Here is a 114,783-nt window from a genome sequence, read left to right as displayed (position 1 = left end):
CATGTCTGGACCCTTCCTCAAACTGAAACATTACCTATTCATGGCCTCCAGAGATGCTGATTGAGTTACACCAGCATTTTGTCTTTTTTTTATAAACCAGCACCTGCAGTTTGAGTATCACCAGGAGCCCAGGTCAACTGTTCCTTGTTGGTGAGGTTTACTAAGAAAAGATGTGGGAGAAGAGAGGAGCTGGATGCCCATGGGTGGGGCTCAGGGGGGGGGGGGGGGGGCTCAGGGGGGGGGGGCTCAGGGGGGGGGGGGGGGGGAGGGGCTTGGAGCTAGAGGTAGGGTAGCTGGGTTAAGTTGGTGATTATGTGGTTCTTGTCCTGCTGGACCTATCTGCCGCCTTTGATACAGTGGACCATGGTATCTTAGTATCTCGGTTACAGCACCTAGTGGGCATTTGTGGCAGTGCCCTGGAATAGTTCAGGTCTTATCTGGCAGACAGAACTATGTGTGTAAGCCTTGCTGGTTTTGAATCCTCCTCCGCTCCTCTGTCATATGGGGTTCCACAGGGCTCAATTTTAGGACCCCTGCTTTTCTCACTGTACTTACTTCCTCTGGGTTCCATTCTTAGAAAGCATGGCATCTCTTTTCATTGTTATGCTGATGATAGCCAACTATATATGCCGCTGAGGAAGGAAGATGCTTTCTCTGTCAAATCACTTCTGTTATGTCTTGATGACATTAAATCCTGGATGGCCCTAAACTTTCTAGGTTTTAATGAAAAGAAGACAGAGGTGATAGTGTTTGGTCCCAATGGCTGCCGTGAACCTCCCCCTGTTGACTTGGGTCCCCTGGCACTGTATGTGAAGCCAACAGTTTTGAACTTGGGTTTTAAGATGGACAGTGATTTTAAATTAGATCATCAAATAGGCGCGGTAGTTAAGTCCAGCTTCTTTCATTTAAGGCAGCTGGCAAAGGTGAAGCCCATTCTTGAGCGGCAGCATTTTGAAACAGTAATCCATGCCTTCATCACGTCTAGGCTGGATTACTGTAACGCACTCTATTTTGGAGTTACTCGATCTTCCCTGGCTCGTCTCCAGTTGGTTCAGAATGCTGCTGCTCGCCTTTTAACTGGAACTCGAAAGAGGGAGCACATAACGCCAATTCTGGCCTCCCTCCACTGGCTGCTGGTGTACTTTCGAGTTCATTTTAAGATTCTTTTATTTGTTTTTAAATCTTTAAATGGTCTCGCCCCGCCTTACCTCTCTGAGCTGCTTCATCCCTATGCTCCTGCCCGGTGCCTCAGGTCAGCTAATCAGCTGCTCCTGGAGGTACCGAGGTCTAAGCGGAAGCTCAGAGGGGATAGAGCCTTCTCTGTTGCTGCTCCGACATTATGGAACACTCTGCCGTTGCACATCAGACAGGCCCCCTCACTGTCCATCTTCAAAACCAGTCTTAAAACCCTTTTCTATTCCTTGGCTTTTGACCCTGCATGAGACTTTGCTCCTGTTTTAGTGTTTTTAATGTTTTTTATTGTTTTTACTCTCTTTTTTAATGTTTTTATTGTCTTGTAATAATTTTTTTGTTCATGATTAGTCATGTACAGCACTTTGTTGCAACAGTGGTTGTTTTTAAAGTGCTCTATAAATAAAGTTATTATTATTATTATTATTATTAGCAGGAGTTGGGTGCCACTAGGTGAGGCTCAGGATGCTGGGGTCTGGGGAAGGGGGCTAAGGGAGCTGAATGCAGGTGGATGGGAGTGTGACTACTACAGCCTGATGCAGTTTACAGTGGTGTCTGTTTAAGCTGTGCGATTCCCTCGATAGCGTTACCATGGATATTAACTGCGCTCTTTCTTCAGCATAAGTGGCGGCAGCAGGTTTCCCCGGGGAGTGAGCTGGAACATTCAGAGTGTCAAGTGAAGTGTTTACAGCAGCTGAGACGGTGACTGAGAGCCGCTGGCTTTCAGGGTGTGAGCCCTTGGCAGGGCTGGTGTTGACTGCACACCCACAGCCTCCCTGTTGGGCTGTGGTTAAACATTACTGAGGCTAGGCTTCTAACTCTCAAATGAAGATGAATGTTAGTTAATTCTCAAGGAATTATGATCGAAATCTGATCCACACCCTCTGCAGTGATCTTTAGTCCGGCAGCTTTAAGTTTGAGGAGTGAGGACCTCCTTTATCTGCCATCAATGCTGGCAGCTGCTCGAGCAATGGTTAATGCTGTGGGCGCATGGGCATCTGATCATTACAAGACCAGATCGATCAGCAGCTGCCAGGCTCAGTGATTGACCTTCATCTCCAAATCCCTGCTGCAGACTAACCCCATCTGGGGCCCTCACACCCCTGACATTAAGACTGTGCTGCAACAAATTACTTTGAAGCTGCCTTTGAGATTCAATATTTCTTAAGCAGAAAATCAATCTTTGACCTCTTGCCTGAATATGTGACGTTTTGGATCGAGATCCTTCTTCACTTTATCACTTACAGCTGTCTGCCCTTCACAGCCCCCAACCTTATCGTTCCTCAGCCCCGCTCGGCCCGTTTTACCTTCTCCCCAAAATCCATAAACAGAACTGCCCTGGCAGACCCATTGTTTCTGTCTGCTCCTGTCCCACTGAATTTATTTCCACATACCTTGACTCCATCCTATCCTCCCTGGTCCAATCCCTCCCGACCTATGTCCAAAATACCTCACATGCCCTTCGTTTGTTCAATTACTTCTGTTTCCAGGCCCCCACTTCCTCATCTTTACTGAAATTATTTTGAAAGGTCTTGACCCAAAATGTCACCCATTCCTTCTTTCCAGGGTCAATTGATACCAAATTGGCTTGGTGGTAAGAGTCAGAGGGTGGTGATGGAGATCGTTCTTCAGATTGAAGACCGGTGACCAGTGGTGTGCTGCAGGGATAAGTGCTGGGTTTACCTTGGTCAGCACGGCCAGGTTGGGCCTCAAGGCCAGTGTCTGTGCTGTAGAACTCTGAAGTGTAAATAATTTGAGAGAAGCAGGCTAGTTAACTTTAAGCTGCTGCATGCAGAGATTGCATGGGTGTGACAAGCCGATTTCTTCAGTGATCCACTTGCTCACTACTAGTCTAGTTTAGAGATATAGTGCGGAAACAGGCCCTTCGGTCCACCTAGTCCGCACTGACCAGCGATCCCTGCACATTAATACCATCCTACACACAGCCACATTAGGGACAATTTACACTTATACAGCCAATTAACCTGTACTTCTTTGGAGTATGGGAGGAAACTGAAGATCTCAGAGAAAACCCACGCGGTCACGGGGAGAATGTACAAGTTCCGTGCAGACAGCACTCGTAGTCAGGATCGAACTCGGGTCTCGGGCGCTGCTAGGGCTGTAAGGCAGCAAGTCTGCCGCTGTGCCACCGTGCCGCCATGAATGACATTCCCCTCCCCTGACTGTTTATTATAAAACTTGTAAATATAAAGCTGCAGTATATAATTGCACAGGTGGAGTCCATGATAGGATATGAACTAGCATCTCCTGTTTCCTTTAGACCAGTGCTTGACCCACTCCCTCCCCATCAGGTGACATTTAATAAGCATGAGGGATTTGTGGAGTCTGGATGTAACGTGGATTAGAGGCAGCTGCAGAAGTGGGTTAACACAAAACTAAAAGCAAGGTCGGGAGGAAGTTGAAGATGGTTGTACAAAGGTACAGGGAGGACAAGAACCAGAAATTATTAATTTCAGTAAGGTGAGAACCTGTATCAACATGCTGGAAGAGGCGGCACAGAATCAGGTGTCACCGTGTAACAGAAGAGTTGCAAACCTCAGGGCAATGGGTTGACTGGATAATTGGTTGACTGAATAGATCGGGTAGATGCACAGAGTCTTTTACCCATAGGGAAATCGAGGACCAGAGCACATAGGTTCAAGGTGAAGAGGAAAAGATTTAATAGGAATCCGAGAGGTAACTTTTTCACACAAACATGGTGGGTGGGTGTATGGAGCAAGCTGCCAGAGGAGGTAGTTGAGGCTGGGATTATCCCATCGTTAAAGAAACAGTTGGACAGGTACATGGAGAGGACAAGTTTGGAGGGTTATGGACCAAGCGCAGGCAAGTTGGGACTTGGGTAGCGGGGACATTGTTGGCCGGTGTGGGCGAGGTGGGCCGAAGGGCCTCAATGAATACTGACTGTATTAATCTATGACTCTAATTAGATCCATGAATGATCTTTGTGAGATTTGGACACGACTGACAGAGGCTGAGTAGAAAATAATCAGAGTAGTCTTTCACTGTCTGGGAAACCATGGAACCTTAGCCAGACCATTCACCCTGGTCTTGCTTTACAAACCATTGCTGCTCTGACATTGCAAGCGGTGACAACTCGGTGGTTGGAGGTGTGTTCTTCCTATTCTGCATGTTGATGCACACAAAGCTTTATTGGAGTGCAAGGCTCTCTCCCATCGTTTAACCTGGCTTGACGTTGTCTATAGAGCACACTATAGAGCTGCTGCGGCCCGACCCAGGAGATTCGGAGGCTCCAACCGCAGGTCTGGTGGACGGAGACACCGGGAGCCCGCGGGTCCCTGCTGGGAGACCGCTTTTCGGGGCTTCCGCAACGGCGACTTCTCCCGCCCGAGTTGCGGGGTTGAGGATGACCTGGAGCAGGGCCTTACATCGCCCGGCGCGGCTTTAAATGGCCGCGGGACTTGCTAGTGCCCGCCGGGGGCTCCAACACCAAGACCCGGAGCAGGGCCTTGCATCACCTGGCGTGGCTTTATAATTGCCGCGGGACCTATTTACCATCGCCCGCTGGGGGCTTTGACTCTGACATCGGGAGGAGAACGAGGAGTGCAGGGGAGAGATAAGAATTTGCCTTCCATCACAGTGAGGAGGAGATTCACTGTGATGGATGTTTGTGTAAATTGTGTTGTGTCTTGGTTCTTCTTCTTGTTTGTATGACTGCAGAAACCAAATTTCGTTTGAACCTCTGGGTTCAAATGACAACAAATAAATTGTATTGTATTGTGAGACCTCCGGCAACAGCTCAGACTGACATTCACACATTAGATTCAAGAGTCAACAAAACTTGATTGTGATTTGGGTTTATTTACTGAAAAGTTTGGAATGTACGTAGTTTCTGGTTACTGCGTGAACACCCAGCAAGGTATCGTGACCCTCCACCCTTTACACTTCACAGCTACACAAACCAACATCTTCAGACCCGACCCTGGAACCATCCCAGCAGCTGCTGGCTCTTAAGGCAATTCTGTGGAGAACTCTCAGCAGAAAGTGTGGGCACCAGAGGGACTTCAGAGACGGGGTCACAAGTAACTAACGCCTAGACAACATGGACAACAAGCTACACAGGACAGACCAACAGGCAGCAATTCTGCTGTGCTCGTGATGAATGGCAGACACCAGTCAGCATCTCCATTCCCACCGGGCTGTGGTCACCCAAGTTTGGCTTTCTGGGCACAATTACAGGAACAGACCAATCACCCCACAAGGATCACAACACCAGGATAACATGATTCTTTGCCTCAACGAATACTGGCTGGAGGTCATTCACTACTAGGCTGAGGATTGAAATCTGATCTTACACAAGGGAGTGACTGGGAGATCCACCCGTGGACACGGCAGCAGCTTGGGCAAGAACTGTGCTTCTTTGATCTACCCTGGGTGGAGGGGGGCAGGGGAAGTTCAAGGCACCGTGATCTTTGGGGGACTGCTCTTAGACATCTTGTGACCACTTGAGGTCTGCTCCTCCCGCTCCACCTTCTTGGTGGACACGATGGTCTCTTCAATGATTTCCTCATAAGCCTCAGCTTTTGGTTTGGAAGATTTCTCCAGTGTTTTGACCCCCACTTCCTGTTTGCTCTTGGAGGCCCCAATGGTGGAGGAGGAGGAGGAGGAGGAGGTGGTCTTGGCAGTGGTGGTGAACCGTGGCTGGACGGGAGGCAAGATGCTTGGCATGCTGATGAGTGAGAAGCCGGTGATGTTGGTATTGAGTCTGGTCTCCTCTCCCTCCAGAAGCTTCCTGTGGAACAAAGGCAAAGGCACAGAATGTCAAGTTTCCACTATCCTTGTTGCTTACAATAATTGGCCGAGTCTCAGTGAAGGAATGGTCAAGGCCAGCCCAGACCAGCCGTTCCCGCCCCTTCTCAGGAGATTCAACAACATGCCCAGAGTCTCAGCTCCAGCTTGGCATTCTGGCACCTATAACAATTAAGTTGGGTGTCAGGGGTTATGGGGGGTAGGAAGGAAAATGGGGTTAAGAGGGGCAGACTAGACTTGATGGACCAAATGTCTGAATTCTGCTCCCATTTCTTATGAACTTATGAACCCCGACCATGTGAAGCATGTTTATTGAAGGTGTCTAGCAGCACCATTGTGTACAAAGGAGCACCTCAATAACATTGGCCACTGGTGAACTGCCATTTTATAAATTCCCAAACAATGAAACACACCCACACCAGCAGGCTCACGGTGCTGACAAGCAGAACTCAGGGACAACATCCAGTTGAAGATGGAGGGGTTTGCCGTGGGTGCCTCCCTTGAACAGTCAAGTTTGTGAGAGACACCACAGCCAACTGGCACCCGTGCCAGGTCTAAGCAGGTGAACATCTTGCTTCCTGCTGATGCCCACAAAGCCTAATAAAGCTGCCGCGCCTTCCAGCTCAGGCCCAGCTCATCTCACAGCAGCTGGTAACTGGATGCAGACAGGCAAATGCTGGCTTCCCCAGTGACACCCACGCCCTGTGAAGGGCTCACGACAGTTGTTGTTGTGCTCAGACAATTCCAATAGCTTCATCAGCTGCACACAGAACAATGACTGGTTGCTTGAACACGGCATTGATACCCGTCACACTCCATACACAAAGCACCCCCACAAGGTTCAGTCTCGGTGCAGGGTTACTGCGCGGCACGCCTTACCTGTAGGCAGCAATCTCTATGTCCAGGGCCATTTTCACGTTGAGGAGATCTTGGTACTCCCGGAGATGACGGGCCATCTCAGTCTTGGTGTTCCTCAGTTCATCCTCCACCTGGCTGATTGCTTCCTAGAGGGCAGAGAGCTTGCACACTTCAACCTCTCCCAAAGATTCAGGAGCCCAGCTTTAGACATCACCCAAAGTACAGCCTTACCGCAAACACGACAGAGCATCAACCACCATCATAGGCACGAAATGCTGGAGTAACTCAGCGGGACAGGCAGCATCCTTGGAGAGAAGGAATGGGTGACATTTCGGGTCGAGACTCTTCTTCAGAAGTCTAAAGGGTCCCGACCCGAAACGTCACCCATTCCTTCAATCCAGAGATGCTGCCTGTCCCGCTATCTTCGGTTTAGTTTCAGTTTCTCCACCATCATCCTTACAGCACGACACTATCTAGAAAAGGGCTGGCTGATATCCCTCCACAAGTCAACGGGCCAATTGCACAAGTCGCCAAACGAGGCTGAAAACAGGACAAGCGTGTTACAGTCAGCAGCCCAACCGGGGGCTCTGTTGCACAACCCACCAAATCCTCAATCCCAATTAGCAGCCTCCGTTGTTGAGAACATTGCAGAGAAATCCCTCAAGTGTAAGGCGTTACTCTGGTAATTTGCACCAGTTCTACACTCACTCCAGATGGGAAACGTGCTCGGCGCTGCCCCTACATCTTCAACAACTGCTTATCCATCCTTCACAACTGGGTCAGACGTTACAGCTTCACAAGTGACAGACGACAAATCCTAGACCAGGCTGCTGCAACCCAAAATCAGTCTAAAGGCAGGCTTACAATGAGCAGATTTTAAATATTCCACCGCTGAAAACAAACTTTCACAGCCCCTCATTCACAGTTGCTGCCAGCTGTCCCATTCCTGCAACAGAAACAAATCTGTGCAGGAAGGAACTGCAGATGCTGGTTTACACCGAAGATAGACACAAAAATGCTGGAGTAACTCAGGGGGGCAGGCAGCATCTTTGGAGAGAAGGAATGGGTCGAGACCCTTCTCCAGACTGCAGAGTCTCGATCCGAAACATCGCCCATTCTTTCTCTCCGGAGATGCTGCCTGCCCCGCTGAGTTACTCTAGCATTTTGTGTCTCTCTTCGACAGAAACTAATCTGTCAGGAATGGTGAGTTGGAAAATAAGGGGACAGAATTAAACAAGTTTCAATTCCTACCACATTATTTATTTATTTATTTATTTGATTCTTTATTTCGAACAGAATAAAAGAATAAAAAGCAAGTGTGAAACAGCATACAAAAAACAAAACAAGAATATTTATAAAGTGTCATAAACAATATCTATAAATAAATGAAATCGTATGTGTCCGAAAAGGAACATTCAATAACTTAAACTGTACAGGAGTCCCACTGCATTTAGCTTGCCCTCTGGGAGTGTGTGATGGGCCGGTGAGGAGGGAGCTTCACTCTGTGTCCGACCCCGTGAGTGTGTGGCAAGGACAGTGCGGAGGGAGCCGCGGTCTCGGAGGTGGACGTGCCGCTGTCCGTGGTGCTGAAGCGGGTACCTGGTAGCCTGCGACCTCGGCGCTATGGCGATCCTCCATCTCCTGCAGCTGGCGCTCCAGCGACTGGTTGGTGCCGCGCACCGCCTCCACCTCGATGGTGCGGGACTGCAGCTGCCGCCGGTACTCGCTCAGCTCCTCGCGGTTGGCCCGCAGCGTCTCGCTGTTCTTGGCCGCTGCATCGGTCATGTCGGCGAACTTGGTCTTGTACCAGTCCTCGGCCGACTGCGTGTTGCGCGCCGCCAGGCTCTCGTACTCGGAGCGGATGTCGCGCAGGGCGGTGGTGAGCTCCGGGCGGGCCGGCATCGCGTCCACCTCGGCCGGCTGCTGCGCGGCGTGGAGCAGAGCCCGCAACTCCTGCACCTCCTCGCCGTGCAGCTTGCGCACGAAGGCCAGCTCCTCCAGCAGCGCCTCCGCCCGCTTCTCCAGCTCCAGGCGGGCCAGCGTGGCGCCGTCCACATCCCGGCGGAGAGCCCTCGCCTCCGCCTCGGCCTGGCCGCGCTGCCGCTGCTCCTCGTCCAGCCGCTGGATCGTCTGCTGCAGCTCCAGCTCCAGGCCGTCCCGCTCCAGCAGCGCCTGGCAGCGGCCCGAGTTCAGCTCGTCGGCCCGGGACCGCAGCTCCCGTACCTCGTGCTCGTATAGCTCGGCCAGGCGGGGCGGCTCCGCCGAGCGCTGCCTCAGCGCCGCCAGCTCGACCTCCAAGCCGCGGTTCTGCTGCTCCAGCCCGCGCACCTTGTCGATGTAGACGGCGAAACGGTCGTTGAGGCCCTGCAGCTGTTCCTTCTCGCTGGTGCGGGTCAGGCGGAAATCGTCGCCCAGGCCAGCGGCCGCCGGCAGCATCTCCAGTGCGGTGGGCTGCCGGTAGTGACCGCGGGGCACCGACTGCGAGCGCAGGGAGCCGCCGCTGCGTGCCGACGAGGCCGTGTAGCTGGGGTAGCGGGACCCGGAGCGGGCGCCGTCGCCGAAGACACGGCGGTAGGAGGAGGAAGACACGAAATTATCCGAACCCAGGCTCATGGTGGCGCCGACTGAGCTCTGCTGAGGCGCGGCGTCGCTCTTATAGCGAGAGGGCGAGCGCAAAGTGGCCACGGGGCGGGGAGAGCCCGGAGCCCCCGCTGCTGCCCCTCCACCCCGGGCTTCGCCCCTTCGGCCGCAGTGCCGTCCATCGTGTTCCTCCACTCCGCCTCCTGGCCACTCGCAGCCACTTCTGTTCTGGTCTCTGGCCGGGGATCAAAGATCCATCCCTCCCCCCCGCCCTTGCACCCCTCAACCCTCCCTCCTCCCCACTCTCCCCCCACCCCGCCCCTCCTCTCCCCCTCACTCCGCCCTTCTCCTCACTCCCTCCCCCCGCTCGCCCAACACCTGACCCGCATTTGAACAGCATAAATTATCATCGTCGCCGCTCACCCACGGGGACCGCGCCCTGGGCTAGACGGCGGCCGCTCGGCCAGGGCTGGGGGCCAAGCTGGCTAGCCCGCTGCCGCCTCTGTGGTGGGGGTGGGGGGTGGGGGGTGGGGGGGGTAGTCGGCGGGAACGGTGGGTAGTTTGAGCGGCGGACAGCGGCCGCGGCCACCCGGTGCATAGACGGGGTTTCAGCACCGGACAGCGTCCAGCTCCCGCCGGGGTCAGCACATGCTCTGGGACCCCTTGGAGACTTGGGGATATTTTGCCCGGTATGAGAGAGGTTGTGTGTAGGAAGGAACTGCAAATGCTGGTTTACACCGAAGATGGACACAAAATACTGGAGTCACTCAGCGGGAAAGGCAGCATCTCTGGAGAGAAGGGATGGGTGGCGCTTCGGGTCGAGACCCTTCTTCAGACTGATGTCAGGGGAGTGGGAGGTATACTCCAGCACTCTTTGTCAGAAGGATCTCGACCCGAAATGTCACCCGTTCCTGCTCTCCGGGGATACTGCCTGTCCCGCCGAGGTTACCCAACATTTTTTGGCTATCGTCGATTTAAACCAGCATCTGCAGTTCCTTCTTACACAAATGTAGATCATTGTTAGCTGAGAGGAAGATGACAATCAGGCATACAATCAGAAAAAATAATCAGGAGGTGAGTGAAACTAGTCGGAGAACTAGGGTGGGGGAGGGAAAGCAACGGTTACTTGAAGTTGGAGAAATCAGCTCCCCAGCGATATATGAGGTGCTGTTCCAATTTGCGTTTGGCCTCACTAACAGTGGAGGTGCCTCCGATAGAGGGCATTAGTTATGGGGAAGAGATTCAATATAGTGGGAACACAAGGAACTGCAGATGCTGGAATCTCGAGTAAAACGCAAAGTGCTGGAGGAACTCAGCGGGTCAGGCAGCGTCTGTGGGGGGCGAGGGGCGGGGGGATAGACAAATCAGACTGAAGAAGGGTCTCGACCCAAACCACCCACTGTCCATTCCTCTACAGGTGCTGCCTGGCCCGTGAAGTTCTAGCGCTGTGTGCCCTGTTATTCTGCCAGTGTTCAGTACGTTCATTCCCGGAGTCCTGAACTCCGAGGCTTGGATAGAGTGGATGGTCAAAGCCGCAGAATAAAAGGCCATTCCTTCTGGAAGGAGATGAGGAGGAATTTATTTAGTCAGAGAGTGAGTGGTGAATCTGTGGAATTATTTGCCACAGAAGGCCGTGGAGGCCAAGTCTGTGGATATTTTTTAACGTAGACGAATTCTTGATTGGTAAGGGTGTCAGGGGTTATGAGGAGAAGGCAGGAGAATGGGGTTGAGAGGGGAAGATAGAGCAGCCATGATTGAATGGCGGAGTAGACTTGATGGGCCGAATGGCCTAATTCTTCTCCTATCACGTAAGAACTTAGATATGGCCCTTAGGGCTAACGGAATCAAGAGATATAGGGAGAAAGCAGGAACGGAGTACTGATTTTGAATGATCATATTGAATGTCGGTGCTAGCTCGAAGGGCTGAATGGCCTACTCCTGCACCTATTTTCTATGTTTCTAACCTAATGAACATGAACTTATGGCAAGATGCTCGCTAACACATTGCCGTTGGTATGTAATATTTTTTGCCTCGGTGTTCATTTCTTATATTTCTAAAAACGCTGCTAAATGTTTGTCTTTTGTTGATGTCTCTGAGAAGTCAGGGAGTGAACGGTGTGTTGTTGAAGTTGGGTTGAGATTCTTCTGTCTGTTTACCGGCAGCTCCTCACACTCTCGTAATTAATTAACTGCTCCAAGCCCGATGTTTCCGACATCTGCTGCCTCGTATCTCAGGGACCTGCACTTTCCCGATCTCAACCACCTCGCACCCAGCCTCTTGTGTCTCCGAACAGAAAACACGTTGAGTTCGGGAGGCGATCCGCTGCGGGCGGGAGACGGGCGGCTCAGTGCCCGACCCGGCAGCGCCAGGGCGAGGCTGCACTTGGGCGAGTTGCGGCTGCGGTCAGAGGGACCCAGACAAAGGCTTCGGTCCCCAAGGACTGCAGTCAAACTCCGGGACGCGGGCGAAACGGGCTCCAGGCCGCAGGGAGACCGACCGAGCCGGGCCGAGGCACCCTGAAGAGAAAGGACGAGGTAGGAAGCGAATCCGAGAAGCAACCGAGGAGGGCGAGGTCACGTTAGTCATGGAGGCACGCAGCGCGGAACAGGCCCTTTGGCCCATCGCGTCCGTGCCGGCCATTTACTACCCATGTACAGACCTCCGATTTACCGGCACTTGTTCCGTGGCATACTCTGCCTTAGGATGGAGTATTCATAGTCATAGAGTCACAGAGCTGTGCCGCCAGAATCAGGCCCTTCGGCCCACCTTGTCCATGCCGACCAAGTTAGCACACAGGGCGCTTCCCATTTGTCTGCATTTAGCCTAACCGCCTCTGAACCCTTCCCATCCACACATCTGTCCAAATGTTACCCAGATACCTTTGTGAAAGTATCTGTGTCCATCACTCTCATAGATCACCCCATCAACCTCTGCCCACCAGCGGATTCTGACCCAACCTTAACCCTCGTAATTGTACCGCACCGTCGCCGGTCATAAAGCAAACCCCCCCCCCCCCCCCCCTCCCTCCCCTCCTCTCTCTCCCGCTCCCTGCCCAGTGGAGTCACATCCTGTCCACAGTGTGTGACTCCAACTGTAAACAGTGCCCCAGCCCGATGTTTTATAACGTTAAACCGCCTGCTCCAGCGCAGCGAGTGAACGCGGACGTCCGGAACCCTTCCAGACCCCACGGGCCAGTGCTGCCACCTTCTGGGAGGCTTGGATGTGGACAGTCTGTTCCTCGATCCTCAACTCATTGTGAATATCCTACACTGCCCAGCTCGCCAACCGATCACTAGCATCCTAAGCCCACACCAGAAACCTCGGGTCTGCTTCGCCGGAGTCACTTTACGTTATCGCGTGTATCACAGCTTGGTTTGGGAACAACTCTCTCTGCCCAAGACCACAAGAAATTGCGAAGAGTTGTAGATGTAGCCCAGTCCATCACACGGACCAGACTCCCCACCATCGACTACATGTACACTTCACGCTTCGGAAAAGCAGCCAACATCATCGAATACTTGTCCACTCCAGTCATTCCTTCTCCTCACTTTGAAACTATATTCTGCACTCCGTATCTCCCCCTTTGATCTACCTATTTTTACGAGTTTTAACTGATTATATTTATGCATGGTATATCTGATGCTGCGCTTTTCACGGTATCACTGTACCTCGGTGCACCTGCCAATTATAGACCTAAACTTAAACCTGGATGGAGGTTTTACCTTTACGTAGCATCTTCCGTCTCCAGCAGCACTGCTCGTTTCCATGGGAAATCACAGGCTGGGAAGTCATTGGTTTGCACTTTTGCCAACAGCTCCGGCCCAGGGGTAAACACGCTGCAGACAATATCACACAATCACTATGACCCGTTACACCCCTCACACATTCCCAGCACATCACCAGCACATCCCAGCACAGTCCCACACACCCAGCACAATAACACAGTCCCACACACTCAACACAGTCCTATATAGTCCCAGCACAGGAGCACAGTACCAGCACAGCACAGGCCCAGCTCAGTCCTACGCAGTCCCAGCACAATAACACAGTCCCACACACCCAGCACAGTCCCACACAGTCCCTGCACAGTCCCAGCACAGTCCCTGCACAGTCCCTGCACAGTCCCAGCACAGTCCCTGCACAGTCCCAACACAGTCCCTGCACAGTCCCAACACAGCCCCTGCACAGTCCCTGCACAGTCCCTGCACAGTCCCTGCACAGTCCCAGCACAGTCCCTGCACAATCCCTGCACAGTCCCAACACAGTCCCTGCACAATAACAGTCCCAGCACAGAGCCGGCACAGTCCAACACAGACCCAGCACAGACCCAGCATAGTTCCAGTAATGCCCATAAAAAATCAATGAATTAGTAGCCCCAATACTGGTACAAAATAAAACCTCTAGTCTGCAGCGCAACCAAAGACAATCCATATAGTTCATAGTCGAGATGCGAGCTGCCAATAAATGTCTCCGCTACACAACACTGACCTCCACAATGTACTGTGGATAATCTGTGGTTGCACTACGGACTTTGGGATATTTCTACTAGTTTTGGGGTTATTGATTTTTAACTATTTATATATATATACTATCTGGGTGTATTGTGTTTACAGGCTGCTGCAAGTAAACATTTCATTGTTCCCTTCATGGTACACAAGACAATTAAACCATCCTAACTCTTGCTTCTTAACGTGCCTTGAAAAATAAATCTGGCCCCTTGCGGCTTCTCAGGAGCATTGGAAAGCGATGCTGGGCTCAAGGGCTTGAGTTATAAAGGAGAGACAGGGTTTTTTTTCCCTCTGGAGCACAGGATGCTGAGAGGTAACTTTACAGAGGCGAAAAAAAGTAATGAAGAGCATCGATAAGGTTAATGTTCACAGTCTTTTCCACGGGATAGGTGAGCCTCAAATATGAGGTCAGGTTTAAGGTGAGAGGGGAAACATAGAACATAGAACATAGGTGCAGGAGTAGGCCATTCGGCCCTTCGAACCTGCACCGACATTCAATATGATCATGGCTGATCATCCAACTCAGTATCCCGTACCTGCCTTCTCTCCATACCCCCTGATCCCTTTAGCCACAAGGGCCACATCTAACTCCCTCTTAAATATAGCCAATGAACTGGCCTCAACTACCTTAAATATAGCCAATGAACTGGCCTCAACTACCAGTGGTGGATAGAGCTAGCAGCTCTACCCACCACTGTGCCGTCCGTTTAAAGGGATATGGGCCGAACGCGGGAAAATGGGACCAGCCCACTAGGCAAACTTGGTCGGCATGGATGCACTGGGCCGAAGGGCCTGTTCTGTAATTCCGAGCAATTTTACAGTGTAGGTTTTTTCAGTTTCCTCCCCACTCGCTGCTTCAAGTAAATCCCAGCAGAGGGCAGCAGTGTTCCACCGATCCACACAGCCCTGCGCGACCTCCCGTGGCGCCGCTCACACCAGGGACGGGGGAGTATGAGACCAATGGGGGGGGGGGGGGGGCTATGAGGCTGGCGAGGGAGTATGAGTCCAACGGGGGGAGTATGAATGAGACCAACGGTGGGAATATGAGACAAACGGGGGGTAGCGTGAGGCTGGCGGGGAGAGTATCCTTCTATAGGGGACCGCCTACTGCCAGCGGGGGAACCCCAAGTCACGGGGGAACAGGGGAACCGGCACAGGCGGCACTGGGGGCTGAGGTCGGAGTGCCGACTGTGGCTGAGAGGCGCCACGCAACAGTGCTGATCCCTGAGATCGACACAAAATGCTGGAGTAGCTCAGCGGGACAGAAGGGTCTCGTCACCCATTCATTCTCTCCAGTGACGATGCCTGTCCCGCTGAGTTTTACTCCTACGTTTCGTGTCTATCTTCGGTTTAAACCTGCATCTGCAGTTACTTCCTACACACAGTGCTGGTTCTTAAACCATTCCTATCACCAGCCTCCCGACACGTGGACAAGTATGGTGAGATCAGCAAACTGGTTGGTTTGCTGCCGGACCAGTAGTCACTTGCTGCGGCGACCCAACATCCAATGACTGCGCCCAGGGCCGGCTTTACGTCCCGCAGTGGAATATAAATTCAGTAAATTAAATAAAGCTGGAGATCAAAAATAAGCTGATTAAATTTCCAAGATAGAGGAACTTTATTCACGTAACTCGATTAGAGTGAGAGGCCATGTCCGTGACGGAATTGGATGCCGTGAAACCACAGACTGTCCCTGATCTTCCCGAGTTACGTCCCGAGTCACCACTCAGCCCACCAGGCGCTGCTCATCCATCCACTTAGCGCCCACACCCCGGGAAACCCTTCCCGCTGAAACTTCTTCTTCTTCTTCTTCTTCTTCTTCTTCTTCTTCTTCTTCTTCTTCTTCTTCTTCTTCTTCTTCTTCTTCTTCTTCTTCTTCTTCTTCTTCTTCTTCTTCGTCTTCGTCTTCGTCTTCGTCTTCTTCTTCTTCTTCTTCTTTGGAGTTTTACGGCAGCCGGCATCCGCAATGTTGCATTGCTACCACCTTCTGGCTTCATTCCACAGTACTCATGTCTTTATATTAGATCCTTTTTATAAGCCCAGAGGCCCTCAAGAAATCAAACAACAACTTTATTCCTTTTCCTTTCCCTCCACACTCTAGAATGTTCTTTACTGATATTTCTGTCAATCCAATTTTCCTCATTTCAATGATCATAAGTCCTCTTTCTGTCTCATATCTCCTACATGCAACTAGGGCATGCTGAACTGTTTCTGGTTGATGGCATTCCTCACACAGCCCAGTAGGGTGTTTTCCCAATATTTTTAATGTGCTGTTCAGGTGAGTGTGTCCTATCCTCAATCCTCAACCTACCCTTAATACTACCTGTTCCCTCCTGTTCCCCCCTCTTCTTGCTGTAATGCCCACTCTGTTTTGTAGCGAATAGAGGTGTCTCCCCTTTGTCTCCTGTTCCCAGTATTGTTGCCATTCCTGATTTATTTTCTTCCACACAATGTGTTTTCCTTCAGATTTGGATAGTTGTAAGTTTACCTCTATGTTTCTTTTTTTTTTACAGCCTCCTTTGCCAATTTATCCACCTTTTCATTCCCTAGAACACCAATGTGTGCTGGGACCCACAACAAAGTCACCTCACTGCCCCTCCTTGTCACTTGGCTTAATAGTAGCAGGATTTCATAAACTAAGTCAGGCCGCCTATGGGATGCACCAGACCCAATACTCTGGATTGCAGATAATGAGTCGCTACATATTACTACTTTACATGGTTGCACCTGTTCCATCCACCGAACTGCCATCAAAATAGCGTACAGTTCCACTGTATATACTGTCAAATAGTTGTTTTTTCTTTTGTAAAGCTCAACATTCATCCCCTGGACTACCACAGCCGCCCCTGTTGTTTCAGCTACTGGATCCTTTGATCCATCTGTGAAAATTAAGAGGTGTTCCCTGTATCTATTATCTATATGGCTATGATATTCTGTCTTTAGGTCTGAATTTTTGTTCCTCCTTTTTGCCTCCCATATCTCCAGATCAACTTTTGGGATGTTCAGTAACCATATTGGCACAGATGGCCACAATACTGCAGGGCAGAACTCTTTGTCCTCTACTCCCATGTCCCTTGCCACAACTCCTCCAACCCAGCCGAAGCTTCCAGACTGAGCCACCCCTCTCTCCCAGCACTCCTGTACTACCTGTTTTGTTGGGTGGTTCTCTCCATGACCCTTAAGGCTTAGCCAGTAATTAGCCATTAGTTGTCTGCGGCGCAGTCTCAACGGCATCTCCCCAGTTTCCACCTGTAGTGCACATACCGCTGAAACTTAACGATTTCCTGACATTAAGAGTCAAGGGCATTTGTCGTGGAATTCTTTTACTCGCTGCAGCTTTACAGACCCGTGTGTGCGCAATAAGGCATAAATAAATGCACAATAATCAATAGTACAATGATTCAATGTTCCCTCATTATCACGTGCGCGAAGGCACAGTGAGATTCTTTTAAATTAATAATACCAAGAAGCAGACGATTGACAATAAATTAATAACTGTAATACAGGGTACAAAACCGAAGTCCGAAATGCAACCAAAGACCCAATCCGTCGAAGATCATAGTTGCTAAGGCTAGTGTTGTGCAATGTTTAGCCTGGCGCTTTAAACCTGTGGGCAATTATTATCCCACCGATTTGTTTACTGACAGATTGGGATGTCGGTGACAGCGCTGTGTTTCATTGCCCGTCTGAACCGAGGGAGCAGTTTAGATTGGGAGCAGGACTTGATGGTGATTGAACCATCGCCAGGATTTCAATACCCGCAGCGGCCGCGGCCTGAGGTGAACTCGTGCCTCCGGATAAATGATGCAGAGAACGCTGGCTATGGTTGGCATGGGCGCAATGGGCCGAAGGGCCTGCTTCTGTGCTGCAAAAACACTCCCAGCACTTCCAATCCCTTAAATTTAAACGGTACACGAAATGCTCTCAACCGTGGACAAGATTCCTGTCCCTTTGCAGGCTGTCGGGTACTGATGGGATGCCTGTCCCTTTAAGGCTCTCTCAGGCCCGGGAGCGGTGCCTGCCCCTTTAAGGCAGGCTCCAGTCCGGAGCGGTGACGTCTCCGTCGGAGTCGCGCGTGCGCAGTGCTCTCAATCGGTTAGTGCCGCACAGCGCGCGCGGGTGAGTTGGGGGAGCGGGTGAGGGGGCGACGGCAGTTGGCGGGGTGAAAGGTCACCCGCCCGCGCGAGCAAAGGCGACGGTTGGCGCCTGTGTTGCTGCCGCCGGGCCCAGGGGTAACTGGCCGCCCGGGGGCTCCGGCCATGGCCGCTGCTCCCCAGAGCCGCCCCGTCCCATCGCAGGTGCAGCGATCAAACGATGGCCCCGGGCCCCCTGAGCCCTCCCCACCTCATTGCCCGATTCCCCGTTACCTCAGCCCCCACTCTCCGGGACCCTCGCAATCTCAACCTCCCAGCCCCCAGACCTCCTCTCCCCTCGCTCCCTGATCTCCCCCCCCCCCCCCCCCCCCCCCCACTGCTCGGATACCCCTCATTGGTGGCGACCCCTACCCCTCACTGGCAGGATAGCTCCCCCTCTCCCACACCCTTAGGGCTCTCCCGTCCCCCCCCCCCCATCCCCCCCAATGCCCTTCCTCTCGCTCCCCACCCCTCTCCCACTCCTTTAGGGCTCTCCCTACCCCCCCCCCCCCCCCATCCTCCAATGCCCTTCATCTCGACCCCCTCCCCCCCCCCAGCATACCCTTCCTCTCAGACTCCTGCAGTCCCCTTACTTCTATCCCTATGTCTTCTCCTTTTCCCTGACATCCACAGATCTTCCCTCTGCTCTCTTGATCCACCCCTTCTCTTGGCCTTCCTGCTGCCTGTCCCAGATTTCTTCTCTCCTTGTGCTTATTCCACGCACTAGGGCGCCCCAATAATGTCCTATCCACTCTTTTCCTCCTTCCCATTCCCCAGATCCCCCCTCTCCCCAATCTCTACAATGGCTCACCTCCCTACCCCCAGATCCCTCTCCCATCCACATCTTATAAAGCTGTTTTGACTTTCTGCAGTTCCACCCCCCAGTAGTCTATCTGGACTCTGCAGATTCTCTCTTCCCTTTGCACACATTGTTCCCTGAACCACCTCTCCCCCTTTGCCCATCCTGGTCACTGGGATGTTTCTTGCTCTCCTAATGCTTGTTCCTGGGCACTGCTCGGATGGTGTTGCCTGTGCCCGCCTTGCTGTTTGTATGGGGCAGGCTGATAAATGTTTGGATAGGTGATTAACGACCATTGTTACTTACACATGATCGAGCTGCTGCCAGTTTAATAAGTTTGGTTGATAAACAGAGGCAAACAATTCTCAGTTGGACTGTGGCAACATTTGAAATAATTGGAATCTGTTCCGGTTTCTGGTTTCAAATCTTGGACTGGGTGACTTGGCTACTGGTTCTGATAGCGCTCAGTTGGCGTTGAGAAGAGGTGAAAGAACGCTGGTTATATTTTAGACTTAGCAAAGATTCTCTTGTGGACCATAAATTATGTATTGTGGAAATAGACCTAGTGTGGTTCTGTTACTGCATTAATTGGATGACACAATTTTCAATCTTGCCATGATAAGTGTGAATTTGAATTACTTTGAAATAAAAGGCAAGCAGAACTCTGAGACGGTTAGGTTGTCATGGTGTACTGTGTGTCCTTAACAAGATCTGGCTCATTCTTATGTTAGCCACTCTGAACTTCCCATTTAAACTGCTGAACAAGCCACTGGGCTATTACACCACTACCTCTGGGTCAGTGAGCTGCTAATGATACCCACTCGCTGAGTGTACATTTTACAATGATGGCTTGGGTGGATCTGCACAATTTACAGTGGTACTGAGAAATGTAGGATAGAAAATACTGACGGTTTCACCGTGCCAAACGTTCTAAACCTGAATCGTTTGCTCTACATGTCTCCCTCAAGACAATGACCGGGAAACTCAGTGAATTGACTCCGTTTCTTTTGTGTGTTAGAATCAGAGATGTTTTCTTTTGAGGGTCAGGAATATTTTGTGCATCTGCTTGCAAGGCGCATTAATGTTTTCTATGGCTTTGATTAGAGAGCAGTTACTAGGAGTGTTTGTATAGCCTCTGTGACTTCCTGAGCTGTAAAAGTCTAATTGTAAGAAATCGTTACAGGCACATTCCCAGAAAGAGGATGAACCAGAGAGCAATCTCACTGAGTTCGCTCCTCCGCTCTGAGCCGCAGTTAGAGATCTGCATTGCAAAGTTTTCAGCCGGGCTCTTTGATAGAAGTGTGTGTACTTTGGCCCAGAGCATCAGGGAGGTACTGTATTTCACGCTGCAGCAACGTACTGCGTCTTTGCTGTACAGCAGGGACTGCTGATGAACCTGGGTGAGTTGTACAGCAGCACACTGCGGAGGCAGCAGAGCAATTTACTGAGTGTTTTGTATTAGAACATCATAAACACTGTGTCATGATATTCTGGGGTAATTAACACTGCACAGATAGTAATGAAAGTGCCAGAATGAATGAGTCATGTTAGGCCTAATTACAAGGCGCACCAGATTTTATCAATTTTAACATAAACGGTGTGATAGTGAGGTTGGGGAAATGAGTCGTATGGTTGTTAAAAGTGATACGTACTTGAGTTGTGTTACTGTCCTGTTGCCAGCAACCCTGGGGGGAGGTGACGTGACAGGTGGGTCTGTGATTGTGTTCCTGGACTGGCAGGTCAGGTGCCTGAATGAAACCAAGTGGGACTTCAGAGCTCACCAAGGTAGATACTGAATATATTCTAAAACTCAGTAAACGCGACAGTGAAGCTGCTAAGTAATGGGCTTCAGGGAAAGAAGTGGCCTATCCTAAATCATTTGATTCTTGCGATGTGGGCTCTGAGTGCAGTGCAGTCTGAGTGCAGACTGGATGACTGTTGTACAGGGCACCTGCGCTCAGCATCTGGTTCCACGCCGTTCCGACACTGACCTCCCCGTCCTTGGCCCTCTCCACTGTTAATAAGCAACTGACCTTGGTTCCTGTAGAGGAGAAGCTACCTGCTCATGAATCTAAGGAGTTGCTTTGACATTGTACACTCATCTAAAACCAGAAGATAGCAAGCCAGTGCCTTGTTTATCATCTCTGTCCATTCTTTTAGTTCCATGACAGAGGTTTAACATGGATGGTTGACATGCCACCCCCTGATTTCTGCCCTTGCAGAGTCACCTTGTGTCGAGTCTCGGGCAGGTCAGTGAATGGCCACACGTTGTGGACATCAAGCAACGGGGCTATGTAGGAAGCAGCGGGGCATAGCTGGAGATGAGACATGCTGGTTCTCCCCCCCGGTTACTGGGCTGATCTGTACGTCTCTTCCCTTGTCATTGAGACAGCTGCCAATGTCCTTGTGGTCGGGGCACTGGGACTGCAAGCCTTTCAATTGCAGCAATGCTTCCCTTGTTTTGTTTTTTTTGGATGCCTATTTTTAGAAGGTATGAAGTGGAATAAAGTAACTATTTTTGAACTATGAGTTATCATTAACCTCTTCAGCTCCTGAAGGTGACTGGTTTACAATGAGCTATTGTGGAGGGGGGAGGGGGGGATGTTTAGGTGGGCTAGGGAGTGGGGAACATTCCATGCCACTGTGACCATTTGGTAATGATCAGGTAGGTACTTAGCATTCTCAAAGGTGGAGAAAGTTTTTGAGTCAATGACCTGGGAAAGAATTAGCAGCCCCTTGGACAAGTGTGGATTGATTAGTGTACGCCCGCATGGATTTGTTAAGGGCAAATTGCATCTAATAATGTTGATGGAATGTTTTGTTAAATTAACACACGGTGTTGGTCATGGGAATATCTAAATTATGGTTGAACGTGGAGGCTTTGGAGAGGGTGCAGAAGTGATATACCAGAATGCTGCCTGGATTCGAGGGTATTAGCTATAAGGAGAGGTTGAACAGGCTTTGATTGCTTTATCTGGAGTGTCGGAGGCTGAGGGGAGACCTGATAGAAATATATGCAATTATGAGAGGCAGAGATAGGGTAGACAGTCAGAACCTTTGAACCAGAGTGAATAGTCAAGGACTTGAGGGCAGAGCTTTAAGATCAGCAGAGGATTGTGCAACGAGATGTGCAGGGTAAGTTTTCTTACACAGAGCAGTGCCTGAAACGTGCCAGTGGTGTGGTGATGGAGGCAGATTTGCAAGAAGCATTTGAGGCTTTGAGATAGGCACGTGGATGTACAGGAATGGAAGGATATGGATCACCTGCAGGCAGAGGAGATTAGTTTAACTTGGTGTCATGTTCAGCATGGACATTGTGGGCTGAAGGGCCTGTTGCTCTGTCTTACTGTTCTATATATATAGCCTCAGGTCTCGTACCAGCAGGATGAGGAACAGCTTCTACAATTATACCATCACATTGCTGAACTCGGAGTCCCGCCAATAGATTTCTCCGGTCCCTCCGTCCCCATTGTTTAATTATTCTGTATTTTTGATTATTCTGTATCTTCTTTTTTTTTTTAAATTTCTATATGCACTACTACTACGGACTGACGCAAAACTGCATTTCGTTGTACCCATACTTAGTATTTGTGCAATGACATTAAAGTTGAATTGAATTGAATTGAATTGAAATATACACAAGTAGAACTGAACCCAACTTTGATTTGAAACTTTTTCAGGTAACCCGAATGCTTCACCTGCGAAGTCAAGTGATAATTACCCAGCCTGTGGTGGTAGCAACCCATGTCTTTAACATCCTACAACCCGACCAAAGATTACGCTCCTACGTTGAAACTGCAGGTAAATTGGGCTGTTTACAAGACGGATATGCACGGCATAGAATGGCTTCTGCAACATGGGTAGAAGCAGAGCAGGAGTGCTGGATGGGAGGGTGTGGCACAGTTCCTGGAGCAAGTTTAACAAGCCCACTGTGTGCAGGGCACAGCTTCCAAACCTGGTGATGACACAAAAGATTATTACACTGGAAGGGGAATGGTGGGGACAGATTTATGTGTACAGTTCTGACAATATGTAACTAAAATAAATAAAATTGTAGAGTTATGAATCTCAGTTACATCTCACAGAATCAGGCCCTTAGGCCCGCCACATCTGTTTTTACCTTATTTCCCATCTACACTAATCACATTGCTTATATTAGGAATGCATTCTTCGGTGCATCGTCAATTTAAGTGGATCTCTAAATACCTTGTAAATGCAGTAATTGTGTCTGATTCCACCACCAATTCTAGCAGAACATTCTAGATATCAACCACTGTCTGTAAAAGTAAAACCTGCCTACCCCTCATAAAACCCCTTCCTCTGACCTTAAACCTATCAAGAAGATTACTAGAAGCGTAGATAGAGTATGAAAAACAATTCATACTCTATCTACGCTTCTAGTAATCTTCTTGATCTATTTCTATGGTTGGAGGGTGGGGAAGTGTGATTTACTGGATTGCTCTTACAAAGATCCAGGATAAATTTGATGGGCTGAAGGGCCTGATTCCATGCTCTGATTCTGGGAACAGAGCCTGATTTCCGTGCCAGCACCAGGGCGCATAATCTATTATAATAGCTTCCTGCTGCTCAACAAATTGACCACCAATTTAGGTTTCAACGAGACAGTCTTGGTCGGTTGAACTCAGCTGTTTTCTAAACAGAAAGTCATTCTTGCTCTTCAGTGGCTCTGTTAGATTAGTTAGTTTACTTTATTGTCATATGTACCGAGGTACAATGAAAAGCTTTCGTTGGGTGCTAACCAGACAGCGGAAAGACAATACATGGTTACAATCGAGCTCTCCACTTAACTAGTTGTGGAACTAGCAGGATTATTTAAGATCTAAAACCTGGTTGGCATGGATGAGTTGGGCCAAAGGGCCATTTTCAGTGCTGTATGACTGTGACCCTTAAGAGGTTTCTGCATCGGGTCATTGTTCCCAAGGCAGCTTTTACTTTGCTTTTCAGAGAGCTGCTGCTTTCTGTTGTGGAGCTTTTATCTGCTTGCACATCAAAAAACATAAAAACAGGCACTGCAAAATTTTTCTCCTGCACTTTCCAGTATGTGTAACCCGTGTTTCTCCTGCCCTCATACTGTTTGATGTGACTAGCAGTGTTGGACCAGCTTTGTACCTATTGTATGCAGAATTAGTAGCTGTGAGAGATTTGTCGGTGCTTGGTGAAAGATTTGTTAGTATCAGAAATAGTGAGGAATACAATATGAACCTGACCTGGGTTTTAGATTTCTGTGTAATAGGAGTTTACGCCCCATCACCTGTTCTCTCTCTAAAACTGTACGTTAGTGCTTGCATTTTTAACATTTTTTCTTCAGATAAATTTGATTTGTATTGGAATAGTAAATCGGCCCAGTGGGGTAACAATTGCACGTGCTCAACGCACCGCTCTTTCTCTCGCTGGCAACCATTGCAATTTGTATGATATAGCACCTTCAAAATGGTGAAATATCTCTAGGTGCTTTGCAGGGGGAGTGTGAGCAAACACGATTTACCAAGGGCTCTTAGTGTTGCATGGCTGAGTTTGATCAAAAAAGATAGGCTTTAATAAGTGTACTAAAGAGAGGAGGCTGAGAGGTTAGGGAGAGAACTGCAGGCAGAGCCTTCACACGCTGATGAAGTTCACCATTGGAGTGATCGGTTTGGGAATGTGCAGGAGTCCTGGATGGAGGTGTGCCTGGAGGAGACACATATTCCTTGTGTTCATCCCGCGTCCACCTGCGTGCAGTGCCTGTGGGAGTGAGCTTCAGTCTGAAGAAGGGTCTCGACCCGAAATGTCGCCTATTCCTTCGCTCCATGGATGCTGCCTCACCCGCTGAGCTTCTCCAGCCTTTTTGTCTACCTTCCACATTCTCACTGCTACCTAAAGACTCCCCTCTTCCCCATCATATATATTAGCAATTGTATAATATTATTTAATCATTAAACATAGCTTCCCCCGCTGTAGGCAACAGTTTCTTTACTTATTCTCATCCAAAACCATTCATAATTATGAAGCTCTCTATTCCCCTCTGCATTCTCTTTACTGGAGTGAAGTCCAGTAATAGAGTAGAGCAGACCTTGCAGCCCACTATGTCCATGCTAACATTTTTCCCACCTACACTATTTCTATTTGCCCACACTAGTTCTGTATCCTGTTGTGCATAGGCTGTTTGAATATCTGCCAAATTCTGCTTAAAATGGTGATTGTACCTAATTTCCTCCCCTCTCACCCCCTTTGACAATGAGTTTCAGATATCACTTATTCTGAGTATTAAAAAAAATCTACCCTCGTATCTTAAACCTACACCTTCGTATTTGTGATACGTCTACCATGAGGAAAAATAATCTAACTATCTTATAATTGTATCAGGTAACCAGTCTCCATTGCTACATGGAAAACAAGCACACCCTAATGTATAAAACAGCGTGCTGGAGTAACTCAGCGTGTCTGGCGACATTCCTGGTGGGCTAGGCGATGTTGGGTCCCTCTTTACAGAGTATTATGTTTACATATCTGTTGTGCTGCTGCAAGTAAGAATTTCATTGCTTTGTTTTGGGACATATTTCAATAAAACACTATTGACTTTAGACTGTCTGACCCACAAAATTACTCCAACACTTTGTGTTTTACTCAAGATTCCAGCAACTGGTCTTTATTCTTTGGAGCGCAGAAGGTTAAGGGGGGACTTGATAGAGGTCTTTAAAATGATGAGAGGGATAGACAGAGTTGACGTGGATAAGCTTTTTCCATTGAGAGTAGGGAAGATTCAAACAAGAGGACATGATTTGAGAATTAAGGGAGAATTGAGAATTAAGAGGGGGAACTTCTTTACTCAGAGAGTGGTAGCTGTGTGGAATGAGCTTCCAGTGGAAGTGGTGGAGGCAGGTTCGATTTTATCATTTAAAAATAAATTGGATAGGTATATGGACGGGAAAGGAATGGAGGGTTATGGTCTGAGTGCAGGTAGATGGGACTAGGGGAGAATAAGCGTTCGGCACGGACTAGAAGGGCCGAGATGGCCTGTTTTTGTGCTGTAATTGTTATATGGTTATTTGGTTATGGTTAACTGCAGTTCCTTGTATTCTCACCCTATTGTTTCTCTTCCCCATACCTAAAGTCCTCTATTCCAGGCAACATCTTGGTGAACAAAAACCCAAAGTACTGGAGTGCCTCAATACTCGAGTGCAACTAAAATCATGAATGGCATTACTGATATTGTGACTAACCTACAAACAGACGAACGTGGATTTGCAAGCCATTTCTTCCTTCCACCTATATTCCTTCCTCAGGTTTCATAATTCGTACCGCTTCTATCCTTATCTCATACTTTGTCTCTACATCTCTGGCTTTTGTCCAACTAGTTGGCAATCAAAAATACTCTCGCCTCTGTCCACACATCACTTGCTAGGCTTTGTCCTGCCCCCTCCTCTCTTCCAGCTTTCTCCCAACCCCACACCACAATAATCTGAAGAAGGGTCCCGAACCGAAGTGTCAGCTATCCATATTCTCCAGGAATGCTGCCTGGCCCATTGAGTTACTCCAGCATGTTGTGTCTTTTAAAAAATAAATCAGTATCTTCATTTCCTTGTGTGAACATCTTGGTGAATCTCTTTTGCACTCTCTCCAGCACATAGCAAAAGGATTCATAGCAAAAGGATTTGAGTATAGGAGCAGGGAGGTTCTACTGCAGTTGTATAGGGTCTTGGTGAGACCACACCTGGAGTATTGCATACAGTTTTGGTCTCCTAATCTGAGGAAAGACATTCTTGCCGTAGAGGGAGTACAGAAAAGGTTCACCAGACTGATTCCTGGGATGTCAGGACTTTCATATGAAGAAAGACTGGATAGACTCGGTTTGTACTCGCTAGAATTTAGAAGATTGAGGGGGGATCTTATAGAAACTTACAAAATTCTTAAGGGGTTGGACAGGCTAGATGCAGGAAGATTATTCCCGATGTTGGGGAAGTCCAGAACAAGGGGTCACAGTTTAAGGATAAGGGGGAAATCTTTTAGGACCGAGATGAGGAAAACATTTTTCACACAGAGAGTGGTGAATCTCTGGAATTCTCTGCCACAGAAGGTAGTTGAGGCCAGTTCATTGGCTATATTTAAGAGGGAGTTAGATGTGGCCCTTGTGGCTAAAGGGATCAGGGGGTATGGAGAGAAGGCAGGTACAGGATACTGAGTTGGATGATCAGCCATGATCATATTGAATGGCGGTGCAGGCTCGAAGGGCCGAATGGCCTACTCCTGCACCTATTTTCTATGTTTCTACAACTACATCCTCGCTTTAGTGTAGTGGCACAATGCTCCAAGTGCAGTTTAAAAAAAAAAAAGTCTGGTTGAACCAGTGTTTTGTAAAGTTGTGAAATAACACCCTGACCTTTTTATTTTATGCCCCGGCCTAGGGAGGTATGCATGCCGTATGCCTTCTTCATCATGTGATGGATACCTACAATAATCTAGTGCAATTAAAGACCATGAATGGTGTATCTTTTGTTATTCTGGTAGTTAACAAGAGTTAACTCCCCCTCACCAAGCAGTGAGTGGATTTACCTTGTCAACCCTTGTCCACTATGTCTTGGCTGTACGCCACTGATCTGATCATCGGCTTCCCCTGGCTCCTGAATGCATTCTGGTTGATAACATTGTTCGCTTGTTTTCTGAACGGGATGATCTTTGGTCATTGTGATTTCACCCAGGCAACAGCTACATCTCTGAGCCTATTGGCCAGAAGTGAGTGTTGGATTATTTGACCACAGAGGTCGTCATGGATGGGCCTGATTCTTCCACCTAATGTTGCCATGGCCGTCGGGGGTTTGTGACATTGCAACTTTTGCTGCAGCTGACCTTGGTGGAGGCTTGTTCTGCGCTGATGAATGGAACAGCCGGGGCAGTTTGGTATCAGGCCAACTATGTCCGTTATGATAGTGCAGTAATCGAACACAGTTACGGCATTACCCCTCATCTCGTCTCTCCTGGTTCAAGTGCCACCGTTCCCCAAAGTGTATCTAACCCTCCCACTTGCTGACAACAAAATCTGTCTGAGCCACAGGGAGGTCAGGCAGGCTAGGACTTTATTCCATGGAGCACTGTAGATGTGGGGTGAATTTATAGTGGCGTATAAAATCATGAGGGGTATGGAGTCTTTTACCCACGGTAGGGGAATTAAGAACTGGAGGGCAGTGGTTTATGGTGAGTGGGGAAAGATTTAATTGGAACCTGAGGGGCAACTTTTTCACATAAAAGGTAGTGGGTATATGGAATGAGCCAGAAAAAGTAGCTGAGGCAGATACTATAACAGCATTTAAAAGACACTTGGACAGGTACATGACTAGGAAAGGTTTAGTGGGATTTGGGCCAAACAGGGGCAAAAGGGACTAGTGTAGATTGGACATCATGGTCAGCATGAATGAGTTGGGCTGAAGGACCTGTTTTTGTGGTGTATGACACTGAATCTGTCCTTGTTGTATAAACTGTATTGGTTACTGCTGCTTGTGACCGAGCAGCAGGTTGGGCATTGTCTTCATAATGCCATCCTCCCATGGAACATCCAAGGTTGCCCCTCGAGACAGGTGTTGTTAATCCCAAGCTGCGCGTATTGGTCAACACCCAACCATTTGTGCTGCCAGTGATGAGGTATGGAGCTAGACTGGGTTAGCTGGTCAACTACGCTGAATGGGTGCAGCCGCTGAGCACGTAGGCCTGGCTCTGCTGAGACAGTGCTAGTGCACTGTAGTTCATGCTGTGGATGGCTGGCTTCGGCGTGAGGGTGTTTTATGAGGTATGACTAAGTCTGTGGTTTCATATTTAAAGAATCATATAAATTGTAGTAATTAAATGAAGTTGATATGTCAGAGCAGGGTGTGTCATGGATACAGTGTGTGGGAGCTGAAATCAACCACATCTGCAGTAAATGCAACTTGCAGGACTATAGGTCAGGGTGACAAGTTGGAATCCAATACTGCGATATTTTAGTGCATCAGGGATGGGAACAGTCGCTAGATCTTTTGTTCCTGAAGGTTATTGATCGCTTGAGTCAGATATTGTAGAACTGGTCAGTCAAGGAGACAATGGCCTGACTGGTGAGAGCAGGTTGTACAGGAGGTGCGCCACGTGCCTCCTGGTGGGCGGCTCCTGCAGCCTCTGAGGTTACCTGTCAATGTGAGAACCGGGTTTGCAGGTGGGATAAGGACAGATTGTATCATTGTGGTATAAGTGGTTTCATTCCTGGGAATGTGTTCTTTAGTACGAAGCAAGGTGTCGATGAATGGGGTTGATCTAGAAACAGAAAACGGACCCCAGAATTTGTCGGCTGAAGAATTTACAAATGTCACTATGCAAGACCATGAAGTTTGGTATTGGTTTATTATTGTCACGTGTACTGTGCTGCAGTGAAAAACATTGCTTTGCGTGCCATTCAGGCAGATCAGACCATGCACGAGTACATCATGTAGTGAAATAGAGAAAATATCCAGAGTGCAGAATATAGGGTTACAGCTACAGGGAATGTACAGATGTAAACAACGTTGCTGCCCGCTGAGCCGCAACTTGCACTGGACGTTTTGTGTTTGGTCCTGTACCAGATTCAGGCCATTGGTGCTTGAGTGAGACTCCGTAAACAGCTCCTGACCTTGGGAACAGGGAACTGGTGCCATGGAGGATGACCCGTGCTTCATTGTTGATGTGGGGAAGGCTGTGTACACAGAGCAAGACGCTGTCTTCCTTGTCAGTAAAACACAGCAGGAGCTTTGGTACAGGATTAATTTATAGAGACTGCTGAATGATTGTCCCCAAAACTCTGCTTGATACCTGGTCTTTCATCTGTGAGGTGTTGGGTGACCAGTGATCTCTGATGTTGCTTGTGTGTTCCTCCTCTCTGCAGATAACTGAAGCCAGCATGTCTTCGTGGAGTGAGAAGCTCAATGCCGACCTGTCTGGAGCGATGGATGGCAGCACCATGAAGAAGTACCGACGGGAGGCTTACCACCGGTAGGTGTCAGAGTGGGAGAGGGCCAAATGGTGCGCCTCTTTGAGTTTACTTTAGGTTTTTAATCGCGGCTCTGTTTTGGGCTTCACTCCATCTTACTGGGCAAACTTGCATTATTGCCTTGGGAATGTTTTATAATGCCTTTAAATAACATAAAGGTCATAATGTCCCAGCCCCCTCCCAGCTGCCCACCCTCCCCTGCCCCACTCGGCTGCCTCCCGGACAAACCTATGGCCTCTAGTTCTTGATTCTCTACTCTGGGTAAAAGACTGTCTCCTCATAATCTTATACAAGATCACCTCCTGTGCACCAAGGAATAAAGTCCTAGCCTGTCCAACCTCTTCGTATAGCTCAGGCCCTCGACTCCTTGCAACGTTCTCTGCACTCTTTTCAGCTTAACGACATCCGTCTTAGAAACATAGAAAATAGGTGCAGGAGTAGGCCATTCGGCCCATCGAGCCTGCAGCGCCATTCAATATGATCATGGCTGATCATCCAACTCAGTATCCTGTACCTGCCTTCTCTCCATACCCCCTGATCCCTTTAGCCACAAGGGCCACATCTAACCCTCTTAAATATAGCCAATGAACTAGCCTCAACTACCTTCTGTGGCAGAGAATTCCAGAGATTCACCACTCTCTGTGTGTCTTGTGGCAGGGTGACCAAAACTGAACACTAAAAGCCAAATGTAGCCTCACCAACATGTTGTACAGCTGTAACATAACTGGACCAAATAGCCAGCTGTGTAGTTCACGTCACCAGATAACTTCACATTAGATTTCCAACAGCTTTGGTTTTGTGCTTTACTGATAATTTGGTGCTGGGTTTAATGAACCGCACCAGGTTTAGCCAGATGTGCTGGGAAATATAATTCACAACTGGCCTCATCTGTGCCAGAGTGAACTTTGCTGAAAGAAATCCCTTCATTGCCAGTTTAGGCTTTTTGGATTTTAACAATAATTTACTCCCTGAAAACCTTTCTCGTCCTCTCTTTCCAGGGCCTGGTCTCTCATCCATTCACATGCTCTCTCCCGTGTACGTGGCAGGATTGTGCACCCTCCTGGGAGTGTTTGTGTGGACTGCCTTTTACAGACTGCACTTCACTCCCAAACCCTTTCATTTTCACAAGTGAGCAGTGTGACAGCCCCCTATCTCACCATCTGTAATCATCAGCAGTTCCGGGATCTGCACACACTCCTCCCCCCACCCTCCTTGTAACAACTGTGAGGCTGGCAGGATCAAAGATTCTATAGCGGAGGATCTTTGGGCAGGTTCTGCTCTCTTCTCCAGTGCAGTTTTAGAGTTATCCCTGTTTTAAGTGTTTCTGAGCTGCGGTTTTATCCACACTTCATCTCATGTTAAGGCCAGTACTATCTGCATTCAGGACATTCCTTGCTTTCTTCTTCTCCCTCTCATTCACTGACCCCACTGTTTCCCCCCTCTAATGCTTTTCACACTCACTATCCTCATTAACTCACTTCCCCCCCCCCAATCCCCTAATGTCAATATTGTTTCTCATTTCACAGGGTGTTTGTTAATCGCAGTCTGGCCATGGAGAAGATTAAATGCTTTGGATTTGACATGGACTACACCCTGGCAGGTGAGTGTTGCAGCTGAGCATGGAATCCCATCCCTGCGTTGTTGTTGTTGTTGAAACTTCCCCCGACCTTCCTCCGACCATTCTCCGATCCCACCACCATCGTGCCAGCCTCTGAAACTCTGCCTCAAGACTGCACAGGTCTAGGCAACGAGTGTTGTCAGGAAGCCCGACTACAACATGCTTGCTCTGTCCTTCTGTGAGATTGTCCCTTCCCAGCAGGAGCCAGACTGATCTCCCCCCCCCCTCACTCTGCAGGGAGTGCAGTGAGAATTGGGCAGCCGTGTGAGTTAGCAGACATGGCAGAGAACCCTGGATCTGGCTGCAGTGTGGAAATCTGCCCAGACATGTGGGGCTAAAGTGGTCAGCTTCCAGCTCCCGAGGGGCAGGGGCTGTGCAAAGGGGAGGTGGCCAGTCCAGCATTGGGGAGGGAACAACGGCAGCAGTTTTGTGGGGTTGGGTGTTGAGTGGAGCCTGGAATTCTAGTGCGTGGAGGGAGTTACCAGGAGGGAGGGGTTGCAGTGTGCAAATCCCGGGACTGATGATGATTCAAGGTGCTGAGTCGCCGGCCATACCCCTCCACTAGAGAGAGGGGGAGGGGTACCATGGCCGCCGTGTGAAAGGGTGGAGATGAGGAAGGAGAAGTCCCGCGACAGGGTTGTGGGGAGTGCTGGAAGCAAGATAGCAGTGAGATTGTGGACTAAGGGAGGAGGGGGGGGGGGGGGGGGTTGGGGTGGAGAGAGAGAGCCACAAAGTACCTGCTGGGATACTGCTATGTTTGAGGGAGGGGGGGGACCGGTGTGTGCGCAGGACAGAGGCTTGCGCCTGGGTTTGGTGACAGTGTGGGGAGTGGTGAATCTGGGGCATTAGTCCAGGCCCCAGTACTGGGCAGTGGAGAGTTGTTGGATGTACGGATTAATGATGTGGATGAAGTTGTTTGATCTGCATTCTTTACTTTCCTTCCTTCATATCCTGCACTTTTATCGGAGTCTGCCTGAACTGCAGTATACAGGCACCCAGACTTGTATCAGAGTGTGCCTGAACCGCAGTATACAGACATCTGGGCTTGTATCGGAGTCTGCCTGTACTGCAGTATACAGGCACCCAGACTTGTATCAGAGTGTGCCTGTACTACAGTATACACGCACCCAGACTTGTACCAGAGTGTGCCTGTACTGCAGTATACAGGCACCCAGACTTGTATCAGAGTGTGCCTGAACTGCAGTATACAGGCACTCAAACTTGTATCAGAGTGTGCCTGTACTGCAGTATACAGACACCTGGGCTTGTATCGGAGTGTGCCTGTACCGCAGTATGCAGGCACCTGGGCTTGTATTGAAATGTGCCTATATTGCAGTATGCAGGCACCTGTGCTTGTCTCAGTGTGCCTGGGCTTTTATCGGAGTGTGCCTGTATTGTTGTATACAGGCACCTGGGTCTGTATTACATTGGGCCGAAGGGTTTCCGTGCTGTATGACTCTATGACTACTGTAGTATACAGGTACCTGGGCTTGTATCGGAATGTGCCAATAACCGCAGTATGCAGGCACCTGGGCCTGTGTTGATTTGGCGAAAGTGGGGATGACTGTATGACTGTACTGTAGTGTACAGGCCCCATGGCTTGTCTCAGGCATGATCATGCAGGGTTCAAGCACCTAGCCTTGTAACAGTCTGTGACTCTACTGCATTGTACCCTGGGCTGTATTAGTTTGCCTGTATCGTGCAGTACAGCCGCCCTGGGCTAGAACAGCCCTTTTCCACCCAGCTGCGAACTTTCCCTAATTACCGTGCATTGAGCAGCAGCAACACTTCTGTTTCCCACTCTCCTCCCGGCAGCCTGTGCAGAAACATCAGGGGGATTTCAGACACTGGAGTGCTTGGAACTTGTGGAATGCAGGGGCCTCATTCCTGGCAGCAGCAGGGAACAGATTACAGCTGCTGGTCTGCAGAGGTCTATAATCCTCTGAATCTATCATACATACGTCTCTTATGAAACTTTATGAAATCTAGTGGGTTTAACAAACCATTCCATGTTTATTGTATGGTAGGTTAAGGAAAATATGAATGTATGTTCGCCGTGCAACTTTGCAGGGGCAATGATATCTCTAAATCGTGTGCAACTTAGGGCGGACTGTGCACATTGTATCCCCTTGTATCTCTCGCTGGGTGCCAGAGGTCACTGCTGGGGCCTGCTGTTTGGGTAGCATACACTTCATGGATGTGCTCACAGTAGAGGGTGGGATCTTGTCACGGTTCCTGAGTGATAATGGGCGCAGAAACACGGGGATCATTTGATCGAACCTCTGCTTTTCCTTAAAGACTTCAGGAAGTTCAGAGTTGAACTGCTCGCCAGAGGATAGTCTACTCTTTTGCACAGTTACTGTACTCTGTTACAGTATTTTCACCGTGTGTTTGATTATAATGACTCGTAGGTAGGTAGGTAGTTGATGAATTCAGTGAGGCATTGACCGGCACTTGTGTATGCTAACTTTATGTCCAGTTGTTGGTCCACATCTGACTGTTGTCCAAGTTTTCTGCACAAGCTTGGATTGCTTCATATTTGACGACTTCCAAATAGAATTGAACATTGTGGAATCATTAGTGAGTCGGACCCCATGCGAAGCGAGTACTTGGGGAACTGGCGTATTGCATTAGCCTGTTTGAGGTTTGAATGCTGAACAGGAAGGAGTGGGTTTGGGATGGCAGGGTGCAGATGATGGAGCGAGTGTGTGAGCTGCTCCCGGTGTAGAACAGTGACTGGGTAAACAGCTGACAGTATAAAGCTGTGTGGGAAAGTAAGTTAGAAGGAGGAGGCAACATGTTCACAGAGAGGCTTGGACAGATTAAGTGAGGGGCCAGGAAGCGGTCAAATGGAACATAATGTGGAGGAATGGAAAATATAATACTTTTTTTACAGGAGAGGGGCTGAGATGTGTGGCCATTCAGGGGAGCCGGAATCTTTGCGCACACATTGCTGTTAACATGGAGGCATGGCGAGCGACAGGGATGACAAGTGGCGTGCTGCCTTTTAGTAGAAGGGGATTTCATTGTAAGTCCAAGCACAGGGTGCTGATGCCACACCTAGGTACTGTGTGTTACTTACTTACTAGACTTGGAGGGGCGAGATAAAAGAGTCCCCAATGAGTTAGGTGAACTCACCCTGTACAGTGGACTAGACCTGGCGCTGGTGATCTCATTGTAATGTACGGTTGTGAGAGTGGATGACAGTGCATTCTTCGAGGCTGCGTCACCAGCTGGGGAGCCTAGAACTGGGAGCACCGTGACAAGATAGGGCCTCAGCCACTTACACTGAGGAGAGGGATTTATGGATCTGTGGAATCCATCTCCCTGCAATCCTGTGGATGCTGAGCTGCTGGTGATATTAACGACTAAAGGATCTGTCCCACTTTCATGACCTAATGCACGACCTCTGCCGATTTTGCCCTTGACTCGTACTCGCAACATGGTCGTAGGAGGTCGTAGGTAGGTCGTTGCAGGTCGTGATGCTAATCGTAGGTACTCGTGGCATCAAGTAGGTCGGGGCGTTTTTTCAACATGATGAAAAATGTCCACGAGTAAAAAAGGTTGTGAATTAGGTCGTGAAAGTGTGACAGGCCCTTTAGCCGGATAGATTTCTGCACCCTCAGGAAACGGTGGATGGGATTGCTGAGCACGAATGTGGAGAAGATCAAAGTTCTTCCACGAGCTTATTGAAATGTGGAGCGGGTTTGGAGGACTGTCATGCTGTCTTCTAATCCCAGTTCTGCAGGAGATGCTGTATTGACACTTGAAACTTTCAGCTTGTCAGACCTTGCCAATGAAGGGTGAAATGTACGGTGACTATATTTTAACAGCTAGCCATTGGCTTTTGGTTATTTGGGATGTCCTAACGTTGTGAGAGGATGCTGTCAGAGACGCCTGGCTGAAAGCAAGAGAAGGTTTTCACCAAAGGAGGTGGCTTTGCCAAATGTAGGTGGACTTGTGCAAGAGGCACAGTTTGACAAGTTGGGCAACTTGGGCTTTCAGCACAGCCAATCAACAGGAAATTAGGTAATGCCTTGCTGAGTTGTGAAATAGTCCTGAAGCTGCCAGCAGTGTCAGTGTGTGTGCGTGTGTGCGCGCGTGCGTGTGGTCTGAAACTCGGGGGTGTTTCTGGGTAGAAACCTTCATTTACCTCTGGAGCTGACTACAATTCCTTGCATTCTCCTTCTCCCCTCACTTTCCCCCTACCCCCTCCAACCAACCCCCTCCCCGAAACCCAAACAGTTTCCAAATTGTGGAGTGTATTCGTCCCACTCCTGCTTTTCCTAGCCTTGCTGCCACATGGAGTTGTAGTCTCACCCCAAGTGCTGGCACGATAGAAGTGTAGGTAAAGGAGGAGGGTTTCCTTTTGACAAGTGAAGATGTGACAACAGTACTTACAGCGCATGTTTCTGAGGGATCGTCCAGTGAGACTCTATCAGTAGAACTTAGAAACAAGAAGGGAATGATCACTTTGATGGGACTGTATATTTAAACGATTTGGATTAAGGCATAAGTTAGTAAGTTTGCAGATGACAGGTGTAGACAGTGAAAAAGATTTTGTTTTGCATGCTATCCAAACATCAGATATACCATTAATAAATATACCATCAATAAATATCAGGTAAAATTCAATAGATAGATCAAAGGGGAAGAGACAGAGATATAGCTCTCAGCATTGTAGCACAGTCCAATGTCCACAATGGGGTAGAGGTGAATCAGACAGTAAGGATCATTCAGAAGCCTGATAACGGAGGGGAAGAAGCTGTTCCTGAGTCTGGTGGTGCGCACCTTCAAGCTTCTGTATCTTCTACCAGATGGAAGTTAAGAGAAGAAGGAACGAGCAGGGTTTGATATTTTTGATTGTGACGGGTGCTTTTCCGAGGCTGAGTTGATGGTGGGAAGTCTGGTCTGTGTAATGGACTGGGCTACATCTACAACTCTCTGCAATGTCTTGTGTCGAGCTGTTCCTAAACCAAGCTGTGATGCGACCTGGTGGTATGCTTTCTATTGTGCATCTGTAGAAACTTGTAAGTCATTTAAGATATGGCAAATTTCCTTAGTCTCCTCAGAAAGTAGAAGGGTTGGTGTTTGGTCCACACGGATCATTGGAAATATTTACGCCAAGGGACTTGAAACTCTAGGCCATTTCCACTTTGGAAGCAATGATGCTAATTGGGCATGTACATCCACCATGCTTCCTGAAGTCGATAACAAGCTCCTTCATCTCGCTGACATTGAGGGAGAGGTTAGACACAAAATGCTGGAGTAACTCAGCGGGACGGGCAGCATCTCTGGAGAGAGGGAATGGGTGACGCTTTGGATCGAGACTCTTCTTGAGGGAGAGGTGGTTGTCCTGACACCATGTTGTTAAGTTCTCTTATCACCTTCCTGTACTCCATCGCATCATGGTTTGTGATTCGGTCCAAGGTGCTGTTGTCTACGAACTTTTAGACGGAGTTAGAGCCACATTTGGGCGCACAGTCACGAGTATATAGGGCCAGAGAGCGCAGACTGGAGGTCTGTAGACTGGTGGTGCCATGGGTGCACATCGGTTCACTGGTGATAGTTATTTATATTAACAATGTGGATGTAGATGTAGGTGGCATGGTTAGGACGTTTATGGATGACGCTAACATAGGTGGTGTAGTGGACACTGAAGAAGGTTATCTGATATTACAATAGAATCTTGATCACCTGGGCCAAAGGGGAAAAGAATGACAGAAGGAATTTAATTCAGACAGATGACAGGCATTGCATTATGGTAAGACAAATCAGGGCAATACTTGCGCAGTAAATGGTAGGTCCCTGGGGAGTGCTGTCGAACCGACGGCTGGGATGAAATACACAAAGTTCCACGAAAGTCACGACTCAAGAGGCTCGTGTGTTGACTTGATTTACTCAGTTGCAGAGTACTGATGCATGACTCTGACCCCCAAATCGTTGACCATTCCTTTCCATCCACAGATGCTGCTCGACACACAGGGTGGTGACGAAGGCATTTGGCACGCTTGTCTTCATCGGTCAGTGTATTGAGTACAGGAGTTGGGACGTCATGTTGCAGCAGTATAAGACATTAGTGAGGCCATAATTGGATTGCTGTGTATCGTTCTGGTCACCCTACTAAAGGAAGGATATAGTTAAACTGTAAAAGATACAAAAGATTTATGATGATGAGTCTGTAAGGTTTGAGTTAGGAGAGGCAGTTTTTTTTTTTACCCTGATTGCAGAAGATTGAGGGGTGACTTATCGCGATTTATAAAGTCATGACGGACATAGATAAGCTGAATAGCCACAGTCTCTTCCCCATGACGCGTAGTCTTAAACTAGAGGGCATAGCTTTATGGTGGCAGGAGAAAGATTTAATAGGAACCGGAGGGGTAACATTTGCACAGAAACGATGGTGCATACGTGGAATGAGCTGCCAGCAGAGGTAATTGAGGCGGGTATAATATCAACATTGAAAAGACACTTGGATAGGAACATGGATATGGAAGGCTTGGAGGGATATGGCCAGGGGCAAGCAAGTGGGACTAGTATGATTAGGCAACTTGGACGATTTTAGCTGAAGGACATTCCTGTGCTGCATGATTCTATGACACTGAAGTAGGAGACAATGTTTCTGATCCTAGTTTTAGTATATTGAAACTGGAGGGAGTGCACAATAGCTAATAGACAACAGATAGGATAGTTTTGGGGAGCATTGATCATAAGGGGACCAGATGGACTGCAGTAAAGTGTATGTATTTTAGTGTTAGACTCCTGGATTAGTTTATCACAGATTTTTTGTCAAGTGAAATAACATTTTTAGCAAATAACAAAGTGCTGGAGGAACTCAGTGTGACAGGCAGCATCTGTAGAGGGAATGGACAGATGATGTTTTGGGCCAGGACTAATCTTCAGACTGCTGAGAAAAGCATTTTTAGCAGCCTTAGGAATAGGAATGGGAATATGAGAGTTTATTTGAAGTCAGAAGATATGTTGAGACATGATGTCATTAGATAGGGGCCTTGGGGTTGATGCAGGAGAGAGTTAGATGTTGGAAGGCAATGGAGCCATTGCAATATGAATATGATGCAGGATGGGAGTGGATCAGGACTTGCTTTGCGGACTGACTGCATGCCCTGAGCACCAGTGAGATTGAAGAGGGTCATCAGTGAAGGTGTGGGTAGTGAGTGTGGGAGGCCTGCTGCGGAGGACAGGCTGGAGGCTGCTCCTTCCCCAGATCCGTGGGAGCCCGATGCTCGGCAGGTGAGTCCTGGCCCCAGCTGGGAAGCCAGAGAACGAGTGGACGCAGCCAAGGGTACGAAGTGATGCCGGCTTCACACCACTGTGGTGCCGCCTTCGTGGACGGGGACCAACACTTTATCTGTTTCACCCCACAGCTAGCGTACTTCCTGTTGGCTGAGAAAGGAGAGTTGCTGTCGCTCTCGAGGAGGAGTTTGCGGCCTCTCGTCCCCCTCCCAGCTGGAGGAGGTAAGATGGAGCGAAACTGCTGTACTGGGTTCAACAAGAGAGATTCTTACGGGAAAGAGGAGACTAGCAGTGGGCTGTGCAGCAGGGGGCAACACCCTGCCCTGTCTCCAGACCGGCTTGGGTGATGGCACTGCCTGCCTCGGGGAGACCAGGGTGATCCTTCTCTCCTGCAGCAAGGGATGAGCAATGTAGCAGACCGACAGAGTTGTTTTCTCTCAGTTGTAAGAGCCAGTTAATTGTTCCTGCTTGATGGCCATCCATTCCAAGGGACCTCAGTGGGAAATCGACGAGAATTCACTGTCTCAGCGGAGGTAGACGTCTGGCATGGTGAACCACCGAGGAGGCATTTAGTGATGTTTATAGCGCTGGCACTCTGCCCCTCTGCATTCCCCCCCCTCACCTCACCCCACTTTGCTGCCCCCCCTCCCCCCCATGCTGCACCCCCTCATCACCACCCTCTGTGGCCCCCCCTCGCCCCCCTCCCTCTGCGGCCCCTCTTACCTCCCCCCCCCCCTCTGCGCCCCCCCCCCCCCTCTGTGCCCCCCCCCTTATCCCCACCTTCTGCGTCCCCAGTCAGCCCCCCTCTGCCTCTCCACCAAATGCACTGGGCAGCAGACTGCCTCTTTCCGCCTGTCCACTGAGGGAACTGGCTGCCCCTTGCTGGAGGCCTGGACTAGAGGGTTTTTGCACTATGGTGCAGGAAGTCCAGATAAGGCAGGGCCTGTCGCAAGACTGCACAGCCCGTTAAAACTGGAGGCAGGTGCTGATGCTCTGAGCCCAGGCTGGCAATGTTGGGTAATGCTGTGGGGATTTGCAGCTTCATATATAGAACGCACTAAATTAGCGGATGATGAAACCACCGCAGGTGGAGAAACAGCATGGCCATGTTATTGGATAGCAGAGTATTGGAGGCATGTGTGGGTGCTCTGGCCGCTATGTAATGTGATGTTTGTTGTCACTGTGTCACGGGCCGCGGTGCATGAGAGAGTGAAGCACACACACACAGCGGGTCAGGCAGCGTCTGACACCTCTGCACCTGTTCAATGGTTTGGGGCTGAACTGAGAATATGTTGGTGCTTCGGTTAATGTTCCAGCAGAAATTAGATATGAGTGTTTCTATCGAGCTGAAGTTGTGCAGTGAGCTGATGCTCGGGTCTTTGCTGAAGACTGTTTCACAGCGCTACCCAAGCCCGATACTATTCCCATACCCGTTTGCCCTTCTGCATGGCATTTAAACATACCAGGGAGGACAGGTGGGCTTTTATCGTTCAAAGTGCGACCGGTGGCCAAGGACTGGACTGTGACGAACATGCATCAAGATTACAGAGGGTTGCAGAGGTAACCGAACATACAGCTGGTCTGGCCCCTCTCTTACTGTGGCCAAAGCATCGGAGAAACCAGGAGGTTGTTAACCTCCAATGGGGGAGGTGTGGTGAGGAGGCAATTAGATGCTAGAGAAGGATCGGTGAGAGAGGAAGAGGGGTAATTATTCACTGGAGAACAATGGAGTGAGGGGGTGATTGGATGCTAGAGAAAGATGGAAGGTGCGAGGGTATAACTAGACTGCCAAGAAGGATGTTGGCCCTGAGGCAGTGTAGCCAAAGTCATGGATTAACTCCCAACTTAATATCTCTAAGATCCAAGGAGAGAGTGGGCCGTTGTTCTGGCTAGTAGGGGGAGTGTTGGTCTACGTGGAGACGGTGATGAGTTGGGACTGTTTGGAGTTGGATGTTCTGCGCATTTGTTCCAGTGTTCAGCATCCTTACAATGTCGGTTAAACTGTCTTGGAAGGACGGTACAGACTCCAGACTGAGGTACATGATGGGTTAGCTACCCAGGTGGAGGCTGAGGGTGTGATCTGTTGGAGCAATCTGAGTGAGGGGATACCCGGCGGTGGGCCAGAGGAGGTGTTTCACTGTGGGGGTAGACCCTCTTCTGCAGCCTGGCCTAAGCTGTCAGACCACAGGCTGATGTTTAGCTGTGGTCTAGAGCTGTGTGCAAGGACGTTCGACAAGAACCTGTGGCTTTCTATCGTCTGGTTGCATTGGGCAGCCGTATGTACCTGGAGGAGCAACCTGCCCCTCAGCTGCTGCTGGGGGTCACAGACAGTCAATGGGGGAGCTGTAGGCCTGAAGTAGTTCTCCTCTGCACAGATGTTTGGGGATGAGAGGGGCTGGAGGAACTGCTTGCCGAGGGCTCTGGGTCTGTCCTGGACCATGGCACTGTTTCATCATGGCCAAGGAAACAGAAAATAAAATGTAGAACTAGCCCTTCAACACAAAATATCTGTGCTGAATAGGAAATAAAATGGAAGTAATCTCCGCCTGCTCTGCACTCCCTGCATATCCATGTGTCTTATCTCAAAGCTCTTAAACACCACGAGAATTTCTGCTTTCTGCACCACCCCTGGACGTGCATTCCAGGCACTCGCCACATGTTAAAAAAAACTTGCCCTGTACATCTCCTTTATACATTTCCATTCTGACCTTAAAGCTATGCCCTATAGTATCTAACATATCCACCCTTGGAAAAGGTTCCGACTATCTACCCTATCTATGCCTTTGATAATTTTATAAACCACCTAATGGTCTCCTTTCAGCCTCTGTTGCTCGAGTTAAAAATCCAAGATTATCCCACCCCTCCTTATAGTGAATACCTTCTAACCCAGGTAGAATTCTCGTATACATCTTCCGCAGCCTCTGCAAAGCCTCCACATCCTTCCTGTAATGGGGCAACCAGCACTGCAAGCAATACTCCAATTGCAGCCTAACCAAAGTTTTATGCAACAAAACTTCCTGACACAATGCTGCAACCTATGAAGATTGGGGCATTGAGTGTAAGAGTCAGGAAGTTATGTGCAGCTTTATAAATCTTTGGTCGGGCTGCATTTGGAGTAGTGTGAGAGGGTGGGAGAACCAGATGGCTGTTAACGTTGTGTTGCCAGCAGATGCTGTTGGTGAACTGTTATGCTGGCCCAGTCTCTCGGGGCATGCAACGGCTTCCTGCCGCTCTGACTTTAAATCTGAGGCACAGATCTCCTCTAGTGTTGAGACGAGAATGGAGGTATCGGTTTCTGACGCCGTGCTTGTGCATGGAGAATGAAGCGGCTGCCCGGTGGGGGGGGGGGGGGGGGTGGAGCGGACATTGGGAGGTGGTCACAGAGATTGTGGAGCTCCACGTGTTGGCGACTGCAATGGCTGCCTGCTTCTTGTTCAATGCCACATTCACCCCGAGGACATCCAGTTCTGGCTGGCATTGGCCACTCGCCTGGAGTGGTTGGTGTTGGCATGGGCCCGACCCTGGTGTTGGTGTGTGCAGGGTTCCCATCCCGCCCCTGCCATAGAGTTTACCGATGGTCGCATAATACACCCCTACTTTTCACACGTTATACCTGTATTTACAGGTTTCCCACAATGCTGAGTGTGCCTTATTTGCATGTTTGCCACACTGCTGTGCCTGATTTGCGCATTTCCCTCAGTGTGCAGAGTGCTTGGATTTGTACCTTCCCCTCAGTGTCAGGATTTGCACGTTCCCCTCTGTGGCGTGTGCTGGGATTTGCACATCTCTCTCTGTGGTGAGCCTGCTGGCATTTGCACGTTTCCCTCAATGTCAAGCCTGCTGGGATTTGCATGTTTCCCTCAATATCGAGCCTGCTGGGATTTGCACATTTCCCACCGTGTTGAGCCAGCTGAGACTTGCACGTTTTCCTCTGTTGTTCGTACTGGGATTTGCACCTTTCCCTCGACATTGGGCATGCTCTGATTTTCTGTACCCTCTAGATAAATTACATGTTTCTTGTGGTGTGACGACCAGAATTGCTCACAGTACACCAGATGCTGCCTAACCAATGATTCCCACATCTGTAACATGACTATCACAGGGGACAGATCATGGACTGTCGTCTAGTAGAAACCCACTGACTGCCACAGTTATCTGGATTACGCCACCTCCCATCCGACTGTCACCCCCAACGTGATCCCATCACCAGTTTCATCTTCCCATCACCACCCGTTTTTCCACAGAGAACACCTTCTCCGCAACTCCTTGGTTCACTCATTCCTTCTCACTGCTACCGCCCCTCTCCAGGTACGCCCCCTGCAACCGCAGGTGATGTAACGCCTGTTTCTATACCTCCATCCCCGTACCCATGCAGTGCCTTCAGCAGTCCCTGCAGGTGAGACGGAGGTTCATGTGCACCTCATCTACTGCATCCAGTGTTCCCGATGTGGGCTCCTGTACATCGGCGAGACCAAGCGTAGACTCGACGACCGTTTCGATGAACACTGGCACTCGTCAGCCAAGGTCTGCCGAACCTCCCAGTTGCTAACCATTTTAACTGCCCTTCCCATTTTTCATACGGACCTGGACCTCCTCCATTGCCAGAGTGAGGCCACACACAGACTGGAGCAACAGCGCCTCATAATCCACTTGGGTAGAGCACAACCCATTGCTACGAATGTTGAATTCTCCAATTTTGGGTAACTAACCCACATACAACCCAATTATTCCCCTTCCCCCTATTCATTGCTGTGCCCCTCCCAGACACCCTCCTCCCACCTCTCTTTCTTCCTCTGGTTTCACAAATTACACATCTTTTACCCCTATCTCACACCTTTTGGCTTTTTATTTCAGACTTTTGTCCAACCATCCGCCTATCAAAATCCCCATCACAAGTATCCACCAATCACTTGCCAGGCTTTGACCTGCCCCCTCCCCCCTCTCTTCCAGCTTCTCCACCCCCCCCACCTCAATCAGTCTGAAGTAGGGTCCTGACCTGAAATGTTACCTATTCATGTTCTCCAGAGATGCAGCCTGAGCTGCTGAGTTACTCCAGCACTTTGTACCCAGTGCCCTGGCTGATGAAGGGGCAAGCATGCCGTAAGCCTTCCCCCGTGCACCATCTACATGCCTCTGCTAAGTACTTTCTCTCTGTTGAACAACACTCCTGGCTCAGCTGTTGCTGGAGGGAGCTTTGCCTCCACCGTGTTCGGGGCCTCACCGTGTGGAGTTGTACACACATTTGCAGCTGTGTCCAGGCCATGTGGGAACCAGTGGGACGGTTGCCACCAGCATGCTTGTAAACAAACTCCACAACAGGGAGCAGGGGAAAGCTGAGAGCAGGAACGGAGAGAACACATTGACAGCAATGTGGCTGATTCTGCCCGAGGGGAAGTGAGGAGAAGCTTCTGGAAGGCACAGACATCTTAGAACTGTACAAGGCCATCTATCTCCACGTGCAAGGCAGAGGCCTGGGGAATGGATATTGGGTAGAGGGGAGAAGGGGGTAGCTGCAACAGGAGGCTTTCATTGCTGGAGTTTCAGTGAAGATCACACCTCTTCAGACAACTAGGGGAGCCCATTCGTACGAGCCTTGGATTGTCTGCCTGCTCCCTGGTGCTGGACCCCACCAAACTACCAACCATGAACCATGACTTGTTGCAGAACTTTCCTCTCTGTCATAGCTCCCTGCATTATGGTGACCTCCAAGGGCCAGGCCCTCGAGTTGTTCCCCGCCAAACACGCAGCTTGCTGCAGTGTTTCCCCCTCTGCGCCCACACCCTAACCTCTGGTGACCTCCAAGCAACAGGGTTCGCCCTCTCGTCCACATGCTGCCCCTCGGCAACGTCACAGGAGAATTAGTGCCCCTCTCACATGGGCACAGATGGTGCCACTGCACCAGCCCTCTGTCTCCTGGTTGCCAGACTTCTTGCCCAGGGTCCTGCACTGAATGGGCCAGCGTTCCCTCCCACTGTTGGGAAGAGACACCAGGCATGGTGGCGCAGCTGTAGAGTTGCTGCCTTACAGCAAAATGCAGCGCCGGAGACCCGGGTTCGATCCCGCCTACGGGCGCTGTATGTACGGAGTTTGTACATTCTTCCGGTGACCTGCGTGGGTTTTCTCCGAGATCGCTGGCTCGAAGGGCCGAACTGCCTACTCCTGCACATATTGTCTATTATCTTCGGTTTCCTCCCACATTCCAAAGGAGTACAGGCTTGAAGGTTAATTGGCGTGATAAATGTAAAAAAATATTGCCCAGTATAAAATTGTCCAACTTCCAGTATAGTCCCTGGTGGAACCTTCAGAAGGTACAAGGTACAAAGTATTATATTTAGTATGTTGCATTTCCTAGTAACTGATCTAGATAGCTAGGGCCCTGACAGAGATTTTGCGATGTTTAGTTTTCAGCAGACCTGTTTAGGCATTAATGTAAACCCCATATGTTTGACACACGAGAAATGTGGTTCAATTTCTTGGCATCTGTTGTTAATCCTAAACTCCCTGACAACTGGCCTCTCATTCACTGTTCTTGTTTCCTCTTCCACTTTTAGTGGTTTACCAATGTGTGTCAATAGGCAATAGACAAGAGGTGCAGGAGTAGGCCATTTGGCCCTTCGAGCCAGCACCACCATTCAATGTGATCATGGCTGATCATCCCCAATCAGTACCCTGTTCCTGCCTTCTCCCCAGATCCCCAGACTCCGCTATTTTTAAGAGCGTGTCGTGTTCCAATCTGAAGGATCTGTTCCTGAATCGAGAGCATTTTGGACAATTATGTTCAGACGCAATCCTTCTTGCCCAAGTTCTTTCAAATTCATTCCCACAATGAGAAGCATTGAATCTGGGAGAGCATTGTGCTGTTATTTTCTTTATTGTCCATATGCTATTGAGCCTCTCACCAGTTCACTCTTAGTTTTCTCCAGAAGCTACCTATAAATACAGGCTCAATGTCATCAGCATTACACTCACTGACTATTGCGTGTGGTATGGGTGCTTCCAGATTCTGGGAGTCCCAGATTGCTCCTATCCACCCCCATCGTCCCAGTCTAAGTGTAATGCTGGCTGTCACAAGTTTCATGCAGCAGCCTGGGAGGTGTGTGTCACATCATGCGATTGTAACTGCACTTCACACAATGATTTGTATATCCAGGGCTTGCAGGCTGTTGGTAGGACAGACTGCAGATGCTGGAATCTTCAGCGAAACATACAGTGGTGGAGGAACTCAGCAGGTCAAGCAGCATCTGTGGAGGGAATGGACAGATAACGTTTTGGGTCGGGACAATTCTTCAGACATTTTGAGCGTTTGTTGGTAATAAGGTTCTATTGAGCCTTTGTCATAGATTCAATATTAGTTTCCTCAGGATGCTATCCGTCTGAAGAAGGGTCCCATCCCAAAACATCGTCTGCACATTCCCATCACAGATGCTGCCTGACCTGCTGAGTTCCTGCAGCGCTTTGTGTTTTGATCCCGAGCTGTGGTTGGATGCATCTTGACCATTACCTCTTTTCTTTTTGCAGTGTACAAGTCTCCTGAATACGAGTCTCTGGGCTTTGACCTGACTGTTGAACATTTGATCAACATTGGGTACCCACAGGAACTGGGCAGCTTCGTCTATGACCCTATGTTCCCCACCAGGTAGGACCACGTGGAGAAACGGCCGTGAGCCAAGAGCCAGAGCTAGGGTGCTGGATGGCAGCAGGGGGAAGTGCTTACGCGAGCCGTAGGCTGTGTGCAGCTTGGTGATAACTGGGCATTGATGGTCACAGGGCTGCATGTGAGCCTAGTGGTAGTGGCCACCTGCAGATCGGTGCAGGAGTTAATGCAGTGTTTGAAGGGATGCTGATGCAGGTCTCCTCAGTTTTACATCCAGGAGGGATGCAGCTGTACTGGGGCTGAGCGTGCCACCCCGAGTCCTCCCACCCATTGCAAACTGTAGCCCTGCACCTCCGCAGCATGTTCCGGCTGCATTCCTCGGTTCAATTCTGTCTCCCGTAGTCCCGTTAAACGACCCGTTCTCTCACACTGACTTCCCCGGGTGTGCCAATGACTCGGTATGGCAGCCGAGCTTCCCTTCCCACAACAGCAGTCGGTTGGTTTGGCAGAAGGCACCAGTATTCCTGGTTATTTTTTACCATATTTGGTGCAGGTAATAAAGTTAACTCATATAAAGTTTACTCATGCAGGAAATATCAAGGTAATAAAGTTATGTAAAGTTTACTCATGCAGGTAACATCCAGATCCTGAAATGTGAATATCTCTGCCTCCACTACTCCCTCGGCCGAGGTACATCTGTTATGAGGAAAGGTTTCTCTGCCATATCTATGCCTTTCATGATTTTGTACACTTCTGTCCCGTCCGCCCTCGACTTTCTCTGCTCCAGGGAAGGCAGACTCCAGGCTCTCCAGGTAACAGACCTGCTTCAATGTGGGTGCCACCAGGCGAATCTCCTCTGCACCCTCTCCAGCACACTCACACCCTTCCCATGGTGAGACGACCCAAAATTATCAGAGCTGAGCCCGACCAAATGGAGTTTGTGTTGAATGAGAAACAGTGGTTATGGGAGCCTTGATTTCTGGTGGTGGGTGGTGCCAGGTTTGCTGGTTACGTTTCTGTGAATATTGAAATACATTCTTGTGTTTTTGAGCAGAGGCCTGATTTTTGACACGTCACATGGGAACCTGCTGAAGGTGGATGCCTATGGGAATATCCTGGTGTGTGCCCATGGCTTCAACTTCATGAGAGGGTCAGTGAGGAGTCTCTGCTGCTTCTTATTTGTTAGTGCACAGACAAAATGTGAAATATCCCCAATATACAAGCTAACGGCACAGAATTCAGGCTTCACACCTGATGGGAAGAGCGGCTTTGCCAGTGGATGCAGTTCCCCTCGCTCCCGGCCCCCTGCTCCATATTCAATGCTACTCCCCGCTCCCAGTCCCTCCCTCCCTCCACACTCAATGATCCCTCGCTTCTGACCCCCTTCTTCCCTCCACACTCGATGACCCGTGACTCCCCCCCGCCCTTGCTACAGGCCTTCCCTCCTCCACACTCGATAATCCCTACGTTGCCAGCCCTCCACACAAACTCACTCGGGAAGGAGGGGGTGGGGAGAGTCGGGGGGGGGGGGAGTGTGAGCGGTTGTGAGGTGGGGGTGCATTGTGAGTGGGGGCGTGTTGCAGCACTTTTGTGCAGGGTGGGGAGTGGGTGCCAAAGCAGGGCTGTTGGTGCTGGAGGGAGTTGGTTGGAGGGGGAGGGGGGGGGGGGGAGGTCAAGGGTAAAGTCAGTGGGTGGGGGGAGAGCTGGCGTATGGGGATAGGAGGTTTGATGCTGGTGGTGGTGGTGGAAGGGGACAGGGAGGGGGAGTGTGGATGAGTAGTTACTTGCAACTTTCACCGTTGGAGGCCTGGGAGAGCGCGGGGAGTGCAGGGGCAGAGCTGCTGGGTTGGGTGGGAAGTGTCATTTTGGAGGTGGTGGGGGTGGGGGGTTGAGGAGTTACTTGCACTGTTGAAGGGAGGGTGTCACGGCACCTTTGTGTTTTGTGCAGGCCAGAAATAAGAGAGCAATACCCCAACAAGTTTATCCAGCGGGATGACACGGAGCGGTTCCACATCCTCAACACTCTCTTCAATCTCCCCGGTATGGAGCTCAGGTCTGATGTGTAGGGGATGAGCTGAGGGAGAGGATGTGCTCCAGGGTCCCAGGGAGGGGAGGGGGGGGGGGGAGGGGGCCAGGGAGGGGAGGGGGAGGGGGCCAGGGAGGGAGGGATGGAGGAAGGGAAGGTCGTGTAACTCGGGAATTTGGTGTGTGTGATTTGGGGATTTCTCACTAGGTTCTGGTATCCTTCCTTTGCAGAGACCTACCTGTTTGCCTGCCTGGTTGACTTTTTCACCAATTGCCCCCGTTACAAAAGGTAAGTGAAGGGCTTGGGCAGACACGGTGCTGGGAGCTCAGCTCCCTGGAATTTCCCATCTCTCATCACTCTGGTTCGATCCACCAGTAAATGGCATCCCATTGATGATCAGTGTATAACAAAGTCATAATGTCATAAGCAATAGGAGCAGAATTAGGCAATACAATAGACAATGGGTGCAGGGGTAAGCCATTCGGCCCTTCGAGCCAGCACCGCCATTCAATGTGATCATCCCCAATCAGTACCCCTTTCCTGCCTTCTCCCCATATCCCCTGACTCTGCTATCTTTACGAGCCCTATCTAGCTCTCTCTTGAAAGTATCCAGAGAACCGACCTCCACCGCCTTCTGAGGCAGAGAATTCCACGCCATTGCCATTCGGCCCATCAAGTCTACTCCGCCATTCAATCATGGCTGATCTATCTCTCCCTCCTAACTCCATTCTCCTGCCTTCTCCACATAACCCCTGACACCCGAAATTAATCAAGAATCTATCTATCTCTGCTTTAAAAATATCCATCGACTTGGCCTCCACACCTTTCTGTGGCAAAGAATTCCGCAGATTCACCACCCAAAGTACAGGTACCATCTCTTGTATGATCCATCCACATTCACACCCTGGTCCTTGGGAGTAAGTGAGCAAAGCCCAAGGATGCCAGAATCACAGCACTGAAACAAGCCCTTCGGCCCACCTTGTTCATGCCAAACAAGTTGCCCTACTGGGCAAGTCCCATTTGCCTACCTCCAAATCCTTCCTATCACAGAAACGAGAGTGTTTTATAGTCACCAAAGATAGACACATAATGCTGGTGTAACTCAGTGGAACAGACAGCATCTCTGGAGAGAAGGAATGGGTGACATTTTGTGTCGAGACTCTTGTACCAGCAACAGAATAATAAAGTACTTCCTTGGTGCAGGCCTATTAATCAATGACACACATATCAATGCACAATATAATAAATGAATAACACAATGCTAGGTACATAATAGTGCAATTCTCACTCTGCCTCTTCCCAGTGCATCCGGAACTGCAGGGACAGGGAACGGTTGTTCCTGGTCCCTCAGTTTCTGACAAATGTTTATCCATCTGCTCATGGAGTGCCATCCACCTACACACCTCCCAGGAGCGTTGGTCCTTGTGGCCAATGGTTATGATCGGGAGAACAGAAGCAAAGCTCCATTGCATGCTGTGTGTTTGTCAGCAGGGCAGCTGTGTATGGCCTGATGCGGGTTTCCTTGGGCTCTGTAATCATGCTTCATAAAGTGTCCGCACCGCTCACTTTCCCTTCCCTTGGCCCGCTGAGAAACATGGGAGGCTGAGAGACTACTTGCAATGGACATTACCCGTCACTGTTCCCTGAGCTTTGGCATAAGCGGCAGAGCATGTGATGTTCTGAGCTGTGTCTCCTGTGGGCTGGTGCACATGGCATTGGGTTGTTGAGATTGCTGGGCAATGGGTGGTAGGGAGGGTTTCTTTGTTGATTATGATGGGATTGATGTTTTGGAGTTTCACCCAGTTTGGGTGGGAGAGATCCCACGGCACTGAGCCCACAGTTGGTGCTAAGGTGTCTCTCTCTCTGCCTGTGCCAGAACCAGCGGTGAATGTGTTGGTGCTGTGGGTGATTTCACCACTTGTCTTTCCCCACAGCTGTGAGACCGGCTTCAAGGATGGCGATCTCTTCATGTCCTTCAAGAGTATGTTCCAGGACGTGCGTGATGCTGTGGACTGGGTCCACTACAAGGTACCACTCCAACACTGCTCACTCCTACTCCTCCCAGCTAGGCCAGCGAGCATCGGCTCGGCTCTGCACTCAGGGTTTAAATGGAGAACCTTGAAAGGAAGGAATCCCATTCACCTTGTGGCCGTTGCACAGCCTCACAACTTTCCATGTCCTCTAGAGATACTCTCTGACCTGTTGAGTTACTCCAGCACTCTGTGGCCTCAGAGTTTTGCACTGTTAAGTGAACAAAGTGCCTTCATACTCTGGGCAGGTGAGGACCTGGTGCAGTTGGTGTTGGGCAGCCCACACACAGCAGTGTGGGAATGAGCACAGACGTTCTGCTCCTGGCACCCTGGACAGGACAGTGAACTAGTCTTGTGGTGGATCAACCTGACATCCACGCTCCCTGTCTCCCTCTCATCACCATGTCAGATTGCTCTTCCTCTACCCATGCCAATGTTCACGGTAAAAGCCTCCCAGAGATTAATGTTCAGGCATGCAGAACTGTAAGCAATTGCTGCAGGGATATAGAGAACAGCGCGATATTTGCAGCATCAGTTCAGCTCCATCCTTACAGCAGAGGTATTACTGTGTGGCGAATGTTGCGGTGGTTTTATACTCTGCTCCCTGTACGGGGGTTGACCTGGTCTGGAGGTGGCAGACTGCAGTCAGAAGCTGCTCTCTGATTCTCTTGTTTTGTTTTTAGGGTTCTTTGAAAGAGAAGACTTTGGAAAACCTGGAGACCTATGTTGTTAAAGAGGTAAATGTGTTTTCCCTGGTCTGGTTAACTGTGGGTTGGCCCCAGTGGCTCTGGGCTGTCTGCACTAGGGAGGGAGGGAGGGGTGAGACTGTAGCAGTGGCCTGTCCTGTTTATTGTCCGTGGACCGAGAGCAGAGCCCACGATGGGAGTCGGACCTTGCACAGACCTCGCAGTTAGGGCATAGTGTACTCTGGGTGGACGGTGGGTGTGGGACGGGGCGGAAGGTATGGAATTGAACGGACGGGGTGGGTGTGGGACGGGGTGATGCCATGCTGTCTGAGCCTGAGCTTCCCATGTTTCAGCCCAAACTGCCGCTGCTGCTGAGTCGGATGAATGAAATTGGCAAAGTGTTCCTGGTCACCAACAGCGACTACAAGTACACCAACGTGAGAGCCGGCTGTGGGCCCGAGGGTGGGGTGCCAACGGGGGAGGGGAGGGGGCTGGGAGGTGGGATCAGGATCGGGTAAGGGTGTCTAGGGTGGTGGAGGGTTTCTGGGACAGGGATCAGGACAGCGGGCGGGGGGGGGGGGGGGGGTTTGGACAGGGGGGTCTGGACAGGGTGGGTTCTGGGAATGGGGATCATGATCGGAGGAGGGGTCTCGGGCAGGATCAGGGTTGGGGGTGGGTGCCTGGGGCGGTAGAGGGTGTTGGTTGGATCAAGATCAGGGAAGGGGATCTGGGGTGGTGGAGGGTGTGTGGGGTGGGATCACAGTTGCCCTGGTCCCAGTGACTGACTCTCCTTGTTTTACAGAAGATCATGACCTACATGTTTGACTTTGGACACGGCCCACAGGTAGGTTAAGGGCAGGAGGGGAGGTGGGGGTTTGGGAGGGCATGGCGGTGGTTAGGCAGTGGACATTGTTCCCACTCCTGGATCAGGGGGGAGGGGACGGGGCACCTTCCATGATCAGTTGTAACGTGTGCCAGTGTGAAGGGCTGCTGCTCTGGTCCGCTGATGCATGTGTTAAATGTTGTGCGGCTCCTTGTGAGCAGTGATGATGGGCAGAGCGATATCTGTTTCCACCATCACCCCTGCCAGCGCCTTCCTGGCACCCACCATCCTCCATAAAATAAACCTCCCTGCACATCTCCTTCAAACTTCCCCCTTTCACCTTCAAGCACTGCCCTGCACCCTCTCCACATCCTTCCTGCAATGGGGGCGACCAGAACTACGCCAAAGTCTCCCTGTGCCGTGACTGGTTTGAGCTGCTGCAGACCAGAGGCTGTGCAGGAGCCCACTGGGTCAGTTCAGTTCCAGCCACCTCTCAACCCCAGCAGCCCCATCATCGCCCCCTCCCCAGGGACGCAAACATTCCCGCCCCCCCACATAATTATCCGCCCGGCTGTGGCCCAGCCTCCACCACCACTGTGGTCGGTGTTGGACGGTTGTTGCGTCTCTCTCTCTGTGCCGAGGCTCCATGCTGCTGCCTGTCCCCAGTGTGGGCTGCGAGACTGCCGCTGCCTGGTTCTGTGAGGGAGGGGAGTCCCTGTGCTCACCTCTACCCTTGTTTCCCCACAGCCTGGAAGCCCTCCCCGGCCCTGGCAGTCGTACTTCGACCTGGTTGTGGTGGACGCGCGGAAGCCACTCTTCTTCAGCGAGGGGACGGTCCTGCGGCAGGTGGACAAGGTGTGTGACGGGAACTCGAGGCTGGGGTGGTGTGGGCAGGAGCGGCACAGTCTGCCCATGCACCAGAGGGCAGGGGTGGAACGTGGCGGATACAGGGGAGGCTCCGTCATCTGCTCCCTCCCAACCAGGGAAACTCCATGACCTGCTCCCTCTCGTCACAGGCCCTTCGGCCCAGCTCATCCATGTCGACCAAGATGCCCCATCTTAGCATATCCCATTTATATGCATTTGGCCCAAACGCCCTAAACCTTTCCTATCCATGTACCTGTCATATGTATTTTAAATGTTGTTATTGTACCCACGCCAACTTCTTGTTCCTTTTCCCACTGTGGGTTTTGTCAGCTGTAGAGTTTGATATGATCGCATTTATTCCCCAGAAACCCTATATCGCCTGACAGACTTGAGAAGGGCCTGGTCTTTCACTCTGTGAATGAAGATGAATCCCAATTGTTCAAGCGCTTTTGATTGCAACATGCGCCTTAATTTAGTTCAACAAAGAAACTGACAAGTTACTAAAGAACCTTGGAATGGAACCAGGTGTGGGGAGCAGCGTTGGGCACCTCAGCCTGCAGTGCAGCGTGGCGGCTGTGGTGGTTGGCGTTGGTGTGGGGAGATGAGTGGTGGGTGGCGTTTAGGGGGGGGGACGGGTGGGGTTGGGGGAGATGGTCTGGGGTGGATTGGTCAGAGAGTCTGGGAAACGCCTACTCATACAGTCTCCACTTCCCTCCCTGAGCAGACAACTGGCCACCTGAAGATCGGCACACACACGGGGCCTCTCCAGCAGGGCATAGTGTACTCGGGAGGTGAGTGTCCCACTGATCCGCTGCCTGTCCGCAAGCCCCCGGGAGCTGCTGGGGCTCTCAATGGGGGCTGGCGATAAAAGGCCAGGTTAGCGCTATCATCTCTCCCTGGAAGTGCAGCCTGGTGGGGCTGGAGGGGGGGAAGGCAAAGAGAGTGGGGCTGGAGGGGGGGGGGGGGAGGCAAAGAGAGTGGGGCTGGAGAGGGGGGGGGGGGGGGCAGAGGGAGTGGGGCTGGAGAGGGGTGGGGTTGGATCGGGGGGGGGGGGGCAGGGAGTGTGTGGAGCCAAGGGTGTGAGGGGTTGGGGAATGTGTGGGGAGGGGTGGGGGAGCAGAGGATGTAATGGGAGCACAGGGTGTGTAGGGAGGGGAGGGGGCAGCAGATGGTGTGGGGAGGACAGGGCAGAGGGTGCGTGTGGATGGGTGGGTGGGGGAGACACTGGTTCTGCTCTCTCGTGGGGAGGGGGCAGCAGGATGCTGTGGGCTTGCAATGGTCACTATGAGCCGGGCCACTGCTGGTGATGTTGTTGAATGGGGTGAAAGGCGACCTGATTTTCATTGCCATGGGATTCTCCAGGATCATCGGACATTATGGGGGACTTGTTGGGGACGAAAGGCAAAGACATTCTCTACATTGGCGACCACATCTTCGGTGACATCCTGAAATCGAAGAAGCGGCAAGGCTGGAGGACGTTTTTGGTCATCCCCGAACTCGCACAGGAGCTGCATGTGTGGACAGACAAGAGCAGTAAGATCCCGTGCAAAGCCCCGCTACCTGCCCGCTATCTGGCCCCAGTTCACCCCCTGCAGTCTCCCCTGAGCCCATTAGTCTGTGGCTAATGGGAGTGGGAGGACCAGCCCAGGGCATCCAGGGGAAAGTGGCATTAGTGTGGGTGGTAGTGACAGGGCTGGGGCTCTCGGCAAATATTGTGAGCAATTTTGGGCACCACATCTGAGGAAGGATGTGCTGGCTCTGGAGAGGGTCCAGAGGAGGTTTACAAGAATGATCCCAGGAATAAGTAGCTTAACATGTGATGCGTTTGACGCCACTGGGCCTGTGTACATTCAAGATTCAAGATTCCAGATGGCACAGTGAAATGAAATTCCCATACAGCCATACAATAAAAAAATAAAGAACACACACTATAGAATTTAACATAAAACATCCCCACACAGCAGAATCAAAGTTTCCCACTGTGTGGGAAGGCACCAGTCAGGTGCCTGGAGTTTAGAAGAATGAGGGGGGGGACCTTATTGAAACATACAGAATAGTGAAAGGCTTGGATAGAGTGGATGTGGAGAGGATGTTTCCACTAGTCTAGGACTAGAGGTCATAGCCTCAGAATTAAAGGACGTTCTTTTAGGAAGGAGATGAGGAATTTCTTTAGTCAGAGGGTGGTGAATCTGGAATTCATGCAAAGAGTGTATATATTTAAGGCAGAGATAGATTCTTGATTAGTACAGGTGTCAAGTTATGAGGAGAAGGCAGGAATGGGGTTAGGAGGGAGAGATAGATCATCCATGATTGAATGGCGGAGTAAACTTGATGGGCCGAATGGCCTAATTTTGTTCCTATCACCTATGATCTTATGAGAGGATTATGCTCACAGCATGGCTGCCAGTAACTGGGGAAATATGGATGGCTCACAAATACTAATGGAATTCAGATGGGTAAAGGAAATGAGGGGAGTGGATTGTGGAGATGAGGGGATGCAGAACAAAGGAAGAGGAGAAATGCAGAGACACGTTCACAGGCCCCTCAGGGCGGCAGGAACTGGCTGAAGTGGTAGCGAGATGCCTGGTCTAGGACTGTGCACACAAACAGGAGGAGGTGCTGGGGCTGTATAAATACAAAGTAGACTGCAACCGCAGTATACAGTATGTACAGATTACCTGTTACTGTAAGGAAGTGGCAGGACCAGGGAGGGTGCAGACAGTTTTCGAGTGCTTGAGAACAGACTCAACCGGTGATGTTATTCTGGATCGAAGCGGTCAGGATGTGACTGAGGAAAGTAAAGTCATTGGGAGGTCTGATCGCGGTGAACAGAAGGAATTTCCCCTGGCAGAGACGTCAACGACAGTGTTAATCGGTGGATGTGAGACAGTTGAGGTAGTGTGCTGCCCACCAGCAGGAAGAATGACCTGAATTCTGGTGTGGGGCTGGTGTGGACACGATGGGCCAAATGGCTGGCTGACTTTAAATGCCGCGGGTTGCTGTTGGCTAAAGCCCTCCCATTGCCCCTGGCGCCGTGCGCCCCTGGTGAACCAGCACTGACTCTCCTTTATCTTCCAGCCCTGTTTGAGGAACTGCAGAGTCTGGATGTGTTTCTGGCCGAACTCTACAAGTGAGTATGAACAGGTTCTGGGCAAGAGTAAATTAAACTAGCGTTAGTGAGGTGCGGCACTGGTTACTGGCTCATTATTACGTCCGACTCTCTCTTTATTCTGTACTGTAATGAATCTTCTGCATTCCTCTGTCGGTACTGACACATTTCCTGCTGTTATTCGGCAAGTTTTAACATTTTTAAACATCATTTCCCTCAGGCATCTGGACAGCAGCAGTAACGAGAGGCCTGATATCAGTGCCATTCAGAGACGCATCAAGGTGAGTGAGGCCAGGGCTAACCTTGTACCTTCTGTGGAAGGTTCCCCCTCTGTTTGGGTGTGGAGGTATCCATCACCAGTGATTATAATCGGATTTCTTTCAGGACATTATGACCCATATAACCATATAACAATTACAGCATGGAAACAGGCCATCTCGGCCCTACAAGTCCGTGCCGAACAATTATTTCCCCTTAGTCCCACCTGCCTGCACTCATACCATAACCCTCCATTCCCTTCTCATCCATATGCCTATCCAATTTATTTTTAAATGATACCATCGAACCTGCCTCCACCACTTCCACTGGAAGCTCATTCCACACCGCTACCACTCTCTGAGTAAAGACGTTCCTCCTCATGTTACCCCTAAACTTCTGTCCCTTAATTCTGAAGTCATGTCCTCTTGTTTGAATCTTCCCTATTCTCAAAGGGAAAAGCTTGTCCACATCAACTCTGTCTATCCCTCTCATCATTTTAAAGACCTCTATCAAGTCCCCCCTTAACCTTCTGCGCTCCAGACCCCATGGGAGGATTCAATCCTGGCGGGTTATCAATCCCTCTGCCACCTGACCCTGGCTTTCCTCCTCTCCAGTTATCCTTGTGACTCCACCCCCCCCCCAATTGTGTTGGTGTAACACAATTAATGTTTAGTAAATTCTTTCCATGGAGGCATAGAGTGTAGAGCTTGGAAACAGGCCCTTGTTGAACAAGTTGGCATTCTAGACTAGTCCATTTGCTTGCATTTGGCACACATCTCTCTAAACCCTTCCTTTCCATATTATCTGCCCAATGTCTTTTAAGTCATAATTGCATCTTCTGGCAGCCTGTTCCTGATACAAACTACCATTTGGGTGGAAAAACTTGCCCCTGAGGTCCCTCTTAAATCTCTCTCCCCTCACCTTAAGTCTATGCCCTTTAGTTTTAGAACCCTCTACCCTGGGGAAGAAGAGTGTAAGGAATCACTTGATTCATGCCCCTCCTGATCTTGTACACGTAAATCAAGTCACCCTTCTTCTTCTTGCGTATGGCGTGCACAGCCTAAAGTTGTAGGACAACTTGTTCTATTTGATCTTATTTGATTGTGCACGCCGGGTTGATTGCATTCATCGAAACAGGGTGGACCCAGTGAAGGTTGCAATCTCTCACCCCTGAGCCTCCTACATTCTAAAGATTAAAAAGTCTGAATCTATCCAACCTCTCCCTGAAACTTAAACCTGTAAACCCTGGTGAATCTTTTTTGCACTTTCCAACTAAATGACATCCTTCCTGCAGCTGGGTGACCAGAGTTGCACGTAGTACAAAGCTTTTGGTGTGCTGGCCTTTATAAATCAGAGCATTGAGTATAGAAGTTGGGATGTAATGTTAAAATTGTACAAGGCATTGGTTAGGCCAATTCTGGAGTATGGTATACAATTTTGGTCGCCTAATTATAGGAAGGATGTCAACAAAATAGAGAGAGTACAGAGGAGATTTACTAGAATGTTGCCTGGGTTTCAGCAACTAAGTTACAGAGAAAGGTTGAACAAGTTAGGGCTTTATTCTTTGGAGCGCAGAAGGTTAAGGGGGGACTTGATAGAGGTCTTTAAAATGATGAGAGGGATAGACAGAGTTGACGTGGATAAGCTTTTCCCACTGAGAGTAGGGAAGATTCAAACAAGGGGACATGACTTGAGAATTAAGGGACAGAAGTTTAGCGGTAACATGAGGGGGAACTTCTTTACTCGGAGAGTGGTGGCTGTGTGGAATGAGCTTCAAGTGAAGGTGGTTGAGGCAGGTTCGTTTTTATCATTTAAAAATAAATTGGATAGTTATATGGACGGGAAAGGAATGGAGGGTTATGGTCTGAGCGCAGGTATATGGGACATGGGGAGAATACGTGTTCGGCACGGACTAGAAGGGTCGAGATGGCCTGTTTCCGTGCTGTAATTGTTATATGGTTACTCCAAGTGTGGTCTCACCAACGACGTGTACGGCTGCAGTTCATTTATAGATGTGAATCCATATGGTGTTCCCTCCTCCTGTCCCTCAGGCACTGATCACTGAGTTCACTTGACTTAGTAAAGTGTGGAGTCATGCATTTTGGTAGTCTGAATAAAGGCGTAGGTTTTTTTTGTAAATGGGGAGAGAATCCAGAAATCAGAGGTGCAAAGGGACTTGGGAGTGCTGGTGCAGGATTACCAAAAAGTTAATTTGCAAGTCGAATCGGTAGTAAGGAAGCATGCGTAATGCTAGCATTTATTTCAAGAGGACTAGAATACAAAACAGGGATGTAATGTTAAGGCTCTATAAGGCACTGGTCAGGCTACTATTTGGGGCAGTGTGAGCTATTTTGGGCACCATATCTGAGGAAGGATGTGCTGGCTCTGGAGAGGATCTAGAGGTTTACAAGAATGATTCCAGGAATGAGTGGGTGAGCGTTTGTCGGCACTGTACATGTACTCGCTGGAGTTTAGAAGGATGAGGGGACCCCTCATTGAAACTTACCGAATAGTAAAATGCTAGGATAGAGTGGATGTGGAGAGGATGTTTCCACTAGTGGGTGAATTTAGGACTAGAGGTCATAGCGGCAGAATTAAAGGACATTCCTTTAGGAAGATGAGGAGGACATCAATGGCTTAGATTCTTGATTAGTACGGGTGTCAGGGGTTATGGGGAGAAGGCAGAAAAATGGGGTTAGGAGAGAGATACAGTAGATCAGCCATGATTGAATGGCGGAGTAAACATGATGGGCCAAATGGCCTAATTGTGCTCCTATCCCTTATGACTTGCTCATTCCTCTGTATGGAACTGTATCTGCCACCCAGCTGCCCATCTGTTTCAACCATGTCCTGTTGTCTAAAACGGTTTATAATTGTAAATAAGAGGTTTTGGAGACAGCTGCACGTCCCAGCAGGGTTCCCACTGGCAGACAAGCTCCTGTTACTCAGTGATGCTCGCCCCACGATGTAACAAGTGATTCTGTTCTCATTCTGTGCATAGTGAAGAGGTTTAATCCCTCATGTTCTACATTCTGCACCCTCTTACCCCTCATATACGAAGCTACCACTTCCTTAACTCAGCAGCAGGTTACTCTGGCTGAATGACTGTTGAATTTTTCTAATTGCCAATATTCTGCAATCTAAATGGAATATAAGATGACAGTGAGGAAGTTGAAACCATTCTTGATGACAATATTGTCCCTCCTGCATTCTACCACCCTGCAGAAAGTCACTCATGACATGGACATGTGCTATGGGATGATGGGGAGCCTGTTCCGCAGTGGGTCCCGACAGACTCTCTTCGCCAGCCAGGTCATGCGTTATGCCGATCTCTACGCAGCCTCGTTCATCAACCTCCTGTACTACCCCTTCAGTTACCTCTTTCGTGCTGCCCATGTCTTGGTGAGTATGTTATCTGATCAGAAATGTGGGCATCTTGCTTCATTGCGCCACAGACTTACCCTGTCAAGCCCTCTCTACGTTGAGGTACTGTCCAGTACCTTTGTCCCCAGTTTACTGAACCTGCTCGTGCGTTGTGCTGTAATGATGCTGCCTGTGATCCCACAGCTGCTGGAGCCTTGGGTGAGCTGCATCAGTATCCCTCGCCTAGGACAGACGTGAACCACAGCCAGAGGAGGCAGGGCCAGGCACTGGCGTTTGCTGCTACATGTATGCTGTATGCCCCTGATCTCCTCACACACTCTGGGTGCCACGGGGGTTCTTGGTGATTGTGAGTTTAATGGTGTGCGTTGAGAGCCGTCTTGATTTGTCCTGTTAGTCTCGGCTGCTGCTGTTCACTCTCCCATCACCCAGGTTAATATTCCCAGGTGGAGTCTGCAGCCAGCAATCAGGGTGCACACCTGATCTTTGCTACAGCCAACAAACTGTAGAGCAGAAATCATTCAACAAAGCCCCTTGCATTCAAACAAGTCATCTGTCTTCCCCAATGCTCGTCAACACCCCTCTTGCTTTGGTTCCTCTGCTTGCTGCTGTATGTTGCTCTCACTGTTGCATACTATGCCCGAACAATTCCAACCTCTCTCTCTCTCTGTCCAGTCTTTCTGTGATCATCCTCCCACACCCTGCTCCTGTGCACAGCTACTCTTGTTTCTGCCACGCTCCCTGTTCCCATTCCTCGGACCTCACCCTTCGGCTCGTGTGCTTCTCCATCCTTTAGATGCCCCATGAGTCGACCGTGGAGCACAGTCAAGTTGATATTAATGATGTGGAGTCTCCGATGGCAACACGCAACCGTTCGACCAGCACCGTAGATATGAAAGACACCGAGTTCAAATGGCATCACCTGACCCGGTCCGTCAGCGAAATCAAACCTCCCAAACTCTTCCCACAAACTCCGCAAGAAATCACACACTGCCACGATGAAGATGACGATGAGGAAGAGGAAGAATAGTGGCAGTGAACTCCTCTACCCTGATTCCTACCCCACGGAACTGACAGTCTGAGGCTTGCAGGGTAATGGTTGGTGATCTGGTTCATGGTGATTGTAGTGAAATATGAGGGATTTAAAGGGACAACGGTGTTTTAACGCTGGAAAATAATGGCTGAATGATGCTAACTTTTTTCCATTTTTTAAGTGATTTGACAATATACAGATGTTTTAATAACAGGTCAGAGGTTTGCATTGAGTGTGTGCTGATGGATATGGTGGAGTGATTGTATAGAACAGAGAAGGAAGTGCCTGCACACTTTGGCCTTATCCATTGATTTATTACAGCCCAGGGTATGTGGAAAATGCTCAGTTACAGGCCTCTCGCTTGAGTGGCCTGAACTGTTCATGGATCTGTGTGGCTTGTTTACGGGGTATCAGTTTTAAATCAGGTATTGAACTATCTGTTTGAATCAAAGCACAAACTAGTGGGTGTTTACCCCGAATGGAGAGAGGGCTCGCGCGGTGTGCCAGGCTCCTCCTTCACTGCAGCCATGTGTACATCATGCCTTGTGACTATGCAAGTTAGCAGGAACTAGTATCCACCTAGGGGCCACACGATGAGGAACTGCTGCTTCCTGCATTTCTTGCGTCTGCTCTGGAATTGGGTTGGGAGCAGGACTGGAAAGCCAGGCTGGACCTCCAAAGAATCAATTTTGTCTTCAGTGCAGTTTGGTTCCCATTTGGATTAAAAAACAATCGTGGATAGAATTGATGGTTTCATTAATATAACGTTTAATTCCTGGAGGAAATGTAAACATGCATAGTAGAATAGAGGGTTCACTCTGCCCCAATCCCTGGGAGTGAGGGATGGGACAGTGTAGAGGGAGCTTCATTCTGTGTGTGACGGGACGATGTCGGGGAAGCTTCACTCTGCCTGCCACCTGCAGTTACATTGCCTTCTGTTCACTGTGTGAACTGTTTGAGCAAGGTGGTACAGGACCGTGTGACTGAGCTGTTCCACACCAGCAGTATAGCTTTGACTATTTGTTACAGGGAAGAGTAAGGAGTTGAGAGCCTGGACCTGTATAAAAGGAGAAACTATCGTAGGATGGATGCTCTATCTTGTCATACACTCCGAGGATAGTTTTATCCTGGACATGTTTCAATCAAGCTCCCTATGCCTGGTTATATTTCCTATTTCCTCATAGATAGATGCTTGGTCTATCTAAATTCCAAAACTCTGACATTCGGTGATAAGTTCTCCTGATCTATCACAAGTGAACTCTGGCCCCAGTTCTGAATCATCTATGCTGTCAGTATGAAAGTTCAGCAAGTTCGATGGGTTCAGATCCCACAAGAACCTCGAGTCTTCTGAGGTATTAGATGTGTGGGGATGCTCTCTCCACTTACATTGGTTTAGCCAGGTTTAGAATTCTGGTTAACTGCAGTGTTTCCTCAAAGGGCAGTGTTTTTGTGTGGGCCTGGCTCCATCTACCATGTGAAAAGGTGCTGTGGATTTAACACCCTAGCTTTCACTCATGCCTTTTAATTTTGGCCCAACTCAAAGATGTTTGAAAATAACGTCGTCAGGTTACAGCTGCTTGCATCCCTCCAGCCATCTGTACTTTGCCTGCCATTCACTGAGGAAATTCTCTATGAGAATGTTCTTCCAATTGTGTTTAGCAGCAAGGGTGGACGGCCAGTGACACTGTGGAGCTGAGTGACGACGTGGACAGAGTGAGCATGTTTTCAGCCCTTGTCCATCAGTACCGAAACATTCAATAACGTGAACAAGCAGCGCAGAGAGGAGAACCACTTCACAGCAAACTGGAGGAAGATTCGTTCAGGCTCCGGTTCTGAGCAACAGAACTGCATGCACTGTGCACTGAACATGTGTGGTTTCTGCAAGTCGTCTGTTCAGACTTTCTCTTCCACTGTAAAAATGTAACTGATTCTATTTGTAAAATAAAATATGAAATGTTCAGTGTGATTGAGAAAGTACCTCCTGCTACTCAGGCAAGAGAAGCAATGAAACCCAGCAGCTGGTGCAGTGATGGCAGAATAAATGTGAGGTACAAACTCCAAACATTTACAACCCTGAGTGATCGAAACTTTCACCATGGCCATAAATGGGATTATTGTACATGTAATGCAAAAATATAACAAACAAAACATTTATATTATACATAAATACAAGCACAAGAGTGGTAAAAGTGTGGGCATTAGCCACTCACAGTACAAAAGGTTCACATTAACTTGGAGCTATTTGACACAATCACAGTTGGAATTGAACTGGTGTGAGTTCAGTTGGGAAAGGCATTAAACATCACACAGTCCTGAACAACAGAGTGTCACACCCATGCATGGCACAGTGCAGTTTAACTGAACACCATTGCCCATCCTGCCTCGGCCAAAGTAAGCTTGCTCAGTCCTAGCCAAGACCAAGAGAGGTGTCGGACGGAAGGGGCACAAGATTCACCCTCCTGCCGGACATTGAGTCAGCAAGTCACATTAACAGGTTTAAAATTGCATTAGTAGGGAATACTTAGAAAGCAAGAGATTGGTTCTGGACCAGGTTACTACAATAAACATTAGTCAAGCACCTTCAGAAAAGACATGTTCAGTAAAATATAGACGAGTATTTTATGAATGGAATCCTACCATTTACTTTCCATTACTTGACCTTTACCCGCCCATGCATCCAGCACCGACCCCTTCCTTGACCTCACTGTCCACTCTTTCTCACACTGATAGACACCAGAACATCCAGCAGACTGATCCATGCTTCCCAGCTGCAACCACCCCCCACACCCCAGACAGAGGTCCGAGGAACCAACACTCAGGATCCAAACCGTTACCAGTAGCATGCAGTACACCTGGGCAAGGCTGGACAGACTGGGAAACGTAGCAGGACAATCTCACAACACAAGACAGAGATCCCCAAATAACCGAGCCAACGGTGGCTGTGGGGCAATGTCTGTAACTGTTGACCCCATGCTACCCCTTGACCCTCTTCACACTAGCTGCAATCCTGACCCTTTGTGACAGAACAATCTTGCTTCTCTTCCCAACACTGCCAGGCCTCTGCCGCCAGAGCCAGCCCTCGCATAGGTAAACCATACCCAGGATGTTTTCGTCCTTTTTCAGTATAAACACCTTATGAAAGGAGTTGGAGTATTGTGGACAGAAGCATCCAATGTACTGACAGTCCATTATTAAAAAGTTTAAAACTAAAATGCAAACCAGCAAATCACTTTCACTCACCACCTCCACCAGCTTACCTCTGTCACTCCTACCCAATCCGTGCATCCCAGCTGAGCCTTTCAACCAGCAATCCAGTCTCTTGACATTCAATCGAGCCAGTTTCATCCCAGATTGTTTAAAATTTTACCAGTTTCTTTCCACAGGGAACCACTGCTATAAAGTCACTGTAAACACTCAACAATTCTGTCCATTAGTGGTTGTCCCGACGCTCTCGGGCGAATCTCCACGGTGCCGTCAGAGCGACACCGAGGCTAAATTGCCGACTCCAGCCGCATTCGATTCCCTCTCTGCGACTCCTGAGGTTTTAAAGGATAAAGGAGATGTGCATCAGTCATGGCAGTAAAGGACAGTGCTCTAAACATCCTGCATAATCTGACACTAATGTTGGGAAGATATGATTATTAACATGATCAGATCATCAGCTCCAAGTTATAGCCACATGGGGTTCAGTAAGGATCAGTGGCCACAGTATGAGTGTCAGTCACAGATGTAAAGTTCAAACTGATACCAGGGCCTTAAACCTATGTGGAAACTTGCAGTCATCCGCTTTGTTCCACTGCCTTCCAAAACGTCAGTACACATCCCCGCATTCCCTGATCTGCCCCAGTAATCACATTCTCATCCTCATTAGTCAAGCACCGTTTCCCCCTCACTTAACCGTGCAGCTTCTGCTCAACCATGTTATTCATTGCATGACGTTTGGCTATTGCCTAGACTCCAGCAATATCTGACAGGTTCCTGCCTTCTCTCTTTTTTCTTAAATACTGGGGACACATTTGTGATTCTCTGATCATTGGGAAAATTCCAGAATCTATAGAATTTGAAAGGTGATCTTCCTTCACTGCCAGCACTGTGGCAACATTGAGGGATTTGGAATATGCAGTCCTTGGAAGCATCAGCCTGGTTACAGGTGATATCACCATTCCTCACAGTGTGCTTCCCACCACAGCCCCAAACATCCGTCCTCTGGATCTCCAGATAGAGGAGCGGTTCACAAACCCTCACAGATTCCTGCCTGGTAGATCTCCTCCCCTCTAAACTGGCGCAAACCCATCTCCCTGCCAGGCCTCAGTCGTTCTATGTCTGCAACCCTCCAGACCCAGGACACCTGGCACTGGTGGCAAACCCCTTGCACCCTCCAGCTCCGCACGATTTGCTGTGTTGCAGGAGCTTTGGAGAGGTAGCTCACTGAAAGGGCAGCCTTGATATTAGCTAAACATCTGCACAGATCAGGGACCCAAGGCGTTAGTACAAGTCAGATCACTTCACCTTCTCATCGAGGATCTCATCTGTCGACTTGGATCGGTTGTGACTGAGATGCAATGACATCAGTTCCAGCGGCCTCTAAAAACAGAAAGAAAAGTGGGAGTGAGCCTTCACTCACTTCCCTGGAGCACGGCAGCAGTGTTGGGAATGACCGACCTCACTGGGATACGGTGGGAGACCCTCCCCAGCTCTTAAACTGCCACATGCCACAGAGCTGTGATATTCCCCCAAGCCCCAACCTCATCCATCCTTGCCCCCTTCAACCCCCCAGCACAGAGCTGCCCCCATGACTCCACTCCCACACTGCCCCTCCACTTCTAACTAGACAGCTATCCTGAGCTGCCATCTATCTTATTGGAGACCCTCGGACTATCGTTAATCGGACTTTACTGGACTTTATCTTACATAATACCTCTATAAGATCACTCCAGCGCTCCAAGGAATAAAAGCCTAGCCTGCCCAAACTCCCTGCAGCTCAGGCCTTCGGGTCCTGGCAACATTCTCATCAATCTTATCTGCACCCTTTCCATTTTGACATAACATTGTATGCTCTATACTCAATAACGTCATCACTGCCTTATCTATCCATGATGCCAGTTTCAGGTAACCATGTATCTGCACTCCTAGATCTCTCTGCTTTGCAACACTCCCCAGGGTCCTGCCATTCACTGAAGACCCAGCCCTAGTTAGACTTTGCTGGCAGTGGCGTTCCCCATGAATGAACAGTTTCCATCCAACGATGCTGTTGTGGACGCGCTCACCTGAGCCAGGTTCTCCTTGCACTGCGCAGCCTGGTGTTGACAGCTCAGCGTGGCCGCACCAGCTATTGGGATTTGGCTCGTCCTGTCTGGGACATGTTGACCACCTAGCACTTTACGCTGCCGGATTGAAAGCACAGGTTTAGTACATTGCCTCAGTCTCTCTGGCCCTTTCACTGGGGACACACTGCATCAGCGACATCCTGGCCCTCACACTGTGGGGGCAGCTGTCGAAGACCACCCACGCCCAGTCACTGAGCCTCTCGAGGACCTGCCCAGGCCACCCTACCCCTGGCTGCAGCTACGGTCTTGCCATGAGATACCCATTTCGATGTCGTAGAATACTCTGCAAATGCACAAGGACAGTTTGTTAGAAACCTGTCCGCAAACTGTGGCCATCACTGGCTGGGAAAGCATTAATTGTCCTGATTGTGGGTAAGCTATCTCGTTCAACCAGTGGAGTCCTCTGGTGAAGATGCTCGTTCGGTGTTAAACAGCACTGCCAGGATTTAGGCCCGGCAACAATGCAGAAAACAAGAGGTGTTTCCAGAATAGGACAGCCTGCAATTTACTTGCAGCTAATGGTGATGCACCTGTAGCCCTTGGCATGTGGGCAACGGGAATTCTAGAGATTTACAAGCCTCTATCAGCCAGTCCAACAGTCAGACATTGCAGCAGTGAGCAGTCACTCGATCTGCCGGCCTTCAGTCAGTCATTCAGACATTCAATTATTTATTCACGCCGTTTGTTATTCAAGGGCTGGGAAATACTGGTCGAACCACACTTACAGCCACCAGCTTGGGTCACGTAGCGAGGGCTGAGTTAAGCTGACAGTGGAACAATGAGCTGGAATTAGTTTGTCCTGACCTTTGAGGACATAACGAGACAACCTGCATGGTCACGATTGAAACCCACACTATCCGGTTCCAATCCAGGCTGTTCACGGCACCAGTCACGGCGTCGGCTCCATCCACAGGAACGCTGGGTTATCAGCAGGGGGATAGCCTGGGGCTTTAGTCCACAGTTTACGAGTGTAACATGGGCTTCTCTTACCTTAATGAGGCCTCCAAATGTCCGGGAGCGCACGTGTTTCTTGGTTCTGGGCGAAGCAAATCCATCAGGAGTTCCAGCAGCCGAGCTTTTATTAAACTGCAGGAGGCGAGAAACATTCTGGTGTTAACAGAGACATTGTGGGAGTAAGAACATCGCAGTGAGCAGCACAAGGGTGTCTCCCACCCATTCAACACTGCAGCCATCGTGTCACACAGCAGAAAAACAGGCCACCCAGCACCCTCAGGCCTGGGGCAGGGTCTCGACCCCAATTGTCAGTGGTCCCCCCCACCCCCTTCCCCCAGATGCTACTGGACCCACCGAGTTCCTCCAGCAGTTAGTTCTTTGCTCCAATAACAGAACCCTTGTTTCTCCCATTCCTACCTGTCTCACAAGCTTCTTCTTCTTGGCAGAGTCCGGCATATTGCTGACATGTTTAAAGAGTTCCTGCAGGGCTTCCTCCGTCCGCTGCTGCGTATCTTCACGTCTCAATACCGAGTGCAGCCGGGTCCGCTTCGCCACCTTCACCGAGAGCAAGGCCGGGCAGTTTGACACGGGCAGCAGGTCCAGGTCATCCTGCACAGAGAGGGCAGCGGCTGACACAGCATCACCCCAACGCTCACACACTGACAGCATCACCCCAACACACACACACACACTGACACAGCATCACCCCAACACACACACACTGACAGCATCACCCCAACACACACACACACACACTGACACATCATCACCCCAACACACACACAGACAGCATCACCCCAACACACACACTGACACAGCATCACCCCAACACACACACACTGACAGCATCACCCCAACACTCACACACTGACAGCATCACCCCAACACACACACACACACTGACACAGCATCACCCCAACACACACACAGACAGCATCACCCCAACACACACACTGACACAGCATCACCCCAACACACACACACTGACAGCATCACCCCAACACACACACACACTGACACAGCATCACCCCAACACACACACACACTGACACAGCATCACCCCAACACACACACACTGACAGCATCACCCCAACACACACACTGACACAGCGTCACCCCAACACACACACACTGACAGTATCACCCCAACACACACACACACACTGACACAGCATCACCCCAACACACACACACTGACACAGCATCACCCCAACACACACACACACACACAGCATCACCCCAACACACACACTGACACAGCATCACCCCAACACACACACTGACAGCATCACCCCAACACACACACACACACTGACAGCATCACCCCAACACACACACACACACACACACTGACACAGCATTACCCCAACACACACACACACACACTGACAGCATTACCCCAACACACACACACACTGACAGCATTACCCCAACACACACACACTGACAGCATTACCCCAACACACACACACTGACAGCATTACCCCAACACTCACACAGCATCACCCCAACACTCACACTGACAATGGCTGACTAAGCATCAGCCCAACAGAAGCGCAACTCAGCTTCAGGCACTCACTGACCCCTCCTGAACATCACCCATCGAGTCTCCGGAGCAGCGTGGAGCAGCTCCCACTCAGGCACACGCGGGTTCTACCCTGTACCGGGGTTGGGAAAACGAACAATGACCTCAGACTTCATGGGGATGATGGGAGTGTAATAATCACCTACCAGCCCATCCCACCCACCCCAGGGTACAGGGCGGATTCATCACGATGGGGCATTTTAGTAAAGAGGAGATACTGCGCAGGCTCAGTATTCTGCGGAGGGGGGACTTGAAAGATGTTAAAACTTTAAGGGATAGGCTCCCCTTCGGAGAATCCAGGGATTAATGTTTCCATCCAGAGGGTGGTTAGAATCTAAGCATTTGAATTGCCAAAGCATGGAAGGCCATAGATAGTGCGCACGTAAATGAAATTGGTGGATGGTTGGCATGAACATAGTGGGCCGAAGGGCCTGTTTCTGCCCTACATGTCTATGACATGAAAGGTTCATTTTTGATTTATCCATCTCGTGGTAATGGACTTTTCTTTCTGTACCAGTGCTGGCCACTTATGTTGCAAGTCACAGGTGAACGGGTCGGTGAAGGTGTTTGGCAAACTGGCCGTCATCGGTCAGGGCATCATGTTGCAGTTGTACATATGTCCCGGCATGTGGAAAGCCACAACTCCCACAGGTCCTGACTGCGGCCAGGGAGCTTGTAACCACTGTCTGCTCCAACCTCAGGCTACTGATAGAGACCACAGCTGTGGCATGTCCAGCTCCTACCTTGCCAGGGCTCTCAAGTGGGCTGTGTATGCTCACAATAAATTAATTGCGTCATTTTACCTTGGAAACTGCAACTCTGGATCCTGTGAATTGCAGCCTGGCGAGTTCTCGAATGTACGCTGGTGCCTACAAAGACAGACAGGAATGTTTAAATGCCTCACACATGATTATAAATAACTTAAACTAATGATTCCTTTGGAATATGAATAGCACACTATTAACAGCTTCTCTTTCTAATCCGGAACCCTTCTAATCTGTTTTTGCACTTCTTAATCAGGGGCTGATGTAAACCCATCGCAGACATTGAGACCCTCGCCCTGGTTTTGCAACCTCTCAGCTCGTATTGCCTCAGGCTCACTTGTGTAAAAATATCACGACTGTACATTATACCTCCGCTGCTGTGCTTGCTCAACGCTAGCTGAGGCATTGCCCCAGCGCAGGGAACACCCATTATTACCCTGCTTCCCCCCACAGCACCCAGTCCTCTTCGAGCCCCAGTTAGCTGGCCAGCTCACTCATCTGAAGCAGACACGTACGATGTTGCAAGGTATTGCAGGTGTACCAAGTCCTGGAATCATACAGTTGTACAGCATGGAACAGGCCATTCGACCCAACACACCATGCGAACCAAGATGACCCATCTAAGCTAGTTCCATTTACCCATATCCCTCCAAGCCTGACGGACATGGTCAAATAATCATTTTAATTGCACAGCCTGAGACTCATTGACTGAATGCTGCAATGTGTTACATTTGCTTACCCGAAAAAGCTTCTGAGAATGTTTAATCATAAAAGACACTCCGTTATTGAGCTTGGTGATATTCTCTTGGAGGTCAGCCACGACCATCTGAGAGGGTTGGAGAAAGGTCAAGCGAATCAGGAGGAAATAAAACTGAAGATCAGAGATCATAAACAACAAAAATATAATCAATGTGCAACCATTGCCCAAAGTCTTCCAACATTGAAGTTCGCAAGTTAGTTAGGTGTACGTATGAGAAAGTCATCAATAATCAGACAACAAAGAACATCCCCTATGGGAAATATGCAAACATCTCGATTCGACCCTGGAGATACCCGTGCTTTGTGGTTCATCAAGAACTTAGACTAAATGTGCGTGCTTGGTCTCAAAAATAAAATTATAAACAAAGAGCATAGCGTGTGGCATTAGGTATCAAAGCACTTGATGTGTCCAGGAGGTAGACAAAAATGCTGGAGAAACTCAGTGGGTGAGGCAGCATCTATGGAGCAAAGAAATAGGTGATGTTATGGGTCAAGACCCTTCCTCAGACTGATGTGTACAGGAGGTTTAACAAAGGATGAGGCAAATACTGGAGCACAATGTCCACTTACATTCTTTGGCCAGAAAATTTGTGGGGCAAACATAAGTGCCAGGTTGGAGGCGGTCATCTTGTTCTTGTCCTGCTGCTTGGCGGTGTGGTAAAGCAGGTCCAAGAGCAGCTTCAACAAGTTGCGGCTGACGGGCGGCAGCAACAGGAAGAGCAGCTGGAGCGCTTCAATCTGACGCTCCTTGTCAGGGACGGTCCGCTTCCCCTTGGTGTCAAACACCATCAGACCTATTGCCGAGAGAAGCAGAGACATTGTAACTGGATGGTAATAACAAACCGACACCAGCTATGAGAACAACACAATCCACAGTCTCAAAGTAAAGCAAGCCCAGAACCGGAGGTCACCCGATATAGCCCAGCGCCACCAGTAACTGAAGTCGATTCGATTCAGATAAAAAGCTTCCATTTTGTCTTTTTACCATTTTACCCTGCCCAGATCCGAATTGCACATGACACTGGTTCTCATCGCACAACCCTGCACCATCAGATTGCCCCTTAACCTCCCACATCTCCCCTCAGCAGAATCCACACCACTGATTACCTACAACCCTGGCTGTTCAATGCACTAGTGCTCTGGCTACAGCAAACAATTAGGTTAAAGCCTAGGCCTTTAATGATACTTCACTGCTTAATATCATTGCAATTGAACATTACTAGGTTAGGAGAATGTAACAGTAACACTAGCTTGGTACAATAATTCCCATCACATCCTGCACATGCCCCTCGCCCACATGCCCCTGTGACGTGCCTGCGATTTTGAGGTGAGCATTGTAATGCCTGTGACTGAGAAGTGTATCTGGAAGTTCCCCAAGGAAAATTTTCAGCAGAGTCGCTACATCGTTTGGATGAAATTCCCCAGCGTCCAGATCGATGTCCACTCCGCTGTTTAAGGCTTCCTTCAGGCACTGCTGCCGCAAGGCGTTTCCAGGAATACGAAACAGGCCCTCCACATGAAGATCTGTGAAGAGGGTGAAATGTAACCAGCATGACAGGCCGAGTGTGAAATGAATACAAAAGGAAGGGAATAGGCAGCTTGTTCCATATACCCACCACACTCTGTGTGAAAAAGTTGCCCCTCAGTTTCCTATTAAATCTTTGCTTTCTTACATTCAATTTATGCTTTCTAGTTCATGAATCTGCTACCCTGGGGAAAAAGGCTGTGCATTCAGCCAATCAATTGCCCTAATTATTTTATACACCTCTATAAGATCACCACTCAAGCCTCCTGTGCTCCATGGAATAAAGCCCTAGCCCGCCCAACCTTTCGCTATAGCTCAGGCCCTCGAGTATTGGCAACATCTTCGTAAATCTTCAAACTGTTATGAAATGCTGAGAAGCTGAAGCAAATTTATGAACAGAAGTGACACGATGAAACATTATTGTCAAGGTAGCAGAACTGAGTACTTAATTAAATCCAGCATGTGAACTGGTGCAGAGCAAGACTGCAGAGACGGAAGTATTGTAACGGCAACGTGCCAAGAGACAAAACCACAGGAGCAAAAGGCCCACGGCAGATAGAGCAGAGGACGGTGCCGGGGCAGAAATGGAAGGAGAAAAGGGCCGGCCAGGGAGAAGGATGGTGACGAAAAATAGATGGGGATGGGAGGAAAGCGAGCGGACATTTTGATGACTGGACTTACGTTTGTAAAGATATTCAATGAGCTGATAAACCTGAGCAATGCCCTCTTCTGTCAGCGGAGCTCCAAACACAACTCCCTTCTCTGAAAATGAAGAGTCAAAGATCGCCACTTTGTTAGAAACATAGAAAATAGGTGCAGGAGTAGGCCATTCGGCCCTTCGAGCCTGATCATCCAAAATCAGTACCCCGTTCCTGCTTTTTCCCACATCCCTCGATTCCTTTAGCCTGAAGAACCAAAACTAACTCTCTCTTGAAGACATCCAGTGAATTGGCCCCCACTGCCTTCTGTGGCAGAGAATTCAACAGATTTACAACTCTCTGGGTGAAAAGCTTTTTCTTCATCTCAGTCCTAAATGGCCTACACCTTATTCTTAAACCATGACCCCTGGTTCTGAACTCCCCCAACATCGGGAACATTTTTTCTGCATCTAACCTGTCCACTCCCTTAAGAATTTTATGTTTCTATAAGATCCTCTCACCTCCTTCTAAATTCCAGTGAGTACATGCCCAGTTGACCCATTCTTTCATCATATGACAGTACTGCCATCCCGGGAATTAACCTGGTGAACCTACGCTGCACTCCCTCAATAGCAAGAATGTCCTTCCCCAAATTAGGAGACCAAAACTGCACAAAATACTCCAGTTATACTTGCAGCTCACACTGCCACCCGGCTTTGTGTCATCTGCAAACTTGGAGATGTCACATTTAAAATTCCCTCATCTAAATCGTTAATATATATTGTAAATAACTGGGGTCCCAGCACCTAGCCTTGTGGCACCCTAGTCACTGCCTGTCATTCTGAAAAGGACCCGTTAATTCCTTCTCTTTGCTTCCTGTCTGCCTACGAGTTCTCTATCCATGTCAATACCCTACCCCCAATACCATGTGCTCTAATTTTGCACACTAATCTCTTGTGTGGGACTTTGTCAAAGGCTTTTTGAAAGTCCAGATACACCACATTCACTGGCTCTCCCTTATCCATTCCACTTGTTACATCCTCAAAAAATACCAGAAGATTAGTCAAGCATGATTTCCCCTTCATAAATCCATGCTGACTTTGACCAATCCTGTCATCGCTTTCCAAATGTTCTGCTGCTACATCTTTAACAATAGACTCAAGCATCTTCTCCATGACCAATGTAAGCCTAACTGGTCTATAATTCCCCTTTTTCTCTCTCCCTCCTTTCTTAAAAAGCGGGGTTACATTGGCTACCCTCCAGTCCACAGGAACTGATCCAGAGTCTACAGAACATAGGAAAATGATTGTTGGACTATCATTTGATTGAACACTGGACGCTGACCCCCGCAAGTCAAACCCTGTCTGATTTTCATTCATCACACACACAAATACTGAACGGTGCCTGCTGAGAAAGTAACACCAGTCTGGAGCCAGAGGAAACGATGGCCGGGCCACAGCCTGTGGCAAGCAGCATCCAAATGAGCTGAAACTAGCAAGTATTGCCAGCCTTGGCCACACACCCAGCCTGCAGCCTGCGATGCTGAGGCCAAAACTCAGATAACCTGGAATCAGAGAGTGACTGGAGTTTTTATGGAGCCACCTGATGAGGTGCCACTGACAAGGTCAGCAGTTACTGCCCAGCCCTTTAACCGAGGCTGTAGCTCTCTTGAGGGATTGTTGAGGGACTTCCAGTAACATAGGAACAGGAACACGTTGCCAAGTCAGAATAGTGTGCGACTTGCCTGCATGCAGGAGGGAGAGTTGGTGAGATGCGAGGAGAGCTTCACTCTCCACTTCCCAGCCACATGTGTGACCCTCTGGTGCTCTCCAGCTTCCAGTGCCCTAGCCACAACCGATCACAATCACGTCCTATCCCCACTCGTCACGTTCACATGTCCAACACCCCTGGACTCTCCCCAATGACAGACCTCCTCCTCAGATATGGGGCCCAAAACCACTCACAATACTCCAAATGAAGTCAGACCAGCGCCTCATAAAGCCTCAGTAAGTATATCCGTTTATGTATTCTGGCTGTTGAAATAAATGTTAACATTGCATTCGCCTTCCTCACTACAAAGATTAACTTATTGCGAATTCTGCACAAGCACTCCCAAGTCACTTTGCACCTCCGATTTCTGAATTCTCCTCATTTTGTCTCTTTTCTCCATTCTGCAGTGCTTGTCATTTACTCTCTCCACCCTCATCATCCTTGGTGTCCCGCCCCTCCCCCCCCCTCAGCATTTTAAAAACTTGTTGACTGTTTTAGTTCTCATGAGGTCATTGCCTCTGTGACAGCATCTGACCTGCCGAGTACTGCCAGTACTGCTCTGCTTTTATTTCAGATTTCCAGCAACATTTGGACTGAATTTAGCAAAGACGTGGTCTCCAGAAATCCCCCCCGACCTTGGCAATGCTGGTGTTCTGGATGGGGAATAGATTGGCTGGAACACTCAGAGGGTCTGGCAGCTGCTCTTCCCATTGATGTGGATGGGGCAGGAAAGGGGGAAGATGTGCGGTGGTGGAGCCTCGTTCAAGGCAGCAGAAATTACAAATAACGATCCACTGAATACAAAGGCCGGTGTGGAAGGCGAGGACCGGGTAAACTCTGTCCTTGCTCTGACCAGGGTGAGAGGGGCAAGAGTCGAGAGGCAGGAATCTGGTGAATCCCATCCTCACTAGAAACAGCATGGCCAAGCTTCATGTTAGGTGCAAACCCACTAATCATGCAATCTCCATTCACATCCATATCAATGCATACAGCAAACAGCAAGGGCCCCGCACCAATTCCCAGCATACAATACTAATTACAGCCTTCCAATTCTGAACCGAACCGTTGACCTTCACCGTCTGCCTATCACCGAGGCAATATTCAATCCATTTTTTGCCAAAGTGTGCAGGCTTTTACTTTTTGGATGTCTGGTGTGGGACCTTGTCAACGGCCTTACTAAAGTTCAAACCTTAACCACACTACCCTCATCAACTTACTAGTTACTAGCACACAACAAAAGCTTTTCACTGTACCGCTGGACATGTGACAATAAACTAAAACTGAACTGACTGAGGGTAGACAAAAATGCTGGAGAAACTCAGCGGGTAAGGCAGCATCTATGGTGCGAAGGAAATAGGCAACGTTTCGGGCCAAAACCCTTATTCAGACTGATGTGAGGGTGGGGGAAGAAGAAGAAAAGAAGAGGAGGAGCCAGTGGGCTAAGGGAGAGCTGAGAAGGGGAGGAGAAAGTAAGGACTACCTGAGATTAGAGAAGTCAATGTTCATACCGCTGGGGTGCAAACTGCCCAAGCGAAATATGAGGTGCTGCTCCTCTAATTTACGGTGGTCCTCACTCTGGCCATGGAGGAGGCCGAGGACAGCAAGATCAGATTCAGAATGGGAGGGGGAGTTGAAGTGTTATGCCACCGGGAGATCAGGTTGGTTAATGCGGATTAATACGGAGGTGTTCGGCGAAGCGATCGCCAAGCCTACGCTTGGTCTCACCGATGTAGAGCAGCTGGCATCTAGAGCAGCTGATGCAATAGATGAGGTTGGAGGAGGTGCAGGTTGCATCTGCTGCTCTAGATGTTCTCGCTATAGGATCTTTGGTCTGAAGAAGGGTTTCGGCCCGAAACGTTGGCTATTTCCTTCGCTGCATAGATGTTGCCTCACCCGCTGAGTTTCTCCAGCATTTTTGTCTACTTTTGATTTTCCAGCATCTGCAGTTCCTTCTTAAACACTGAACTGACTGAATCATCTTTTCAAAAAAGTGAATATAGTTCTGGATCAGATTCCACTCCGAGGCAGACCCAGATCCACACACGTTGATATGAATTTTCAAGAATTGCTAATGGGATGATTTTTTAGCATTTGTACTGCTAGGATGAACACAAATAATGACCAAAGTGCAGTCTTTAGACACGGTGCTGAGAAAGCAATGAGCAATGCGTTTGATCAAGGGTCTGCCACTGACCTTTGCGTTTCAGGAAGTTGAAGGAGCGGAAGAATCCATGGTTGGTAGGTAACTTGGGCTCCTCCTCGCCAATGAGCTGTGCAAACTCTGTGCCAGGTAGGTCAATGAGACGGGTAAGATTGCTCACCACCAGCTCGAGAAACACCCCTGGCTTCTCATGACGAAGTTTTTCCACAAAGAAGTCCGGGTCAAATATGATGGGCTTACTGTGATGCGATGGTTCAGTGCTGATCACAATATTACAGGTGGAGTCCCTGTGCAGGCAGACACATCGGTTATGTCACTGAAGCCATGTGTGACAAGAATAAATCCCCCAAAACCCAAACTAGCTGGGGTGCAGGAGCAGCAATGTTAGGGGAGGGGGGGGGGGGGGGGGGATTGGGGCAAGTGGGCGGCAGGGAGGGTCGTGGGGTAGTCGACCCTTGGCAGGGTCATTCTCTGACCCCAGGCTTTGCACCCGTTCTCCAGAATCCCCCCTCCCTCCATCCTTAATCTCTCCAACCTCCCTCACATCCCCCCCCCCACCCTACTCTCACTTCTCCACCCTCCCTCCATCCCCTCTTCCCACCTCTCATCCCCTCCTTTCCCGCTCTCCCCCCTCCACCTTCCCTCTACCCCCTCTCCTTTCGATCTCCTCCCTCTCCCCCCCCCGTCTCTCTCCCCCCCTCTCTCCCCCCTCCCCCTCTCTCTCTCTCCCCCCCCGCCTCCGCCTCTCCCCCCCGTCTCTCTCCCCGCCTCCGTCTCTCACTCCCCCTCTCTCTCCCCCCCCCCCCGCCTCTCACCCCCCCTCTCACCCCCGTCTCTCTCCCCCCTCTCTCCCTCTCCGCCTCTCTCTCCCCCTCTCACCCCCGATCCTCCATCTTTGCAGCGGCCGAGCAGCCGTTGGTCCCGCTGCGCTCCCATTGGTGGATTTGAAATCGGCGCCATTGCGCGGGCGCGGGGGCGGGTCTGCGCGCGCGGCCACGAGTCGCCTCATCGCGCCGCCGCGCACTGCGCTCTGGGAATTGTAGTCCAGTTTGTCCGCATCCCCATCTAAACCTCATCACCCCCTCTGCACCCGCTGATGCTGCTGCACCCGCTGAGTTTCCCCAGCAATTTTGTGTACCTTCGATATTCCAGCATCTGCAGTTCCCTTTTGAACACCCCTCATCACCCCCTCCCCGGTTCTACGTTTCACTCACCACCCTCCTCCTCCCTCATTAGATTCCACCATCTGCACGTTTTAATGTTCTCTGCTGACCACCTTCATCTTTAGTCACCATCTCCACCCCCACTTAACTCACCATTCCTCACCTGGATCCACCCATCACCTGCCTGTTCTTGCCCCCAGCCCGACGCCTCACTTCTCTCCACTAGCAATGTCGTCCCCTGTGGCACTGTATCTGTGGAGATGGACCCCAGCTTCACCTCCTCCTTCCTGCACGTCCAGGAACAGCTGCAACCTTCCCCCAAACCCTTCAGGCCAGGAATAGTCTGCTTGTCCCAACTCTCCATATTTCCAAAATCACTGAAATGTACACAGCACAGAAACAGTCCCTATGCCCCACCAGCTTCACGCTGCCCATCTACACTAATCACACTTTCCTGAATTATGACCGTTTCCGAGATCTGGGGGTCCTGGTTCATCAGTCACTGAAAGTAAGCATGCAGGTACAGCAGGCAGTGAAGAAATTGAATGGCATGTTGGTTGGCCTTCATAACAAGAGGAGTTGAGTATAGGAGCAAAGAGGTCCTTCTGCAGTTGTACAGGGTCCTAGTGAGACCACACCTGGAGTATTGTGTATAGTTTTGGTCTCCTAATTTGAGAAAGGACATTCTTGCTATTGAGGGAGTGCAGCGTCGGTTCACAAGGTTTATTCCCAGGATGATGGGACTGTCATATGCTGAGAGAATGGAGCGGCTGGGCTTGTATACTCTGGAATTTAAGATGAGAGGGGATCTTATTGAAACATATGAGATTATTAAGGGTTTGGACACGCTAGAGGCAGGAAACATGTTCCCAATATTGGGGGAGTCCAGAACCAGGGGCCACAGTTTAAGAATAAAGGGCAAGCCATTTAGAACAGAGATGAGGAAAAACTTTTTCACACAGAGGGTTGTGAATCTGTGGAATTCTCTGCCTCAGAAGGCAGTGGAGGCCAATTCTCTGGATGCTTTCAAGAGAGAGTTAGATAGAGCTCTTAAAGATAGCGGTCATGGAATAAGGGGAGAAAGCAGGAACAGGGTACTGATTGTGGATGATCAGCCATGATCACAGTGAATGGTGGTGCTGGCTCAAAGGGCCAAATGGCCTACTCTTGCGTCTACTGTATGCCTCGTGTCAAATGTCTGTCTAAATGCCTCAAACATAATCCTTCAGGGAGAGAAGAGTGGCTTCCTATCTAATGACCCAGAACCACAGCAATGTCTGAAGAAAGGTCTCGACCCAAAACGTCATCGATGAGTCTGAAGCGTCTAGACCCAAAACATCACCCATTTCTTCTCTCCAGAGATGCTGCCTGTCCCGCTGGGTTACTCCAGCATTTTGTGTCTAACCACAGCAATGTAGCTGGTTTTGAACCATGAGTGCTCAGCTGAGTTGGGGATGGGCAGTAAATACTAGCCCAGCTGGGAAACAGATTAAGAACGGTTTAGTTATCTCAGGAACCCACGTTCTGCTCTAGGATATGATGGCTCACAATCTCTTCCTCCTGCAGCTTTAAACAGGAGTGCCGAAATTCTCATACTGGGCCATGTGAGAATTTTCTACCGAGTGCTGAATGCGAGGGAGATCAGCTTAAAAACAAAACTGTGCCGAGAACCAGTCATTTGCAAGAATCAATTTATTTACAACTGTAAATATTTCCACACAAAGTTTGATAATCACCTTATGTAGAAGATAATATCCACATAAATAAGTTTTCTTCATGGTTTAACAAAGGAAGCCCTAGATATTAATACATTTAATATATGAAGCCGTAGCAAAGCCTTCATGTGTTATAGTTACAATCAGAAATATAGACACTAGTCGACAGTCTAACTTCCTGGGAGTCCAGGAGGTAGGATATGTGAGGAACCAAAGACGTTAACCTCTGCTTTAATATGGTTGATGTTAGAATTACTTCAGCAGTGTGCTGCCAGATCAAAGCAACACACATCCTGAACAGCCAAGACGTCAGAAGTAAAACAAAATTCTGTATCAGTTCTGCAGAGTTGATCACGGTTATTTTGTGGGAAATGTTGCAAGGGAACATCTGCTTTAACTTGTAAATGATAAACACCGTTTAGAAGCGAGTCTGTTTACGACATTCCCGCAGATAAGCTTCCATTCCAACGAGTGTTGTCACAATTAAGCCTATTCTACATCTACCCAGATCTGTGCAATGTGGACTGGGGCATATTGCATAGTACTTGGTATCCCTTCTTTGAGGAAAGGTTTTTACAATAGAAGAGAGATAAACTAATTTCTCATGAATTCTCAAGGTTTCGACGGATATGGGCCAAGGTGTACATGGGACAGGTTGGTTGATGTGAGTAAGTTGGGCCAAAGGGCCCGTTTCCACACTGTATAACTCTATGATGAGGGAGGATGGGGGGGGGGGGAACAAAAAAAAAACACACAGTAACAGGAAGGATTAAGGAGAGAGTACTAGGGCAGTAAATATTCCCAGGACAGAGAGAGAAAAAGTTGGATACAGATTCAAGGTGATTCAACTCCATCATAGAAGTAGGGTCGGAGTTATACACAAAATGAAGCTCCCCCCACACTGCTGTTACATACTTATGGAGAGCACGGATCAGACACAGAGTAAAGCTTTCTCTACACTGTCCCATCTACATATTCCAACGCTGGACGTGGTGAAGCTCTCTAAACTTTGGATTTTTTGTGACAAGTGACAACAAAGAAAGTATGGTTGGTGCAGTCTACGTGAACTTTAACGAGGTCCCAGACGGGAGAGCCGTCCACAAATAAAACCAGGGCGTTTAAGGCGATTTGACAAATTGGATCCAAAATGAGTTTTGTTTCAAACAGATAGAAACATAGAAATTAGGTGCAGGAGTAGGCCATTCGGCCCTTCGAGCCTGCACCGCCATTCAATATGATCATGGCTGATCATCCAACTCAGTATCCCGTACCTGCCTTCTCTCCATACCCTCTGATCCCCTTAGCCACAAGGGCCACATCTAACTCCCTCTTAAATATAGCCAATGAACTGGCCTCGACTACCCTCTGTGGCAGAGAGTTCCAGAGACTCACCACTCTCTGTGTGAAAAACCAGAAAACCAGAAAAACTCAGACTGAAGAAAGGTCTCGACCTGAAACCTTACAGATTTTGTGACTTTCTTTGGACTACACCAAAGAAAGTCACAAAATCTGTAAGGTTTCAGGTCGAGACCTTTCTTCAGTCTGAGATAGGGGAGAGGGAGACTAGAGATATGGAAGGGTATGGTGTGAAAATGACAGATCAAAGCAGACGATGTTAAAGAATTGTAGAATGGTTCATTGTTAGTTGAGGGGAGGGTGACAATCAGAAAAATTAATCAGAAGGACAGTAAAGTTAATCTGATTAATTTCTAAATTTGAGGGCACAGGTTTAAGGTGAGAGGAGATAAATTTAAGAGGGACCTCAGGGCCACTCAGAGAGTAGTCTGAATGAATGAGCTGCCAGACAAAGCTATAGAAGTGGATATAATTATGACTTTAAAGTCATGGTCATACAATATGGAAACAGGCCCTTCATTCTAACTTGTCTATGTTGACCAAGCTGCCCCATCTACGCTCGTCCCATCTGCCCGCATTTGGCACATATCCCTCTAAATCTTTCCTAACCATGTACCTGTCCACATGTATTTTGTATCATACCTCTAGGTTCCTTTTCTCCCGAGACGCAGTCTGAAGAACGATCTCGACCCAAAACGTAATCTATTCCTTTTCTCCAGAGGTGCAGCCTAACCCACTCAGTTAACCCAGCATTTTGAGTCCATCTTCAAATATCTTTAAAATGTTGTTATAGTACCTGCCTCAACTACCTCCTCTGGCAGCTTGTTCCATGTACCCACCTCCCTCAGCTTCCTATTAAACTTTGCCCTCTGTTTTTTGATTCCCTTAACCTAGGTAAAACACTCTGTGCATTCACCCTACCTACTATACCCCTCATAATTTTCTATGCCTCTATAAGATCACCCCCCATCCTCCTGCACTTTATGGGGAAACAGTCTAGCCTGCCCAACCTCTCCCGACAGCTCAGATCCTTTTAAAAGGCATTTGTACCGGATTTAGAGGGAAATGGGCCAAATGCAGGAAAATAGGATTAGCCCTGAATGCCAGTGGTGGGCATGGATGAGTTGGGCTGAAGGACCTGTATCCGTGCTCTACAGCTCTGTGAATCTATGACTGACGGACAGACCTGTGGCTCTGTGGACCTGCGTTTAAGGCTGGTGGCTGGCGTGAGGATGGTGGGGAAAGCTTTAAACGGCTCAGTTCTGAAACAGTGTTCAGCACCCGGACAGTGAGGTCCTGCGCTGCTTTCCCTGCCGTGATCAGCTTTGCAGTACTGGCTTCCCAAGTCATTCACACAAAACGAACATGTCCCGATGGAGATGGAAACTCGGCAGCCTTGCACTCCCCCAGTCAGGTAGGGTTCACATCACCGCGGTCTGGGGCAGTACAGGCTGGACCCAAACTGCACAAGGGGAAATACGCACTTCAACGCAACATTTCATCCATTAAAACAACCCAAGTATATAGTGTCCGAGATAGAGAGCAGATCATAGTGGCTGTGAATACTTTGTGCAAACTGTTCTTCCACACACTGAGGGGTGAAGGGTCAGGGGTGACACCCTCACATTGAGGGGTGATATTGACTCTTGGCCCAAGATGGGATTGTCAGTCATATGAAAACGTACACCACACAAGAACTCCATCGACAACCCACTCCCAATCAAAAGTAGACCAGAACATTTTATTCTTAGTTCTGAGACGAAGGACTTCATCACATCACTCAGACTATTTTCAAAGCACCTTACCCTCATTCACTGTATGCCATCAGGGTGATTGATCATTTCACTGACCACCCAAGAGGGTGATGGTTTTAATAATGTAGTGATGGTTGTCCAATATTTCAATGACGTCTAAATGTAATGTTAGTTTGGTAATGTAGTGATGATGATTTAGTTCATTGATTGGCACATGGTCCAGCATTCGAACAGTGACTGTGTCAAACATGCACTGTGATCCAGGCGCTGCTGTTACTCAGCCAATCTCCACAAGCCACAAGCAGCCAGGGCAACAATGGCAGCAGGTATGTGGGACGCTCACTCACCAGAGGCTGTATCCAAGATCCTCAAACACCCTCCTCTCAGTACAGCGCGAGCCCTCTACCACAAGAGGCAGCCCTCGGACGAGGGCAGTTAGGGGGGGGCAATAAACTGCGCCTGCATGCAATGTCCAGATGCACAAACTGACCCATAAACGGCACAGAGATGGTCATTGGGTTTAATGGAGGGATGGATAGTTAGTTAATTGCAACAATGATCCTCAAGTTAAATGTTGTGATTGTTTGAATAACGGTTTGGTTCTTTAACTAAATGCAGTGGAGTGAAACTTGTGAACCAAGCTGACTGTCCAGTGAGATCTGTGCTTGTGACGCTCCCGGCTGGCTCCAGTGTACCACACAACATGCCGGAGTTGCAGGGGGCATCTCACGCTAGGCACGGTACCCCTGCCTCAACCCCCCACCCTCCTCACAGGGCACCCAGCTCAGAGCCTGACTGCTCCCGAAGAACTAATTGATTACAGTAACTGCAAGGATCCTGTCCTCACCGACGGTCGGGCAGATTGTACATGTTCTGGGGCACTGATGCCAGACTACATGCGTGTTTGTGGGCACTGATGCCATCAAACTACATGCATGTTCGGAGGCACTGATGCCAGTCTATGTGTGTTTGGGGGCACTGATGTCATCAGACTACATGCGTGTTCAGGGCATTGATGCCACCGGATTACACGTGTGTTCGGGAGCACTGATGCCATACTACACGCGTGTTCGAGGACAATGATGCCAGACTACACGTATGTTTGAGGGCACTGATGCCATCAGGCTACACACATGTTCGCAGGCACTGATGCCATCAGGAAGCTCGTCCTTAGCCACAAAGAGACGGGGAAGGCGACGGGAAACAGGGATCGTGCGAGTCAGTCCTGCAGCCCCGCTCCGCCACTGCTCTAATACTCAGGCTGTCCCTGCAACTCTGTTGCCCACTGTCTGACGGGTGACTGCCTGAGTGCCCAGTCACAGGGGGAACCTCGTTCCGTGGTTCCTCTGCAGGCCCACGACTGGATTAAATGCCCCACAAATGTCAGAAATGCTCAAAGCCCTCGGTTCTGTTAGTTTGCTCAGAATGACGCAGGAGCTGAATGTTAACGGAAGATTGAACTGATAACTGTTGATGATGACTGAAAGCTAGTGGACATGCACAGTGAGCCCTGTGACGGGTCACCACCCGGTATCCCATCGCAAGAGAGCAGCAATGTAGTACTGCCCCCCTCTTCGGACAGTGGCTGTGACCCAGACCAGCCCAGTGGCTTCACCCCGGTGGTCACAGGGCAGTGAAGAGTGTGTCAGAGGGTGGAATGGCGCCATTCGATACGATCACACAACCCCAGGCTTGTTGACTTTCAAAGCGGCAGGGGATGAAGTCACACAATTTATCGGGGGCCCCGTCAACACGAGCAGCCCGTAAGGTTAGAAAGGTTTCAATCCAAACAGTCACATGCTGATTGTCTTCCAACTCCGAGGTGGTAGAGAGGCAGTGAGAGTCTTGCTGCGGGTTAATGGAGCAGCACTACATGTAACAGTCACACTGGAAGATTACCGCAGGGCTGGTGCCTAGGACCCTGTGGAGTGCAGGCTCGGGACCGGGTAGAACTTGGAGATACGGCTCTGTGCCGAAGGGTTGAGGCATTCCGACTCCCCGCTCATCCTGAAGAAGACTTCTTGCTCCTGCAGCTTCCGAGCAAATTCTTCCTCCAGAGCCTGAAATAAGTTTGTTAAACTATTAGTGATGGAGGAAGCCTGGTGTTGGTTTTGTTATTGTCACATGTACCTAGACACAGTGAAAAGCTTTGTCTGCGTGCTATCCAGTCAAATCATACCGTACACGAATACAATCAAACTGTACACAAGTACAACAGGTAGTGCAAAGTGAAAATTGCCAGAACGCAGAACAATGGCACGGTGGCGCAGCGGTAGAGTTGCTGCCTTACAGAGCATACAACGCCAGAGACCCGGGTTCGATCCCGACTACAGGTGCTGTCTGTACGGAGTTTGCATGTTCTCCCTGTGACCTGCGTGGGTTTTCTCCGAGAGCTTCGGTTTCTTTCCACAGTCCAAAGACGTACAGGTTTGTAGGTTAATTGACTTGATAAAATTGTAAATTGTCCTGAATGTGTGTGTAAGGTAATGTAAGTGTGCGGGGATCGCTGGTCGGTGCGGATTCAGAAGGCTGAAGGGCCTGTTTCCGCACTGTATCTCTGAACTGAACTAAACGTGTGATAGAGTGTTATTGGGGATTAGGATGTCCATACCTTCTTGCGGGGCCGCAGCTTGTCCCTCCATTCCTTCAGCTCCTGACTGTGCTCCTCATCCACCTCCTTCAGCTTGTGGGTCTCGTGTTCGATCAGCAGGTGACACTTCTCATTCTGCACCAGCAAGGAGAGTGGACAGAGATGGTCAGTGGCCCAGGCCCCTGCCTCGCACTACACGCCCAAGCCCGCCACCAACACTGCACAAGCTTGTTCGGCCAGGGATGAGAGGCCAAGGGGGTGGGGGGGTGGCACGTGTTGTTGGGCTGTGGCGAAGGAGGGGCCAGGGGAGGGTGGGACGGAGGGAGGGGGCGGGGACAGGAGGCTACATGTTGCTGGGCCGGGGCAGGCGATGGGGGACTGTGGATATTGTGGGGCTGCCAGTGGGGCCGGGGTGAAGGGGGGGGTGGGGTACATGGGAGGGAGTTAGATGTGGCCCTTGTGGCTAAGGGGATCAGAGGGTATGGAGAGAAGGCAGGTACGGGATACTGAGTTGGATGATCAGCCATGATCATATTGAATGGCGGTGCAGGCTCGAAGGGCCGAATGGCCTACTCCTGCACCTAATTTCTATGTCTATGTTTCTATGTTGTGGGGCAGGCGGTCGAGGTGGGGGTGGGACTGAGGTGGTACATTGTGGGGCCAGTGGTACATGTGGTGGGGTGGGTGTACAAGCTGCGGGAGCTTACCTGCAGTTGCTGTAACTCGCGGATGTTGCCGTCACACTGGAGCTGCAGGTCCCGCATCTGGTTCTCGTGCTTGTGGTGCTGCTGCAGCCTCTCGTTTTTCTGCCTCTTCTCCTCCTGGCTGGCAAACTGCCCGGAGAAGGGTCGGTCAGTAATTATCTGCCAGTGCCCTTCTCCCCCGGGGCCCCATGCCCCCTCCCTCAGGGTCATTACCTGTCCCTTAGGGCTAGCGTCCATCCCACAGGGTCAGTGCTTCTACCTCAGGGCCCCTGCCCATCACACAGGGCCCGTCCCTCTCCCAGGGCCAGTTCCTGTCCCACAGGGTGTGGGCTGTTTGCAAGTGCAGGTTCTATCGCAACGTTTAAGACATACTTAGACAGGTACATGGATAGGACAGGTTTGGAGGGATATGGGCCAAACGCAGGCAGGTGGGACTAGTGTGAATGGGGCAAGTTGGGCCGACGAGCCTGTTTCCACGCTGCGTGACTCTATGAGTACAGGCCTCTCAACATCACAGTCTGCTGGACACTGCGGCCCAGTGGGATTGCCGGTCTGCTCTGGCCCAGTGGGAATATCGATCGGCTCCTGCCCAGGGCACTGTGGAAGTAACTGGCAGTGGTCCCAGTCCAGTCCTGTCCTGGACAATGGCCTTGCAAACCTCTTTACAAATCTGCCCAAACACCAAGGCCTCCTTTCCCCCCTTGCCCCTGCCCATTTACCCTCCGATCCGCTTCATTGCCCCCCCTCGTGGAGCCGATGGGCAGCTGCCGGTCGGGCAAGTGGGGTGGGACAGAATGGACAAGCACTGGAACCTCACCTGTTTAATCTTCTCTCGATCCTGCTCCGGTGAACTCGAGGAGCCAATGCGTAGGCTCTTTTTGAACATGGCCATGCGGGTCTTGGCATCACCGCGTTGGATTTTGGGCAACCTGCCTCTCTCCTGGGTTTGCCCGTTCTTCAGCTCCTCAATAAGACGTTGGTTGTATCTCTGCATCTGTTCCATTTCCTGTCCGCAAATGAAGTATGCCGATTAGTTTAGTTTAGAGATACAGCGCGGGAACAGGCCATTCGGCCCCCCGAGTCCGTGCCGATTCCCTTGCACTAGCCTATCCTACACACTAGGTTCAATTTACAATTTTTCTCCAAAACCAATTAATCTACAAACCTGCATGTCTTTGGGATGTGGGAGGAAACCGGAGCACCTTGGGGGAAAAAACCCCAGACGGTCAAACTGTACAGGCAGCACCCGTAGTCAGCATTGACCCCAGGTCTCTGGCACTGAGACAGCAGCACTACCGCTGCGACACTGTGACCCCCCCCCCCCCCCCCAGATTGGCCACAGAACAAGTGAAAGCGCCACACAACCCCTATGTGTAACAGGAGAAGATCAAAGAGGGCAGAGGGACGGACGCAAGCTGCTACAGCTTTTTGTGTGTATCTTTGGTGTGAACCAGCACACGCAAGGGTGTGTTAGTATTGTGTCATTGCAAACTGCTCTAATAAGCATTTTTGAAAGTAAAAACAACCTGCAAGGATTAGTGAGCGAGTTATGCCAGTTGAGCCTGTGGTGATACCGGCCATGCCCGCTGCAGTTGGTGCACTGTGCCCAGGGCGGGTGCACTGTGCCTGCTGCAGCGGGTGCACTGTGCCCACAGTGCTGGTGTGGAGATGCCGGCTGTGCCAGCGGTGAGTGGGTGTACCGGGCCCAGGGCGAGCGCAGGCTGACCTTCTCGTGCCGTTTCAGCAGCTGGTGCCTCTGCATGAAGTACTGGTCCTTGAGCTGCTGCTTCAGGAGCTGGTGCTTCTCCTGGAGATGCCGCTCCTCCACCTCCCAGATCGCCGCCTCCTTTGCTGCATAACGACAGGCAAGAACCATCGATAACATCCCTCGGCCACGCCACCCCGACCCTTCAGGGTGACCCCGACAGACACACTGGTGACAGTACAGCCCCTCAGTGTGTCCGTCCTAGAGCAGATTCATTGCAGTGGACCAGTGACGTTGGTGTCCTGCCACGGGGACTATCAACAGCAGAGGAGTCTGTTCACATCACACCGCCCCTAGTCACTGCACCACCCTCCTCCCAACCACTCCACCCCACACCATTCGCCCCAACCGATCAGGACCCTGTACTCCACGGGCTCCATCTCCGTCCTCCCTGCACCCCCCCCATCTCCCCCGGGACCCCTCTTCCCCACGGCCCCTCTTCACCCCCTCCCCCCCCCCCCCCATCTCTCTCCACCTCCATCTCCTCCAGGACCACTCTTCTGTGGGGGACCCCTCTCCGCCCGTGTCTCTCCCCTCTCCTCCTGCCGACGCTAGTCGCGCTCCGTCTCCTCCGGGACCCCCCTGCGGCCCTCTCGCCGTCGCCTGCATCCCCCAGCCCACGTTGCCGCCTCTCCCTCCAGCCTCACCTCGCATCATCTGCTGCTTGTTGTTCAGACACTCCCGTTCGATGGTCGCAAGCTCAAGCTTGTGCTGGTGAATGATCTTCTTCAGCGCTCCATCCAACTCCTGCTGCTGCTTCTGCAGGAACTCCTGCTCCTGGGGAGGCAGCCGTGTAATGAGAAGCACGGGGAGGGAAGGAGAGACAAAGTCACGCACAGATAGACACAGCGGCACGGCGACTGACAAACTCCGCCGGGTCACAGACCCGTTCATGCTGCCTGCCTCAAAGAAAGCTGAACGTTTTCATAAACGTCCAGTCAGCTTATGTCTGCCAGTGATTCCTACACCAGGGACATTGCTAGGCTCATTCAGTACTCTGGTGATAAGCCAACAAAGTGCTCACGTGTTGCTGGATAGACTTTGCTCGCGACAGACAGCAAGTCTCCTGGACCGTGTCCCACTGAAACGGGAGCTGCAATGGGAGTGAGAGTCCCGAGCAGGGATCTCCCCTCTCCACATCTCACCCTGGCCACCTCTCGCAACTACTGCTGTGCAGTGGAAAGCCCGGGGACAAAGCCTGGCATGTTCACGCCCAGACTACACTTGGCGTAAGGTCCCTGTATGAGGAAGGGTTCAGGACAGAGCTGCTTCACAGGCACATCACTGCAGGTGGTGAACAGGTGGCGCAGTGTAAACACTAGGTCCAGTGGACTGGACCAGGGCAGGGTCTGCAGGCCAGGGACCGCTAGCTCTCGCTGTGTGGGAGAGCTCAGGGTGCAGGATGTAGAGGGCATACTGTTAACTACCCTCTGCCACAGATTCACCTCTCTCCACTTATTCCCATTTTATTACAACCATCATAGCAGAATACATCCTGGCTTCAGCTATCCACACCGTTGCATCGAACAAAGGCAAGAGCCATTACTGAGCAATGCCACAGCTTCCACTCCAGCTGATTAAATGTGTCTGCTTACTGTGTAATCCAGGTCCCTGGTAGAGGTGTGTTGTAAGCCACACATCAGCTGTAACCCAACGCACACACAGACTGCAATTCTATTTACAGTTCAATGTTCCAACACACACATCGAGGAGTTCAAGTGGGGTGAAGGTTTGGGTCCGAAGATGACAAAACAATGTCAGTCTTGGAGTGAGTCCAGGAAGGCTGTTGGGTTGTCTGGGGCAGTGGGGAGACAAGGGGCAGAGTGAGGGACGGAGGTGACTGCACATTGAGTGAGGGGGGACAGAGAGGGAAGCTATATCATGAGTGGTGGGGACGACAGGGAGAGAATGCAGTGGAGGGGGTTGTACTGATGACACTTGGCCAATTACTCAACAGACGTCCAGTTTTTTTCTTCTAATGCAGGAAGCCCAACATTACTCTGCAACTGAACTTCTGAGGACCAGCCCGATCCTAGGGAACCCCATCTCCAACGGCAGGGATTCCAAACCCAACTCGTCACTGGTGAGACAGGGTCTGGCTCAGGACCAGTGTCCCTCTCCCTCGCCAACAGGTCACTGTGGCTAGATGGACCGCCTTCCCTTGGATCACGTCAAGCTGCACACTGTCGCATTGTTTCGGTGCTGCCAGAGGAAGCTCCAAGCTATTCCTCCCGCTGAAATGCAGCAGAATCTCGTCAATTCTCCATCGACAATATTCGTATTCCTGCATACCATTGCACTCTGGTCCCCAGCAATAACCAGTAACTAAGCCGCACTCAGTGCTATCTAATAATCACCGTCAATAAATATTGCATCTCAAACACACACACACACACACACACACATGCTCACACACTTCTAAACATTTCACAAAGTTTCATTACTTAGAAGAAGGAGAATATCTTGAAGATTTACTAGAATGGATAAAAACAGAGCACCAGTTTTTTTTTTTAATGCCTGGGTTCTACATGAAAAGCATTCGTCTGTGTTTTTAGCTGAAGCATGTCCTTGAAAGAAGTCCACGTGTTGGGGAAACCAGAGCAGGCATGTGGTGCCCACAGTGTGACTTGCGCACATCCTTGCCCCGATACATTTCTGCTGGAAACATCTGCCGGCAGTTGGGCAGCCACAGGGTGTTTAAGAATTGATTGAAATCTCCCGATAACCTGAGGAAAATTACAAGCAGACTGTTCTATGTTCTTTACAATTGTTTTTTTTGCTCAATTTGTTTGAAATGCAAACAAACCTGTTTGAAAAGCAAAATGAAATTGTCAATGCTGGAAATCTCTCATTCAGAAACCACACCACACCTGCACACTTTAAAACATAGAACAGTGCAGAACAGGAAAAGGCCCTTCGGCCAACCACGTCTGTGCAACCATGGAGTTAATTATAATTAATAAAATCTGCCAGCACATGAGCTAAATCGTTCCACCCTCGTCTGTCTAAATGCGGCTTGAATACCATCATGTCATTTGCCTCCTCCACCAGCTCTGGCAGCATGTTCCAGGCACCCACCTCCCTCTGTGTAGGAACGATTGCCTTGGACATCTCCTGTATACTCTGCCCCTCTGCCTCGAAGTATTTGACATTTCCACCCTGGCTTTCTTAATTTTACATCCTGCTATTGGGTCTCCCCTCAGCTCCCAACGCTCCAGTTTCATTAAGAACCAATCCCAATGTTGTCACCGTAGACAGAGGGCACTGCTATTGCTTTATGGCAAACGGCACCCAGATTTACAGAGGCACAACACTAACTCATTGATACATCCTCATACCTCCCTCTGGACTGCCCCTGAATGTTGGCTCCCAGACAGTGACCAAACTCATTTCATCTGGAGATCCTCTTTCCTCCAGACTCCATCTCGTGGTCTTTGACTACCTTCCCGAGGACCCACAGAAGACCACGCTCAGACCTGTTGTCTCTTTTCCCTCCGAGTCTCTTTGCACACCCCTGACAGGCCAAGATATCCAGAACCAGGAGTTCACTGCCTCAGAATAGGAAATCAGCCGTTCTGGGTAGAGATGAAAATAAATGTTATTGTCCAAAGTTCTGGATTTCCGCAAGAAAGCATCGGGTGTTACTGAGGGCAGATGCCACGCGGACAGAGCAGGCGCTGGAGGTGACACACATGCAGCACACAGATACACAACAAACCTGCCCACCACAAGGAAGGGCAAAGGCACTTACATCCTGAAGCTGTGCATTGGACAGGGTGCATGATGATAACTGAAAGGACTGTATCATAACCTGGGCGATGGCCTGTGGATTAAAGTACAATGCAGCTCCATCTGCAAAAGGGCAATGAGGCAACACACACACACACACACACACAGCTGACCCGGTGAGCCAAACATGCATAGAGGAGGGAGGTAGAAAGCAGCAGTGTGGCAGAGAGAACCGGCCATGAGAGCTGAGACGATTGGAGAAGGTCCAGCGGAGGTGTACGAGAATGGTCCCAGGAATGATTGGGTTAACGTATGATGAGTGTCTGGAGGCAATGGGCCTGTACTCGCTGGAGTTTACAAGGATGAGGGGTGGTGGTGGGGGGGGAAACCTCATTGCAACTTACCGAACAGTGAAAGGCCTAGATAGAGTGAATTTGGAGAGGAGTCGAGGACCAGAGGCTATAGCCACAGAATAATAGGATGTATCTTTAGAAAGGAGATGAGGAGGAATTTATTTAGTTAGAGGGTGGTAAATCTGTGAAATTCATTGACACAGAAGGCAGCGGAGGCGAAGTCAATGGATATTTTTAAGGTGGAGATTGACAGATGTTTGATTAGTATGGGTGTCAGCAGTATGGGTGTCAGCACCTCTCTGCCTCAGAGGGCGGTGGAGGCAGGTTCTCTGGATGCTTTCAAGAGAGAGCTGGATAGGGCTATTAAAGATAGGGGATATGGGGAAAAGGCAGGAACGGGGTACTGATTGGGGATGATCAGCCATGATCACATTGAATGGCGGTGCTGGCTCGAAGGGCCGAATGGCCTACTCCTGCACCTATTGTCTATTATGGGGTGAAGACAGGAGAATGGGGTTGAGGGGAAAGATAAATTATTCATGATTGAATGGTGGAGTGGACTTAATGGGCCAAATGGCCTTATTCTGCTCCTAGAAGTTATGAACATGACCAAGGCTCCGGTCCTTATTCAGATGTCGATGGAGATCACACATGTGTTGCTGTACAGATGCTCAGTAAATAGTTGCTGACGGTCTCATAGCCCAGGCCATCACGTTGAAGATCTTATCAACGTTACATCCGCCAAACTCCGGGGATCTCCCATTCTGCATTCCCCACTCTTCATTCCCCGCCCTATATTCCTCACTCCCCGTCTTGGTTCCCTCAACTTTGGGCCCTTGTATCAGACACGGTCTCTTTCTCAAGGCAGTGGGACAGCTGGGATGTCAGCACCCCGACCAGTGGATGAACAATGTCACCGCACCCCCATCCCCCGACCCAGCAGCTCAGTGAGCAGCCAGCCTGCAACCTGAAACCAAACTAATGCCCTCCTTGCAAAGGCCTCGTCCCTGTAAACACTGCTCCCAGTGCACACACACACACACACTGTACAATCTGCACCAAAGATCTGCACCTGCGTCATTGGGCATGGAGCCAGGAGGGAGGGATTTATCAAACCCTCCTTTAGCGCACAGAATGGTGCAGCACAGGAACAGGCCTATCGGCCCACCATGTCTATGCTGGCCTCAAATCCAACCTAACTAATGCCATCTGTCTACAATGGTCAATAACCCTCCATTGACTGCAGCTTCCAGCACCTATCTAACCAAACCTCCATTGCCCGCAGCTTCCTGTCCAATTATAACTCCTCCAATGACTCCAATGACCTGTCTTCTATGACCAAACAAATTTTAATCCCAATTTACCAAGTCACCATGGATCTCATGCACCTTAATCCTCTGGATCAGCCTAGCAGGAGGAAACTTATCAATGCCTTCGTAAAGTTCACATCGCCACCAATTGTCTTTTGGATGATGACAACGTTGGTTCTTTACAAGTTTTAAAAGGTAGGTTATTAATCTGGACAATTATTCTTGTAATGCTTTTGGACAATTTATTTGGGTCTTGTGTCTCCTGTGGACCAGGGTATTTCTTATCCGTTCAATGTCTAGGACTAATGAGTTCTAATTGTTGAACCCAGAGCCCAGTCACACTTGCCCTGTGCACAGGAAAGACCTCAACAGGACATGATATCTGGCAGCAGAAGAGCCAGTGGTCTGCGCCAGTGTAGCACTGACCACAAGCACATGTTTACAGGAAACAGACGTCTGAATTCCTGAAACTTAAACACAAAAGCACATTGCTGGGCCACTATTCTCCATGAAGATGACAACCAAGAGACAGATGTTTGTATTTCCACCATCCCATCAGGAGTGCTCTGGTCCCTCGGCACCCATCACATTTGCTGTCAGAAGCCTCAAAGAGGTCTTCTGGGGCAATGCTAACCAAGGGGCAACAGATCAGTTGATGGTGCAAGAGGTTAGAGCCACATGCGGTGGAAGCAGACAACAGGGTGACTTTTCCCAGTGCGGGGGTCAGACCAGGGCCAGTGCGGGGGTCAGACCCAGGCCAGTGCGGGGGTCAGACCAGGGCCAGTGTGGGAGTCAGACCCAGGCCAGTGCGGGGGTCAGACCCAGGCCAGTGTGGGAGTCAGACCCAGGCCAGTGCGGGGGTCAGACCCAGGCCAGTGTGGGAGTCAGACCCAGGCCAGTGCGGGGGTCAGACCCAGGCCAGTGTGGGAGTCAGACCCGGGCCAGTGTGGGAGTCAGACCCGGGCCAGTGCGGGGGTCAGACCCAGGCCAGTGCGGGGGTCAGACCCAGGCCAGTGCGGGGGTCAGACCCAGGCCAGTGCGGGGGTCAGACCCAGGCCAGTGCGGGGGTCAGACCCAGGCCAGTGCGGGGGTCAGACCCAGGCCAGTGCGGGGGTCAGACCCAGGCCAGTGTGGGGGTCAGACCCAGGCCAGTGTGGGGGTCAGACCAGGGCCAGTGTGGGGGTCAGACCCAGGCCAGTGCGGGGGTCAGACCCAGGCCAGTGTGGGGGTCAGACCCAGGCCAGTGCGGGGGTCAGACCCAGGCCAGTGTGGGGGTCAGACCCAGGCCAGTGTGGGGGTCAGACCCGGGCCAGTGTGGGGGTCAGACCCAGGCCAGTGTGGGGGTCAGACCCAGGCCAGTGCGGGGGTCAGACCCAGGCCAGTGTGGGGGTCAGACCCAGGCCAGTGCGGGGGTCAGACCCAGGCCAGTGTGGGAGTCAGACCCAGGCCAGTGCGGGGGTCAGACCCAGGCCAGTGTGGGAGTCAGACCCGGGCCAGTGTGGGAGTCAGACCCGGGCCAGTGCGGGGGTCAGACCCAGGCCAGTGCGGGGGTCAGACCCAGGCCAGTGCGGGGGTCAGACCCAGGCCAGTGCGGGGGTCAGACCCAGGCCAGTGCGGGGGTCAGACCCAGGCCAGTGCGGGGGTCAGACCCAGGCCAGTGCGGGGGTCAGACCCAGGCCAGTGCGGGGGTCAGACCCAGGCCAGTGTGGGAGTCAGACCCAGGCCAGTGTGGGGGTCAGACCCAGGCCAGTGTGGGAGTCAGACCCAGGCCAGTGTGGGAGTCAGACCCAGGCCAGTGCGGGGGTCAGACCCAGGCCAGTGTGGGGGTCAGACCCAGGCCAGTGCGGGGGTCAGACCCAGGCCAGTGTGGGGGTCAGACCCAGGCCAGTGCGGGGGTCAGACCCAGGCCAGTGCGGGGGTCAGACCAGGGCCAGTGCGGGGGTCAGACCCAGGCCAGTGCTGGAACCCCAGCACTTGAACTGTCCACTGCTGGAGTTGTAAAGCACACAACACACACAGACAGACATGGTACACAACAAACCTGCCAACCATAAAGGGGGGGGGGGGGGAGGATCGCATCCTGACAGGGTGCATGAAGATTACGGAGAAGATTTTAATTCCCTGTCCCACTCACACCGACCGATCCATCTGTCATAGCGAGGCCTAACGCAAGCCAAAAGAGCTGCATCTCATCTTGTGTCTGTGCACAGAGCAGTCTCCTGAACCCAGTACTGAAACTAAACTTCAGCAAAGGTGACTTCTGTCAGTGTCAGTCATCCTGTGTGATATTGGGTCTGTTTGTTTGTTTTTAATCTCCCTTTATTCTCCCTCTGGGAGTGGGGGACTGGCCCAGTCTGACCTGCCAGGCCTGTCTCCCTCTGTATTTCACAACTCTTTTGCCTGCGTTCTCACTCTCTACCTGTTCCCATTCATTCACTGGCCACAGGTAACATTTACAGATTATCCCCACGGTCGCCCCGGTTTTACCCCGTCAGAGACACCAACCCTCCCCCACCCTCGCTGCACATTAACACGCTTCTTTAGCCTCATCCCCAGTTCTGACCAAGGGTCGCCAACCCGACTCTGTTTCTATTTCCCCACACGCTGCCTGACCTGCTGAGTAATTCCTCTGCAAGTTTGAATGACATCAGCAACATCCCAGGGCGTGAACCTGTGGATAAGGGAAGAACCCCGGACTGGGAGTAGAAGGTGGGCAGAGGAAGATTGGTCGATGTAGAGAGGCTGGGGCGAAGGCCAGGCGGCAGCAATGAGCGGAAGATGGTAATTAGCGGTGGTCAGGGTTGTCAGGCAGGCTCCATGTCCCTGGTGCAGGAGAGGAGCGCAAGGTCGGGTGGGACTGGCAGGGGTGCGGGTGTCGGGCTGGTGGGTCAGTAGATTGGAATGAGTGTGGTGGTGGTGGGCTGTTGGTTCTTTCTGAACAGAGGGAGTCATACGGAAAGCCGGCTATGTAGCAGCTTGTGTCGAGGTGGCAAAACACATCAGGGTTCCCCGCGAGTTAACGTCAGGTGTGTGTAGAGAGAGCTCCCAAACAACAAATACAGGCTTCAAACAACTTGAAGATAGATCCCAATGTGGATGTGGTTTGTTAATTCAGTAACATTTGATTGCGGAGCTTTCAGGAGCACGAGGCGCAGGATCTAATTCTCCCCGCAGTGACAAGGCAGCACGCTGGCTGAAGTCAGCCGTAGTTTGTGACCATTCACCTTCGACCAGGGTAACACGACCCAAGCTACACATGAACATACCTACATGCAAGCGTCACGGGAGAGCTAGTCATCACGAGGCGTGCAGTGACACTGCGCTGCGGCTGGCAATAGTTGTACAGACATGAAAGGATTTCCTATCAGACTGGCAACCTCTCGTCGGTACAGGGGAGAGCGGAGTTGATGAGTAATGCCACTCGCGGTTACCTGTACATGCAATGACTGCGAGAGCTCCTCTCGGATGCGTTTCATTTGCTCTTTTCTCTGTTCTCTGGGAAGTTTATCCACTTCATTTTTAACCTACAAGCATGCAGAGGGTTGGGGGAAGTACATTCCTTTTACACAGGAGCATTCAGCAGGAAAGCTCACGAGCCAGGCTGGGCTAGACCCACGCCCTCGGTTAGCACAAGGGTTAGCAGTTAGTAAAGCTGGCAGCTTCTAAACCACCTGGTGCTAGAGATTAGAAGTGTGTGAAACGGTGCAAACTAACAAGGCCTACTTGAAGGCCTTTAACATGCGAGTTTCTGGGAAGCATTGTCCTGGAATCAATCAGAGAAGTAAATTCTGCCAGTTCTGGAGGAATTCTCCAACATTTGAAAATAATGAATTGCAGTGCCTGTATTGCGAGGAAAACAGTGGCCTCCGTGCAGAGGAACAGCAACAAACAGTGATGCGACAGATGACCATGGAACCACGCTGGTCTCATTGAGGGGGGGGGGGGGGGGGGGGGGGAATAAAGGCCGGAAAGTCCAATGATTGTCATGCGAATGGTGAGAGGCCTCTTCTTGAGCACAGAGTCTTGGTTTAACATCTCCACGGCAGCAGTCCCCTCACTCTGCATTATGTTCAACTCTGTGAAGTGGGCACAGTCTGCTGACTCATGGGGATGAGAGTGGTCAAAGTGGACGATTTACGAGGATGTTGCTGGGACACTTGCTCGGGTCAGACTCCATCTGCCATTTCCCCGGCCATTTCTACGTCATTTGTGAAGCTGGAATATTCTGGTCACCTTGGAGAGGGCATTGACCAGGGTGGAGTGCCTCAGTTACAGGGAGAGACTGGACAGACTGAGTCTGTTTGCCTGGGAGCAGAGGAGGCTGAGGAGGCCCCTGATCAGAGTGTAGAAAATGACGATGGGGATAGATGAGGTCGATAGTCAGAAGATTTCTCCGAAAGAACTGTATATAAAATTAGGGGGCATAAATTTAGAAGGATCCAAGGAAGAACTTTTTCACCGGGAGGGTGGCTGGAATCTGGGAAGCACTGCCTGAGGGAGTGGTGAGAGCAGAGACTCTCACAACATGGTATCCAGACGACCATCTGAGACAGCATGGTGGATAAGCCTGCAGAACAAGTGGCCTGAGGGTCTGAGCTACAGGGAGAGGTTGGGTGGGCTACGGCTTATTCATTGGAGGGCAGGAGGCTGAGGGGGTGCTATAGCTGTGTATAAAATCATGTGGGGAATGCACAGCGTGTTTTCTCCAGGGGAGGGGAAAAATCAGAGGGCATAGTCGGAAGAGGAGTCCCGACCCGAAACGTCGTCCTTCCATTCCCTCCCCAGATGCTGCCTGACCCGCTGAGTTACTCTAGCACTGTGCCTTTTGTTCAAGATTCCACCATCTGCAGTCTCTCGTGCCTACACACGAACAGGAATGATTTAGAGGGATATGGGCCAAACACAACAAGCTTAGATGGGGCACCTTGATCCCACTGGAAGAGTTGGGTCGATGGGCCTGTTCCCATACTGCCTGACTCTAAGAATCCCTTGTGACATTGGAATTATTACAAGACAGGTAACCACTAAATAAAGTTTACTTTTTGAAGTGAACAGGCATTGTTTCGACAGCACATTCTCAGAACTCGCATGTTAAAAGGATGTTTATATTGTCCTGGAGAGTTGCATGGTATAACCTGCAGCCATGTCACCTGGACAGGCAGGCTGACAGGGACATTGAAAGCCCTTTGGTAAATGCATTGCCTGGTGACAGGACTGCAGACTACAGCAAGCTGTGTGTTTATCTGTTCCACTATTCAAGGCCAATCAGCCACCCAGCAACACCAAGCAGAGCTCTACCTACCTCTACAAGCACCGCTCCCCATTTCCAACATTCCCCTCCTATACCTGAGGCTTCTGCTCATAACGTCTTAAAGTGCTCGACTTGGAGCAAAAGAAGAGAAAATGGGAGCAACTACTAACAAAATTAGGTTAAAAGTTAAAACTATCAACTTCCAAAAGAAGACACCAGCAGCGACTAGGTGACTAAATCCTTACTGCAGTTAGGAGGCCCTGATGGAAGTCTGCCTTCCTTCAGTTACTTAACCACACCACGTTAGTAGATTGGAGAAGACAGGCAGTTACAAAGTTAAGGGAGAGGATAGTGCAGAACCACAGTGGAGCACAGTTGTTCACTGCACTGAAGGCATGGTGCCAGGACAGCACGAGGCAGAGACTGCAGTTGCTTGGTGTGTTGCTGGCTTGACTCTACTGGGCTGCAGAATCCACCACAGGTAGAAAGGAGGCGGCCACTATCCGCCCAGGGTGGGGTGCTTCAGGTCTCGTTACCTGACGAGGGAATAGCAGTGACCGCACAGCGTGTCCCTGTCCCACACTCTCCTCTGGCCCGCAGCTTTGCCAGCTCCACTCTTCAGCTGAGAAATTGGCAGGGATTGGGCTGTGGTTGGCAACATGCCCTCAGAGGCCTGGCCGTGGTTGGAGGGAGGTTGTGGCTCGGCCAGTCTCTGCCTCACACCTCCATGCCAAGCGGCAGCACATCACCAGGCACAGTGCCCCATTCTCCAGGGCCAAGCGGAGGTGCAGCCCAGCAGACTGGGACAACACTGGTCGGACATCACACTCACCAGTACAATACATAGGTAGGATGGGTCGGAAAGATTTAGCGGGATTTAGCCAAACACGGGCAGGTAGGATTAATTTAGATGGGTCGGTATGGACGAGTTGGGCCGAAGGGCCTGTTTCTGTGCTGTGGAACTCTGTGACGAGAACTTCAAGTGGCTCTCCAACTGGGAAAAACCATCAGAACAGCGATGGCCTTCCCGCCCCTCACCCCCCTCCTCTGTCCCAGCCCCGCTCAGCAAAGCGTTTCTCCAATGCCAGTCCTACACCAAGCAACTCTGCTGCCTCGGTTATGGGAGGAATGTCCGGCAGAAGAAAGAGGTAAGAGTCACCAGCTATTACACCGCCACCACACCGCACACCCAGAGAGCCGTCGGGGAACCAAAGTGCTCAAACCAAACAATGGTCACGTGAAATGCACATAAATCAAACTGAAATCAGCAACATCGTCAAATGATAAAACATTAACAGTAACAAAAACAAAACACTGTTGGACAGGTACCAGCGCACAGACTGCACACTGCTGCAAGGTAACCACGCCATACTCTGGCTGAAGGTTTCCTAACTTGAAACGTCACCTATCCATGGTCTCTGCCTGACCTGCTGAGTTACTCCAGCATTTTGTGTCCCACTCTTGCTGTCAGCTGCTGTAAAGGGCAGCTGTACTTTCACTCCCACCCGATTATATAAGGATGTGTGTACAATGCTGCATCTGCCTCTGGTACCTGTCCTCCAGTCCACAACAAGGCACTGCAACACAGCGTTACTTCAGAGGGCAGCCCCTAACATACTTACCTGTGCAGAAAGAACAGTCCCAACCAGCACTGGGTTAGAGCCAACTGCTCTTTGAGAACGTCTATTGTAGAGAGAGACGGAGAGAGAGAGACAAAGAGAGAGACAGAGAGACAGAGAGACAGAGAGACAGAGAGACAGAGAGACAGAGAGACAGAGAGACAGAGAGACAGAGAGACAGAGAGACAGAGAGACAGAGAGACAGAGAGACAGAGAGACAGAGAGACAGAGAGACAGAGAGACAGAGAGACAGAGACAGAGAGACAGAGACAGAGACAGAGACAGAGACAGAGACAGAGACAGAGACAGAGACAGAGAGAGAGAGAGACAGAGAGAGAGAGAGAGACAGAGAGAGAGGGAGAGAGAGACAGAGAGAGAGACAGAGATCCCTACACTGTGCATCACCACTCACAGGGCAGGCAGAGAGAAAGAACTCCCCCTACATTGTCCATCACACTAGCAGGTACAGCCTGGGATTAAATGTAGAGTGCACCCCATCCATTCTGCCTCATGAATGTCTCCCAACACAGCTGATCTGGGTCCATCAGTAACACTGTGCTGTACATTGCAACTTGAAGCACAACCAGATTAACTCAAAGCCCCCTCAGGTACCAAGTCTGCTCTCGTCAAAGTGAAGCTTACGTTCCTGAGCAAATGGAAAATCTATCTTCAGGCATCAGCTTGTGTAAATACAGTGTGTTGTTTTCAGGAAACACAGGGCAGGTAACTGACCAGGTGACAGTACACATACAGGTGACAATATACAGGTGGGGAGAATAAGCTATTCGGCGTTAGTTTGACAGAGGTCACCACCACAGGGTGCATGTCTCATTACAGGGGAATAGCGTGAAATGGCAACACTGCTGTGTCCCTGGGCAAAGCTCACCCTGGTCAAACCTGGGCCCTGGCACCCGCCAGAGAGCTGGTAAATCAGCTGTAGATAACAGTGAATGTTTGGCAACTCTGCCAGGGAGTCCCTGGAAAAGGAACATGCGGTGTCCATGGACACCAGGTGGGGATTTCCAAGACCACTGGGCACTGCGGGGGTTTAATGCACCTTAGACCAGGATTGTGATATAGTTATTTAATATTTAGTGTTTAAGAATATTTGGTATTTTTTGTATTTGGTGGTGGGTGTGTTGGCGTGTTTGTTTTGTAAATATTATTGTTTGAAAGAATTGAATCAATTTATTTTTGGTAAAATAATAAGACAACACCAGCAGTGTTCAACAACATGGTCTGCATCCGTCACAGGGAAGGAGGGACTGAGGCGGCTGCCCAGAGTACAGGCACTCTCCTTGGCTTCTAAAGCGTAAATCTGTGTCTGATGTTACTAAACAGGGGATGATCAAACTCCGACTGGTCCAGGTCCAGGTCGGATCCACTGCCACCACTGAGGGCTACAACGTGCAGGTTCTCACTCCCCTGGTGAGCACCAACTACACTCTCCCTGCTGGGGTGTGTGTAACCTAGAGTCCTGTCCCAGCCTGCGCTGGGTACCCCTGGCACCCCCTCAACTCAGTCACCCCCTCAACTCAGAGAGCCAGCTCCTGACACCCATCCCCTCACACTGCTACCCCCTCCCCTCACACTGCTACCCCCTCCCCTCACACTGCTACCCCCTCCCCTCACAGTGCCACTGGCCTCCTGCTACCCCCTCCCCTCACAGTGCCAGCTCCTGCCCTCAGTGCCATTCCCTGTTCCCACCCCTCAATTGCAGTGCCAGACCCTGCCATTCCCTCCACAGTGCCAATCCGTCACCACTCACACATTCCCCCCCTCCCCCCCCCCCCCCCCCGGCTACACAGTGCCAGTCCCAACCAGTCCCTCCCATCGCACAGTGCCACCCATTCCCCCCACACACTGCGAGCCGCTCAGCCTTGCCCAACAGCCTCACCTCCTTCTTGCGATTCTTTAAAATGCTCTGGAACTTGGACAGCTCCTTCTCCTGGTCTGACTTGATTCTCTTTGCCTCGTCCCGCAGCCGGGTGGTGTGGTCCTGTTCCAGCCGCTCGATTGTCTGCTTCTGCTGCCGCTCCAGGTTTTCAATCTCCTGGTCGTACTGACGTTTCTTACTCTGTTGGCAAACAGCAATGCAGAGAAACTATATGCTGCACTCTGGCATTCCTCCCTCCTCTCTACACTGCACTTGTATGTGGCTTGTATGGTATTATTATCTAACTTGATTGGTTAGCAGATAAACAAAAGCGTTTAACTTGGGTACATATGGCAAGGATAGACCTGAACCTAAATCTTTCCTCAGAGCCACCCCATTTAACATCATGGTAAGAATTCCATCCCAGCAGCTTCATTTAGTTTAGTTTATTATCACGGCATGGTGGGGCAGCGATAGAGTTGCTGTCTTAAAGCCCCTGTCCCACTTAGGAGACCTAAACAGCAACCGATGGTGACCTTGCCCGTCACCCAAGGTTTCCATGAGGTCACCGGAGGTTTTGGTCACTTTCCCTAATGGCCGAAAGTGGTCGAGGCTTCATCTAGGTTGCTGCTATTTTTTCATCATGATTAAAACCGGACTCGACTAAAAATAGGTTGCCGTTTTAAACATCGATCATTTTTTAGTCGCAGGTCTAGTCGAAGCCGGTTTTCTTCATAGTCGAGGAAGGGTTTCAACATATGCGTGAGAGGTGGTAGGAGGTTGCAGGTCACCTCGACCTTGATTTTTTTTTTGGGTGGCGGGCAAGTTCACCAGAGGTTGCTGTTTAGGTCTCCTAAGTGGGACAGGGGCATAGTGCCAGAATCCCGGGTTTGGTCCTGACTACGGGTGCTGCTGTACGGAGTTTGTACGTTCTTCCCGTGACCTGTGTGGGTTTACTCCAGGTGCTCTGGTTTCCTCCCACACTCCGAGTGTGTGCAGGATAGTGTTAGCGTCGGTCGGCACGGACTCGGTGGGCCAAAGGTTAACCATACAGTGGAAAGACAATACATGATTACAATTGTGCCATCTACAGTCTACAGATTGGTTTGAGTAGAGATTTTTAAAAAATGGAGCATTGGTAAAGAGTATTTGCAGATCTACTATTTTGACCAGCACATGTGGTGTCGCCCTGGCTTGGCCGCCATCGTGGTTTGTCTTTTTTTAAATATAGTTTCAAAGGTGTTGGGGAGGCAGAAGGTTAGGTTAGTGTGCGAGGGTCTCAGTCAGAGGTGGGGGCAGCAGACTGATCCAGTGGTGGAGGGAAAGGAGAGCAGCTGGGACTCTGGAGGGGTTGGAGCAAGATGCCACCTCGTCCCCTTGCACTGATAACCCCTCCCCTCACACTATTACCCCCTCCCACACTCCCACCCTCTTACCTCACACTGCCACCCTGTATCAGAGAGAGCAGAGGTCCGTTGGGAGGAAGGGGAGAGATTGGCTGGAGACTGGAGCAGCAGTGAGCCCATGTCAGAGGGATGGGAGGTGCAGTGTTAAGAGGGCAGGATGATCCAGAGTCAAGACCATGAGACATAGAAGCAAAATTAGTCCATCGGCCCATCAAGTTTACTCCACCATTCAATCATGGTTGATCTATCTCTCCCTCCTAACCCCTTTCTCTTGCCTTCTCCCCATAACTCTTTACCCCAAACTAATCAATAATCTATCTATCCCTGCCTTAAAAATATCCATTGACTTGGCCCCCACAGCCTTCTGTGGCAAAAAAATCCCCAGATTCACCACCTTCTGACTAAAGAAATTCCTCCTCATCTCCTTCCTAAAGGAACATCCTTTAATTCTGAGACAATGACCTCTGGTCCTAGATTCACCCACTAGCAGAAACATCCTCTCCACATCCACACTATCCAAGCCTTTCACTATGCGACCCCAATGAATCCAAATTTTGTAGAACAAATCCTGTTATTTTAATTAATATGTTTTTGTTCGTCTTTTATTATTTTTATTTTAATCTTAAAATGAACGTATTTAAAATACCAAAGAGTAAAAGAAGATTCAACTAAATAATCCTCCCCGACTGACGGCCACAATTAAAACATCAGTAAGTCGTGAGGGCTATTTTATTGCTACGAAGAGTAACTCGCTTTGGGCACTCTTACGGGTAGAACACGAGGAATAGATTTCTTCAACAACTTTCAAGATAAATGTTGTGAAGTATATCTAATTGAAGTTTCTTGGATGCGGCCATATTAGATTACAGCTAACTTAATGCGGAATTCCAACATGAAAAGGTTCCCCACCCTGATCTATTCCTTTCATTATTCAGTAGGTTTCAATGAGATCCCCCCTCAACCATCTAAACGTTAGCGAGTACAGGCCCAGAGGCATCAAATGTTCCTCAAGCCTTAATCTAATCATCCCCAGGATCATTCTCATGAACCTTCTCTGGACCCTCTCCAATGCTAGCACGTCCTTCCTCATAGACGGGGCCAAAAACTCCTCAGAATGCTCCAAATGAGGCACGACCCGTGCCTTATAAAACCCCAGCATTACATCCTTGAGCAAAGGGGGGTGAGGGGATTCAGGAATTTGGGGTGGAGGCAGGAGCAAATGTATCCACTATTTTCGAGGGAAGGGAAGCCATCTGGTGCTGGAGAAGGGGACAGGATTGGTGACTGCATCGTCCAGCATTCGAGAAGGAAGATATTGTTAGTGCTGGCAAACAGCTGCAGTCTTTTTAAAGTTAAACTAACAAATAAGTGGGTTGAGGTACACTTTGAGATCGACTATAGAAAGTAGTAGAGGAGAAACATCTTAACGATTCAGGAATTTATAAAAATAGCAGACTAACTATCGAGACGGATCCAGAGCACAGCTGCAGCACTTTAAATAGTCGCGGCTTTACTGAGCGCATTCTAGACCGCATCTTATTCTGAGTGTGGCTGCGATGCTGGAATCCGAGTGATAAACATGGGCAGCAAAGTAAAGGAAGGAGAAATGGAGACACAAGACACGGCAGTTGCTGGAACCTTGAGAAAAGCAACAAAGTGCTGGAGGAACTCAGCAGGTCAGGCAATGTCTGTGGAGGGAATGGACAGATCAGGACTGGAGTCTAAAGAAGGGTCCTGACCCGAAACATTGTCTGCCAATTCCCTCCACAGATGCTGCCTGGCCTGCTGAGTTCGTCCAGTGCCGAGTGTTTTGCTCAGGTTTGTCTGGCACGTTTCCGGTCACTTGCGCCATTCCCCTGTGAACAGCTTCCTCTCACACATCTTACACCAGCCAGCTAGACGGGATGCACTCCTTCCACACTGCCAACGCCTCGGCTCCCCAGCCCGGTGACTGAGAGCGACGTGACTTACCGTCATCTCCTGCTCGAAGCGGCGGAAGGTGTGCTCGCGCTGCTGCTGCAGCTTGTTGCTCAGCTGCTGCTGCGTGCGCTGCTCCTCCTTCTGCAGCAGCCGCAGCTCCCGCAACTCCTGGCGCCTGCAGGGGGAAACAGAGAGGCGGCTGTGAGCCCATCCCCACACGGAGAAACAGAGGGACCCCACGGCTCAGACCAGTCATTTTGCAGGAAGCCCGGACATATTGGAGCGGGGCGATAAGGTGCTCTGTAAACACGGGCCACTCCCGCAGAGAGCGGTTCTGGGAGCAGGGAAGTAGAATTGGGCAGGTTACTGGACGGTTCAACATCCTGACATCAGTGGGAAAAGCTTGCATACGGAAACCACTGTGAAATCCCTTGGTGACAAAGAGCCTAGGCATTCTGCATGAACAAGGTGGGCACGCTGTACAGCTCTAAGACTAAAAATATTTTCATCAAATCCAATTATTGTCCTGCAGAAAGGCATTTCCCCCAATCACCACCCCCCCCCCCCCCCTCCTCCCCGAGTTAGACACAAAATGCTGGAACAAAATGCTGGAGTAGCAACTCTGGAGAACATTTGGGTGGTTCAGTGGCAGAGTTGCTGCTTCACAGCGCCAATGACCTGGGTTCGATCCTAACTACAGGTGCTGTCTGTGTGGAGTTCACAGGTTCTCCCTGCGACCGCATGGGTTTCTTCCGGATGCTCCCATTTCCTCCCACATCACAAAGACGTGCAGGGTTTGTAGGTGAATTGGCTTCGGTAAATTGCCCTGAGTGTGTAGGATAGAACTAGTGTACGGGGGATCGCTGGTTGGGCGTGACGGTGGGCAGAAGAGCCTGTTTCCACACTGTATCTCTAAAGTAAACTAAACTGAACAAAAACATGGATAGGTGATGTTTAGGGTCAGGATGCTGCATTTCTTTGAGATATTGCCTGACCTGATTTTGTGTCTATCTTTGGTATAAACCAGCCCCTGCAGTTCCTGCTACTACATTTTGACGCGTCCCCAAGTGTTGTTTTCTGAAACTATACGTCACCATCAGCAGAGCCCAGGGTGAGCAGAGGTGGCCACGTACCTGAGATACCTCATTTCCTCATTGTTCTTGTCGTTGTCAGTGACTATTTTTGACGTCGTCACTCTGACCTCCACACCGTCCACCATAAATTTCCGCGTTTTCTTCAGGGTCTTTTTCTGCTGCCGCATTTCCTGACATTTTATAGACCAAGAAACAAATGAGTGTGTGAAGCACCGCCTGTCCTTGCAACAAGTACAACTCCAGTGCCTGCGCCGAGTGCCGCGACCCCGTTAACTAAGTGATCCGTGTAAAGTTGGTTATCGCCACATGCAGGCCACTGCTTTCCCGGCCTCCTGCATGCTCAAGTGAGGCCAAGAAGAACACGAGTGCTTCACCAACAGTTGACCACAGCAACGTTCCCACCACACTGGCATGGACTGTGTCTGGTACAGCAGACTGTTATCTCAGGAGTCGCGCGCACACACACACACTTCCGAGGTCACAGGCAGAGTGCCGCACAACTGTCTGCAAAAGCAAAGCCCAAAGCAGACTGATTGGGAATTACCATCCCAGTCACCATACCCCAGGTGAGTTTGCGGGCTCATCTTCCACAGCACGGGGTGACAAATGCCAGAAAAAGTCCTGGGAAAAGTTGCTCCATATCCTCATAAACCTCAATGGTATCTCCCGCCACCAGCACGCCTCGCACTGACCACGAATTCCTGTGTAAAAACATTGCCCTGCACATCTCCTTTAAACTTTGTCCCTGTCACCTTAAAACTATGCCATCTTGTATCTGACATTTTCACACTGGGGGGGGGGGAAGGTTCTGATTGTCTACCCTATCCATGCCTCTCATAATTTTACAAACCTCTATCAGGTCTCCCAACGACCTCCAGCATTGCAAAGAAAACAATCCAAGTTAGTCCAACCTCTCAACACCTAACCCGGGCACCGTTCACAAAATAGCACACGGATATGTTTGGTTTGCACAAGGTTGTTACCTCCCGCGTGCATTGTTCCCCAGAAGCAGAAAATGCCCCCCCCCCCCCCTCCCCCCATGCGTTCTGGCACCACTGCAGGGCTCTGCTCCCCGCTCCCCACCACTGCGGCATGCACGCAGTCCTCGCCAACATTCCTCAGTGGCTGATAGGCTGCAGATTGTGATGTCAAGTGACCATGTAACGGTTACTTCCCAAGGTCACAGCTGCGACGGAAGGGGCAGCTAACGTAAAATTTGACCCCCAATGCCAGTAGTTCCTGAAACAGAGCAGCGTTTCAGAAGGGAGGCTTCAAGCTGGCGCCAATGAATTTCACAACATTTTTTTTTTTAACTTTCTAAAAACATTAGGGAGATTGATGGCTGTGATAAATCTTGAAAATGGGCATGGAGGAATTTCCCGACTACAGACATCCAACCATCATGTCAGAGTGATGGGCGCTCAGTAAATGAGTAGCGGCAATACACACTGTCCACCCTTGTCCCCACCGAGCCGTTACCTGGAGTGTTATGGACCCCGTATCCTTATTGCGCGTCAGGAAGTTGGAGATGGACAGATTCAGGTCGATGCTGCTGCTGCTGTCCACTATCGACCCGCTGCCAGAGTCCGCGTCTCTCTCCTTCTCTTTGCCCTTAGCCGGAGGGACCGGCTCTAAATTTCCTTTCGTCTCCTCGATGGTGTCACTGGTTTCCGAGGTGGTTGCTGGCTTCGCTTCCCGCTGGCTCGCGCTCTCAGCTTCCTTCACGCCGCTACCTCCAGCGGTCTGCGTCTCATTTATCTCTCCGCTCTCCCCAGCCAGCGCCGAGGACGGGCTGGGTTCCGGTTGGGCCTTGGCGCCTGTCTCTGAGGCAACCTCTGCTTTCCCGCCACTCCCAGTCACCGTCTCCACCGGCACAACCCCCTCAACGTGCACAGGCTGCCTGTCGGAGATCACCCCCGGGTCCCCAGCACCCTTCACCCGCTCTCCGTCTTCACTTGGGGGAGCTGGACCATCCACAATCGCCTCCCTGTCTCCAGCTCTCAGCTCTGGGCCTGTTGCAATCACACTCTCCCTCGCTTCCACATTAGCATCCTCCATCACACTGACATCTTCTTCCTTGGCTGCTTCTTCTGCTCGCTCTGCCGCTGCAGTCTTGGCTAGGTCAGCACCTCCCTCAGCCACTACCTCGGTGCCTCGTTCAGTGGCTCCCTCTGCCTCAGTGACCCCCTCTGCCTCAGTGACCCCCTCTGCCTCAGTGACCCCCTCAGTGGTTCCCTCTGCATCAGTGCGTCCTTCAGCCTCTGCGCCTCCCTCAGCTGGTGCCTCCGCCTCAGGTACTTTCTTTTCCTCTCCGCTCTCTGTTCCGTGACCTCTCTCTGGCTCCACGTCCCTATCCTCCTTGGGCCCTCTGACGTCCTCAGCTGCCTCAATCTCAACCCCTGGGGTCTCAGCTCTGGGCTCCACAACCTTGGGCTCGTCCTCTGCTGCGGCAGGCTCTGCGGCATCGGGCTCTGGCGTCTCTCCCACCGCCTGCACGCCTTCGTCGCTGGTATCCGAGGCATTATTCTCCGTCACCCGCTCCGTGTCGGGCCTCTCGCCCTCGCTGGTGCCGATGCCTTCATCCGACAGCTTGTCGCTGCCCTTGTCCGCGTTCTCCTCCGTGGGCTCCGTCTCCATTTTCTCAGACACGGACTCGAGCACAGACGCAGACTGGGAGAGCTTGTCATCCTCAGAGCTGGCCGTGCTGATGTCCGAAGGTGCCCGCTTGTGCCCTGGCACGGCCTGCGGAGAGAGAACAGCACGGTCCCTTTGTTGTTGTACTCCAGACCACATTTATCCCAGCACAATCCATTAAGTCGATTAAAGACACGCAACACTCTTAAACAGGAACAAGACAAACAGCTAATCCCGGGGGAGCTTGCTCGATGGTGGGCTGTGTTGGAAGCAACTCGGGAGAAGATGAGGCATCTGTGACAGTAGTAAATAAATGAGTTGGTGCCAGTGGGACTGAGCAATGGCAGAAGGGGCATGACAGCAGAAACACAGGCCCTTCGGCCCACAGAGTCTGTACTGATCAGAAGCACCCATTTACACTGACCCTACACTAACCACATTGTTTATTCATATTTCCCTCACGAGGGACACTTCACATCCCAACCTGAACATTCTGTGGGATGTCGAAGGAAACCAGAGCTCCTGAAAAAATCCCATGGGGCTACCGAGAACATGCAAACTCCACACAGAGCAACACAGCGACGCAGCTTCAGAGCCAGGGGCCAGGTTCGATCCTGATCACAGGAGCTGTCCGTGTGGAGTTTTCATGTTCTCCCTGTGGCCATGTGGGAGTTTTTAGATTAATTAGCCTCTGCAAATTGCCACAGTGTGCAGGGAGTAGATGAGAAAATATGGGCAACATAGAACACGTGTGAATGGATGATCGATAGTCGGCATGGACTTGGTGGGCCGAAGGACAGTGTTGAACCCGGGTCACCAGAGATGCGAGGCAGGAGCTGTACCAGCTGTGCCACCAGTGCAGGGTTTCTCCACCAGCAGAGCACTGCCCATCACTGCCAATGTGGGCACATTCAGGGGGTTTAATGCTGAGACTGGCACACTGCCCTCCGATTCACCAACGTAGACGACAGATAACGGCATGGGAAGGAGTAGAGTGGGGACAGCTCACCGGTGATCGCTAGCTAGGGAGGTAGGTCTGGCAGTAGCTGGGCTTCCTGCATGCTGGCTTGAATGAGGAGGGTACAATGGAGATTGTCAGGGCATCAGGGTCTGCAACACCACAGCAACTATGATCTTCTGCAGGCTATGTCTTTGGTTGCACTATGATAGTTTGCACTATTATAGTTATCCATCCTATTAACAGTATCATGATTCTTACATTTATTGTATCATTGACTATTACATATTTATCTGTGAATTATCGCATTTCCCGGTCTGTAAAGCCGCAGCAAGTAAGAGTTTGATTGTTCTGTCACGCTACTCACCGCCGCACTTTCCGAGTCCTCCTCCTCTTCATCCTCCTTGCTCTCCTCGATCTCCTCCGTTACCTCTGCCTTTGCCTCTGCAATCAGCTCCCTCACCGGCTTATTGCTGTTAACATTCACTACAAAGGGATGCTGCAAAGAAAGAGGCTCGGAGTTAAGGCCAGACAGTCAAGCAGGCACAGTTTGTCACTGTTGCTGCCTGTAGCAAGGGGCAGGACTGTACCAGGGATGAGCCCATGTAGTAGGGACAGCAGCACCCGGCATCGAACTGCACTGTAAAGGACATCACGGCTCTGTAGCCGGTAGGTGGGCAGTGGGCGATCAGCATCACAAGGCTAAACCTTGGGCACAAACAGTCCTCTCAACTTGGCCCCCCCCCACAACTCTCAGTCTGAAGAAGGGTCTCGACCCAAAATGTCAACCATTCCTTCTCTCCAGAGATGCCACCTGTCCCGCTGAGTTACTCCAGCATTTTGTGTCTATCTTCACTTATGGTTTCCCTCAGCCTTCTCTTGTTCAAGTTACAAGCATCCCAATCGTTCTTCACAACTGGTCCTGATGGCCAGGGAGAGATTAAGGACCAAATGTGTGGAGCCAGGGGATGTGGGCAAGGTCCAATATGAATACTTCTCATCTGCACAAGATACTGAGTTCAGGTCGGGGAACGTAGATAGCCTGGAGTAGGTCAGTGTTAAGAAAGAAGAGGAGGTGTTTGATATCTTGGATCCTACAAAGCTTATTGAATCCCCAGGACCAGATGAGGATTCCCAGGATGATACGAGGAATGTGGGAGAGGAGAGCTGGGACACTGACGGAGATTTTTACATCGTCTTTAGATATAGGTGATTGAACAGAAAACTGGAGGATGGCTAATGGCGTAGCTTTATTTGGAAAGGCTGGGCTGATCAGGAATGGTCAGCATGGCCTTGTGTTGGAATCAGCTTCAATCACTACGTGACAGACACTTAAATGAGGAAGAATATAGAAACAAGGAACTGCAGATCCTAGTTTGCAAAAAAAAGTGCTGGAGTAACTCGGCGGGTGATGTAGTATCCCTGGAGAATGTAGATAGGTGATGTTTTAGGTCGGACCCTTCTTCAGAAATAGGAAAGGCCAGAAGGATACGGACATAATGCGGGCACATGGGATTGGTGTAGATGGGCAAAACAAAATCGGCATGGACATGATGGGCCTAATGGCCTCAATTCTGTTTGTCCTGTTTATATCCCTACAACTTTGTATGACTGACTATAAACAACCCCAAGATCTTTACAGGACAAATATTTAACACCAGTAATATTAGGCTTATCTGAGGAGTTAGCATCTAAAGATGCCCGCAGAATTGGGAAGTGGAGTCCAGGTTGTTAGACTGGGTACTGAAACGTCAGCAGGCTGGTCATAGAGTGCACAGTACGGGAACAGGCCCTTCAGCCCACGCCGACCACGTTGGCATGCTGAGCTCATCACATTTTGCCCTCCAAATCCTTTCTATCCATATATCTGTCCAGGCACGTGGACGATGAGTGAACGGGAGCAAATAACGAGTGTCTCTCTGCACAATACACGCTGCAAATTGTTCAAACTGGGGGATATGCTGACAACTTACACAGTACACTACACCATAACCCAGTGCAGCCACACACACACTAACACACCACAAGCAGCAGCCTCTCAACTGTACTCACCGATGCAAGGGGACTCGGCCCAAAGCAGCACAGTCCGACAGACATGAAGCTACTGCCGTTCCGATTATCTTTGAAGACGAGGACAGACTCAAGTCCCAGCCGCTCTTCTCCCCCCCAACCCCGCCTCGCTCAGCTGTTGGTTTCTAAATCTGCCCCGCTCTGACTGGCGGTCTGATATAGAAACCAGCTGTTGCTCACAGTGAGAGGCCCAGAAACTCTGACAGGCCGAGCCAGTTTCGCCGTAGCTGAAGAGCACAGAGACCTCCCAGCTTCTCCCGTTTACTCCGTGAAGAAAGGGACCGCCCAAGGAGCAGGGGAGCAGCAAGCACAGTCCATTCCCAGCTGGACAATGTGGTGCGGCATCCTGAGTGAGAGGAGAACGAGCCGGGACCTCACTGGCACTGCCCAATGCCAGCAGATGTAAGTGTGAGTGACTGTGCCCAGGGCCACTCAGTGGGAGCCCTGATACTGGCATGTTCCAAGCCCATCTCCAGAGACTTGACCCCCGAATCCAGACTGACATAGCGAGTGCAGCACTGCCACTGGGCAACACATTAAACCTGCTGCCTTGGCGGTTTTTGGATATCATCTGGAATTTGCCACATTATGTTTGTGTATTTATGAATTGGATGTTATTTAGGTTGGCCTTTGACAATCACATATATTTATGACTTCTTAAAGATATTTAAACAGATATATGGATAGAAAGTGTTTGGAAGGCTATGGGGAAAAATGCTGGCAAATGGGACTAGTCAACAGTGAACATGGACAAGGTGGGCTAACGGGCCTGTCTCCATGCTGGACAGCTCAGTGGCTCGATGACTCTGTGTGGGGCGCAGAGCAAAGGCATTGTGAGTCCGTGCAGTCCACGCGCAGTCCACCAGCTTCCAATCACCTGCAGTAGCTGCTGGCACGACCACCTCTGCTCCACGTTCTTGTCCACTGCCTTCTTCAGGAAGTCGTTGAACTCGGGAGACCTGCAGCAAGAAACAGCAACCAGCAGAGAGAAAGTTAGGGACCTGCAGAGAGAATTGAATTGAATTGAATTGAATTTCCTTTATTGTCATTCAGAAGGCAAGGGACCTGCAGAGAACATGTGCAATTCAGGTCCAGAGTCAGACATAGGACAGAGCAGGGAGGACAGCGAGGACTTGCCCGCCGCGGATCGAGGACGGTGAACCCACCTGGAGGCCCGGCTCACCCGCCCATAGTGGAAGGAGTCGGACGGAGGGCCGGCTGGCTGTGGCAGGCAGTGCAGTGCCTCGATGGTGGAGTGGGCGGCTGTAGGCCCTGCAGCAGCCTGGGGCTCAGCTGGACCAGGCACTGGCCCAATTGGCCAAGCGGAGGACGGAACACGGCCTCTAGTGATGGAGCCGTGGTGGAGGACATCATGGCTATGCTTGGCACGGCCGTGACTTTGAACTTGATGAAATGGTGGCAAACGTGGCGGCGCTGGCATTATATGCAAAATGAATTTAGTTAGGTCATGTTTAATTGTATAAGTGACTATAAATATTAATTGAAGCACAGAAACAGATGTGTGGCACAGTAACGGAGGCCCATAACCACTGGACTTTACATCACAGCCAGGTGTAAATTCTCCAGCTGTCCCAGTGGGTTATGAAGCTGTAATTTCCGCTCGCGTGGTTTCACCATGAACCCCCCACCCCGTTCACACACTTACCATCGGGATGGCTGATCCAGGGTGGGAGGGTCGGCTTTAGCGATTTTCAGCAGCACCCTCATGGGGTTCAGCTCGTGGTGTGGGGGCTCCATCTGGGCCATCTCGATCAGAGTGACGCCCAGCGACCACACGTCCGCCTTGTAATCGTAAGGCTTGTCCTTCGATGTCTCGCACATCACCACCTCAGGGGCCATCCTGGGGAAACACAGACACAGGTCACCGCGCGCTCACGGGGCCGGGGAACGAGCGTCACTCTGTAGAGGCCTGGCACACACACACACACACAATGGGCCGAATGGCCTCCTTCTGACCTGTAGTCATTCTAGGGCTCAAAACACTGGCATACAGGCACCAAATGATAGTAAACAGTCACAAGCGCACACTATGGTCACTCCGCACACTCCACACACATACTACGGACACGGGGACACACACACGGACACACATGTCAGACAGGCACAATCCAAACACACACACTCTGGGTCACTCTCTACATACTCTGCACGTGTACCCCCCCAGGCATGCACGCTCCAGACACAGGTCCACTGCCCCGGGTGTGAGAGTGCGGGCGGTGCTGTGAACCGCGGCACTCACCAGTACGGGGTGCCGATGAAGGTGTCCCGTCGCTGCAGCGTCCTGATGTTTTTTGCCGAGACCCCAAAGTCGGCTGCAACACACAAGAGCAAGGGTGGAATCACTGGCTGCGGGACACACTGGCTGCGGGACACACTGTCCCGACCCCACCCTTAGCCCGAGACCTTGCCTCGACTATCGTACCCCCCCCCGCCTCCCCCACCTGGTCCTTCACCGACCCTCAGCCCGAACCGGCGGTCCCACCCCCTTCAACACAACCCCATCCCCCCTCCCCATCCACCATAGAAACTCTGAGAGATCCCCTCCCCTCTCCCCCCACCGGATGCCAAGCCCCTCCCCCACCTGCCCCGGACGCTCCGAGACCACCTCCCTGCCCTGGCTCTCCTTTGTACATCAGCTTAGGTATCGTCATTTTAACCCCAAGACAGCCACTCGATGAGAGTTGGGGTTGTCTGGGCCAGTGACTCGGCGCAAGGTGGGGGGAGGAGGTCACTGGGCTCGGATGTGGGAAGGACTGTCCTGGGCCGGTCACTCGATGCAAGGTGGGAGGGGGGCTATCCTGGACCAGCCAAGCGTGTGGGGGAGGGGGGTGGGGGGGTGGGGGGTGTTAGGACCTAGACGGGCTGCTGTAGCACAGAACGGGGTCTCACCGAGCTTGACGTCCCCGTCCAGGGTGAGCAGGATGTTCCCAGCTTTCAGGTCGCGGTGAATCACTCTGTTATCGTGCAGGTAGTTCAACGCTTCCAGCGTGTGCTTGCAAACGACACGGATTTGTGGCTCTGTCAGGGACCGCTCCAACTCTGCGGACAGGAGGCAACAGGGAGTCAATCTGGCAAAATCGATAAACACCAACCTGCAACATTCACTCTCTCTCTCTCTCTCTCTCTCTCTATAGCTGCTGCCTACCCGGCTGGTTATTTCCAGCAGTTACTCCCCTCTTGGGCTGAACACTGAATTGAACTGATGTTAGAGACGTTACAGCACGAAAACAGGCCCTTTGGCCCAACTCGCCCACGATGCCCCTTCTACACGTCCCACCCGCTCACGTTTGGCCCGTATCTGTGAAAACCTTTCCTATCCATATACCAGTCCAAGCGCCTTTTAAATGTTGTAATGGTACCTGCTCCAACTACTGCCTCTGGCAGCTCAGTCCATATACCCACCGCCCTCTGTGAGCGATGTTGATGCTGTGATGGCAATATTGTGCTCTAGGTACTCGCACCCTGCTCCAGTGGCAGCTCACCCTGCTCTG

At 50.4% G+C, this 114,783-nt stretch overlaps 4 protein-coding genes and 1 long non-coding RNA gene across 15 annotated transcripts in view; 2 read left to right on the top strand and 3 right to left on the bottom strand.

Moving 5' to 3' along the window:
* Positions 1–5,491: 5,491 nt before the first annotated feature.
* ina (internexin neuronal intermediate filament protein alpha) lies at positions 5,492–9,514 on the bottom strand. Its single transcript, XM_033034221.1, has 3 exons — positions 8,437–9,514; positions 6,859–6,983; positions 5,492–5,962 (listed from the first exon to the last, which is right to left on the bottom strand). The coding sequence occupies exons 1-3, from the start codon at positions 9,448–9,450 to the stop codon at positions 5,626–5,628; spliced, it is 1,476 nt and encodes a 491-aa protein (XP_032890112.1). The 5' UTR covers positions 9,451–9,514; the 3' UTR covers positions 5,492–5,625.
* LOC116981300 lies at positions 6,185–10,523 on the top strand. The gene is made up of 3 exons (XR_004414205.1): positions 6,185–6,195; positions 7,155–7,160; positions 10,431–10,523. It is a non-coding gene; the product is annotated as an uncharacterized LOC116981300 (long non-coding RNA).
* Positions 10,524–17,982: 7,459 nt separating this feature from the next.
* On the top strand, positions 17,983–62,479 carry nt5c2 (5'-nucleotidase, cytosolic II). 6 transcript variants are annotated; one of them, XM_033034216.1, is made up of 20 exons: positions 18,054–18,224; positions 22,539–22,659; positions 29,738–29,844; positions 31,369–31,442; positions 38,846–38,936; positions 46,233–46,350; positions 47,363–47,458; positions 48,257–48,348; positions 48,565–48,622; positions 50,269–50,362; positions 51,048–51,101; positions 51,404–51,487; positions 51,853–51,894; positions 52,621–52,728; positions 53,465–53,531; positions 54,103–54,273; positions 55,819–55,870; positions 56,070–56,130; positions 59,333–59,509; positions 60,285–62,479. In XM_033034216.1, exons 6-20 carry the CDS (start codon positions 46,337–46,339, stop codon positions 60,516–60,518), a joined length of 1,404 nt encoding a protein of 467 aa, XP_032890107.1. In that variant the 5' UTR covers positions 18,054–18,224; positions 22,539–22,659; positions 29,738–29,844; positions 31,369–31,442; positions 38,846–38,936; positions 46,233–46,336; the 3' UTR covers positions 60,519–62,479. The 6 variants fall into 6 exon arrangements, with proteins under 6 accessions (XP_032890102.1, XP_032890107.1, XP_032890104.1 ...); XM_033034211.1 differs by lacking the exons at positions 18,054–18,224; positions 38,846–38,936 and adding an exon at positions 17,983–18,045 and having other exon boundaries at positions 60,285–62,463; XM_033034213.1 differs by lacking the exon at positions 38,846–38,936 and having other exon boundaries at positions 18,104–18,224; positions 60,285–62,463.
* Positions 62,480–62,597: 118 nt separating this feature from the next.
* arhgap19 (Rho GTPase activating protein 19) lies at positions 62,598–76,999 on the bottom strand. Of its 4 annotated transcripts, none has more exons than XM_033034219.1 (12): positions 76,884–76,999; positions 76,038–76,291; positions 72,117–72,197; positions 71,225–71,434; positions 70,481–70,704; positions 69,891–69,977; positions 69,191–69,256; positions 67,220–67,411; positions 66,839–66,934; positions 65,789–65,905; positions 65,031–65,105; positions 62,598–64,057 (listed from the first exon to the last, which is right to left on the bottom strand). In XM_033034219.1, the coding sequence occupies exons 1-12, from the start codon at positions 76,895–76,897 to the stop codon at positions 64,013–64,015; spliced, it is 1,461 nt and encodes a 486-aa protein (XP_032890110.1). In that variant the 5' UTR covers positions 76,898–76,999; the 3' UTR covers positions 62,598–64,012. The 4 variants fall into 4 exon arrangements, with proteins under 4 accessions (XP_032890110.1, XP_032890109.1, XP_032890108.1 ...); XM_033034218.1 differs by having other exon boundaries at positions 62,598–64,063; positions 76,884–76,972; XM_033034217.1 differs by having other exon boundaries at positions 65,039–65,105; positions 76,884–76,972.
* A 4,953-nt stretch (positions 77,000–81,952) lies between these two features.
* slk (STE20 like kinase) overlaps positions 81,953–114,783 on the bottom strand; it is a 66,375-nt gene continuing 33,544 nt past the window's right edge. Inside the window, exons 4-20 of one of the 3 annotated variants that reach the window (XM_033034207.1) lie at positions 114,182–114,331; positions 113,532–113,604; positions 112,938–113,132; positions 112,149–112,230; positions 109,569–109,700; positions 107,089–108,351; positions 105,649–105,779; positions 104,567–104,690; positions 101,211–101,390; positions 95,875–95,967; positions 90,803–90,874; positions 87,699–87,828; positions 87,013–87,137; positions 86,104–86,292; positions 85,290–85,415; positions 84,604–84,717; positions 81,953–84,052 (exon numbers count right to left, since the gene is read on the bottom strand). In XM_033034207.1, the coding sequence (XP_032890098.1) occupies positions 83,906–84,052; positions 84,604–84,717; positions 85,290–85,415; positions 86,104–86,292; positions 87,013–87,137; positions 87,699–87,828; positions 90,803–90,874; positions 95,875–95,967; positions 101,211–101,390; positions 104,567–104,690; positions 105,649–105,779; positions 107,089–108,351; positions 109,569–109,700; positions 112,149–112,230; positions 112,938–113,132; positions 113,532–113,604; positions 114,182–114,331 (3,326 nt within the window). In that variant the 3' untranslated portion in view covers positions 81,953–83,905. The remainder of the gene's footprint in view (positions 84,053–84,603; positions 84,718–85,289; positions 85,416–86,103; positions 86,293–87,012; positions 87,138–87,698; positions 87,829–90,802; positions 90,875–95,874; positions 95,968–101,210; positions 101,391–104,566; positions 104,691–105,648; positions 105,780–107,088; positions 108,352–109,568; positions 109,701–112,148; positions 112,231–112,937; positions 113,133–113,531; positions 113,605–114,181; positions 114,332–114,783) is intronic. The other 2 variants (XM_033034208.1, XM_033034209.1) reach the window with 2 other exon arrangements.

This window comes from Amblyraja radiata, chromosome 15 (assembly GCF_010909765.2).
Source record: "Amblyraja radiata isolate CabotCenter1 chromosome 15, sAmbRad1.1.pri, whole genome shotgun sequence".
Lineage (NCBI taxonomy): Eukaryota > Metazoa > Chordata > Chondrichthyes > Rajiformes > Rajidae > Amblyraja > Amblyraja radiata.
Note: the sequence above shows the minus strand (reverse complement) of the source record. Positions and strands in the feature narration are given on the sequence as shown.

What these genes read in the sequence shown, in the direction of transcription:
- nt5c2 (XM_033034211.1), top strand. Translation starts at nt 22,603, where the DNA reads ATGTCTTTAACATCCTACAACCCGACCAAAGATTACGCTCCTACGTTG. An exon ending in ACTTTGGACACGGCCCACAG is followed by an intron (nt 51,895 to 52,620) that starts GTAGGTTAAGGG and finishes GTTTCCCCACAG; the next exon opens with CCTGGAAGCCCTCCCCGGCC. An exon ending in TCCTGCGGCAGGTGGACAAG is followed by an intron (nt 52,729 to 53,464) that starts GTGTGTGACGGG and finishes CTCCCTGAGCAG; the next exon opens with ACAACTGGCCACCTGAAGAT.
- arhgap19 (XM_033034217.1), bottom strand. An exon ending in AAATTTTCTGGCCAAAGAAT is followed by an intron (nt 69,978 to 70,480) that starts GTAAGTGGACAT and finishes CAACCCTCTCAG; the next exon opens with ATGGTCGTGGCTGACCTCCA. An exon ending in CATTTGGAGGCCTCATTAAG is followed by an intron (nt 65,906 to 66,838) that starts GTAAGAGAAGCC and finishes TCAATCCGGCAG; the next exon opens with CGTAAAGTGCTAGGTGGTCA.
- ina (XM_033034221.1), bottom strand. Translation starts at nt 9,450, where the DNA reads ATGAGCCTGGGTTCGGATAATTTCGTGTCTTCCTCCTCCTACCGCCGT. An exon ending in CCGAGGTCGCAGGCTACCAG is followed by an intron (nt 6,984 to 8,436) that starts GTACCCGCTTCA and finishes TCTGCCCTCTAG; the next exon opens with GAAGCAATCAGCCAGGTGGA. An exon ending in ATAGAGATTGCTGCCTACAG is followed by an intron (nt 5,963 to 6,858) that starts GTAAGGCGTGCC and finishes TTTGTTCCACAG; the next exon opens with GAAGCTTCTGGAGGGAGAGG.